Source organism: Tyto alba, unplaced genomic scaffold (genome assembly GCF_018691265.1).
Source record: "Tyto alba isolate M040663 unplaced genomic scaffold, T.alba_DEE_v4.0 Super-Scaffold_21, whole genome shotgun sequence".
Classification (NCBI taxonomy): domain Eukaryota; kingdom Metazoa; phylum Chordata; class Aves; order Strigiformes; family Tytonidae; genus Tyto; species Tyto alba.
The window spans coordinates 22695711-22836427 of record NW_024881295.1 but is presented as its reverse complement, the minus strand read 5'-3'; the positions used below and the strand labels follow the sequence as shown (position 1 = coordinate 22836427).

The window sequence follows — 140717 nt, the reverse complement described above, 5'->3', positions numbered from 1 at the left end:
AAAAGTTTTCTTTTATTTCATTCTTCTCCAGGTAACTCCTGTTAAGTGAGATTTTTTAAGTGTAGGCATCCCTTCAAAGTAAGAATAATGCATAGTATAAACAGAGGAATTAAAAATTCTGTCATGTAAGAGTATCATCTCAGTTATTAATTTGTCAATTAGATGAATTGGTAAAAACAGTTTATGCCTTTCTATAGTACCCTTAAATATTTCAGACGTGGAAAAGACTTAGCACTGTAAATTCCTATATCCCAAATTATTTATAATAATTTTTGATTTCTCTGTGTTCTTCAGTAACTTTTTATTGTGCCAGCTTGGCTCACAAAAGTCATAAAAAGCATCAATGTGATACTTCTGCTGCTAAACATCCTTTCCCACAAATATTTAACATACAAACACCCACTACAATATTTACATATTCACACTAGATTGAAATTCTTAAGAAACAGCGCAAATATAGCTGGGAGGTTTTTTTGTTTGGTTGGTTGTTTTTTTTTTTCCACATTTTAAAGGTGTGCACCATTTTTTAACTAAATCAAAGGCATTCCATCTTACTGTATTTTACATTCATTAGTATCATGTCATTCCTCTAAAGCAACAATGAAATACCTGCAGAACAAAAAGGACTCCATCTTGATAAACAGGATCATGGTTCACGTATTTGTGGTAAAGAAGAAGGTTTAACCAGATATCTATATTTACAACCGATTCTATGAAATTAATATTTTGTAGTGAAATATTTAACTTCATAAATATAAAAAATCAAATTAACTGAACCACTCTTCCTGGCTTACTGGCATTAACCTGGCTTATGGTATGAAAAAGCCCATGTTAACAAGGATCAAATACAAAGGATGCAAAACTAATAATCTAAAGTGCTACCAATGAAAGAGGTACAATATCCTTATTTTGTGCACAGGGATAAATTCCACTTTTTTTTTTTTGTTGTTCAGATTAGAATTTCAAATCAAATTTATATAAATAATGAATAAGAATTTTAATATTATTCATTATTTCCACTTAGAGCAACGTTTGAATATAATAAAGCACATGCAAGTTACACTGCATGATACAATATAAATCACACCTTTTCATACATTACCATTTCTAAGGAATTAGCTCAACTGAATTCTATAGAAATCCTGCGCTAGATGAAAAAACAATCGTTAAAAGTGTATAAAGATAATAGTTGCCTGATTAAACTAAGTCTTATCAAGCATGAGTCATAAAATGCTCCACTGAAAGCATACTGGTACTTCATAATGTTCTGAACAGCTTTGTCCGTAGTCTGAAACTTCATGTTGCTTTTATCAGAATGGGATGGTTCTGTTTTATAGTTTCTTAATCCTTGGAGTCTTTGGGTTGAATATTAAACATGTTTATCAAGCCTCAGGGTTTTAGGAAACAAAGTTAAAGTAGAAGAAGCAGCACCACCTGCTGCTGATAATCAAATCATATATGAGCTTTCTTCCCACATTATCTGCAAAGCCACACAAAAGTGCTAAATGACAAGATCAATAGCACTTGGTTTTCAATAGGACAGCCTTTCCAATAGTAATATTAACTGTCCTCCCTTTCTTCACTGTTGAACTTCAGTTGGTATCCTGACTAAATCTGGGGTTTCCATGATGCAAGAATGAATGTGGATACATGAATTTCTGATTTCACTACTGAATAATGCTACTATTAACATTTCAAGTCATTATAACCAAACAGTGACAAGTGTTAAATGTTCATTCACTAAAAACCATTTAGACTCTCTATTAAAGTTCTAACTGGATTTATTCTTTCTTTTTTTTCTTGTGCTTACTCATAATACAATGTCACTACTTGATGACAAATAATATTTCATACTGTGTATGTAACATCATTGTGTTGCAGAATCCCCCAAATACCTCAACAATGTCTTTGTTGCGCTATTCTCCCCACTTAGCACTTATAAGCTTTTCTAGTAACAACCAATAATTCAAAAAACAGAGCTCTTAATATGTAAAAATATTTAAAAAATAAATAAAGAATTTTTGCTAGTTTGCAGTTCATGTAATGTCATCTTGACCATTCTCTTCCTCTCTCTCTATGAGCTGTCTAGAACAGTAAACGTTGCTCCATAAATAATAGTGTATTAATGCTTTTAAAGGCTTTTATATGCATTTATGGTAGGTAAAGGTTGGAAGAGGTAGTTGACTGATTTTCACTTTTATCTACTTTGATTTCAGTAAAGGGCTTTGTCACTCTGTATACATAAAGGCTAACGCACCCTTTGGTTTGTAGAATGTACTGAAATGTTTGCAACCCTCTTGGTATCAGGTCCAAAATGTGAAGAATTACTGTTAAGAGGGTATCTTTCTAATGTATTTGTATGTATAGTTTACACCTCTGTGAGGTCTAATAAAGGATTATGGTTAATAAAAAATGCGTTGAAAATTCCTCATCCACATAAATTTTTCAGTAGTTTGCATTCTTCCTTTTTCTACCCTGGCACATACATTTCAATTCTTAGAATACCAAAATCAGGACATAGCTTAACAGGATGAGGAGGCTTCACTCCCAAGATAGGACTCACATGGAGAGTTAAATAGTGGCTCAAGAGCCCTGATAAAATGAAGTCTCAGCAGAAGGAATGATGGAACCTATAGATAAAAATAAGAGTAATGAATGACCAGGAACAAACTGTATTCACCCACAAATGAAGATACCTGAACTCTGGTATACAGCCACTCACTCGAAAGCTCCTTGCTACATGAGAACTAGGTGGTAGCTAATGTATACTGACTTTTACGAAATATCTAAAGGATATTTAAGGAATTACAAACTACTATTCCTTATATCTCTATCACTTAAATTGTTTTCAAGAACAGAATCTGGAGGCATGTGAATAAATATTATATGATAAATATGGTATCTTGCAGGAAAAGGAAGACAGTTGTTGTGAAGTTTCAGAAATCTGTTGGGAGTTCTTTGGAAGAAAGGACAAGCACGCAGCATAGGAAAATCAGGGTGATCTTGGAATTCCAAAATTCTTGTAAATTAGGCCCCTCATCCACAGTTCTTAAAACCACTAAACTGTCATGGAATAAGAGGGAAGTTCTTCATAGGTGCACACCGCTGATTAAAAAGCAAAGAAGATAAATGGGGAAAATGGCCAGTTGATAGTGGAGGGACACAATATGTGAAATCCTGCTGAAATCTGTTCTAGCACCCAACTTTTTCCTAAGTGAGCTGGAGAAGGAGGGAACGATAAGAATGCAAAGTTTATGGGTGATAACAAAGGCAATCAGGTTGACCAGTCATGAGATTATGCCTTGGTAAACCTATGCTGACTGTTTCCAGTTGCTGTCTTGTCCTTCATGTGTTTGGAAAAAGCTTCCAGGAAGACTTCTCCCTGTAACTTTCCAGGTACTGAAGCCAGCTTGTATCTCCACAGATCTCAGTCCTCTTGCATGGCTGTAACGCTTGCCTTTTTTCAGACACTAAATTCCCACAGTTACCATAATCTTTCCCATACAATAGAACGCGGCCTCACAACAGCACTGTGTAGCTCCCTCACCACCCTCATATGTACCCCGTGTGGCCCCACGAGCTTGTGCATTTCCATAGTTTCATCTTTTGTTGTGGGCAATACTTCACTCGGCCAGTGCAATCATGGTTCTGGGGGGCCTGAGGACAGCCTTAGCACTGCGAACAGACACTGAAAAGACCTCTGGCCCAGGAAGTGCCTAAATTGTAAATCAGTGGAGGGCAGGAAGGTTTCACTACAAGTTGCCTTGGTCTATCTTTTTCCCTTAGATACTCATTTTGGCTACAGTGCAGAACAGTTTCCTGGACTGGTTTCACCATCTTCACTCTGACTTCTTGTATTTTCATCCTGCTGGCATAGCAGCCATTCTAGACTTTAAGTGCACAATCCCTCAAGTAATATCCTTCACACAAAATTCTCTATATTTAAATATTCACAGCCAATAATTTTTAAAGCCACACTGTCCTATCATAATACTTGAGAAATGTATGGAAATTTCAGTTTAAAAATAGTCACCCAACAATAATAAACATATTTTCATTCTTACTTTCTGGTGATTAGATGAAGTTAACAGAGACCACAACAACTTGTCAATTTGGCCAAGGAACATTTTAAAAATCCATTCATTTATAATCTTAATCACAGTTTTAGAAGTTTTTACTTATATGTATTGTATACATTACCACAAGTTTTCAATCCTGCATGAAAAACATCTACTTGTTAATAAATACAACGGTACGGTAAGCTATGTTAACACAATCAAAACAAGAACACTCCACAGCAATCAAGGAAATGTCTAAGAAATTACTAATAATTCAGAAAAAAAATGAAAACTTTAGTGGCCAGATCCTTTCTTAAATTGTGCACTTCCTCAGATGCAGATAATTTAATTTATAGAACCTTTTGACCAAAGGGTTGTTGTAGGTTAACCAAGCCTGGATATTGACTTACTGGGAAATTACCTTATTTACTACCCTAACTTGGAACTGGTTTTGGATCACAACTTAAGAGAAAAATCATTCTAGCAATCCAGTACTACTTGAAGGCCAGCAGGACTTCCAAAAGCTTAGTAAAAATAGGATTATCGACAGCAGCTGTTAAAAATGTAATGGAATAAATTTTTCTTTTATTACATTTTATGTGGAGAACTAAACTGATTCGATTTTGGTGGTTTTGTTTCTGCTTTTTTGTTTTGTTTTGTTTTGTTTTTTGTTTGTTGGTGTTTTTTTGTGTTTGTTTTCTTCATTTTTTTGTTGTTTTTTTGACTCTGTCAACTTCATTCTGATATGTGTAGTTTTGTCCTGTATTTTCATACTGTTTTACACTTTGTTAAAGAACACCTTTATTCATACATTATTGCCTTAATTTTGGCTTACAACTTTATATTTTTACTTACTTTATCTCTTGCATATACTTTTTAGATATAGTTGATTAGTGGTGATTCTAAGATTATCTTTCATCTCTGCCAAAAGGTGTTACCTCTGAGAAGTATGTTTTACCAACTGAGAGGGTGAGAGATCTATTAACATTCATAACAGTTTGCACATGCTGCGCTATGCATCAGTGGCACAGAGATTTTCTGCTGGTTTTCTGAAAAGAAGTCATTTGTCATCTCTGTATTTTGACAACCAAAACACTGAAAAGAAATTGAACAGAACAGGAAGAAAAGTGTTAGTCAAACTGAGATAAAACAAAGATTAAAGCAGGATTTTCAGATTATCATTGGGTTGGTTTTGTTTGTTTGAGGAGTGCTTAGACTTAACCTTTAATACAACCATTTCCATTAAAATGCACTGTCTTTGCACTATACTACAAGCCCTCCAGGACTCTCCTTCTCAGCATGTGCTCTCTCCACTAAGTAATGTTTTCACTCTTTTTGTTTGCTTTTTCCTTCTGTTCCATATATCACCTATTCTTGCTACATAGTGACCCAGTGCAATACAAGAAGGAGCAAATGCATTCCCACGCCTTTCAAAAAAAAAAAAAAAAAGCTGGTAAGTCTACTGATTTGGACATGCTGTTAAGAAGTGAGAAATAAAGGTCTGAATGCCATCAGGTTGAAAATGAAATCAGATCAGATCTCCCATTGATTCTATTCATACTGCAATTAGCTTGTAATCTGAGGAAAAGAGGAAAAAAAAAAAAAAAAAAGGCAACAAACAACTCCAGCATTTGTGTGCCAGCACGAGATCAAGACCTTTGAAGATTTAAATGCTCTACAGGATGAATTCCAGATCCCAGTATGTCCTAAGGAAGACAGAGGTATTTTAATTCTTGAGGTGGAATAGCTCCAGGCACACAACACACTATACAAGTCTAATCATTTTAAGATCTTTTAGGTTTAAAAGCAGACAGAACAGGGAATATAAGTTACTTCCACCATGAACAGGTCTCAAAGAAGCTGCTAATTCTTGTTCAGTTTTGGTCTAAGCATTGGTATTTCAGCTATATTTTTCTTTATTTTTTTCAAATAGTGTTTCTGTCATGTCCATCATATATATTCTAGTTCATATTACAGAAGTATTAGTCTCTAACCTTGTGTTTAGATTCATATAGATTTTGTTGAAACTATTTGACTGCAGAATACCTACCAAAATTTGTATTCATACTGTGCAAAGGAGAGAGTTTTCTTCATTTCACATTCTTCAAATCCTTGCTTTTCCAAAAATATTTTATATCATTGCCTTTCCTGCAGATCTTCATCTGTATACTGTTATCATTGCTGGTATTTCCCAGCTTCAAATATTTTCTGTACACATAACTCATTCCTAGCTCTTAGAGCCAAATCAGTCAGCAAATTTCTTGATAATTTAACATGCTGAACATAGTCCTGTACTGATTTAAGCACATGTTGTTGTTGTTTTAGTAATCAATAAATAAGTGATTGACTTCAGACAAAACACTTGAATTCTCATTTCTGCAAATATAACTTCCTATCAAACACATTTCCTGCTGTTCTTGGTCCTTCTGAACAACATTTACCTTTTTTTTGCCCAGCTTATTAACTTCATTCGAATACTGTATGTTCCCTACTATGCCATTCAGAACAATAGCACCAGTAAATATTAAATTATTTTCTCCTGTCTTGCTCTTTCTATTCCAGAGTCCATACTATCTGTAATCACATCGAGATAACTTAACAGTTGAACCTGCAGCATGCTGACTCTGTCACTACCCAAGGACTCCAATGAGTCAAGAAATTTCATCAACATCTCATCTTATTAGATCATTAGCTCTCATATTCAAATGAGAACATTTCTACTGCCATTCTAGGTAACTACTGACATCTAGGGTTTTCCTTTATATCAGTTTGCAGCTCATATTTCTGTATCCTGTAGAATGCCAGTGGCCAGAAGATCTGGCTCTGAAATACTGCTGAAATCTTGAGGATAAGGTCAATCTACTTTCTAACCGCTCTATTCTGAGATGGACTGGAACTTTCCTGGGCACTAACTAAAGAAAATCCCTAGTTGGCATGATTTGCCTTTCAGTCTTTTTGCATTTCTATTTCCTTTTAATAAGGAAATTGTTTCTTTTTCAACTGTTGTTTTCAGTGCTAAACATCCTTTCCCCACCTCTCATGTTCTAGTAATTACATATCCAGAGAATCGCTCAGGAAGCATTTTCCATGCTATCTGGCTTCTGTGTGAGAGTAAGCCTAGGCCGTAAGGAAAAAACTGTCCTCTCCTCTGCAGTGCTCACTATTCCTTCCTTCAAGTTTCCCAGCAGCAGAAAACCACAGTAATCTATTTGCTTAAAGCTGCAAATTTCCAAAGACTATTACAAAACCTCTCTCATTATGGTTCTCACATCCTCAAATGCAGGAAATGAATGGCAATGTTTTATTTTCATTATGGGCTGGACTGAGTAACTTCCCCAATATCACTCAGCACACTAGTGTCAGATACAGGTAAATATTCCTTAGCACCTTGATTAAAAAAAAATCAGAGTTTAACTGTTGACACCACAGTGCTTCTCCAGCATTTTGTGATTACTTCCTGTTACATTAGTTTCTTAAATTCTCTCTAGCACCAGAAAGGGTGAGAATCTTTAGAATTACATAGACATATGCAACACGAGCCTCTATAGATGAGGGATTTTCCAGCTGCACAAAAAGCTGACTTAATGTGCAATATAAAATTTTGAAATGTTCATAAATCTATCAAGGCAAACAATAGAACAAAGGCAACATTTATTTGGAATGTCTCTCACATTCTAGAAAATTATTTTCAATATTTGACTAAAACCAATACTCAATAATTTATAATAATACAGTGGATTCTTTCCTATTCAGCTTACCCCCTTAAGCAGAAATGTTTATTACTTGCTGAGTTTCAAAGTGTACATACATTTACAGATACTGCTCAGGAAGAGAATAAATCCGCAAAATTTGAACCTCAAAAGTTTCAGGAAAGCAAAAGACTAAATGTAAAAATGTAAAAGCTGAAACATAACAGTAATTTATATAATACTCTATGATGAAGGCCCCTCTAAAGCTCTCAGTTTAGAAATGTGTCATGTGGTGCCTCAGATTACTGAAGCCTGAACACATTATAAAGATGGTATGCCATATAATTTGAACATAACATAAAAAATTGACAGTAACTAGTACAGATAATTACGTTATGAGATCATGAATGAATAATTCTTTCTACTTATAGAACATCTCACTGTTTTTCAGAAGAAAATGAAGCAGAATTACCTTCATTTTGCATCAGACTGAAATGAAAGATCAAATTCTAGCTAACTTGCTAAAAAATATACAGCTAGTCCATAACAGAACCAAGAGCAACACTGGAGAATTCCAACTCTGTTTTTATATCTGCTGTTAAAAACAAAAACCTTCCTACAGACATTATTCTAGATTTGCACAATAAAATATTGTGTAGGATAGATCTGATGAGAAAGCTACTGAAATCAACGGGAAATACTGTCAAGGCCTTTGAAATGTTTATGACATCCTTTTCCAGTACAAAGAGATTATCTATCTTTATATGTTACTATGTTACAATGCAACTTCCTACATTTAAGTTTGCTACCTGTTTTTTAAGTTTGCCCTTTAATCATTCCTAGTCACTGTTTCAAACTGTCTTTGTTGATGAAATTAACCTGTGTACTAAAATACATACATACAAAGTCAACCCAGACTTTTCAGAATAAATTCAAAGAAAAATTAAGCTATTACATTAATTTGAACATAATGTTAGAAAAACATATCAGGTGTGTATATATATATATATATATAATAAATAAAAATATATTTATCCCCCTTTTAACATATCCTCAAGGTTAAGTATAGATGTCTCCAAATCAGAATCTACCAGATTACAAAATCAGAAGGTGAAAGACAATGAACTGGTGTCTTGACAGCAGCCTAGAGTCTTACTGAAAACATCATACAGTGCAGTCATCAGATATCAGACTTCTAAAAACTCCAACAAACCAAAGTAGATACAGGTTTTTATAAACATTATAAACTCTTGCATGTAGCAGGTTTGGTTGCAATCTAAATTATATACGTACTCTTAACAGGTTTAATTTTATTCTGCCAAAACATGGTCTCATTGGTCTCCTGGAAAAACATACATAGAAATTCAGCTACCGAAAGAGATGGTAAAGGATTTTTGTATCTCTCTCTAATAATCTTTTGAGAAATCAATGCTTAAGTGGGATCACATCAAGAATTTACATCATGTAAGCAGCCAAATGATATTGGATTAGGAGAAATCAGCAACTGCTACATATTTCTCAACACTTGCTCTGTCAGTAGGACTGAACAACAGACATTCTGTTGAGAGGTCAAAAGCTTCAAAACTTATCAAAAAAGAAAAACAAGCTAGTTCAAGATAACAAACCAATACTTTCTGAATCACTGTTGAGACCCTTCTAACCACCACGTAGCTGGTAAGATTTGAGTCTTGTAATATATTTATGAGGGAAACAAGAGTATCAAACAAACAAGCTGTAACAAGTGCACATTAATGTAGCAGCTGATGAGTTTCCTACTTTAATTGAAAAAGGAAATGCTTAAGAAACATCTCACTTTGAGAACAATCCATTCAGTCTCTGGAGAATAAAACTGTATTCATATAAGAGGAAAGACTAACACACATTTAACAATGACTTATCAAAAACAAAAGGAGACAATGAAAAACTGAGAATTCATCAATACTCATACTGGCATTCAGAGGTTTTTTTATGCTTAATTAAATGAGATTTGGACAGCTTTTGATTATGGAAAAGATAATAAACTAAATTCATGTGCCAATTATTTGTTATGGTCTTTGCTTAGGAGAGGACTAAGATTTTGCTTATTTTAAAAGCTTGGTAATGACATCTCTCTTTACATATTGCGTCAAGAAGAGAGCAGTAAAAGGCTGTAAGTATTGCATTATTGACTGAAGAAGTATATTCACCTCACTTTAAATTCAAGATCTGAAGAAAATCATATTCATAATTAGAAAATTATAGTGCATGTTTTCCAACTTTAAAAAAGGTCAGATGGCTGCCTCAAAACTATATTTGGAAAATATACTATGGAACATTTCAAGAATTTAAACTTATCATTGAAAATACATTTCAATATAGAAGATTATGTGTGTAGTTTATGTATTGACAAAGCAGCATTTTCAGGTGAAAACATTTGTTTCAAAATTCTCATTTTGATGTTCTAGGACATGCAGAGGCGCTAATCCTTGGTAGAAACTTCAAGAGGAACGCCAGCTGACCCAGGGACACCTTTAAATGCCAAGTTACAGCTTTGGGGTTAAATACTAATCTTGGTCATCCATGTTAACAAATGTACACCTACCTCACTGTAGAATTTTAGAGATCATGAGGCACTAAGCGAGGTATTTCTGATTCCTATATTATAATTAATTTCTGCTAGTTTTAACTTCTAACTTTACCTTAGCATCTGCTTGAGTCACTAGAGAGAAAATAGAGGAATTTCCAAGAAGTTTCCATCTTTCTCCACGTGGATTTGTGCTCATTCATCACACCTACATGTAGCCACTGAAAATTTTATTTCTCAGACCTTCCCTTTAAACAGTCGAGAAAAATGTCCTCTGAAAGCGTCATTTTGTCCTACAATACGTAGGATGAACTTAGTAGATACTTAATATTTAAATATTAATGCTTCACCTTTCTGTTAACACAAAATCTAGGACTGAGAAACTGTGACAAGTCTTCTCATATAGCAACTGAGAATGCCTTATCACCCATGCTATCAGTGCTATATCCATGATGCTATGGATCCAAAATTACAAGTCCTATGCCAAGGAATTTCTCACATCCTAATACAAAAAGAAAAGAAAATAGAGCAATTCAGAAGTGTTAAGACTTCCACTAAAATACTGTACTCAGTTTCTGCATCAAATTCCATAGTGTTGAATGGAAAGTACCCAAAGGGATGCAAAAACAACCACAGGTTTAGGAAACATGACAGGCTTGTGTGTTTTTAGACTTGGAATGAGATGACAGTAAATCAAACACATTAAATTAAAAGATTGTTGTATTCCATTAACTGCAGTGTGACAGGCAAGTGCTATTAATGAATCTATACAGTGCAAAACAAATATTAAACATTTAGTAGAATGTTACAGATATGCATACTTGAGTTCAACATTTATATTCTTCACATTTGTTTTTAATTCTGCATAGGAGATGTTGAAATCTGTTTTTACTGTAAATTTTGGAATTCATTACGCACACAGCATTCTCACAAAACTACCTAATCTATTGAAAATTATAAATAACCTACCTTAAAAGCTTTAAAAAATGTTCCTGTAAACCGGACATATATGTAAGATAGAAAGCCACATCTTACATCTGACAAACAAGAAACTATTTCCTTTGTGCAAAAGTAGCAGCTGAAATTTCAAACAGGGACAGATTTCAGATTCATTCAGTATCCTTTCTGTGGCTATATTATTTTAGGTTCTGTCTCTGGTGCAAATTCTCAGCAGACACTCAAGGCTTGCTCAACATGCAAAATGTTCTGCTTTCTAAAATGAGACTTTTTAAAAAAATGCAGCTTTGATTACTTGCTATCTTTCAATAACACAGAAATCAAGGCAAGCTCTTTACCTCCATAGCAATGGAAATCCTAAAAGTTTAAAAACACTTATTACACTACCAATGTGAAGGTATTCACCACAAGTAGGGTGCTTCACTGCTATATTTGTTGCTGATTAGGAAAAAAAAAAAAACAACAAAAAAAACCAAACAAACAAAACAAAACAAACAAACAAAAAAAACCAACCAACCAAACAAAAAAACTACAAAACAAAACAAACCAAAACAAACCACAAACTGGTTTCTCTCCTCGGAATCCCACAGATGTGAAGCAGCCAAAAGCCAAAATTTTTGCACATTGCAAGATTAAGGACAACCAGGCAGGAAAGTAAAGTCAAATATGCCAGTGGAGTGGGAACCTACATACTAGAAAGTATGAGGCTGCTATGAGCAAGAAAGAGGAGCAGTGCTGTCAAGGAGAAAACAGCCTGAAAAACTGATGCATAGGAAAAGTATACCGGGGATGACTGATCAGAGTACCTCTGAAAGAGCTTAAGCAGTGCACATTTGGTTCCTCTCCACATTGATTTTAACAAATCTTTTTACACTTACTCGCTTTCATCCCTGTCTTCTCATTTTGTGCCTTCTTCTCCACCCCGCCCTCATTTGCTCTGTAGCTTTACATCTTTAACTTGTTGCAGCAATTGTAGCTTCAATATATTCAGTTTGCTGAGCATCAGTGAATTTGGCACTCACCTGACTGTCTAATATGACAGACACAGAACCTTTAGAGGGTTTTGAGAGAAGCTGCAGCTCCCTGACTTCAGTATATCTGTATGTGACAGCTCAAATGTGATGCAACTCTGACTAACAGAATAATACCACTTATATGTGCTATGTGCAGTAAGGTGACAGCAGCTCTGAATATTTCAATTATACATTCCTTATATTAGAAAACTTAAAATAGTTCAGCTATAAGCCTGCCTAAGAGCCCTATCCAGAATCTAGTATGATCAACAGAAACCTCTCCTTTCATATTAATGGAACTAATGAATTATTTTAGGTTGACTGGAACTTGGTTTTGTTTGTTTTACAAGAAAGACATAAAGTATGACTATTCTGCAAAGCAAATATTTCTACAGTCATTCAACCTTGTAACAGATACGTAAAAACACAAGTTGGGGAAAAATTATCTACAAGCATTCTGAATGTATTCATGTCATTTAATTCAGGCAGGAAATCAGGCCTTTCAGTTTTGCTGTCTTGTTTTGAGACTGGTTACTTGAACAAGTTATTGCTCTTTTCATGTTACCAGATAGAGGTTCAGCTCCTACATATAAAAACTGCTCAAGGCACTGTTAAAAGAAAAATCCTGAGTCTGTGCACAAGAATAAACTGGAAACTCATCCCTCCCAACATTATGAAAAACACACTCATGATATGGCACTGAGCTTTAGAGTGCTAACATTCCAAGGCTCATGCACCAGGCAACATTCCTGTCGGCCAATTTTACATGCCAGATGTCTTAGAGGAAATGAGATCCTGGAAAGGAAAACCAATAGAAAAGAATACTAGGTTTATTTCATGAAAACATGATCAAGTTCTTTTAGAACTGGAGAAAGTACAGGCCAAATGCTGCAGGTCTTAAATTGAGAAAAAAGCCCACTATAGTCAAGAACTGTACTGATGAGAAGTCATAGATTTTAGCTTAATGTGACTGATGTAAGGCAGAACTGAACTATCATGCCGTTACTGAAAAATGTTTTATGGATAATATTATCATAACATTCCCCACAATAACAATGCTCATAAACACAGAGGCAGGGGGAAAAGGGAAGGAGGGAGGGAAAGGAGTTTAACCATTAACTTAAGTAGGATTCCAAATAAAACTATATTTGATAAATGAAAATGCTATCTAAAAGTTATTATGAAAAAGAACATGACATGGCAGGAACCAATAATTTAGGAAAAAAAACCCTTTATTTCCATAGCTAAATTTGCTTAATTAAAAAACTGTTTAATTTTCTTATAAAACTACGGATTTAAAAAGTAAGGATAGGAAAGTCCATGATGGGGGTGGAGACTCACTATGGACTTAAAAAGACTTTGCAAAAAAATAATTATTTTGGTGTGCTTGAGGCATGTACTTACAACACTTCAGCAAAAGGAGAAGTGTAATTGCTGCAAAAAATTAGAGGAAGAGAGATGATTAATTCTAATAATCTGGTAAATATCTTACGCTTGAATCAAATATTATAAAGTTCCTACTACATTATTTTGTCCTTGCCATGTTCCTTGACAAAATATGGCGGGATATGGTTAACTGACCTCATTTCAGTTCCTATCAGAATGTGCAGGAATATACCAACAGTAAAAAGAGATGGAGTTCATATATCTTCATTTTCAAATCAATGAGGAAAAAAAAAAAGTGAGGATGAGGTATCCCTAACCCTGAGTACTTACAAAACTCCAACATTTCATAGTCATGTGTTTTATTAATTATTTTCATATCCTGCAAATTGCATAAAAGAATGATTCTTTTAAGGCATACTCCAATGGAAAAGAAAAAGAAAAAGAAAAAAAAAAAAAGTGTTTTACTATTGATTTTTTATGTTTTCATTTGTGGGTATAAAGATTTGCAAGAAAGAGACCGAAAAGCTATTAACATTTTTGCAGAATGAGATCCTAAATTGCTTGATCAGAATGAGATATCTCCAAGTAAACACCCAAATTAGAGTAAAAATCTTAAAATTTAGCACGTCCTACTGTATGCAAGCTCCATGAAATGCCTTTTGTGTGGTCTTTTTTACGTAAGCTCACATTTCTCGTCCCTCATCAACCTTAATCTGTTGAAAGACATTACATAGAAGAGAGTAGATAAGAGTGTCAACTTGCAGCATCTAATACAATTGGGGAATGTTTATCCTGAGAAATTACAAATAACTCAGGGGAAAAATTCTGAAGAACAGCTAGTTAGAAATATGATAGTGTCACTGAAAGAAGAAATTACAGATAAACATAAATAAGTTCTGTCAGTGGATTTGCCAGAATTTTGAAGCACTTAATTAAAACAGCAATGTCATAAATATTAACCAACAGTGACAAATTTAAAGAGTCAAGAACTAGAATAGATGTCCTCACAAAGTCTTTTAGTACGAAATGAGAGCTTAAATCCCTCAGGCCATTTAAAGCTCTTCGCATTTAGTGGGCAATTTCAATTCCCTGAATTCATATGGCCCTAAAGCATTTGGCTTTAAGGAGATTCAGGGCTACAGCAACCAGGCTGCCAGTTTGGAAAGGCTAGCCTGGAGATTTTTTTACTTTTTAAAGTCAGGCAGAAATGCTGGAAAAGGCAAAGGGAGGAAAGCTTCTAGTCCATTTTGAGGGAGGAAAGAACAGATTATCAATCAAGAGGAAATGATTGTGAACAGGGTGACCCACAAACACTAAAGAAGCATTATAAAAGAAAATCAAACACAATACATTCTTAATCTACCAAAAAAAAAAAAATATATGGTGGAGGGATAGAAAAGGCACAGAGCAAGACAAGGTTTTCCTCGTGCTCATTATGTGAGAGGACTACTTTCACCTCCTAGTGGCAAAAATCGAAAGCAGGGTAGACCTTTTTATATAAATGTACTTTAATATTCCACAATATTAATTCCAATCGCTACACCCTAAATGTAGTACAACTGCAGACACTGTAATTTTTTAATTTTTCAAACTATCATGAGAAATATTTGATGAATAGACATGTCCCTTTAATTTACACACTAATGAGACATGCAGGGGACAGAGGAGGTATTTTAATAGGTTGGGAGGAGGGAAGACTGTGATGTTGTTAGGATCAGTAGTGGCATAAGTATAAAATAATTCTTAGGAATAACAAAAATACATCATTTTAGGAGTTGGGATAAACATTAGAGTTGTATTACAAAGGTATAAAATATGGATTCCTCACCTATACAAAATAATTTCCAACCTCTAACATAAGATGAGAGGATGAGACAGCTGGGACTGTTCAGCCATGACAAGAAAGGTTCAGGGGAGGCCTTATTAATGTGTATAAATATCAGATGCAAGGCAGTAGAGAAAACAGAGACAAACTATTTTCAGTGGTAACTAGTGAAAAGAAGCAATGGAACGTAAAATAATGGAAATTGCACTCATGTGACAAAAATACTTTTTTACTGCAAGGGTAGTCAAACACCAGAACAGGTTACCCAGAGAGGTTGTGAAGTTTCCACCCCTGAAGATATTCAAACTGAACTAGACACAGTTCTGAACAATGTGCTATAGCTGACCCTGCTTCGGGCAGGGAGGTTGGTCCCTTCCCACCTCAATGATTCTATGATTTTGTAACAAAAGAATAAAAAAAATTTGGTTATCTGAGGAAAATGATAGTACCTAATTAAAGTATTTCCTTGAATTTTGGTAAATACAAAGAAGTGCAGTGAAATTATAGCTACTCTAACAATATGTTGGTAGGTGGGGAAATCTGAACAGCAAAATTTGCTATGTCTCTTTCCAAAATCACCAGTCTCCTCAACCATTCCAAAAGAACTCCAAAAGCAAGAATTAGTCTGCATTACTAGGTGTAACAAATAGCACACAGATGTCATCTTAAAGTATCATCAAAGTAATTTAGCTGTCTATTTGATTGTATCTGACTTTAGTTGCTGTTAACAACATCTATAGTGGGTTGGCCTTAAGTAAATGAAGAACATGACAGAGCACTGAGATGATCTCATATTCTTATATCCCATAGTGATACCACCATTTCCTACCTATTTATAACATTTAAGTGTTGACCATTTTGGATCTTGTGTTCCCCAAGTTTATGCTGAATTATTATTGAAAAGCAATTGCTGATTAGCTAAAACAGCAATTGCCTCTTCTGATACATTTCTTGATAGCTTTACCATAAAAATGGAATCTCACACATAAAAACAACTAAGCAAAGGACATGCCAACATCATGATGCTTTCTAAATCAAAATGTTAAAATCTTTTTGCTTTTATTGCCAAACATCACATAAGTGACACGTAGGCTGGTGGCTATCAATTAAGTACAATTTGTAGATGTCTAATGTTGCAGAAGGATTAGAGGTGGCAAGAATGTGCCCAGATTTCTGTTTGAAGAAGATTTGTGTTAGAGCTGTGTAAATCCCAGGTATGAAGTGAATTAAATGAAGACATTTCACATTGACATGAAGATTTAAAGGGACCAATTGTATTTGTCTTATCCCCAGCAAAATAAAAGGAAATTATAAAGAAGAAAATTAAGATTATCAAAATAATGGAAAATCATCAAAATTGTAAGATAAAATTTCCTTTGCTTCCAAGAAGATTCTTCATATTTGATCAACACACACATTCCAATGGTGGATGAGCCTTCCCCAATATTTTAACTTCTTGACCTACATTTGAAACCAACATTGAAATACTCATATTCCTGTGTTTGCAAATTAATAAAATTCTCCTAGAAGTTTCTAGTCCAATGTCCTTGAAAGCACTTTGATGATGAAGAAAGCAGCAACCAGCTGCTGCTTCACAGATGCTGAAAAAGCATGGAACAAATGATACTGATTGTAATGATATGTTGCAAAAGCAATAGCAGTGGAGCACTTCTGTTGAAGACAGCCTTCCTGTTAAACAGAAGACCAAGCACAGACTCTCCCTCTTGTTATGTATAATATGACTGCTACAGATTGCAAATCTCTTAAAATGCCAACAGGATTTCTGACTAAAATTGAAAAGAAATTAGAAGAAATCCAGCTAAGGGCCAAACAATATGAGCTGAGACTCCCGTCTTAGTGGAAATTATATAAAGCTTTCAGTTAGCTAGTAGGAAATGGGAATTACAATCAGACAACATCCAAGTAGAGATTTCTTAAATTTAAGTTAATTTACTGAAGTTATTTTATTTTCCTTAGCTTCTGCTGCTTGAGGCTAACTTCCACTGACAGCTAGAGATCTTACTTTTCAATAAAGCTAACTTCCTCAGCTCTAAAAGAACTACCAATTTTTCTTAAAAAACAGAAGTATATTTGATTGAAAACCAGAGATTTCCTGCTGCACAGAAAATGTCAACACAAAAAAAAAAAAAAAGGAAAAAATAAATTCAAGTAAAAACAAAACAAACTTCAGTCAAGAATTAATCAACGTTTCATTTTTCCACTAGAGAAAAAGTATTGTTACATACGTAGTGTATGTTGGCCTAGATTAGAAACGTAATTTGACATAGTGTAGAATGAACTCATTCTAATCTTGGAGGAAATATAGGATGTTGAGCCATCTTAGAAGAAATAAGTAATAGAATCTCATTGCCAAATTTTATGCATACGGAGATACCAACATTGATAGTAACACTTAACTTTAAAAAAAAAAAAATATTAGCTATGCTGAGCTAAACTCATTTGTGGAGTCTCAAAATTTATCACATTCAAACAATGAAGATAAATGTGCAGACAGTTATTACCACTGCTGCTTTATGTGACAGTTCTCTGAAGAAATCTATAACTTATAAACAGGGAATGATTAAATGTTTCCAAACACAGGTCTTATATTTTGTAGAAAGAAAAATGAAGTCTTGGAAATGAATCATTGGGTAGGTAAATAGTTTTACAGAAAAGAAGCTCACAGTCCTTTGTGAGAGCGCATTACATAGTTTGCATCACCTCCATTTGAATAGTCAAGGCCTACAGGCAGAACTAGAAACATTTAATAACAAAAAGGGAAGATAAAAAGTTGGAACAAATGAACACTTACTCAAGACAAACTGGAATCACCATGAACAAAAGCATTGCACCAAAAGGCACATAAAGAATTTATCTGACTATCACCTAGGCTCTTAAAACTCTGATATAAATTACAATTAGAATCTTTCATTTCTGCACATATATTTAACCCAGTTGGTACTACTCAAAACTGATGGGATGAGCTGCATAACAGCAATATCATCACCGAGTCTAACCTTTTTAAGGATAACCAAGCAGATAAAAAGGGAAGAGCAACAATTTCTGTCAAAAAAAAAGCAGTTTTGAGATTACTGACAAACCTGAAAACAGATAGTCTTTAAAGCTCATTAAAGTTCAAGATGCAATTCTTGTTAGTAGCTGAGTGCCAAATCAAGAAAAGAAGCCTTCACCTTTGTTCTCACTGAACTATCTCACTGCTGGGGCAGTTTCAATCCCTTAACACTTAATTCACTGATGCTGACAATACGTCAAGATGTCAGAGACCCTCTGGGCTGAAATGAGAGGTAACAACTGTACTGACTCTGAGACAAAGATCACCTCTCTGTGCTGTCTATGTCTGGTTTTGGACAGGTGATATTATATGAGCCTCCCAAAACAAGATCAGTTGTAGTGGGTCTGCATGTATCTTTCCACTATCACCAAGGCCAAAGGTGCTACCAGACTTCACACAAATCTTGACAGATGCAAGCAGAAGTTGAACCATGCTTTAAGGTCTTACAACTTCCACCTCTTAGTTGAAAGGACAGTACTCGGCCATCATATTGCACTAGATAGCCTTTGATAGGGCTCACTTGACCTTATGTTCCTCTATTCCTGGCAATCTTTTTTCCATCTGCTAATAGTATAAGGTGCAGTAAAACTTCAGTGACCTTAAGCAATTTTGATTCACTCAAGAAAAATTCCATCTTGGTATCTACACATACCACCAGCTGAAGGATTTCAAAGCACAAGCTCCATCTTCCCTCTTCACAGGTGGGCTACTTCCTAAATTCTAGCAGTAAAATAACTGATTTAAAAATGAACCTTGATTTTTAAATTCTTGACCTGTTTTTTGTTAATTATCTTCTCCATGGGATTCTTTCTCAAATGTAATATGACTGCAGAGCCTGCCCTCCACCTGGGGACCCAAGTCCCATGCTACCAGCCAAAACCAGATTATGCACCAGAAGGTGACTCTGAGCAACAATGAAGAAAAGAACTACCCAGGATCATAACAGTTCTACATAGTGACTCTAGAAGAAAAACTGTCAAAGATAGCTTTTCCCTCATGATGGTCTATTTTAAAATACTTTAAATTATTTCCTCCAACAACAAGTTTCTTACTACATTTTCATAAAAGTCAAGATTTTAATCAAACAATGTTTTCTCTTTTTATATATACATATAATTAATTCTTACCATGTCTGGAATTGTTTATTGCTTTAGTTGATTCTTACAATTTTAGTGATTAGGAAAGTTGTTCATTAAAGTTTATTATGGGCAGGCAAGAGAGATAGACCTCTAAAGCATATATCCTAAGATTAAAGAAAAAAGGACGTAATAAGTAAGGATGATGAAATAATTAAAAATCTAAATCTACTAGTTGGATCCACATTCTAGCAAGAGTTATTTTAATTATTTTGTGCACAAAATATGACTAAATATATTAGTTATTAATGAATTGTCAGAACCATGCATTCATCCAAACAAGAGACAGCTATGTCTCTGACACAAAACAATTAAAAATCTAAGACCATCCTGGGATTAGTCATTTATTTCATTAAGGCAAGACAAGAAAAAATAAAAGGCACTGATGTGTATAGTCATCAAGACAGACTTAGAGATTTCTAGTGATGATGATTCTATGACCTTTCCCTACAACCTTTTTCAGTGTTTTTATATCACATGGGAATCCACAATATTCCAAGAAAACAAATAGGTTATTCTACTAATTACAAAATAGCCAGACACAGTGCAAATGCTCTTCTGACTAGCTCTTTGGTGTTAAATAGAAACAAATTAAGATTTCACAAAAAACTTGGGGGAAAAAAATAAATCTCTCTTAATTACCAAATTAAAAAACCAAAATACTCATTTTTGTTGCTATCAAAATGTCAACATCATAAAAAACAAACTTAAATGATAAAAAACAAAAAAACATTCCACGAAGAAAACTAATTTCATCACCTAGACCAAGTAGACGCACAGTCACAGGTCTTACATAGAAATGTAAAAATAGAGCTAGTGGGCATTTTCCATTTAGGCAGCTGATATTACCCAGAAAAATTCAGCTGTAGTTTAAGTATTCTTTTTTTTCTGCTTCAACTTCTACTAGCTTTCTGGATTTGTGACAGTCATCCAGATGCACCAGTAAATAACAGCAAGCAGCTACAGAGAAGTATATCTTTTCTTGTAAAAGCAATGTATTTAAAAATCAAAGTAACTTCAGTAGGAGTAGGTATTTATGCTTCCAAGTGCTATGAGTTTAAGCAAGTTCCAAAGACATATTTTTGGACTATAATTAATCACTTTTAAAAAGAGATTTGGAGCCCAGGTTAGGACCAGCTTAAATTTATATTTAAACAGCTCTGGCCTACCTAATCACACTGATCCAGGCTGATTTAGTAAAGGTTGGGGTTTTTTTTTGGGGGGGGTTATGGTTTTGTTTGGTTTTAATCAATTAAAAACTATTTTTAAAATAAACCAGCACATGAACATGTTGTAAGAGGTGTTAGAATATGGCAAATTCTTTTAAGTGTTTTAAGAGTTTACTTAACGTATAGTTTTGCCAGGTGTTAGGACCTTGCACAAGTATACAAAGCTATCTTCTTGTCTCCTTTAGGCAGCTAGATTATCTGGTCCTATGAGTTATCTCTCAGAGTCAAGAATCCTGCAAGAAAAACTGTGGAAATACCTATGGTGAAGAACAAGCTTGTGCCAAGCTTTATGCGCTACTACAGTTTGCCTTGACAGAAAAAGAAGTTACTTGTGTAGAAGAAAAAAATCTCACTTTGCAAAAAAGCATCTTAACGTCTTGTATTGCATTCTAAAAATTCTTTAATAGAATCTAATTAAGAACTTTTCTAATGTTCTTCAGTAGGATACACAAAAGAATCAATAATATAATAAACATACAAGTTTGTGATAATTTTTATAAAACACAAGGAAACAAATCATATAAAAGACTCAGTTTTCTTCATTAAAATATTTTTATAATGGTTTCATAGATAAATAATGCTTGTGTGACCATAATACCTGTAGCAGTGCATCTATTCTTTTCTAACAACTTTGAACTTGTTGCATGTTACAAGCAATTTGATAAGGTGTAAAGATTTCAAAGACAGTAAGTTTCTATAACTTTCAGGTAATAATGGGTAGAACGTTAGGAGTTTCTATGTGTCCCCCAGCCATGTGCATTTTCTGGCAAAAAAAATAAAGAAATAAAACTATCCAATTAACATTTTCCCTCCATTAAGTACTTATGAAAGTGCTTGTGCTTATGAAAAATTAGTCATGAAACATCAGTCAAGAACTGTTATTAAATAGGAATAAGCATCATTATAAACAGTATCACTGTATACCATGATTATAGAATAAAGAAGCATCAACAAATATGTAGATTCAATGATGTTAACATCACTAAATCTGCAATGTTAATGATGGACTTCAATGGTGCTAGCTATGTAGATGAGGCCTCCAAGCAGCCTATTACTCTGCCAAAAGATTTTGTTTTATCCATATTTGACCAAAATATTGTAATTTAGTCAATTAACAGAAACTATATTTCCATGGAATAGACCCTAAGTTAATGATGTGCTTCCCATAAATAAAATCACAGTCTCTTCCAGTTCTTAGTGGAATTAGTGCTTACTTTCCTCCTTCCAAGTATTCTTCCACGGAAAACTATATACATAATGAATTCTGAAGAAAGATCTGTGTATATCAGAAAACGTTAGAGGTTACACTTCTTATATTCCCAGTTAAAGTTGCCTAAGAAGCAAACAGTAAATGAGAAATAGAAATATGCTCGGTCTCCTGAAAGTATTGTCCTGCCTCTTAATAGAACTAAGGGTTAAATGAGGACTAAATTTTTTTTGATTACGCGCTAATACTGCCATCATCATACCAGTCCATCTCACATAGCTAGTAGCCCATTAGAGCAACAGACAATAGAAAAGCAAACTCTGGCACAGTGGCAATAAACTCACTAAACACCAATTTTTTGTTTCATTGACAATGGGAACACGTGACTATTTTGACACGCAACCCATAAGCTTGCCATCACTGCTCTAAAGTCATTCAAGGCATACAGCTGAATCCTGTGGGGAAGATCACAATTCTGTTGCTTGTGCTACATCTGTTCACAGACACAAATTGCTACTGTCTATGATGTGCTTGTTCAAGGACACAGAGGAACTATTTCGAAACTCCTAGTCAATACCTTTTACCAGCGCTAAATTCATCCTTTGAAAAACAAGATATAAAGAGGCAATTCAAATCTCTGATCATAATACACCAAATCAGATGCAGTACTCTGGGCAAACTATATTTTTTTTTTCCTTCAGGCTGTAATTCTTTATGTCACTAAGTTTTTGGTGACTCACACCACCATATTGCACCAACAATGCTCTCAAAATGCAAATTGCTAATGACTTCTTTCAGCCAATATAAATCTAGGAAATAAGTACAATTCAATGCAGTATTTCCAGAAGTACCATAAACAACTTCCCACATAAGTTTAAAATAATGGCAATCAAAGTTTTATTTCATGCCTAAAGCTATTGTCATACTGAATAGATATGATGTAATATTTGGAAAACCGTGACATTCTTGCATATGGTGCACCACTTCACAGAGTTAACACATTTTTTATGTATTTAAATGGATATTAATGGAGCATAAAAAATGCTTTCCCTTTTTTAATACATTTTATATTATTTTTTATTGCTATATAATTTTATAATACTTGCCTTATTGTGAGCAACAGCAAAAAAAAAAAAATTTAATTTTCAGATTCAAAGTTGCAGGTATATTAAGCCTATGCATGCTATTAAACCAAAATAAAAGAATAACAATTGTACAGTGTGGAAGAATTCTTGAAGTTCATAATCTCAATGTATATTTTGGTGCAAGGTTTTGAAGTTTTAACTTCACTGCTTAGAGTAAAGGAAGTTCAATTGCTGTTTTGCAGGCTATATTCTGAAAATAAACTATGTAATTTATGAAGTTAAATCAAGATTTTACATTAAATACTTAACTGTAGATACCCAACCCATATAGTCTAACAAAGGTTGATAGGTGATTTAGTTTTTTCCAGCATAGGAAGACAAAGGTTTCAATACAGTGTTTTTTTCCCTTACTATCTAGCCAAAGAGACTGAAAGTAATGATCAGAAACTTGGTAAATTCATATGAGAAGGAGCACACTGACAAGTAGGGATTCTTTAATTTAAATCTTCAAACAAGGATATAGGTGATATTTCAGATCCTTACTCAGGGTTATTTACAGTTGTGTCTGGCATATAAATCAGTAAGTTCTATCACCTAGGATATGTATGAAGTACCATGGCTTTAAGTGTTTACAAACAATTTAGAAATTGTCACTGAAAGCATAATCATTTTATCTGTTAAACTTTGCTCTCAAGTCCTTCAGATATAGACATTAATTTAATAAATATGAATGACTCTTAAATGGCAAACAATGACTAATAAATGTGTCTTGCTATCTATCAGCGTATATCATTAAATGGCAAAGTAAAAATAAGGGGCTTTTTAAAATAAGTGATCCTATAACTTTTCTTCAGCAAAACTTTCAAAAACTACTCAGCAATACAAAAAATTAAGACCCATATTCAGAAGACATTAGATAGACCCTGGCAGGGGAGGGAGAGTTGCCAACAGCCATATGAGGGACTGATGGACTCCCCTGATGAACAGAGGGCCTGGAGTGGTATGAATGAAAGTGAACACAGAATAGCTTAAGCAGGATCACCTCAGTTATTTGTACATAAGCAACAAAGTGCCTACAAGGCAATACTATGGAAAAAAAAAAAAACCACCGTCAAATGCTCTCTGGGAAATCAGCTTGTACACTAATGCCTGCTGAAAGGGGAATAAACATGAGGTATTAAGAGATCTGGGTGCAGTTACAGGGCTATGATCCTGTTATGATCATGGAGACAGGGTATGACGGATCATACATCTGGAGTGCTGTAATGGAGGAAAACAGGCTCTTTAGGAAGGACAAGCCAGGAAGATGAGTCAGTGGAGTTGCCCTTTTTGTGACAGAACAGCTGGAATGCACGGAGCCAACTGAGAGTTTATGAATAAGCATTACAGAGCAGACCAGTATGGGTGACATTATATTGGGTCTCTGCTATAAGATACCTGATGACTAAGAACAAGTGGATGAGGCCTTCTGCAGACAGGTGGAAGTAGCCTCATGGTCACAGGCCCTGGTTCTTATGAGGGACTTGAACCACCCCCATATCTGCTGGAGAAACAGCACAGCAGGACATATGTCACCCAGGAGTTTCCTGAAGAGCAGTGATGATAACCTCCTGATCCAAGGGACAGGGAAGCCAAAGAGGAGAAGTGCTTTGCTGGAGCTCATACTCACAAACACGGAAGGGGTTGTTGCGGCTGCAAAAGTCAAAGACAGCCTTGGCTTCAGTAACTGTGAGATAGGGTTGGTCAGGGTCCCATGAGGAGGGCAAAAAGCAAGATCACAGCCCTAGACTTCAGGAAAGCAGACTTTGGCCTCTTCAGGGATTTGCTTGGAAGAGTTACACGGGATAAGGTCATGGAGAAAAGAGGGCACCCAAGAGAGCTAGATAATATTCAAGCCTCACCTCCTCCAAGCTCAGGAGCAGTCCATCCCAATAAGCCAGAAGTCAGGCAAAAATGCCAGTATGCCTGCACAGATGAACAAGGAGCTCCTGACAAAAGTCAAACATAAAAAGGAAATACAGAATGTAGAAGCAGGGACAGGAAATCTGGAAGGAATAGAGACACTGTCTGAGCATGAGATGAATTTAGGAAAGCCAAAGCCCACCTGGAAGTGAATCTGGCAGGTGATGCCAAAGGCAATAATAAGGGCTTATGTAAGTACAGAAGTGGTAAAAGAAAGATTTGAGAAAACATGAGCTCAGTGCTGAATGGGGTAAGGGCCCTGGTGCCACAGGACATTGAAAAAGCAGAGATACTGAATGTCTTCTTTCTCCAAAGTCTTCGCTAGCAAGACTAGCCTTCCAGAATCCCAGGCTCTGGAGACCAGGGGCAGAGTCCGAAGCAAGGAAAATTTATCCTTGGTAGAAGATCAGGTTAGGGAATACTTATGCAAGTCCATGGGCCCTCATCACATGTACACTAGTGACAAGGAAGCTGACTGATGATGTTTTGAGGCCACTCAATAATTTTTGAATGGTCATGGCAATTGGGAGAAGTGGCTGAAGACTGTAGGAAATCAAATATCATTCCTGTCTTCAAAAAGGACATGAAGTAGGACCCAGGGAGCTACAGGTGGGTCGACCTTGCCTCTAATCCTGGAAACCATTTCCAGGCACATGAAGGACAAGTAATAAGGAATATTCAACATGGATTCATGAGAAGGCAAGCTTGACCAACCTGATAACATCCTATGATGAAACTGAAATGACCGGCTTGGTAGGTGAGGAGACAGCAGCAGATATTATCTCTCTAGACTTCAGTAAGGCTTTCATCACTCTCTCCCATAAGATTGTCATAGAAAAGCTGATGAAATAGGAGCTGGATGAGCAGACAGTAAGGTGGATTGAAAACTGGATGAATAGCGGTCAACGGTACAAAATCTAGTTCAAAGTCTAGTAACTAGCCATACAGCCCAGGGTGTAAACCAGGTTCAACACTAGGTGAAATCCTGTTCAACATCTTCATTAATGATCTGAATGATGGGGTAGAGTATATCCTCAGTGAATTTGCTCATGATACAAAATTGGGAGAAGTGACTGATAGATCAGAGGGATGCGCTGCCATTCAAAGGGACATCAGTAGGCTGGAGAAACGGGCCAACTGGAAGCTAATGGAGTTCAACACAGTAAAGTCCAAAGTCCTGCACCTAGAAGGGAATACACCCCATTCTGGGGGTCATCTGTCTGGCAAGCAGCTTGGTACCAAAAAACCTGGGGGTCCTGGTAGATACCAAGTTGAACATGAGCCAGCAATGTCCTCTTGCTGCAAAAGAAAGCTAACAGTCTCCTGGGCTGCAGGATACTTAACTTAAATGGAAATTAAAAATAAAAAAGGGGGTCAGGAAAAGTAACTGCCCAGTGTCATAGAATAAATCATTGGGACAGCTAGGACGAAATTTCAACCTCATGCTCGTTTTTGTAAATGGTGCTGCATCAACCAGTACTCAGTTTCAACCTAAACAAACACTTCCATGAATATTGGAACCAATGAAGCTTAGTTTGCCTCAAACTTACATCATTATTATGAGTTCCAGTTAAAATTTTTCCTGTAGTTGGAACTCTCAGCCACATTCATTCCCTAGAGTTTAAGAAAGCATGAACTCAGACAGAAGCCTGTCTTTTAGTTGGGAAACTGAATGTGTCTCTCTACTTCTAGTAACTTTAACGAAATTGTTAGGAAGTTGTTTATCTCCAAGATCCCTACTTCTTCACCACCCTCCAAACAAATTTGGTTGAAATTGGCAGAGAGGTAGAAGCCAACAACACACTCTCACAAAACCTACACACTCAGTGTGACCCTCATTTCCTTAAGGAGTCAGGCTAAAAATCATCAGGTATGTGCCAGAAATCTTAACATTACTTCTTGTGTTAGAGAACATTGAGTTTCTTGTGGAACACCCTTCTTGTGCTCAACCAAGCCCAAGTTTGCTGAGGTTTCTTTATTCATCTCACTATTATATACAATGATACTAAAGGAAGAATAGGAAAGGATGTTCACAGCATGATCACCTATTTTCACTCAGTGAAAGCTAAAAGATGTTCTGTCAAAAAAAAATAGTATACAAATTGCCTGACTTTTGGATAGAGTGAGAATGGCATCGTGACCATATTTTGTGAATTTTGTCCCCTATTTGCAGATCAGACAAGGTTAGGTAATAACATCAGCTTCTATTCAGATACAATGTTAAGTCACAAGTACATTTCTCAGTGAATAAATTACCTCTAGTGAGGCACATATAAAATATGCAGTGAAAATTCTCCTGTTTTCCATTAGTTCCTGGAGCCATCCAGATATAAAACTAAGAACTGAATGGGATTGTTTATGTCAAAGAGAAATATTTGTTTCCCAGCATTCTGCTAAAGAATTTTTTTTTTTTCAAGTCAGTGTAGGTTTGTATGACAGTTGAATTACACTAATGTAGTTTTTTCATTTGATGATAAAATTAAACGTCAGTGACAGGAACTAATATTCATCATCATCATCATACCAATTTTCCCTGATTACACATGAAATCACCAAACTGGAACTGGGAAAAAGCCGTTATAAGGTTATTAGAAATCCTATTGTAGTATACTACTTGCCACAGTTATGCAACATCAGTTGAACAGATATACAATGATGTTAAAAAACATTTTAGGAATATTTGATGGCAATAGAACAGTGTAATCTTTGCAACACAGGGCAGTAACTCAGGACCACTGCTGCAAATGCAGGAGTTGCCAGAGTTAATCACTGGCTATACGTTTCACATGCATTAGTTAGAAATGGGGTTAAGTGCTTTGTTGATAAAAATCCAGTTTTCTTTTTATTCTCAAAACAGGGTGGAGCAAATGTAATTATCATCTCATTTGCAGCAGCTCTTTGTCACCCCTTCCATGAATAGCATTCCTGCTACCAGTAGTCTCTCACTTTCAGAAGCACTTAGTACAAATATACTTCTACAGAATAAATTCTTAGCAAAAGTATTTTTATGGCTGTGTGTATGTGTATATATATATATATATATATATATATGTATTTTACACGAAAGGTCACACTATAACAAATGTTCTAGTTAAAATGTGATAATTTTATATCTGTGAATGCTTTAGACAGGCCTTATTTTGACTCTAAGTGGTTAACTAACACATTTCACTTCTGGAAGTGACAAATTAACCCCATGAATAAATTAAACAAAATCTACTTATGTTATTTACCTCACCTAGACCCCAAATCACCATACACATCAGGAAAGTGATGATTAAATGGATGAAGTTATAGGACTTAGCTCAAAGCATGTCTTATTAGCTAGCTCCAGCTCTTCTTTTAAACTTTTCCATTTATAGCTTAAACTCTTACAGTTGGATTACTAGTCGTTGCCTTATTATTTTAGAAGAACAAATTCACCATAGTGTTGCAAACTTGGAATATTTTCAAGGACTGAAAGTATGTTATGTGGTAAATTAATTAATGTTTGCAACCTCTGTTTCTTATAACTTAAAAAAAAAGATGCAGTGTACATAGGCAACTAAAAAAAAAAACAAACATGTTTTGTCAGTAACGTATAGCTAAAACAATCTAACTCATATTTTGAGATTTTTTGAAAGTTACTTTGAAATATGCTACCGAAATGGCAGGTTACTAAGGCAGATATAGAACTTATTTCAATAATTCTACAAGCTTTATTACACACAAAATAACCCACCACAAATGATCAGGAAACCTTAAAACTACAATGATTCTTATGAAAAAAGCAAGAACATTGTACTGGAGAGAGCACCCCAATTCTGGGTATAAATTATATAGAAACAGTGGAACAAGTTACACTAATGGAGGGATGATAATAGATATAAAAAAAGATTAAGCCATAGGAGTTAATGAATGGTTCATAACATTTGAAAGCATAGTTTTGCATGTTTTATGGCAGAAACATATATGCAAAATCAAATATAATACTACTTGCATATGTGCCTATAGCAGATGGACAGCATTAAAAGTAGGGTTCCAGTTGTTACTGTTACAATTTTAAAATACAGCTTCTATTCTCTCCACCCCAGAGATTTTTCTATATATAAGAGATCAAATACCAGGGTCCAGTAACACTCTCAGATATGTGTGCATGAACTTAATCACCTATGCAGGTATTTCTTTTATTAACAGGATGCATTTTGCAATGCCTGAATATATGCCCGGTCATGCTTAAATATGACTGTTGGGCAACTACTGTGTAGTGGCAGTTTCTCGCTCTTAGTATATACAGCCTTTTGGGTAGTTCACATGGGACTGCAAAGGCTGAAGAGGGAAGGTCTGTCATTAGTTCTGTGACTATCAAGTACTACGTCAAAACTGTATATAGCATACTTCATGCTGACACAAGCTTTATATGCCATAACAGAGAAAAAATATATTTCTGCATGTAGTCTTTTTATTTTAGGAATTACAGTTGATTCATAACTTACCAATTAAATCTCCTTCCTAATTTGAAAACGTAAAGGAACAGAAAGTTTATCATTTACCACAGGTGTCCATATGAGCCTCTGATTAAACTGAGACTTACCAATCAAAGAAAGAACTGATCTCACCTGTTCGAGCCTCTGATTAAACTGAGACTTACCAATCAAAGAAAGAACTGATCTCACCTGTTCCCAAAAACAGAGCCATCTTCCATGAACTTCCAGAGTTACCTTGCATTTTCAACTCAGTGGCAACAAATGCATTCCTTTCATAGGTTCTGCAAACATAATATCATTAAACAAGATACAGTTCCATTAATGCTGAGGCTAACAGACATGCTTGATTTTAATTTATAGACTAACCATGCATCTTAGGAAAGAACACACAATTTGAAAACAAGCTACGTTTATAAGAAAAGATTACAGGAAAATGAATGAGGATGATAATTATTGTGGTTTGAGCCTGGTCAGCAGCTAAACTCCACACAGCCGCTCACCCACCCTCCCCACCACGTGGGAATGGGGAGGGAATCAGAGGGGCACAGGGAGACTCGCAGGTTGAGATAAAAACAGTTTAATAACAGTAATAGAATAATACAGTGACAGTATCAACGGGTGATGTACAAGACAGTTGCTCACCAACCGACCCCCACCTGCTGATCCTGAAACACAAAGACGCTACAGCAACACTCCTGGAAGTGAGAGAGCCTGCTGCCCAGCCCACTCCTGCCTTTATATGGTGAGCACAATGTCACATGACATGGCATATCGGCCAATCGGGGCCCAGCCCTCCAGCTGTGCTCCCCCCGCCCCCGCACACAGGTGAGGGCTCTCAGACCTAGAGAGCCCCTGGGGTCTCAGTGTGCTGCCGCACTCCTCCAGCTATCAAACGAACAGGAACTCTAGTTCAGCCCCAAGCAGGACAGTATCCACCCCTTACTTCTTATCATTTACGTTATGCTCACATTCCATATTTCTAATACTTTCTAATTAATTACTATCCTCTTCCTTGGTCATAGACATATGCACACAGATGTCATTCCCTCAGTCCATGGGCCATCATTGCAGGATGTATCATGACTTCATTTGGTCCGTAGCTTCAGGTTCCATCTGTCATAACAGCCCCTTCAGGCAGGAGGAGCAATGCTCAGTCAGTAGGGCAGAGGTGTCCTTGGACCTGGCAGGAGGATGGCATGCAGTCTCTGTTGCAGTCGGAGCTGGTGGCTGATGCATCTGATGCTGTCTGTATTCACAGTCTGCAGCAGTCGCTGGGCATCAGTTGCTGGAACCAGTCCTAACTTTATCCAAGTTCATGCTTTCCTTCATTAATATGATGCCGTTAGCCTAATATGTATCAACCATAACAAAGCACTGATAAGGTGGTGTGGTGATTAATCTGATACAGTTTACTGGTTAGTTTTGCCCAACATTAAGTCCCCCTGAGGCACACATTGGACGTCCCCGTCCTTCTGCATTACCCACCAAGTGCACCCGGGTCCTTGGGCAAAGGTAATTCTACGTGTGGGCTTACCTTTACCTGAAGTAGGAATAACCCAGACAGTCTCCCCCAGCATGTTTTTAGGGTGCACTACTGGGACTCTGTCTCCATCTACAATATGCAGAATGTTTGACTGCGCAGGGCCAGCCTGGTTGGCAGATCCTCTAGTATTGACTAACCAGGTGGCCTTTGCTAAATGTGTGTCCCAATGCTTAAAAGTTCTGCCTCCCATTGCTCTCAGCATGTTCTTTAGTAACCCGTTGTACTGCTCAATTTTCCCAGAGGCCGGGGCATGATAGGGGATATGATATATCCACTCAATGCCATGTTCTTTTGCCCAGTTGTTTATAAGATTATTTCGAAAATGAGTACCGTTATCTGACTCAGTTCTATCTGGGGTGCCATGCCGCCACAGGACTTGTTTTTCAAGGCCCAGAATAGTGTTCCGAGCAGTGGCATGGGGCACAACATATGTTTCCAGCCATCCGGTAGTTGCTTCTACCATTGTGAGCACATAACGCTTACCACGCTGAGTTTGTGGAAGCGTGATGTAATCAATCTGCCAGGCTTCCCCATATCTATACTTTAACCATCTCCCCCCATACCAAAGAGGTTTTAACTGCTTGGCCTGCCTGATTGGAGCACATGTCTCACATTCATGGATAACCTATGATATAATGTCCATAGTTAGGTCCACCCTTCGGTTACGAGCCCATCTATATGTTGTGTCTCTTCCTTGATGGCCCGAGGAATCATGGGCCCAACGAGCCATAAATTTTTTGCCCTTATGCTGCCAGTCCAGATCTACTTGGGCCACCTTAATCTTTGCAGCCTGGTCCACCTGGTGGTTGTTTTGATGTTCTTCTGTTGCTCGATTTTTGGGTACATGAGCATCTACGTGGCGTACTTTCACAACCAAGTTCTCTATTCGAACAGCAATATCTTGCCACAAATCAGCAGCCCAGATGGGTTTGCCTCTACGCTGCCAGCCACTCTGTTTCCACTGCCGCAACCACCCCCACAGGGCATTTGGCACCATCCATGAATCAGTGTAAAGGACTGCCCATTTTTCTCACTCGGTTATACTTAAGGCCAGCTGGATGGCTTTCACCTCTGCAAATTGACTGGATTCACTCTCTCCTTCAACAGCTTCTGTGACCCGACGTGTGGGGCTCCACACAGCAGCCTTCCACTTCCGATGTTTCCCTACAACGCGACAGGACCCATCGGTAAATAAGGCATAGCGCTTCTCATTATCTGGTAGTTCATTATATGGCGGTGCCTCCTCAGCACGGGTCACCTCTTCCTCTGGTGACATTCCAAAGTCTTTGTTCTCTGGCCAATTTGTAATTACCTCTAGTATTCCTGGGCGGTTGGCGCTTCCTATTCGAGCCCGCTGTGTGATGAGTGCAACCCACATACTCCACGTAGCGTCAGTTGCATGATGTGTTGAGGGGACCCTCCCTTTGAACATCCAGCCCAGTACCGGCAGTCAGGGTGCCAAGAGGAGCTGTGCTTCTGTACCAATCACTTCTGAAGCAGCTCGGACCCCTTCATATGCTGCCAGTATCTCTTTTTCAGTTGGAGTATAACGGGCTTCGGATCCTCTATATCCTCGACTCCAGAATCCCAGGGGTCGACCCCGGGTCTCCCCTGGTGCCCTCTGCCAAAGACTCCAGGTAGGGCCATTCTCCCCGGCTGCAGTGTAGAGCACATTTTTAACATCATGTCCTGTCCGAACTGGCCCAAGGGCTACAGCATGAACGATTTCTTGTTTAATTTGTTCAAAAGTTTGCTTTTGCTCAGAGCCCCATAAAAAGTCATTTTTGTTTCGGGTCACTTGATAAAGAGGGCTTACGATCTGACTGTAATTTGGAATATGCATTCTCCAGAAGCCTATCACACCTAAGAAAGCTTGTGCTTCCTTTCCGCTGGTTGGTGGAGACATAGCCGTTATTTTATTAATCACATCCATTGGAATCTGACGACGTCCATCTTGCCATTTGATTCCTAAAAACTGAATCTCCTGTGCAGGGCCCTTGACTTTACTCCGTTTTATAACGAAGCCAGATCTCAAAAGAATTTTAACTATTTTTTCCTCTTCTCAAAAACTTCTGCTGTATTCCCCAATATAATGATGTCATCAACTTATTGTAGGTGTTCTGGAGCTTCACCCTGTTCCAGTGCAGTGTGGATCAGTCCATGGCAAATAGTGGGACTGTGTTTCCACCCCTGGGGCAGTCTGTTCCAGGTGTATTGGACACCCCTCCAAGTGAAAGCAAACTGTGGCCTGCATTCTGCTGCCAGAGGGATGGAGAAAAAGGCATTGGTGATATCAATTGTGGCGTACCACTTGGCTGCCTTTGACTCCAATTCATACTGAAGCTGCAGCATGTCCGGCACAGCAGCACTTAGCGGTGGTGTGACTGCATTCAGGCCCCGATAGTCCACTGTCAGTCTCCACTCTCCATTAGACTTCTGCACTGGCCATATGGGGCTGTTGAAGGGTGAGCGAGTCTTGCTGATCACCCCTTGGCTCTCAAGTTGACGAATCAGTTGGTGGATGGGAACTACAGAGTCTCTGTTGGTGCGATATTGCCGTCGGTGCACAGTCGTGGTAGCGATCGGCACCTGTTGCTCTTCAACCTTCAGCAGTCCCACAGCAGAAGGATCCTCTGAGAGCTCTGGCAGAGTGGACAGCTGTTGGATTTCTTCTGTCTCCAAGGCAGCTATACCAAAAGCCCACCGGTACCCTTTTGGGTCCTTAAAATACCCTCTCCGGAGATAATCTATTCCAAGAATACAGGGAGCTTCCTGGCCAGTTACAACAGGGTGCTTTTGCCACTCATTTCCAGTTAGGCTCACCTCAGCCTCCAACACAGTCAGCTGTTGAGAACCTCCTGAGATACAGATAGCCTCTGTTCCTTGGAAATTCGACGGCATCAGGGTGCACTGGGCACCAGTGTCCACCAAAGCCTTATGCTCCTGGGGGTCCGATGTGCCAGGCCATCGAATCCACACAGTCCAGTAAACACGATTGTCCCTCTCCTCCACCTGGCTGGAGGCAGGGCCCCTCTAATGCTGCTCATAGTACCCATTGTTGATGAAGGGGTTAGTGCGGTCTGTGCGAACCTCGGTCTCATCCTGGTTACTCACTTCTTGTAAGTACGACTCGGAAGTTCTCCTCATAGGATCAGGAGCAAAGTCAATTCTTCTATGCTGTTTGGGTAACTGATTAGCTGAGACTGGAGCAGCACTTATCCTGGAAGAACTTTGATTTGTAGCCATTCTTCCTTCCAACTCTCGAACCCACTGTCTTAGAACATAGGTGGGTTTCCCGTCCCATTTCCTCATATCTTCTCCATGGTCGCGCAGGTAATACCATAGGTTCCCCCGTGGTGCATACCGTCTCGCTTGAGTAGGGAACCGTTTGCTCCTGATAGCCGAGACCTTAGCCTGTGGAGGTGGAGAGTAGGACATGTCCTCTTTGAGTTGTTGGACTTCTTGTGACAGTTTCTCCACAGCCGCGATGATGGAAGAAGAGAGACTTTCTTCGTAGTTCTGGAGTCAGAAAGTCAAGTCATCCATAGTTGGTCCCTCTTCCTCTCTCAAGTCCAATATTGCTAATATATTAGAATGTGATGATGGAGCACTCCGTACAAACTTCTGCCACATGGGCCGGGTGCATTGGACTTCATCTGGGTCTATGGGTAGCTGTGCATTGTCCGGGTCATAATAAACCATCTCCCACACAGTCAGTTCACTCGGGTATTGGATGCCTCTCTCCATGGTGATCCACTTACTTGGATGACATCTAAGATCTTCCTTGAAGGGATAGCTGTCCCTCACACCTGACAGAAGTCATCTCCAAAGGCTGAAGCATTCATGTCCTTACAATGGTCTTGTCAATGCCTGCGTCCCTGAACAGGGATCCCAGTTGCCTGGCCTCTCTACCTTCTAATTCCACACTGTTGGCCCCGCTACCCCAGCATCGGAGCAGCCAGGTAAGGAGGTGTTCACCTGGATGGCGGCTGAAATCCTTTCTCATGTCTCGTAGTTCACTCAGGGATAGGGATCGGGTGATTACCACTGGCTCTGCTTCCTCCTCCTGTCCTTGTGAGGGACCTGGTTCACCATCATCTTTTACAACATGAGGGAATTTTTTAGTGTATTTCTTCTTCTGTATGGGAGCAACTGACACCATCGTGGATTGATTCTTCAGTTCACCCACAGTACTTATCACAGGGGTCGGAGTGGCTGTAGCATCTGTTGCCTGAGTTGGAGTGGCTGCAGCATCTGTTGTTTTGCCCGCAGATGCAGAGACGTCTTCCTTTTGAGGATACTGCATAGTGGCAAGCAGGGTTCGGTAGGCATGGGCCAGGCCCCAGCACATTGCAATGATCTGTGTCTCTCGAAGTGCCAGGATAACAACACACCTTTTCTAAATATTTGACTAGTTTCTCAGGATCCCGCACTTGTTCAGGGGTGAAGTTCCAAAACACTGGATGTCCCCACTGTCCTAGGTACTTGCCCATGCTACCCCACACTCCCAGCCACTCATAATTCTCCAATCTCGGGGTAGACCTCTGGGAGGTATTCAGAAACAGTTGCGTAACCTGAAACAAAACCTGAACCACATTCAGGAACACTACAGCTTCCAGAAACAAGACAACAACGTTAATATGAGCATTCCGTGGATATTTAGAGTTCTCAGCATTCTCAAGCATACTTGCAAGTAGCTTGGAGAAGGGGAAAATGGAAGAATATATCTCCCCCTTGGGTGGGCTCTCCGAGGAGGAAAGGCGGAGGGTGTAGTTACTAACCCATTCCAGTAGGTGCCCCCCAGTGCGCAAAGACGACGACCATGCTGCGTACAAAGCCCCAGGACCGACGATTTTATCATGCCATAGATTAGTGTTACATAATACAGCAAGGCAAAAATCTTAATCCCATTCCCACGGGTAATAAGCAGCAGCATGCGGACTATATATGGTAAGTAATGTGATGTATAACAACTGCAGCAACTAAAACCATGATTCCAGGAGCCATGCGAACGACATTATAACAGGATGGGCAGTCGGCATTATAACAAACTTGATAGCACACACTGATCGAGTCTGTTATCTCAACCCTTCGTGCCCCACGCTGGGCGCCAAAAAGGACTGTCGTCATTTGAGCCTATTCAGCAGCTAAATGCCACACAGTCGCTCACCCACCCTCCCCCCAACTTGGGAATGGGGAGGGAATCGGAGGGGCACAGGGAGACTCGCGGGTCGAGATAATAACAGTTTATGAACAGTAATAGAATATTACAGTGACAGTATAAAAGGGTAACGTACAACGCAGTTACTCACCGCCCGCCGACCGACACCCGCCTGCTCCGGGCCAGCGACCCCGAAACACAAAGACGCCGCTGCGACACTCCAGGAAACGAGAGCCCCTCTGGCCCCGCTCCGGCCTTTACATCGTGAGCATAACGTCACATGACAGGGAATATCGGCCAATCCGGGCCCAGCGCTCCAGCTGTGCTCCCCCCGCCCCCCCGCGCCCGCCCCCAGGCAGGGGCAGGCGGGCAGGGCGTGTCCAGCTACCAAAACGAACGAGAACTCTTCCAGTCCCGGCCAGGACAATCATTTTCATGAAGTTGAAGAGAAGAGGAGCCATGGTCTTCTTTTCAGCTGCAAACATGTTGTTAGACATGCAGGTAAAAGGTACTGCCAGTAAGTAGGGAAAGCTTCTGCTTGTTCAGCATGCAGGGGCCACATCAAGAAAGGACTTACAGCCACAAATTAACATCAACATTTAGCAATATTGAAAGGAACCGCTCTTACTCAAACAAGCAAAACATATAAGCACTCTTCTCCAAATAGTATGTAGCATATGATCAGCCTGAAAGGCAAAAGGCTACATTTAGTTCACAGCATAACCCTTCCTCACCAGCAAGACCTGCAAGCATCTCAATCACAAACCAGTCTTACAGTCTATAGACTGGATGTTTTCCACCTTCACCAGCTGGCAGTAGTAGTGATCTTGCAGGCATTCCATCTGGAAGCCTCCAAGGTCATATGTCCTGCTGCCCAGAGTAGCAAACGTATCGCTTTTCTTTTCTGCAAACTAGAATGCTCAGAGTTAGAATTAATAGTCACATACATATCTGATCATTTACTCTTCTTTTATAAAAGTAGCCAGCTGTCTCCAAGATCCAGTATTGCTAGATGCTTAAAGGTGATGTAATATCACAAAATTTATTACTGACCTTTGACTGCATTAGCAGTCTTTTGTCACCCTTTTCCAAGACCAACATGCTTAGTGTTTGGGGATTCCAGTATGCTAATAACTAATACTAGTAACTGCTGTTATTAGTATTATAAATAACTTGTCAGAGAAACATTTACAGTTCTCCATGTGAATTTTCCCCCCAAATACCACACAATCCAACTCGAGGCTGAGTTCTGTTCAGTCATATGTCAACAAGATTTTTTTTTAAGCTTGTGACATTTTAACATGTAAGATCAGATATTTCATTGTCTGGCTAATCTAGAAATGTCAAGTCAATGCAAAGATCTCAATAAGGTCCATTTCCCAGTCCCAGAATACACAAAGATAACTAACTTTACTTTGGTTTTGTCTATATATACATTTAAAAACCCAGAGAGTTTTACTTTAATGAAAAGCTGTTGCTGGTTAATGTCAGAAGTGTTTTGCATTTATATTCATTCTGTTCTACCTCTGAGCTCTTTTGGACTAATAGTAAATAAATATTCTGGCTGATTTTGACCAAGAAATGCAAGATAGTTGCATTCAGACTTTTTAATTCTTAAAACAATTGTTCTATAGCAGATGGTATATACAGAATGTATTCAGTGACACTACTTACATATATGTTATGGATTTGACATTTGTGAGAGCATAAGATCTCAGCCTCCCACACACGAAATTTCTATGTGACAGAGACCCGCTATGTTTTCAAAATACACACAGGTAACAAAACTGCATTTTCATTTGCAGGTTTAGTTCAACATACGTCATACTTTTCAAACAAACAATGGAATACATCATCAACATAAATTTCTTATCTTTATACTTAAAGCTATCATTAATAGCTACTTTTGATACAAAAACAACCTGCTTTCTATTTCACAACATTTTCACTATTCTAGTTCATTATCCAATGGCCGAATTCTGCTGTTTCCTAAAACAGGTATATGTCTAAGTCTAATTATAACTTTAACTTCAGTGATCTCTTTTGGTTGATGAAATGCTTACTGATTTGGCAAGCTTCATCTCTAAAAGACTACAGGCAGTAACAAGTTAGTGTTTAAAATGGGAAGGAAATGTTATATAAGCTTTTCTTGATAATTAAAACCACTTTTTCATTGAGGTCTATAGCTCTCACAAAAATATGTAAAGTTAATGACAATACCTAGCAAAATGTACAGTTTGCCTATTTCTAATGAAAAATATATTTAAAGGACTGCAATTAAGCATGTCATCGGAAGCATGATTTTGCACAATTATCATGTTACAAATACTGCAGGGACGATCTTATTCAATATAATCAATGTCATATGTAACTGTTTAGCTCTTGTACCCATTTTAGTATGCTGATGATAAACAATTTCCTCACCATTCTAGAAATGTTTGCCTGTTTATGAAAGAAAATTCAACAACAGGAAAAAATCCAGATGATTGCAATTGATACATTTTTCTGACATCAAAACACTGTTGGTTTTTAAGATTATCTATAACTTCATCTACAAAAATATTCAAGAGATTATGTAATCAAAAATGATGGTGTAAGGAGAGTTCCAAAGAAGGACTAATATGTAAGTGCTCTTAAGCACCAGTTTACTATAAAAATATCATAATAATGGTGCGAAACATTTTTTTTTCCTCTTTCAACATACATATGTGAGGAGGAGGCAAATGAACTAGCTTGGCATCTAACCTGGACATCTTCATATATTACCACACAGTTCTTCATATATTACTCCATTATTTCAATAACATATATTCAGTTTAGAGTCAATATTACATATGCATAAATCAGAAATTAAGACAGATTCCGAAGTCAAGTAGGTCATATTCTTTGTACAAAACTGTCAAAAAGTGTGAAACCACACCACATGAGTTGACTTCATATTTTATTACAACTTCTGCTTCTATTTGTGCTTAACAATCCTATGGAATGTAATAAATATGCACTTGTTGCCCATTCCTTAAATATGAAGAAAAAAGTGGCTCTCCACCAATTTCCACCAATAAGTATATGGCTGTATATATGACTCTCCACCATTGCCACCAATAAATATAACATTTCCATATTCAAATGTCATGTATTACATTTTAATGTGTATGAATTAGAAGTGTATGAAGTGTGTATGTGTATGAAGTAGAAGTCACAAATACAAATACCAAGAAAAGTTGTCAATGATTAAAATTGTTCTTGCACAAAGCTGTGATACTGAAAGATAGATATTTTTAACTTGCAAGACAGAAATAACAAGTTCATCACTTCAGGTTAAAAATACTTATGCTAAATGTTAAACTCAGACATTTATTCATTAAGTAAATGAACAAGAATTATTTTCATTACAAAAGATCATAAAGAAAAGCAGTTCATTCCAATCACTTACAGATCATGTTGTTATTAAAATTCTTTCCACTAAATTTTACATCCGGAAAAAAGCATTTTTGTTGAATACTCCAGATTCGTTGATAGATGAACTAATAAACCAGGTACACAATGCAGGCTAAATATACTCCTGATGAAGCAGGAGATGTAAATTAAAAGAAAGTTAAGCTAATGGTATACTAATGTTTAGAAGAATATAAATTTAGTAAACATGAGATTTTACTGAGATGTAAAAGTGAATTCAGAATTATAATTCACAGAATGATTGAGGTTGGAATGAAGCTCATGTTGATCTTCTAGTCCAACCTGCTGCTCAAAGCAGGGACACCCCCCTTACATATGTCCAGTTTGTTCAAATCATAAAATGGTTTGGGTTGGAAGAGACCTTAAAGATCATCTAGTTACAACCCCCTGCCACGGGCAGGGACACCTTCCACTAGATCAGGTTGCACAAAGCCCCGTCCAACCTGGCCTTGGATGCCTCCTAATCTGATCCTCTTCTACTGAAGGAAAGTCCTAATTATTCCAGGTGCTCCTTCTGGACTCAGGGATGTGGGATTCTTGAAGGCAAATCCTATCAGCAGAGACTGAGGCAAAACCAGCGTTGAGTACCCTAGCCTTTTGATGTCCTTTGGTGCCCAGCCCCCTGCCCCATTCAACAGCAAAATCATATTCTCAAAATTCTTCCTTTTTCTGCTGATAAATTGGTAGAACTCATTTTTGCCCTTTGCACCCCTCACCAGATTCAACTCCATATGGTCTTTGATTTTTCTAAGCCAGTCCCCACACACTCAGGCAGTCTGCCAAGTCCCTACTTCAACATCCTTTATGTTTGAGTTTTGTCAGGAGATTCTTGTTGATAATCGCAGGCCTCCTGCCACCTTTCCTTGCCTTTCAGATGTGCAAATCTTGAGTTTAGAGGTGACCCAGTAATGCTGGACCCCTCTTCTCTCTAGGACTTCACCCCATGGGTTTGTCCCAAGCAGAACCCTAAACCGAGCAAAGTTTTTTCTTCTGAAATTCAAAGTTTTGATCCTATTTGCCCTGTTCTGTTCTCTCAGGATCCTGAACTTCTCCATTTCATGGTCACTGCAGCCAAGGCCACGCCAATGTTCACATCCAGTTATTGGTACCAGGTCCACCAGAGAGCACTTGCCTTCATTAGCTCTTTAGTCAACCTGTGTCAAGAAGTCATCATCAGTGCACTCGATACGTCTCCTGGACTGCTTTTGACCTGCTGCATTGCCCTTCTAGCAGGCAGGAATTTATAGATTTCATGACGAAATTTGATCTTAAAACCTGATTGATCCTTGCCAGGAATTGCCTAGTGTGTTTGTTTAAAACTAATCATTGTAATTATAGATGGCATTTCTGAACCAATGGGTATTTGGCAACCAGTTCTTGATCATGAATGCTTATTAGTAATATCTTAGAAACTGTAAATGAGTTCAACTGAATCCAATCTTAGCAGTTCAGAAAAATAGTTAATGGCTAAAAGTTCATTAAACAGTAATTTTAAGCATGAAATCTGTGAAATGATTAGTAGTTTAAGTTTCCAAAAATTTTTAATTAGGCTTGGATAAGCAATGGGGAAAATGCAATCTCTGTCTTTTGTTTTGGTCAAGAAAAACATTTGTCAAAAACATAGATGAGATTTCAATATTGTACCATCCGTACATAATACTAATTAAGACTGTGTGGGTGATTTTTCTTTTTCAGTAGGCCAGTTATTTTGAAGGGCAAGTTGGTTTGAAGCGTGATACAACAAACAAGGGTTCAGTAGATGGTGAGGAACAAAATCTATCACTGAGTTCAGATCCTAAGTAGAACAACACTGTCAAATCACGATGTATCAAAGAAGAATCACTATCCATAAAAAATAGCAAGGAGTCATAGAGCTGAAGCTGTAATTTATATTGGTTCTATTTGTCGTGTATATGTATCACCCCCATTTAAAAAAATGAAGATCTCATATATAAATATCATGTGCACTCAACTGCCTCATACCCGCATGTATAGCACAAAGTGCAGGGAGCCCTTGCTCACTGAAATCACTTACAACCCAATGTTCATAGCAGGCAGGGCCAGCAAAAATGAAAACAGAGTATGTTATGGGATGCATGCTGTTAACGTCTCAGAGAATCAGACATACTGTCAGCAAGTAATTATTCTTTGAATGTGAATCAATGTGGATACAACTATGAATGGCAAACAACGTCTCCCAAAATAGTGAGACAGAGTAATTTCAGCTGCAAACAGTCCCTTTACCCAAAATTTGTAATCTAAATGCATGACCAAGCTGAAGTCACAATGTTTGGCAAAAGTCATTGCAGCAGTACATTTCCCAAAGAAGATAACTGATGTTGCTTGCCTTTGGGCAAAATGACCCTTAATATTCAAAATATGAGGTATTCCAAACAAGTGCTAAACACAGGGATATACTAGGCTGACTATTTTAATATTTTGCTGGGAAATTATCTGAGTCTTATAAAATACAACTCTAGCTAAGGCAAACCTTTCACAATTCTATATCAATGCAAATATTATTGATATTTCACTGACAATGAAGCTATCTTCCATGAAAGACACCCTTGATTAAAAACAGCACTAGTTCATAACTAGAATGAGGTAATTTAATAGCAGGTTGGTTTTGCTTCTAATTAACTACAGTTTTGTGTAATTCTTTATCTCATGGTTTTGATCTTTGTAGACCTTGATGCTCTTCTGTCCGGTGGACTGCTGTCACAGTTAACAATCCTGGCTCCAGTGTTTACAGACTTGTTCAAAGCTTGCCGAAAGCACTGGATAACAACAACCCACCCATCTGGATTGTCAACACGAAAGAAGCAGACATCTGCCAGAGTAATTTGGCTGACTCCAACAGGCCCTCATTTATGGGAATTACAAGGCATGCTGGCATAGGGGTATGTAGTATGTCCAGAAACTTATGTGATTTCCCCTGGACAGCTTCCATTGGAATTTCTAGTGTGACTGCCATTCTGGGCAGTAACTCTTGAAAACGTTTATAAGTATCTGGCTGTACTTTTGAGCATCAATGGTAGCACAGCCTCATCTGCAGACAAAGGTAATACAGTGTAGAACCTGTATGATAAACAGTCTGCAGTTCCTCTTCTTGAGTCTGAGACAGATGTTTCAAACATGTACAGAGTTCACAGGCTTGGGATGAAAAAGACCTGACTGTAATTGATATAACAGAAGCAGATACAATTTGGCTAGACAGCTGGCATAGATAATAGTAAAGAAAAAGTGTTGCAAGGATACAAGAGTCATTAAATCACAATGCCACTTCTAGATCTTGGATAACAATCACAAGCATCGTAATAATGACTAACTGCTGTAATTAAGAGATCACAAATATTGTAAGGTTCTGTACACCTCAGTGCTAATACTCTATGAATAGCAGGGGTAAACAGTGGAATAGTCAGCATTGAGGACTGCTATGGCAAACAAAAGAGAGAACACACAGTGGGTTCTTTGTAGGTTTTGAATTTTGCTTCACAATAACAAGATATGATCCCTTCTGCTGGGACTCGGAAGGCGAAACCCAGATCCATAACTTAGGCATGTCGTTCAGCTTACCTCATGAAAAGTATAATTTTTCTACATTCTCTTTAGGCATCACAGCTGCTTATAAACACCTCTGACCTTTGTGTTCAATTACTTACAAAATAGCATATCTCAAGATTGTACCTCACATCCAAAGCAGTGTAAAAATACTTTGTGGACTCATAATGCAATGTTATTACTTCACAAGAAACAAGATTCTTAAAACCTGAGGCTTATACCTCATCATAAGAACAAAACATTACTAGAAACAACTCCAATGAAAATGCATTTCTTTTAAAAAGAGAATGAAATGTGAAAAAATAACTAAATCACAATTAACATGATTAATAAAAACATCAGGTAACTTACAATCAATTGTTTGAATTTTTACAAAGTGTCAACTTACTGTACAGCTGGTTTGTGAAAGGGAATTGTGGTAGAGTTGATTCATTCTTATAGCCCCATATGAGCAGTATGTTAGCTCTCGTCATGCAGTCTCAGAGGATTAAGCTCACTGTAAGAATCTGTGCTGACATGCGTGGAACACAAATACACCTTCAGTAGAATTTATAGATAAGACCTGTGGCAATATTGGTAGTAAGATTCTTTCACCTTACCAGGATTTCTTTCATAAAAAGTTGCATATAGAAGAACTGCTGCTTCTTTCAAATGCAAGCAGTGGTCAGTCTTATGATCAGTGTGTAGCAGCAATAGTATTCACTGCCCTTTAGAGGGCTTGATCCACTAATGGTTCCAGTAGCATTGGTCCAGCACTTTCAAGAGACAAAACTTCTAAAACAATTCTCCTGCCTCAATGTTAGTTATGCAAAACAAATGACTCACCTCAGAACTATCAAAGCTGTATGAACCACAATGGTGAAGAGTAGAAATGACAGGAATTCCAGCAGACTTGCACTAGATAGCCATGTTCATGTCCTCTCCCAAATACCATGCACTCAAACGAAGGTCAAAATTGTAGTTGCTCCTTCTGCTTTTTCCTGTATTTTTTATTGGCTGAAATCCTCTCCTCTGCCTGCAAATAAAAGGGGCCCGGTCTTTCTTAGCCTCTTTATTATTCTTATAAGGAAGTTCCTGCTGCTGGTTGGTTTCAGAAAAAATTGACTGTGGTTCAACCACCATAATTTTGTGCGCTAGGGGCTTCTCTCAGGAATGCAGATGCTTACATCAAAACACACCAGTTCAAACTCTCTTTACAGAAGACAACTGTAAGCGCAAAGATGGACATATAAAATGGTATTGGGTTTGCATGGCAAGGTTTTGGTAGCTGGGGGGCTACAGGAGTGACTTCTGTGAGAAGCTGCTAGAAGCTTCTCCTGTGTCCGACAGAGCCAGTGCCAGCCGGCTCCACGATGGACTGGCTGCTGGCCAAGGCTGAGCCCATCAGTGATGGTGGTACCACCTCTGGGATAACACATTTAAGAAGGGGAAGAACCACGGCAGCCAAAAAGAGGATTGAGAATATACGAGAGGAACAGCTCTGCAGACACGCAGGTGAGGGAAGAAGGAGGGGAGGAGGTGCTCCAGGCGCTGGAGCAGAGATGCCGTGGTGAAGACCGTGGTGAGGCAGGCTGTCCCCCCACAGCCCACGGAGCTCCACAGGGGAGCAGATCTGCACCTGCAGCCCGTGGGGGACCCCACACCAGAGCGGGTGGGTGCCCAAAGGAGTCTGTGACCCCAGGCTGGAGCGGGCTCCTGGCAGGACCTGTGGCCCCATGGAGAGAGGAGCCCAGGCTGGAGCAGGTTTGCTGGCAGGACTTGTGACCCCGGGGGGGACCCCACGGTGGGGCAGCCTGTGCCTGAAGGGCTGCACCCCACGGAAGGGACCCACGCTGGAGCAGTTCATGAAGAACTGCAGCAGGACTCGCATTGGAAAAGTTCGTGGAGAAGTGTCTCCTGTGGGAGGGACCCCACACTGGAGCAGGGGAAGTGTGGGGAGTCCTCCCCCTGAGGAGGAAGGAGTCGGAACGACATGCGATGAACTGGTTGCAACCCCCATTCCACGCCCCCATTCCACGCCCCCCTGCGCTGCTGTTGGGGGGGAGGTAGAGAAAATCAGGAGTGAAGTTGAGCCCGGGAAGAAGGGAAGAGTGGGGGCAAGGTGTTTTAAGATTTAGCTTTTATTTCTCATTATCCTACCCTGATGCGATTGGTAATAAATTAAACCAATTTTTCCTCAAGTCAAGTCTGTTTTGCCCGTGACAGTAACTGGTGAATTACCTCTCCCTGTCCTTCTCTCCACCCACAAGCCTTGCGTTATATTTTCTCTCCCCTGTCCAGCTGAGGAGGGGAGTGACAGAGCGGCTTTGGTGGGCACCCGGTGTCCAGCCAGGGTCAGCCCACCACAAGAATTCAGTTTGTCTGATGAAGTACAGTTGACTGATGAGAAACCAGATCACAGAGGCCAGGCATTCTGGCAGACATAGCAAAGCCTTCTAAAAGCAGACTAAGGTTGTTAAAGCTTAAAAAAATTACAAAAGGATTTCATCTATATGCTGAAGTCCAAAGTTATTCCGTGGCATATGATACTAATAAGATTATCTGCCTACAGATTTATCCTGAATCTAACAGCAGATAATAATTTATTTGCATCTGCTGTAACCAGTAGGTCAATATTTATAATTCTGTTGTTCAGTTTTTGCCTTGTAGTCTAGCTTTTATAGAGCAAGTTCACCATCACCACTTTTTTTTTCTTCATTAAGAAACTAATATTGAACAGTCTTCCTTCCTCTTTCCATTTTACTGATTAATTTGGAATCCCTTAATAGTTACGTATGGACTGTTTTGCAAAAGGTCTTTCAGAATAATAAATGTATTTGTTGGGAGGGGGGATTGGTTTCAGAGGCTTTTTCTTTTTTTTCTTTTTTTTCTTTTTTTTTTTTTTTTTTAAACAGTGAAAAGAACAGTTCAGTTAAAATTAAGCATAGTGTATTGGCAAATTACTCCCACGAGAACAGGTCAGTTTCTTCAGTAGGAAGATTCCTAAGAAAGGATGGACACAATGACCAATTTGCTTATCATTATCTTTTGCTAGAAGGAACTTTACATGCATTACTCAGTTCTGCTGCTGGACAATTCCTTAAAAAATAGGTGAAATTTATTTGTAAAAAACAAATGCAACATTTCATCCTATAAATACATAGTCTTTAATCTGACGGAGGACTGAAATGCCTATTCTGGATCTTGGGCAGAAATTCAGAAAAAGTCACCTAGTTTTCAGGGATTCATCCCCACTGATACGGGAAAGTGAACTCTTAGTAAAATATTGTCACCCTGAAAAATGAGTCAGCACGATAATGAGAAACTTCATTATAAGGGACCTTGACAGATGATAGGAAACTTTTGTCATAAGAGGCCTTGAAAGATAACAGGATATCCATCCGTTAATTATGGCATCTGCAAGGAGCCATCTGGTTGGAGCCAGTTTTGCAGTTACTGGCTGAAGTTACTCAGCATTCTGGGAGAAAGGTGAAGAAGACCACGAGCCTTCCTCCAAAAGACCCTGGCCCACGACCACCGGATGGCAATGCGCATGCGGCAACAGGAGGAGACTTAGGATAATGAGTTCCGGGAAATAATTATAATAATCATGCCTATTCTTAGAACTAATTGTAATAACCCAGACTATACTAATGAATGTGCATGTTTTTGTATCATAAATGATGCCTGCTTCATGATACGGTGTGCAAGCTCGGAGGAGCGATCCCCCTTGCACCCAGAGCTGAAATAAATATACCTGCTTTATAACTCTCTTTTTGTGAGTTGTAAAGTTTGTTTCCACATGTCACCACCCTTTCCCTGTACATTCTCCTGCCACATAAACAGAAGATGACTTCAAGTTCTCCAAATATTTAGAGCTGTGCTCCTGCACAAATCCAGGGCTGTCCTGTTATAGGCAACATAGTGACTACTTCATGCTAAATCATCTTGTTGGTTCTAGGTGACTACCAATTCAACAGGGATGAACAACGAATTGTTGCTAGGCAAAAGTCCTAATTTTATACAGACAATAATGAAGTATTCTAATTACCTCTGTTATGTCTTGTGAACTGCTGATGGGAAGTTCTTTCCATTAGTAGCACAGGGAATTTCCACTTTAACACTTGCTTGTTGGATTAGGGGTGGAACTAACACACCCATGTTAGGTATTTAAGGTAGTCTAGAAAGAGGTGCTAAGGTCACCCACAGGAAAGAGCATCCACCTTCAAGAGAAAGTTCCTGGCTCTTGGTCCAAAATGAGCAAATGTATGGATGTATATATAAGTGATGGAGCTAAGATCCACGAAGGCGTTGGATTTCAGGTACAACTCATAACCTCGTTACTTCCCACTGACCAGCTGCAGCCAGCTTGACAAATGTGCTTGCTAGGTTTCATTTACATTCTAGTTTAAACAAACAACTGGCTACCTCAAAACCACTATAGAAAATCTAGGATTCCTCTTCAAGGCTGGAGAAGGAACTGCAATTCTTAAGAAAATAAATCTTTTCTGGAATTCTTTTACCTCCATTTCTATCAACAATAAACAAAACGTACAAACCAATACCACCAGACTATTCTTTTTACTCTGTCCAATATCATAAGAAAAAAGAACAGGCAAAAAAAATATGCCTGAGAAATTAAAACAGATTCACCTAAGCATCTGACACAACGCACAATATATATTGTTAACTCTAATGCCAAAATGGATCTCTTAATAAAATGATTGCTCCAGATTTCTTTTTTTTCTAATACAAAAAATTCAATACATTCAGTTACTTATCAAGGTAAGAAAATGCTATGTTGTTAATCAAAACTATACAAATGTTTTAAGTGTCCTGCAAATATATGTGCTTTTACACTCTGTAGGGATGAGAAAAGTGGTCTGCATTTCCTTCTCTGCTACTAGAGAGTCATGCAAATGAAAAAGTACATTATGAAGAGTTTGGGTTTGGTTTTAAATTAGTCTTCCAAAGTCTCAGTATGTGTGGCTCTTAGTTCAAATGACAAATATCTTCTAACTGCACTCAAAAAGGGCTGAAATACAGATGTTTATATAAAACTTACAAGATACAAATTAAAAACAAAACAAACAAAAACTACCACCTTTGAAATTCAGAAGTAGTATGCTACTGGACAAATTAATATTGACCAGGTACTTATGCACTATTTTAATATTCAGTAAAATGATTTGTTAAGCTTGCTTAAATACTTTCTATTGCATTAAAAAAAAAAAAAAATCACTAAGAAATCACTTTTGCTAATAAAACTTTACATTTTGTTCCTAGTGTATGACAGTATGGAAAAGCAGGGAGGTTCTTGGTCAGTCTCCTAGTGGTTTGCCTTGACTAGCAGGATGTTTGGTTCCCTGCATTAACCTAAACGTTAAAACAAAGATGAATTTAAGAGATGAGTACGAGCTAAGCAGAACACAGGCACTGAATAGATGGTTTGTATCACTGACATTAAGAGATTAGCTAAATTTGATCTGGCCCCATTTGCTTTCAAGATAAAGTAAAAATAATAAAAAAAAGTGTTATTCAGCAACTCCTACATTTCCTTCCACAGGTTAATAGGTAGACTTCAAAGACTTAAAATGAAAAACTGAAGTTTACTTTTCTTTCTACATTCTTAGCAAGCATATATGACTATATTATACTTGTAGCTGGGAAAGGTCTATCTTCAGAAAGAAAATGCAGACAGATACAATTACTTAGGTATTAGTAAAGATTTCTAGACATAAGCTCTGAATAATGTAACCTGATATCAAAGTACAAATGAATGATTTCAGCTTTAACACAGTAGCAGTCTCAACTATTGTTAAATTTCAAGCTTTCTGACTTCTCAGTGAATCAGTTTTGATCAAAAACTATGATAGATCACACCTTTACAACAGTCCTGCTTACTTATGTAGATTTGTTCTTTTTCTTAAATTGTCTTAACTGGAGGTAAGGCTTTATAAACAACACAAATGGACATCACCTTTTCTGTGATCTTTGTTATACTGATCCATCAAAAGGAACTAATCTGTGCTGTTCTAAAAACATATAAAGAAACTAATTCTCCATGCTAAAGAAAGGTTTAAGTAGTTCTAAACAACAGATGGGATTAGAAGGATTATAGAAAAGGTTACTCTTTAATATGAGTCATTTTTAAAGCGTGAACTCATCAGCCATTGAAGTAGTTTCCATTCAATCTGTAAAATATATAAAGTGTGCATAGATGGATGACATTAATCTACAACTGGAAAAGCTTTCTTAGAATTTGAAAACTGCTTAACTTCTATTCAAGCGTTAAGTAACTAAGAATGTATATCTCATCATACATGTTAATTCTCTCTGTTTTTTCTCAAGGCTTTCTACTCTCAGTTTCAAAAACTCTGCAAAAGGTAGAAGATGAAGATATGTTGCTAACCACATTAAAACTAGGAAAAACTCTTCAAAATGGAGATAGAACTGTGCATAGAGGAGGTATACCTTTTCTGAAGCATTATAAAGCTGAAGACAGCGGTATTTTGGATGAAGAGGATGACAAAAATATGAAGTTTTTGGTGAGTTTTCAGTTTGACGGTTTGGTTTAATTGTAAAATGGAAATTTTCTCTATAGACTTAGAAAACAAATACAATAAAGCAATAATCTGGTGAATATACAAAAACATCAGTTTAGCATACTATAGTCAAGAATAAATTTTCAACTATAAATATGTAATTCCAAGATTTTAAATGTGTAACTTGGAGAGTTGAATAAAAGAAATCTGATTTTTACAGAACCATATGCAGCCAAAACTTGTAGGGAAAAAAAAGTTTGATTCAGCATGTCCCCATTTTCAGCAACAGGCTTTTAACTTCACCAAATATAAGACTCATTATTTTATCATGTTCTCTACCATAAAACCATTTCAGCCAAAGATGTAATGCAGGTCATTACTTTTAAAATATCATCTTGGAAGATAAAACACTTGCACTTCTAAGTATAAAAAGTGAACACAATGGACTTCAAATAAAGATAAACTGCTAATCTTGTTTTCCCTTAAAACAGGACACAGGTTCCAGACATGATTTCTTAAATCATGTTATGCCAATCAACTTAGGCAGAAAGCAACTACCTTATCTTGCACTGAAGGGAGCCATGGGTTTTCCAGCTGACACTGAAATTCAAAATATTGAATCAATACAGGAAAGAGAGACTGCAGATGAAGAAAACTCAGCTAAATTCCCCATAGGAAGAAGGGATTTTGACAGTAAGTATATTTTCATTTTTACATAAAAATGATTTAATTCTGGTAAAGTATAATGCATTATCTATACATCAATTTGATAAAATTTCATTTAGAAACTCCGTGTCTATTGTGATTTGGTGCACAGAAGAAGAAACATTGTTAATTTTGTTAAATTAGTATTTCCAGAGGCCATAAAGAATTCTAGTTCTTTGATGATTTAAACTCTCAGATTTTTTTCCCTATAGTGCTCAGGTGTATGCTTGGAAGAGTCTATCGACCTTGTTGGCAAGTCTGAAAAATACTGATCTACACCACCTTCTTTGAAGATTAAGCATTTTATTACGAATTTAATCTAATTTGAAGTTACTGTGTTTTAGTGTGGCTATACATATGCATCCAAAAGTACTTTCCCATCACATTGTAGAGGGAAGCATAATTCATTACTAAAAAAACCATAGTTGTAATTACTAATGATGTATTGTTATAAAAAAATAAAAGACTTCTGCATAATCCAGACTTTTAAGTAATTGTCTCATATTACACACAAGCTACTTCCACTTATTTCAGTATGAAAGGAAGCAATTAATGAATTTTACCCTTCTGTCGCAAAATTTTACAACTTCTGAACCAGTCAACATACCATGTATGTCAAAATGAAAATCTACAGTCGAAAAAATTGAGTTAATTTTGCCTGACCAGCAATCAATTTATTCTTGCTTGCAGTTTTGCTGTGTTTCTTTTTTCCACTGATTTTGCTGTCCAATTCCTTCCAAGGGTTGTCTGAAGTCTTAGGTCTTTTAGCATTTCTTTGCAAAGATGGTTCACTTTCCTTATCACGGATTACTTTGTCATTATTCAAATCCATCTGTTCATTCTTGGAATTCTCATTTCTTGGCTGACAACTCAGCTTTCCCATTTCTGTGTAACTTCTACTCTGGTGAACATTTTCAGAAATAGTTCCAAGTACTGGTACATCAAGACATGAATTCATACCTTCTGTCATGTAAGAATATCAAAAACATATGTGAAGAAATAAAGTCACCTGGGATTATTCATTCTTTTACTATCAGAGGACTGTCATATGATTTTTTTAATCAAAACTACTGATTTATCAATAAAGCAAAATGATGCTGGTCATTGCAGTTACATTTGCTATGTGTTCATAAGTGTACTGCCAATTTAAAATGACATTGCTCAAAACCACGTAATAGCGACTAACTTAGGGAAGTGGATTTATAACTTTAAGGTATTAGAAAAGATGCTAGAAGGACCTAGAAGCTATACATATAACATGGTTTATAGTCGAGTAAAACAAATTTTTCCCTATTTTTAATCGCAAAAATGCAAATTTCACTTGGCTTACTTTTGTAAAATAAGAAGAAACGTTACATAATTATGTAAATTTTATTATTTTAATCATAAAATTATTTAATAATAAAATTTATTATTTTAATAATAAAAGATAGACTCGACATATTTTCCAAACAGATTTATATTCAAGGCATTAGCTTTACAATTTTAATGCAAAGACATTTAACTGACATAGCATACACAGAGCGATAAGACATGGCTATTTTTTTCTTCAAAACATATTTATACTTTAGTTTTACTAAAGCCTTGTTTGATAACATTTGAAATATCAGCTATCACATTTACTTATTCAATCCTACTACATCTTACCTGTGAGATACCCAGCTTTTAAATGTTGCTTTGGTGCAGGATCTATGCAGGTTGGTATTTGGCTACTGCTGAGGAAATGCTGACCCTTTATTTCACTCAAGTCATTTTTATATGTACATGCAAACTGAGATTTGATTGAAGATTGTTTCCCCTGCAAATAGAAATCTGGTATTAGCTTTAATTATTTAAAAAAGTAAAAGATAAAACCTGCAAGATAACAAGTTTCCCCATTTTTCTGTCTTGAAAGCTTTTAGATCACATAAAATACCAGAAAAATGAGTATGCTTACATAAAAAAAAAATATTAATATCTAATTTACAAAGTGTAAAGGCCAAGAATTCTATTAAATTATTCTATTAAAGTCCTAAAGTAATTTTAAAATCTTTTTTCATCTTTCAGAAAGTTACACATTAACTTTTAAAGCTCTAACCTAGGATTTTCTGTCAAAGTTAGCCCCCTCTTTTGATAGACTGAAGACTTTACCATTTTGAGTATCCATCCTAGCTACTACAGTCAATTATCATACTTCTGCAGGTTATCACCTTTGAGATGTCAGTTTATAAATACCAGGTATAGGATAAGTCTCACCACTTAACCAATTTATACATATAGGAAAGCATAATAGAAACTCTGAAAAGGAATGATAGACAGTAAGCTTCAACATACTTATACCTAAAACTGGCATATAAAGTATTATTTCAGATCTTTCTCTGGCAAATTTCAGATTTCCCATTTACCCACAAAATAAAGCCATTTGCTCATTGAATGCCAATGTCTTAACTCAACATTTGTCAAAACATACCCATACAGAGTAAGTTGCCAGAAATCTACAGTATTGAAAAAAAAATATTGTATCTGGCTCTGCATGCTCAAATCTTCCTAGTCTTGGAAGTAGTGAACCTTGTCTCATATCACAGGTAAATCAAAATATGTGGCTCAACTTCAAAAGATTAAATACAAATTTTCAATTTATTAAATATACCCATATTTAACAGAATCAGCGGTTACAGGTCAAACTTCCTCAGTTTACACTTAAGTTACAGTTTCATATCAGCTTAGAATTTCAGGGTCAAACTTTGTACTTTCTGACCAATTTATCACAAATGCTATAAACTATGCAAGACAAATTCTGCCCTCACTTCCATTTTAAAGTCTGCTGAATTATACAAAATGTGCTGAAAGGTATAGCACAGAGCAGATAATTACAATATATTAGGATTTTTAGCTAATAATTCTATTACAACAGCACAGGTGAATTCAAATAAATTTGACCTGCACAGGTGCCACAATACAAATATCAAGAAATAGGAAAACCTAGAAACACTGTCATAAAGTAAAAGTATAAAAGAATTGTTACTGTATAGATAACAGGAATGATTTGACGAATAACACACTTACAGCTACGTCTCTGGTTAAAACGTTTTCATTATTTAAGTCTACTTTTCTTCTTATCACAAGCACATTTAAATCTTACAGTTCAGGTTTGACTCTTAGATATCTTTTTCTTCCTACTCAAAATCTCAGATTTATACAGAAAGAAAAGAGGATATTCCCAGAAACCTTATTTCACAGGGGCCTTCATCCACAAAATTCAGTCAAAATTTATGTCACTTCCATCAGACACTGTTTTAATGCATATAAACTAACAGACTCTAGCTTTTTATCATTGAGACGCAGCCTAATCATCTCTTCATGATTCTGCAGTTGGCTAGCTGAACACAACTAGTCTTTTGGAAAAAAAAAAATCCCATTTATTTACAGAAACTTATTTCTTCTGAATTAATATGTCTGTATGTATACATTTTAACTTTAAACTCAGTATTCCCTTCAAGAGTTAAAAAGACCTAGTTTTCCCAGTTGTCCATCACTCCCAAACTGCAATTTCTCTGTGCCAGATAATAGCTTAAGAAAGGCAGATTTAACAGAGAAAACCAACCAGCCTGACTCCCAACAATTCTAATCTTTTTAAAGTGTTAATGTATTCTGTACTTAAAACATTTACTGTAAGTTAACAAACTAGACTTAATTAAAGTAGGTAATACAAAGTAGAACTTTATTGGAATGTTTTTAAAGAAAAAAGAGCAACTTAAAACTTGATTGAAGCACCCATAATGAAGCCTGTCAACAGCTTGAAATAGTTCTTAGAAATTAGATTCCTTTTACATTAAATTCCCTGAAATCCACTTTGAGGGCACCACCCCAATTACTCTGGGATGAGCAAAAAGATGTTGGGAGCTCAATTTACTAAACAAGTAGTTGGACACGGTTGGCATGCAATGAACTCAGACTTATTATCCCCTCTCCTCTTCACAAGCAAGTGGGATGTTGCCATTAACCCTATACAAAGAAAGAAATTCTGCTGCATTTCAGAAAAAGTGGTTCCCTGTTATTGCTGTTCAGCTGGAAGAAAGTATGACAAAATTTAAGACAGTGTTTCAGCACATGTAGGTCAATTAGTAGTCCTAATGAGTGGATAAATCAGGACATTCTCGCACTGTGACTTCTATATCTAGACAAGTTTTTCAGTTGCTTGAGATGACAATATAAAACACTTACATTTATATGAAATATTAATGGTGCACGCTCTAAAAGTTAGTTGACAATCTATTCCAGATCTCCCTCCAGCATCTGCACACAGGTAGCACTGCCAATATTTAGTCACTAAGAATGCTGAGATTGGTTTTTTGTACACTGGAATGGCATAATAGAAATTGAAAACCTACATCAGTAACAACAAACACATGTTTTTATTTTCTAGCCAAACAATTAAAGTACTATTTGAAAGTGGAAGAGATAAAAAGAGAAAATGTCCTTGCTCCACCCTTACCCTTGTCCTTTTAGAAAAGAAAAAAATATTAAAGGTAAGTTGAAAGAGAAAGCTGAAAAAAGGAAAGGATTGCAAAGGGAAGACTAGCAAAACAATAAATGTCAAGTATCATTGCCTAAATCAAGGCATCATGTTATTGAAACTTGAAAAATGTTCTGAATAGCTCAGGTAATAGTAAATTTTTATTGCATTGAAACTATCAAATTTTTTTAGCATGACATTGTATTAGCCTTTGCTATCCCAAATTAACCTACCACTGTTTTTAGAACATTTAGCTTCAAATCATCTCATTATTAGATTTTGGAAGAACTCAAAACTCACACCTAAGGATCCTAGGAAAGTAGGTTAGGGGTCTCGTAGAAACAAAAATGGTATTTTCTACACAAGTGTAGTTTATCAGCTGACACTAAGAAAGTTTTTCTTCAGATTTTGTGCTGAACATAACCTTTTTCTCCCCTCCCTTTCTTTCCTCCACATGCTCATTTTTAGCATACTCCATCCACACTGAAACTACTAGTCAGCTTATTGTTCTCCATAATCATATTCTACTTATAAATAAATATTTCTTGCTATAATAGATGAGACTACTAACTGAGGAAGATTATTTTCTCTATTACTATGAAGTTTCTGCTCACAATTATAGTGGGCATACAGAAAACTCCTGATAACTTCCTGTTGATAGTTTTCCAAGTCACAGTTTATTTGTACTGGAATCACAAATAGGCAAAACAATTCTCTCAAGTATCAGCATTTAGAGAACTAAGGAATGAAAAATAACAGCAGTGCATGAAGCTAGATGTTAAGGCATTTTATATAGGCATGAACAAGTCACATGAGAAAGACAGGCTGCTTTATTTTTGCTTTATGGAGCTTTTTCCTTGGAAGGATTTCTATACACAATAAAATTTCAATGAACTCAAGCATGCCAAGATTTGTTAGAGTTCTTAAGCCACAAATTCTTTTTAAAACTAAAACTACAGTTATGTTCCCAACTGGAGGGAAATAGTGCCTCATATAGGAAAGGTTGTCTCCAGTTACATTAAGAAAAAAACATGTCAAACTACTGAAAGTCCTTGCAGCTGTTTCAGGGTGAATGTGTTAACAAAGCAGCAGGATTTCTAAAACAATGTATCAAAAGGCCAGCACAATCCTAAATTTACAAAAAAAGTTCTGTTACTCTCTCATGGATTGCATGCTCACAGCTTTTGTTCCTTCCTTCTTAACTGCTACACGTTCTCAGTTTCACCCAGTTCCATTACTTCAGAAACAGTATTTTACCTACAACTTGAAAGTCAAATTAATCTTTTCTGATGCAAAAGAAATATTAAAATCCTATTACGCAACATTTTTACGGTCTCAAGTTGCTCTTTAACCTAAACAAAGCAGGTGATTGTAACAGTCCTTCCATTCCTCTCTCACACCAACATGCAGTACTTGCAAAACCCCCATAGAAAACAACAATAAAGTAGTCAAACAATACAGTATGTACCCGTATCATGATAAATGGAAGCAAGAATCAAAGAAGCAGACATAAGGTCACATGAATCCTTTTTAGATAAAATACCTCCCTCCTGTCCAATTAAAATTTCTACATATTTCATAAAGCAGAAAGAAGTGATAAGGACAACTGACAGCAAGAGACATAACCCAATAGATGTTTCCCAGACCTTCCTGAATTAAAGACTCCTTCCACAAAATGCCATTAACCAGAAGACACTTCATGTAAACAACAGATAACAAACTTGAAACTCTAAATTGTCTCTCAAAGGAAGATTGAGCTTCTTATTATTACTTTTACCTGCTTCTTCTGGAGGGAATGAAACAATGCAACATGCTAGATCCCTGGTCCTCTTTCTCCTTGAGGGATAAAAGCGACAGCTTTGCCTCATACCAAATGCCGTTACAGCTAGGTGATCTTTCTGCAACTCTTCCACTATTTAATGAGGATTGAAAGACAAAAATATTTCTTTGTCTTTCACTGTTGCCAGGAGTTTGTGTTGGCACAATGGAAATACCCACAGATTTATTTTATTTTTAAACATGAATTCCAGTTCATAGTTACGTGTTTGCTTTATCCAGTCTCCATATTTTTAGTTACTAAACACATATTCATGATGTTGTGTCCTGGGTCTAAATATTATCAATCTGCACTTCTCCACATAATTCTGCAGAAGTTGAGAGATCAGTGCCTCTTAAAGAAAGGAGGGGGCATAATGTGATTCTTTTCCCCTCTCTCTTTTTTTTTTTTTTTTTTTTAATTAAGAGAAGTGTTTCTCCTTTCACTTTCTAAATTTTCCTAAATTTCTTTATTCAACACACACATCTTGATGAAACTCATCATACAGGCAAACTAATAATCACTACTGTGTTTTTCTTCCCCTCTCAAATATAATGGAAAAGGAGACTTTTACGGGACAAGTTCTAATGAGAGATCATGAATTTATTCTATAGACTATCTATAAAAGGCAGCACGGTAAAAAGGTCCTTTGGAAAATTTTATGGAATTAATGCTACCATCACACACATTGCATAAGAAACTTCTCAAAAGAATCATTGACATTGAGAAGAATCATCATGTTGCTATTGTCTTATTCAAAAAATAAACGTATGTTATCTCTTCTGAGTTCATAGTTAAAATGAGTGCATTATGCATAACAAAACTTACAATTGTGAATTTTACAAGCAAACTGTACACGTGTCAAGATGGTTGTATGAAATAATATTGAAGACTGATACTCAGTGCAAGAAGGTGGTAAATATTACTACAACACTTGAGATCTATGGTCGCGGACAAGGAATTCATTGTGCTATGCGCTGCACAGTAAAGACAGAACACAATTTATTTCTACCAAGAGATATTACAATCCAAGACAAGAAATATACGGATGCACAGAGAAAGGAACTAACATTAGTCATTGTAATAAGCGTCCATCTCAACACAAAGCACTGCTAAGTTTTGGGGAGAGGTTGATTTAAAGGTACTGGAAAAGGTTTTAAAGGAGGGTAATGAGTTCTGCAGGTACCTATAGGAAATCTTTTTAGCCTTAAGAAACAGTATAAAACAGACAGCTGAAAGAGCTAGTCTGAAAATTAACAAATGAATAATGAAGGCTGGTATTGCAGGCTGAATGTAAGCAAGGACAGATATTTCAATGCAGCAAATCCGAAATAATCAATGGGTGGGGATAGGTAAAGCAACTACCTTGTATGTGCTACAACTTAAAGGAACAGATTGAGATGAAAACAGAAGAATGGCATCTAGCATCTAATCACTTTGATAACAAATTTTGGTACAGCAATCCCAGTGAAGACATATAGTCCAACGCTGTAACTATCAAGTCCAAGAAAAATACATGGCAGCACATCAAAAAGCAAACAATTTAATAAACTATAGTTGAGTGGACATACTGATAGAGAAGAACACTTTCCCGGGGCATCACGGAGTGGAAAAGTGAGGACCATAGCCTACCTGTTAATGTTAAATATATCAGGAAAGATAGACATACGACCTCAAGTTCAACAGCTGGGTATTTACAGGGTGGTATAGAAGTAACAAAAGATGTCAGTTTTGACAGAAGGTCAAAATGTAGATCTGTGAACTGTTTGTATAAAGATGATAGCTGAACTTCTATTGGTAGATGCCTTCATCCACAAAGGCGGCACAGAAAGAGAACAGAAGAAAGAGAGGGCCCCAAAGTCTTCATAGGAAAAGGAAGAAAAGGAAGTAGAAACATGCAAAAGAAACTCTGTAGCAATTGTTAGAAAGGTAGAAAGAAAATGAGAAAAAGGCAAAATGAAAGATGAACATTTCAAGAAAGAAATCAGGATTTTCTGTGAGGACGGAGAACTATCTGAATTTTAGTTAGAAAAGTAATTAGTTGTTTGGCAACAGCTATTTCAGTTAACTGGAAGGAGAAGCAAGACTAAAATGAACATAGGAACACCAGAATAACAATTCCAGACTTCACAGGAATATAATGTAGTTTAGATGGCAATGTTTGGCTGATACACAGAAAAGAGAATTGCAAGCATAATGTGAAACACTCAGCTGTTTTATCTTGAGTAAGACAACTCTATGCTGATACATAATTGAGGAACATTTACACTCTGAATTTCATTATTTTTATTTTCACTTTTTTAAATGGAAAAACATCTTGAGATATTTGGCCTCAGTTCCATGCTGTACTTTATTTCTCTGGTACAATAAGATACACTGGAAGAAAACCATAAAGACAACTGACTGTGATGAGTAGAGGCAGATTAGCAGCCTTAATGTTGCTCTAAGATATGAGTTGTATAGCCCCAAGCAGACATTCAGTTTAACATCTCAATCACATTACCATAAACATTCTTCCCTTACTTTACCAGGGCCCATCCATCACAGATTTAATCCACAATAGATAACACTAAAAAGCAAAATTTACAGTCTTCTAAGATGCCAAAGAAAGTTTACAACCGTGAATCACAGACTTTATACCTGTTGCTTGTTCTCTTCGAATTTTAGTTTTCATAAGACAAAAGGTCATTTATATTTCACTATATTCATCCCCAATTATATTAGGCACCTGATGAATATCAAAATCAGTTCTAGAAGTTGATTGAAAGATATCAAAATTTATTGGCTAAAACCATTAGATGTTTAATTCTCTTTTGCTACAGGTACATTCTATTTCATCAATCAAGGTGAAGACTAGGACAAGTGTCTTATAGAAAAAGTCAGATTCTTGTATTAACAAGGATCATAGGAGTCGCAGAACCCTTATTAGAGTCAGGAACTACAAAAGCAGAGCAGGAGAGTGTCATGATGAACCTTTGCCTGCAATTCCTGCTTCTGAAGGAGAACTCATTCAAATTATTCACAGACATCAGAAGGAACTACTATTTACACAGAAATTATGTTAGCTAATCTGGTATTGTTAATTAGCAAAAAAGTATTTCCAAAAAAGTTAAAATCATTTCATAATATGAAACAGTCTAAAGACTTATATTTTGACAGATTCTGTCAAAAACCTTGCAAGTTTCCAGTAAAGGTTTCAAATGTGACAGGTAATTACTTTTCAATAATAATTTCTGTACTTTGATACTGAACACAGCTGTTCATGAATTCAATTACAAAATTCAATTTAGATAAGAAAACTCTCTATTTCAATGTATTATGCAACCATCACATCACATTTTTGCTATTTGATGAGTAAAGCTGCAATTTACATATGCTGTTTATTGTAAAAGTAACATAATGAAGATCCTTTATCAGCTTCAATCTTTCATAATTTGCCTATGAGTTTTAAGCTAGATTTCACCATAATTAGTGCAGGTACCCAAAACTCCCATCATCCACCCCACCCTCATTCCAAAAAAATCACTCAGCATTAAGTTGGAGTATATTTAAAACACATGCTGGAAATACTGACAGTGCTTTTCATTTTACTTCCTTTTAATAACTTTCACCTTCTCAGACATGTAATACATTAAAATTCCCTTCATGTCCAGTGGCAGAAAGATATTGTGCTGTTCTAGACCTAATTTTGATGGCCTAAAGCACCTCTGTTTTCTTCCTTATATACTTACTATACTTGTGGTTTTACCTGTTGTCAGGACCAAGTTTGTAAAAAATATTAAGCCACTACTTTGATTTAGCTCTCTGTTGAAATGCTGTGGAAGATACAAGCTCTGCCTCTTTCCATACTCCCAACATGCAGGTTAGACAATTTTGAGGAAAAAAGACTATGTAAAATACAGCACACTGGAAGACTGCAATTTTCAGAAACATTGAAGTTCTTTTGATTAGTGACATTTACAATATCAACATACTCTTGCAATGTTCCATTTCATCTACAAAATAGCAAACATTAGCATCTTTATTTTACTGTTCACAATGCAATGTAATGGAAATGTCCTCAGAATGTCACAAATAAAAAGAATCCCCCCCCCAAACGCAATGAAAATGTTGTTATTACACTTTCAGACTGTCTATATTATCAGAACTGAAATTAGATGCCTGTGTTCAGTTTCATCTCTGTTTTCACATGGCTTCAGTTTTATTTCTATAGTCCTGAAATACACAGATGGTTAAATGAAGAGATACAGATTAACTCAGTGTATCTCCAATTAAGACATCTTCATTCAAAAGTACTTTTAAGTTTAAAGCCTCTCTTCTGGCATTTTAGATATTTCCATTCTTATTACAACACTGTTTGACTTGGGCCAACTACCACAAGTTAATCACAGTTACATTTCTTTAGCTATGAGATACATTTCAGCAAAGTATTTGAGAATTTAAACACTATTCTTTTCAGTTTAGCATTATTATTTCAGTGCATCTGTAGTCTCATAGCAATTGCCACACAATACCTTAATATTTTTTTCATCCTTAGATTTCTGAATACGTTGTCTAAGAGGTTTTGGAGAAGATCCATTGGATTGCATTGGAGATCTATATTAAAAAGAGATAAGAAGTATTTACAACATGTAAAAGCAATTAATTAAGAAGAATAGTTACCATACCAAGTTCCTTAAACAGGGAGGAAATTACCTTCGCTCTCCAAGCCTTACTTTGTTTTCTCCCTTCCTAAGTAACCACATGTACCGTGACAACTGAAGACAGCATAACGGAACCAAACCTACAGTTCCAATTTCTGGTATCGTTTTTCAGCATGTTTACCATACTGTTGTTCTGCAGCCACAGCATTATTATTTGCAATGCTGGTGATGAATTACCAAGTCGCCATTCTACTTACACCCCCTTGAATAGCATCTGGTTGACATTCAGAATAATTTTCCTCATATTTACAGACTTTTCAGTAGAAGTACTCACACAAACAAAATGCTTCCACCCTCCCAGATTACAGTATGTGAATAGTTATGTAAACTAATGAAAAATTTTGATGCATATAAGAGGGGATTTTTTGGTCTTGAAATAGGAAGAACTAATCTCTGCATCTGTAATTATTTACTTCTCTGTTTATGATCACGGCAGGCCAGTGTGCATATGAGGACAGTTTTTTCAAATGTAACTCATTCTGTTTTATTTATTTAGTTCATTCTATTCAATTATTCCATAAATAACGTTTATTTTATTTATTTCCATTTGTCTGTGGTACAAAATTTCTGCAGGACTTTGCAATGGTTTTGCTATATAAAATGCCAAAATATGTAGCTTCAGCATGCTCTCATCCATGCTGTTGTTCTGGTTCATGAATCCCCTTTGTAAACCATAATGACAAAATTCTCAGCAGCACACTTTTCCAGCAACTAACAATTCCTCAGTATAAGCAACTGATTAAATCATCACTACTTCTCCAGCACATGGACAGGTTAGTTTCCTTTTCAGGGCTCACAGAAATGGGTTTTCAAGAGATTCTTTATTTTGTACTCCAAACATGGGTGTTCCTTAAATAGAATAAAATTTCTAAAAACAAGAAAAGCATAAGAAGTAATGACTGGCTTTAACATTAATAGGATAGGAAGATGATGGGAAAAATATAAAAAATCAGCAGCAAACAAAAAAGTTGCCCCAAACCGTGAATACCTGCTTAGCTTGCAAAACCAGAAAAGGAGAACTTTTACTGCAGAGTCATGAAAATACTTAATCCATGGTCATGGAAAATTTAACTCTAAAACATAAATAATATCATTAATTATATCAGAATCACCTACGCTTTGATTTCAATATCATCACTACATTTTTAATTTGCTTAAAAAAATTAAAAATAAATTGAGAAATATAGCATACTTCTGCCTTGCATGCAGCTTTAAAATATAAAAAAACTAGCAAGAGAATTTTATTTGAACTTCTATAATGCATATCTAAAAAGAATATTTTCCATGAGATTGAAATGAAGTGATTACAGAAGGAAAATATTTGACAGATATGCTAAAGGACAGATCAAGTAAAAAACAAAACAAAACAAAACAAAAAAAAACCCTTCAACTTGGCTAGGATGTTCTAAAACACTGAGGATATATTGTCAGTGCAGTTTTAGTTTCCAAATATGCATGCATTTCACAAATTACAATTAAAATACTTCTAATTAAAGAAAGCCAGCAAAATTTAAACAACATAATAGCAGCTTCTCAGCAGTAGCTTTTTTGCAGGATTTCAGTGCAAAGAAATAAATCTACCCAATTGATCTAGAAATGTATTAGAAGAATATTAAAACAAAGCAGGAGAAATTCCTGGATTGCTGAAGTTTTGAAAAAGAGGTGCTGGTGCTCTCATTTAATCTCAGTCTTCACCTGGAAAAAAACAGTGATCTATCAAAGTGACCAGAACCCAGACAAAACTAGTCACTACTCACAAACTTTAGAAAAAAATTGGTATTCTTCAGTAATGAAATCTTTAGAAATAACAAAAAGTATTGTGAAAAACCTCAAAACAGTAACTATCGTGTGATCAAAACCCATAAAACAATAACTACCATATGAGGTGAGTAACTAATACACAGAATCAGATTAGCAAAAAACATCTGAATACTGCAATAATGTTTACTACCAGAAGTACTGCCATTTATTCTGTACACTGTTCCAGATTTTCTATCAACAAGAGATTGACAAAAGGACTGCAAAACACATCAAATATTTGGGATGTAAGCATTAATAAAAAAGTGCTGTACCATTGAGGTGCCTGTGTGCTGACGCAAACCCGATTGACACCTTAGCTACTATCCTGTGTAGCATTAAGGTGTTCAGCATTCATAAAGCAATTGGAACCTTACAGTAAAGCTGGTAGGGATATGCAGAATATAAAGATTTGACAAAAATTGGGAACAGGTGTTGTTAGCAGGTTTCATTTCAGTTTTTGCCAAGTTTTTTATTCCTAAAAAAATTACTTAGGATCATAAATTCAATACTTTGAATAAATTACTTCTAAGTAAAATTTTTAAATGGAAGCACAGACATAATATTAAAAGTAAAATATACTGGAAAATAAAAGCTAAAACAAATTGACCACTAAGAATTACTAAGGAAAACCCAAGAATTATCTAGATTACAATATACATTTGCAGATAGCGGTACATGCTAACACCTACATCTAGATTTTAAGTCAAACAAATGCCTTTTGCTTTTGGGGAAAAGTTAAGAAAATTAATTCAGCTGAAAATTAAATCAAATGAGGTAAGTGAAACCAAAGTACTCAGTGGGCACTCTTATTTGGAAATAAGTGATTTAAAACTCATTTTAATTTAAAAAGTTACTTTACAAAAATAATAATAAATTAAAAAAAAAAATCAACATTTCTAGCTGTGAATAATTGTAGTCTTTAATTCAGAAGAATTAGGGTGGGCTTTGATTCCATTCACGTAGAACATTAACCTAAATCTGATTAAGCTCCCATTCATTTTGATAAAAATAAAACCACAGTGAGGTTTATTAAACTAATGAAACAATTTTAAAAGTAATGTGGATCAATATTCTTGAATCTGAAGTAATAGAAAAATAAGAGACTGAAAGTCAGGGTTATTTTAAGCTTGTTACACAATGAAATAGAAATGTATAGCTACAACTATCCACAGATACTTGTGAGGTGAAAGAAATATTCCACAATATGTTGTGATAAGCTGCCTTTTAGATTAAAAATTATTACAGATTTATTTAGAATTCTTACTAGTGAAACTAATTTTTTAAAAGTTTTATTAGAATGTGCTTGTTCCTTTGGTTTCATAAACGAGGTTGAATGATAAATCTAATGGAACCCTTAAATTCTTCGACTTTTAGAATCCTCCATCTTCCAATTTAGGACCTGTCACTGTTTTTCTCTTCCCTTGCTGTTATCCTCACAGACTTGCACCTGCGCACTCCGATAGTGGTGTTATGGTGGCTTCTCATGGAAAAGGACTGCCACCAGCATAAAAACACACCCTTCTTCCCCACTTCTCCTACCCCTTTCACTGTAGCTCTTCTTTTATGTCAGGGAACTCAAAAATGTGTGTGCACGGAGCTTACGAAGCAACTGGCCACACAGCCCCTGCCCTGACGAACAAAAGCTCCAATCACCTCTAGAGGCACCAAAAGCAAGGAGAGCCAATAAGGGGTTTGAGCAGGTCTTATGGGGACAATATAGTTACGTGGGGAAAGCTCTACTGGCGAACCAACCGCTACTTCAGAGGATGCTCGTCTGGGAAGCCTAGCTGCTTTCTTCCCCAGCTGGCACCAGGAATAACTTTCTCTTTCCTCTCCTCTCCCTCCTCTTTTGATTTGATTCTCCCCCCAAAACAACTTTCACCATCAGAGTCAATGTATGCCATAAGCTACACACCCTACTAATAAATCTTCATGCACATGAAATTGTTACAACATCCTTTGTGCAATACTATCCTGATTGGTGGATCATGACATGAAAAACTATTCAGCTATTTAAAACTGTCTCCACAAAATAATTACTATGTAGGAAGAAAACAGGATAATCTAAGAATTAGTTGTGTCATAGCTAGACAAAGGAGGAATCTTCAAATTGAACAGTAATCTAATTAGCTACTGATCAGACAGTATTTGAACTCAGGAGTTCAAACTCAACTTGAGGTGAGTATTTGAAAGGTTTGTTGCAAAGGATATTCCTTCGTGGGTTTTGTGCAGCCCAGAAATGTACTGGCTCAAGAAGTCCATATGGCAAAAGTATCCTGAATATACAGAAAATGTAAATGAGGAAGTAGAATACTTCTGAGACCTCAACACTGTTCTAAGAATGCTTTCCCCTTACACCCAACCTCACAACAGGCTGCAGTGTGGTCATTTGCTTTGTGTAAGTAACATCAATTCTTTGTTAGTTACTCAGTATAAGATCTTTAAAAACAAATCAACCAACCCAACACAAACACAAAAATCTTCTAATACTCACCTGAAGAGTGTCAAAACAGAGGTGATTCCAAACAAATTTAAGCTTTCATCATCATATAATAATTCCACTTTGTTCTGGGTGGGAGGATTGACAGCTTCTTCATCCAGAAGAACTAGTAAGACCTTTACAGTATCTTTGCCACAATACACAGTGCCATGATTTATGGAATGCAATTTTGGCTGAAAGCAAGTAAAATTAAAAGGATCATACAACAGGAAAGGTTAAACAAGCCAGACCAATAGCTCACCTGCAAAAGTAACCCATATCAGCACAAGGTGTGAGAATCCCTTCCTTCCCTTTTGCAGCAAGCATTTATGGGGAACCCGCACATGGGAAAGTTTCTTCCTCATCCCAAGCAATTAGTAGAGGTTAGATCACTGCCAGTTGGAAGGATACACTGATGAGCAAGTCACACATATAAATATGCAAATCTGTGATGAAACCAGGCAGCAGAAATTAACATATTATTTTCTTACAACCAATTTGACAGCTGTGGGGTACACAAACACATTCTGGTGAAGTCCAACTCTTCTGACTAACTGAATCTGCTAAAGCAGTTGGTTAAAAGTGAGATTTCCATCAAGATTTGACAACAGAGGTACTTGGCACAATCTCCCATTGTTTCGAACAGGATGAATTCCTCACAATTTTCCACAAGAATAAAGAATTGCTTAAAGAAAATAATAATCCACATCTGGAAGTGCTCAATGCTACAGTCAGCAGTACAGATGTAGAACTCCATAGCCACTACGGGACTGCAAGAATTGCAAGTTTTCTGTATTTTTCTTGAAAAGTACTAGGAGTTCCATAGAGAAATTTAGTGCTTATACACAGTAGTAGATTTTAAAAACTATAGGCTTTCTTATTTACCAATACACAGAAACATTAAATAGCTTGACTTTGTTCAGTAGGATAGGACAAGCAATAAACTGCATTTATCTAATCAGTTAACTGCTTTTAAACACAGTCTTGAAAAGATCAAATCCTATTTCTCTCTCTATTTGATTACATCAATTAGTGTATGTAGCTTTCAAGAAACCATAGCAACACATGTCAGTCAGTTACTATAAGTTATAATCAATAGCTAGAAATAGCAATTACAGAAATGGTTGTTACCTGGCTTCACAGAATTGGCCTATTTCAGTACCATTTAATTTCCTCGAAATTTATTCTGAACTTCTTCAGTCATTACACCACCATCATAGATTTTTATAAAATGTCATGTGTGTCACAGTAAATTTGTCTTAAAGAGAGGTACAAATTTGGCATCATCTTGACTGATTATACACAAAGAAAAAAAAAAAAAATCTTTAGAATATAACACAACCTCCTAACTGCCAAAAGATGATCTTCAGAAATCTCATGCACTACAACAGTGACTTGGTGTACTAACCATGGACTAAAATCCTATTGTCCAAGGCACAGTAGGAACTTTAGGAAAGACAACAATCCCTGTCATAAAAATCTTTTATTAGTAAGTTTAAAATCACTATTCAAATTATTTTTTCAAGAAAATAGTTGATCAGTCTTTCAAGGGTAGTGACCATTAGCTACTCCAGACTACTCCGGTTAGTTCCAGAAACACCAGCCAGATTCCATTTACAGTAGTAATTTTCTCAAGAAGAAATTAATCATAATTCCTATTAGCCACTTGTGAAGGCTTCAACACAAAGTAGTACTTCCTGCTGCATAAAGTAATAACTTTTCCTGGAGCTCTAAATTCTTATAAAACAGGTATTTGCAGGAAAACTAAGAAACGATGGAAGAAAACTGCCACTGCCAGGAGAAAAGCAAATATTTTTCTAACCAAATAATTGTTTTCAGGTAGAATTTATGAGGAAGCAGCCTTCCCAGGAGCTAGCGGAGGCAGCATTTTCAGCTCTATAGTTAAGATCACATTTTAAATTTGCACTCAGAGAAATTATTCAGTCTCTTGTATATGAAAAAGCATAACATCCTATCAAAACAAGAATTTATTCTGAATACAGAACAATTTTTCAGAAAAATTACAGCATCAGGGCTTGGGAGTTTCTTTATAAAGTACAAGACAAACCACAATAAAAACTCCCTAAGCTATATGTTAAACAGCACAGAGCATTAATCTTTGCTTTCCTTAGATCTTAATGGAACAATACAGAGGCTCTAATTTTTTTTATACAGCTTAAATTCGTTTGGAAAACTTATGGGGTTTTTTTGGTTTTGTTTATTTTGTTTCTTAATCAGTAATCCTAAGGTACACCTCTAAATGCTTAGTAAAGTGTTCTTCCACACCAAGAGCCAAGAAAATAGGCAATTCAATATCAATCTCTTAACATTTGTCTAAACTCCCTTTTCTACCTCTCAACTCTGAGTCACGTATTTAAGAACTATTATTCAGATACACATTCATCACATGATCATCACAAACTTCATTTACATCAACAAAAAATTCCCCACATCAAAATCAAAATAGCATCAGCACAACACCAACAGAGAATTTACACACACTTCATGCCTTGTCCCTTTGCCCCAATTACAAAAACAAAAATTCCCCACACTTATTCCACTATCTAAGAATGTTCAATCGACATTTTGCCCATTACCTCTCCCAATTACTGTCCTTATCTCTAATCCCTCAGACCCCACACTGGTCCCCACAAAGCACTGTGAGTTGACCTTGGCTAGCTACCAGGTGCCCATCAAGCTGCTCTATCACTCCTTCTCCTTCAACTGGACAGGGCAAGAAAAGATGATGAAAAGCTTGTGGGGTCGAGATGAGGATGGCAAGTTCACTTACCAATTCTCATCATGGGCAAAGCAGACTTGACTTAAGGAAATTAATGTAATTCATTGCCAGTTAAGCAGAATAGAACCCCTCCCTTTTTCCCAGACTCAGCCTCACTCCCTGCTCCTCTGTCTCCTTCCCCTGAGTGGCACAGGGGGATGAGGAATGAGAGTTGTGGTCAGTTCCGAACGTTTCATCTCTGCTCCTCCTTCTTCCTCACTCTCTTCCTCCACTCCTGTGTGGGGTGCCTCCCATGGGATACAGTCCTTCACAGACTTTTCCAGTGCGGGTCCTTCCCCCAGGCTGCAGTTCTTCGTGAACTGCTCTAGTGTGGGTCCTTTCCACGGGGTGCAGCCCTTCGGGAACAGATCGCTCCAGTGTGAGTCCTCCATTAGGTCACAGGTCCTGCCAGAAAATCTGCTTCTGCGTGGGCTCCTCTCCATGGGCTACAGTTTCTGCCAGAAACCTTCTCCAGCATGGGCTCTCCGCAGGGTCACAGCTTCCTTCAGGGCTCATCCACCTGCTCCAGCGTGGGGCTCCTTCACAGGCTGCAGGTGGAGATCTGCTCCACTCTGGATCCCCGCAGGCTGCAGATGGACAACCTGCCTCATCACGGTCTTCACCACAGGCTGCATGGGGATCTCTTCTCCGGTGCTGGGAGCACCTCCTCCCCTTCTTCACTGAGCTCGGTGTCTGCTGAGTCGTTTCTCTCATGTATTCTCACTCCTCTCTCCCAACTGCTGTTACACCACTTTTTTTACCCTTTCGTAAAACAGAGGCGCTATGGCCATTGCTGATGGGCTCAGCTCTGGCCAGCAGCGGGTCTGTCTTGGAGCTGGCGGGAACTGGCTCTGTCTGACATGGGGGCAGCTGCTGGTATCTTTTCACAGAAGCCACCCCTGCCGCCTTACCCGCTACCAAAACCTCGCCACAGAAACCCAATACAGCACTAGATCTGTCAAGCTAAGTGGCGGTTCAGTCACATCCAGACCGGTGTCATCTCTGATGGCTCTCGGTCACGCGCATACTGTGGTGAGTACCAAAAAAGGATGAGCTCAAAGCCCATCATCCTGTTATGTACTCGAGCTTCCTGACTGAGACCTATGGTAGCATCTGCCCATCCACACGTAGATGGGATGTTCCAGCAATCAATTAACTTAAACTCAAGAATTGGCAAAACCTTCAACATAGAACCACGGACTCATAGTAATATAATTAAGCTCATAAGCTGCCCCCAGGTGCCCATTCTGAGAAAAACATTGACTTCACACTGCTCTCAATGGGATTAAGTATTTAACCACATTTCATAACAACATCAGGATACAACCATCTTTGCTATCTTCTGCCTCAGCAAGGACACTGGTAAACATTTCTACAGAGACATTAAACTATGAACTTGACCTATGGAGAACAATAGGAAACGTGAACCATTTTGGAAAAGCAATTTTTTGGTGAATGTCTCTGAAGAATTAAGTTTTATTAAAATAGTTTTACCTGGCTTATAATGATCTAAATAATTTTTTTAAAATTTTGTCAGTAATACAATTTTTCGGACAGGGAAGAGAAAGAAATAGAAGGATATGGAACTGAAACAGGGAAACACAGTGATGAAAGATTCAGGGCAAACAGGAAAATGAGGATGTAATATATACTCCAACTGCGCAGAAGAAACACACATTTAAACCAGTTTATCCAGCCACTAGAGTCTGGCTGGTTTTGCTTTCATAGAAAAGAAAAGAAAAAAAAGCATACTGGAAGTCTGATTGAGTTTTTTTTTTTTTTAATCCTGTGTTACCATGGGGTAATTCCAGTGGTTTCACAAAACAAAACATTCTAACAGTGTACACATATTCAAAAATACATGACTTTAGATATTCTATATATCAACAACATAAAATAAAGCTGGTTGATGTTTTCATCAAAAAAAAGATCATAATATAAACCTGGGTAGATTCAAAATACAGAAACCACAAATAAATGGAAAGCCTGCATTCTGCTCTCCACACGTGACTTAAAGAACTTTAAATATCTCGATTCCTTCTGTGACATTAAAATCATTAATAGTTTCATTAGTGTCTTGAAACACTAAAAGATAAAAATATCACGTATTTATTGTTTGGGGTTTTATTTTTATTTCCATCCCACTTCACATTTTACCATATTTTGGACTTTCTTCAATTTAACGTTATTTTGAATGCCTTACCCTTAGATATACTTGATCCTGAGCTAATTAAAACCTGTGTATTTTAATCAAAATTACTAGATACATGTTCTTAAATCTTAATTCCACTTTCATGATGTTTCTTGTTTGGAAATTCGTTATAGTTCTACTGCCTGGGAATTAGTGGCAAACCTGACAGTTATAAGTATCTACATCTGTAACAATTGCACAAACAAATTAAGTTTTGTAGGGTATTTACAATTTCGAGGTAATAAGTTTAGTTTAAGTAAATCAAGCTTTTTGAAATCCACACTGTAATCCTCAAATATAAGTCTTTCAAAAAGTTTAAAGTCACTGTAGAGAAAATGGCACTGCTCTGTACTGTTAGGAAAAGATAATACTCTATAGAAAGTCCTTTAAAAAATAAAAAAGAGAGAAACAAAACAGGTGAAAAAAAATTGCTTTCTTGTAAAGCTAAATAGTAAAAAGAACAAAAGAAGTCCTATTACCCGTGCTGGACTGACTCCAGTAGTGCTGGCAGTCAAGACTTCATGTTGTGAATCGATAATATTTTTAATCTTCAAATCCAAATCTTGTACAACTTCCTCTACTGCCTGACAGAAAGGATCCCCATTGCTTCGGCCTTTTATCAAATGCATCTTCACTGTTGTCAGAATTCGACCCCCTGCAATTCTGAAAATAGGCACAGGGTCATCTCCACATTAATCTTGGCAGCACTTTAGTATACCTATTAGTGTTGAACATAGCCAGTCTTCACAGTTAATCAAAACTCTTCAGAGAACAGCTTTGATCTTTTAAATCAAACAGCAGTGTAGAAGTATTATCCAACATAATAGTTTGCTACAAAAAAAAAAAAGATTATAAGGAAAGGTAATGAATTCAGCATTTAGTAATACTCTGAGCTACAACACAAAACTAACTTCATAAAAGTTCAAAGAAAAGTACTTTCCTTAAACCTACCATTTTGCTCATAAGCTGTTAAGTGTAAACAAAATGTTTCACTGGAACATGCATTTCAATTTAACAGCCTATTATATTTTTGAGTCTTTTGTGCTTCATGAAAGTGCTTCAGAATATCAATCTGCTTTCAATTTTATTTAAATAGATAGCAATTAGACTAGATGAATATCGGAGTTTGCCATAAAGGCACACATTACTGAACTCTTTTTTCATCAACTAGAAAAAATGCCTACAGAAAATAATTTAGTAGTTTAATTATGAAATGCCCATGCAGTTTGACATCAAAAATATAAATTATTTAACCTGATTGTTATAGGGGCTTTATTTCAATTCTTCTTATAGAATGATAAGAAGGCACTTGTGAGTGCACCTAACTGTTGTGGTCCTGTACCTTGAACCATCCACATTGCTTGTATGATAGACTACTTTTGAGATGATGGGTGTCTTCCCAAAAGGTTTCTGAAGTTGCATGCTGTTTGGTAACTTTATCATCAATTCTCCAGTCTTCTCAGAACATGAACCCATTATCTAGACTGACAAAGTTGATTCCCCCCAACCCACCATTTATCTTCTGTTTAACATTATGTATATATAAGGACTGCATTATTTCTCCATGACATTTTTGTCTTCAATTTCATTCTCTTTCTGCTTATTTTCCTTAGCCTTTTTGGTGTGTGATAGTCTATATTTTATTTTTTAAGCTCTAATTTATAGGGATTTTTTAATCGATTCCCTCCTCTTTTACTTTTTCACATACAGAGTTATTTCCACCTTTGAATACCAGATGATAACAGCTGTAAGAATAAAGGAACAAATAAAATCATAACAAGAGGGAAAGGACCCATTTTAAAAAAAAAAAAAAAATTATTCCCAGGAAAAACAGGTAGAATTCTGTGTGTAGAAAATACAGAAATTAGAGACTGAGACAGCACTCAGGAGAAGTATAAACATTTTCTCTGTTCATACAAGGCATGTATTTGTTGCCAGTGTTGGAAGCAAGATCCTGTGCTTGTGGACCCTTCTTTAGAAGTTGCACAATCACATTTCATTTCCCTTAAGTAATGTAGAATCTCTGTGGTGACAACAGTGACTCAAAAAATTAAATGAAGATAAGCAAAAAAACCTCAGGCTTCCAGTCACCATGATTTTAACAAAAAATTTCCAATTAAGCTAGATATGCTTCTGATGCTAAGTTCAGTTACGAGACTGATTTCCTGTTAGATTTTTTTTTAAGTTTTATAAAGCATAATGTCAGGCAAAAACAACAAAAGCAATTCTGTTCATTCTGAACTCCTGCTCTAAGAATTTTTCCTTTGCAGTCAATCTGCTTTGTGATCTATCACAATAATCCATCTTCCCTTTCCAATTAACCTACAGCTTCTTTTTCTAGACTTTATAAAACACTAGTCACTTTCCTGCAACATCTAATAATTGGATGGGATGGCTAACCCTAAAAAAGGGTAGCCTGTTAAATCTTGCCTTTAACAGCAATACTGTTAACGTTTTTTTTTTTTTTTTTTTTTTTGTAAGTGTTAGGTTAATAGTTCAAATAAAAGAAGAAATGCAGCATGCTGAATGTAACCTCACATCAGTTTGTCTAGCTCAGATACCAATAGTTATGATTTAACTATACCACGGACTGTACAAAGAGACTCCATATTTATTCCCACACCCAGAACTCTTGAGGTGCTATTGGCACCTACAGTAGAATTTTTTGTATACATCTATGATACTGCAAATCACAGATCTGCAAAAACCCCAAAGCAATGGCAATGGCTTTATTACTCCAGGTGACACAGCCAAGAGTGAGATGATGACTAACTTTTCAACTTCTTCCCTGCTCCTGCCTACCTACCCTGAAAGGATACCTTGCAAATTGTAAGAAAAGTATACTTTATTACTATTTTGAAGATGACGTCTAGAAGTCCAGTTGGGAGAACCTCCACCAACTGAAACTCTGTGTGTCTACATTCATATAAAATTTAAAGTAAGTGGGCAGAGCTAGGTAAAAATAGGAGTTGAATCAGAGGAAAACTAGTTTGTTTACACTGTTTCCTGTTAAAATACATGGAGGGAATTGGGCCAGAGACCTTGCTGTTTTGGCCTACTCTGCCTAAACAAGACTCCTGTAAATAACTTAGAAAACCTGAGGCTGACTTGAAACTTTTTTTGACTTTTCTTCCAGGTCAAACCCCCAAATTTCCACACAATTCTCAGATTTAACTTTTTTAGATTAAATTATTTTATTCACATTAGATTTACAGGCTTGGTTAAACAGAAAAATCTTGTGCTTTGCACAAATTTAAGCAGAATGTATGCACTTAGATAAAAGAAAAGTCACCATGTGAAGTCTCTGCACACGGGTCAAGAACCACACAGACCTTAGACAGGACAGATTTAAAAAAAAAAAAAAAAAAAAAGTATGCTGGTGTACCTCTGCTCCAAACCCCACAATTCAGTCTAACCACAGACCACAGGAGAATGAAAAGTTCCTGGGGTGGGGGGTGGGGGGGCAGGGAGAGGAAATCAGCCGGTGCAAGTTGTCAAGAGGTAAGAAGAGAGCACTGCTGAGGAAAAGTTCTGTCTCAGAGATGCATACAGGAACTGTAGCCAAGTCTCCTGATGCTTTTTGCCAAAATGCTTTTATTTCCCTCAGCCCTAAACTGACACTTTCCAAAATAATACCCTGAAACAAGGAAATAATTGTATTATATGAGTAGTATCTGTTCCATAAATACTGTGCTGAACCTAGAACTCCAAGACAAAAAAGCAGGTGAAAGGATTGACCAAAGTTTTTCTTTGAAACCCAGGTTCAGTCATTTCTTTCTACAGATATCTTGAGCTTATCTACATCATTATAATCTCCACACATTTTACATACATATACACGTATGCATGATGGAAGAAAAAGTATTATTACGCATATAGCACTGGGCATCAGTTAATTAAGACAATCACACACTTAATTTAAATGCTATGCTCTGTATGTGACATGATTACCTTGTAGCTTTTCACTGAGGGAAAAAACCAAACAAACAAACCAATCAAACAAAAACACCAGAACAACAAACTGTGATAAAAACACTTTCTATGCTTATTTTTTGCTTCTACTACCCAATGCCAACTAAGGTATTTGCTATTAGAAGTAAAGTTCGTTTAATCTCTTTTTCACCCCATATTCCTTCTTCTTTTCAAGGAAAGAGTTCCAGTCCCCATCAGATATACACAGTACTAACTGGAGCAAAGAAAAGGAGAAGTTTATTCCTACTTCAACTAGAAGTTATATAAACAGGCCAAGACATAAAATGCTGATCTAATGTGTATGGATTAGTACCAAAACACGCTGCCCTAGTTTACGAGATTTTACACCAGGATATGATATAACAAACTAAGTTATGTTGTGAGGTTTTTTTTTATTAGTCTTGAATATATCTATAAATTGTTGAATCCACCTCATTTGTGCTATTTCATTAATATTTCAAAGCTTACTGCAAAAAACTCTTACTAACCATGTCTAGCAGTTTCAAAAAGTACAGTCAAATGAGTCTCAGTAGAAAAGGTATTCTTTTAATCTCTTTATATATGCCACCTAGAGCACAAATGAAGATTACTTAGGAAATAACTGTCTTGAAAATGAAGCTATAAATTAATTCAAGAATAAATATAATAGTTCTATTTAAAGCAATCAAATAAGATCCACCAGTAGGACTTCATTGTTAGTGAGGTTTAAAAAGATTAACAAAAAGCATGAAGATAAAAGGAAAATATGGTAAAAAATGCAACTTGAGTTTTTGGGGGTTTATTTGTGGGGTTTTTTGTTTGTTTTGGCGTTGTTTTTTTTCTTGTTTTGATTTTTTTATTTTTTAACAAAAAGGACACCCTATGCCAGATTGCTCTGATATTATTTTTTTATAGGTTTATATTATGTAGAAAATCATTTGAACTTAAATGAGCTTTAAAATATCTGGCATTGTACTAGAAAATAAATATTTATATGAACAGAATAAGGTTGAAAACTGTTATCCAGTTTGCAGCTTCGAAGAGCTAGAAGGGCAGCAAATATTTGTTTTGAACGTGGAATTACATGGGCGAAGTTATCTATCTTCAGATAATTTTTACAGTAGCAACAGTTACGAATTTTGGTTCTTAATTTGGAATGAGGAGCATGAAACATAACTGAATTCAAGAATGAACTTGATACATTAAACAAAGCAATGCCATTTGTCTGAGACAGTAGAGAGACCATGCCCCTTTGTAGTCAGGGTGCCTGCTAACAAGCTTTCTCTGATGCTTCATTCAGATCATAAGCTTCTGGCATGAGATCTAGGATAAAGTGTTTCAGTCTTGCATCCATTGCCTTTTAAATCATATTGAAGGAGGATTCTTATCAAATCCAGTTAGCAGTAAACACTTGTCAAGTTACCACTATGACACATGTAAAATAGCAATTTTTAAAAAACCCTAATAATACGATCTTCTGTTCAGTCACATGCAACAATATTTCTTTGTTCAAAAGGTATGAACTGAAAGAAACGTCAACTAGAAAACCCACTGCCATCTATATCTATGATAGGAATATCCAAAGAAAATCTATCAGAGCAATTATAAATGATATAAACCCAACCCTTTAGATACAGTCATCTTCCACTCTCTGGCAGAGAATGTTCAGAGAAGCCTGGATCAAACAACACAGTGGTGATCTTCCATTGAGTGGACTCAGCAAAGTCCAAATGTGACCATCAGCACATTTGTCCAGTATTCCATAGTAAGTCCGTAGTAGAAGAGATCTTGAACCAAGCACCATTTCCCTTGTTTGGTGGCCTTTGATGGATATTCTTCATTTGCTTCAGCAGCTGGAGAGGATCTAACAAACACCACCAACTTCCATTGCACAGTCTCAATTTACACTCTTATTTACTACTCACAAAAGCCAGGATTGACAGGCGGGTGGGTGACGGGAAAGCACATGATTGCACAATTAAAGACTATGTTAATGCACGCGTCTCCGGTGACTGAACTGACTTCACTCGGCAGCCTCTAAGTGGTTAGCTTTACAGACAATGTTCAGTTAACATTTTTTTGGTTTTTAAATTAACAACTTCACAAACATTTTAGATCAACTGACAGAAGAAATGGCTTACCATCTTCAGCATGAACCAACGCTAAGAGTACACCACACGGGTAGGATTTATCTCACCTGTCTTGTAGCCAGAGAAAAACAGATGTCTACATGAAGATAAAACTAATTACATGCTAAAAATGCCTTATTTGCATCAGTGCTTCTACAGGGAGCTTTTATGTAAAACTCTACCTGTTTACTTGGCGCTGTATAAATCATACCTTCTGTCACTGATGGCTTCTACTACTTCTCTGACCTCATGCCTGCTTGAACCCTTTTGATTTACATCATCTGTGCCCCAGTCCTATCTATTTTTACCTCATTTTCTTTATCAAACCATTTTTTCTTATGTTGAGGTAACTAATTTATAACCAACTAACTGCATGCCCTGTCTGTTTTGTTCCTACTGAGATTGTCACAAAAATAAACTCCTCTGCTTACCAAAAATCTAAATTACATTGGCAAGAGCTCTTCTTAAGGAACGTGGGCCTTAGTGTGCAAAGTTAATATGATGCAGAAGCACTTTTATTTATTTTCTGGAAATACATCTTTTGTGGAAAAGACTAAAACAGCATAAAGATGAAAGAAAAAACCAAAACAAACAAAAAAACCCAAACCAAACCAAACAAACAAAACACCAACCAACCAACCAAACAAAAAAAAGAAGAGTTGAGGGATACAGCTAATATTTGAAACCTGATAAAAAGCAGAACAGACTCCTGAAGCCTATTCCAAGGACAGAATATACCAAAATTCTATTATACTAAGGTCAACATTTTTATTCATTCATTTCAACTTCTCTAACAGAGGTGAAAAATAGATGTCAAATATGTAGCTATCTAACTTATGTAGTGGGAATAAATGTCTTAAAACAGATTACAAACACCTAGTGACCATGGGATGGGAAGAGATCACAGCCTTTTTCTTCGTAATGTATTCAGAAAACTGTTTTAGAACTTGATAAGAACAATTATGCAATTTTTGAATTTAGGACTATATGAAGAGAGCAGCAATCTAATTCTATATTCAAACACGATGAAGCAGGATGTCAACTAGATCTTCATCTACCTGGATAGAAGAGTGGGACAAAATTTATCTAAGAAACAATATAAAATACAAATGCTCTTAACAGAGCAGTAACTGTTCCCTTAAACAAAACCCAATGTTTTTTCTAATTATTTTACATGTATAGATTTTTAAAAATTAGTGGTTCATAATTTTCAACAGTAAAATTGTATCAGCGAACTTATCTAGATTTGACATGTATCTAAAAAAGGAAGAAGTATCTGCATCAAAACACTCATAGCACTCAAAAATTCCACCTCAAACAGTGCACACATTCATTATTACTTTAATTTTTTAAACCACACAGAACTAAATATTACATGAAGACCCTACCTTAGACTCTTCAGAGTTTTGCAGTTTCACAGATCCACAAAAAAAGCACAGCATAAAAGAATCCTGTTGCTAAGTATTTTTGCACGTTGCTGCTGCTTTGGTGGTATTGCCAAAAATTTCTATCTTAGCTTGGTGGAAGAAACCAAAGTGATTCTTCCGCAGGAAGTGCCACCATCTGAAAGATCTGGTACCTGCCCAAGAACTTACTGCAAATAACAAAGTTGGTGTTCTGTCAGTGTCTGCTCTCACCAAGATTAATTTTGGATATTTTCCATATCAAGCAATGCTCCTCAAGTCCAGTGATGAAACTACTATAAAACTAAAAAAGTATTCTTCTCAGAATAAGATTCTTGATGAGCAGCCATGTGCTTTCCATGCAACGGTTCCATTGTTCCACCATAACATATCCAACTTAATAGTTCCCTCCAGACATTATCACTTTTCTGCAATTTACTGAAAGTTATCAGTATTGGAATTATGGGCAGGGAACTGCCAGACTGCTGCTCAAATCTGGATTAAAGGGTGGCCATGGAAACAGATGAACTAGTAGTCTGATACCTGTATGATGGTATAAGGGTAAGATTTTTTCAATCCAGCACTGATGTAAAAGTGCCGCAGAACCACAGCTTCCATATCTTCTTTTTAATTAAGGGACTAGACTTGAATTTCAGTATCTAGGACATAACGGTCAGTGTATTTTCCAGTATCAGCCTAAATTAGGAAGTTAAGGAAAGGGACAGCAAATTACAAAAATCACAGTTTAATTAAATGCAGTATTGTACAACTGGAGCAGTTAAGATACCACATTTCAGCTGTGATGTCTTAAGTCAGACTTACCCTCAAAAGATCAGTTTTTTCAACCAAAGTTTTCCATTTTCTTGCAAATCCAATTTAAACCATGATTAAATTTATTTTTTAAGTTATATATTTTGAAACATTCTCAACATTAAGTTTAAATTAAGACAACCAGACTAAATTATATCAGTATTTCCATTATGAAGTTAAATGTGTAGGTAAAGAAAATACTTTATTTCAAAATTATGAAAAGCACATTAGTATTTGAAGTGGCAAGCATTTTTCAGGGAAAATTTTTTAGGAGTCTGGTTTAAACAGAATTTTTTATCTATTAAAAATAATTTCTTACATAAGTCTTTCTGGTATTTTTCTTTCTTCAAAATGCAAGAACATTTATAATTAAGTCACAAGCACAATGTTTGTTAAGATGGTAGAATGACAATATAATCTTAATTTGGGTCATTTTAGATGATCAGTAAATTTCACTGTAATTATTTAAACATCAAAATATTCTTCGTTTCAATGGTTCTATGAGTTGAGAAACTTAAGGCTAGAGGGTCTAAGTTCTCAGTATTCTGATGAGAAACAGCACACTGGAAATACTCTAAAAGAGTGTAAAGAGATTTATCCAGTAAAACACAACAAAACAAGTTAGAAGGAACTTAAGCTCCTCATGGTTACAGAAGTACAACTTCATCAGAATAACCAAGACGTGGTGGGACAGCCTGACAGCTGGAGTGCTGCAAAGGGTGAACACAACAAGGTCTTCAGGAAAGACGAGGTGGGGGAGTGCCCTCCATGTGCAGGAGCAGCTCAGAGGTACAGAGCAGCACTTACATTGGACAGACAAGAAACTCACCGAGAGCTTGTGAATCGGGGTCAGAGTTTGTTATAGACAGCCCAGCACACATGACGAAACAGGCAAAGTATTTTCTTAAAGCAAGACTCAGCAGGCTCTGTATCACAGATGCTAGTTCTTACAGGGCTCTTCACCACCACCACTCCAACATCTGCTGGAAGAACATCACAATGGGATGCAAGCAGTCAAGATTTCTAGAGGGTGTCAGGGATACTGGATGGACAACACACAGGGTTACACACAGCTGGGTCTGCTACTCACTACGAAGGAAGAGCTGGACAGGAATGTGGAGAAAAATAAATAAATAAAAAATAATCAATATCAGTCTTGGATGTAGATACCATGAAGTAATGCAGTTCAGGATCCTAGGGGAGCAGGGAAAGTAAGTATCAGAGTATAGACTATGACTTTAGGAGAGCAGATTTCAGCTTCTTCAGTGAACATGGAATCACATGTAAAAAAGTTCTAAAAGGTAAAGGAGCTCAGGAAAGCTGACACGTTATTAATGACAGCGTATTACAAACACAAGAACAGTCCATCACAATACTCAGGAAAATGTGTAGAAATATCAGTAGACAAGCCTGGCTAAACAGTCAACTGATGGCGGAACTTCAATGCAAAAAGGCTTTACACAGGATGGTGAAGGGACAGGTTACAAAGAAATAATCCAGAAACACTGCCCAGCCATTTAGGGATGTTGTCAGGAAACCCAAAGCTCAGCTGGAGTTCAGACTTGCCAGGAATGTTAAAGTAGCTTCACCTGCTGATTTTGTATTAAAAGGCTAAACAAAGAAAATTAGGGACTGTTGCTGAAAGGCAGGAGATTTTGCAACAGTGGACACAGATAAAACTGAGGTACTCAATGCCGTCTTTGCCTCAGTCTTCACCAGCATGGTCTCCCAGGCCTCTGATTGGTGAAAGTTTTCAGAGGAGAATGTCCAGCAGTGGCTGAGGTTCAAGTCAGGGTTTACTTGACAGAACTCAGCCTATGTAAGTCTACAGAACCAAATGAGCCACAGCCAAGAGCACTAATAGAACTGGCTTATGTCCTCATAAGGCCAGTCTATACCTCCCTTGAAAAGTCCTGGTGATTAGGGCAGGTCCCTGACAACTGGAGAAAAATAGATGTTTGCAAAAAAGACCAAAAGGAGTGTCTGGGAAACCACAGGTTCAGCCTCACTGTGTTCCCTGATAAAATAATGTAAAAAAACCTCTGAGAAGACATTTCTGGGCATGAGAGGGATTAAGTTGTGGCTGGTAACTGTAAGCATGGATTTATCAAGTCTAAATTACTCCTGACTGATCTGTCTCCCTCCTGTAATAAAATGACTGGCTTTGCGGACCAGGGGAGAATGGTGGATGCCATTTACCTTGACAGTAGCAAGGCTTACAACACTGTCAGTAATACTCTCAACATACAAGTTTGGATATTACAGTCTGGATGGATGGACAACTAGATGAGTTGTAAACTGTTTGGATGATGAGGCTCAGAAGGTAGTAAACATGTACTGTATCTGGAGGCCAGTAACAAATAGAGTACCACAGGAGCCTATCCTAGAACCTGTCTGTTTCTTTTCAATATTTTTGGCAGTAACTTCATCATAAAAATACATGCCCATGAAGTTTGCAGATGACACCAAATTGGATGGAACAGTCTACATGCCTGAAGGCAGAAGTGCCATGCAGAGATACCTAAATAGACAGGTGAAAGGGCTGACAAGAACCATATGAAATTCAACAGGACATGCAAAGGCTTGGAAAAGGATAAGCCCTTGCAATGATACAGGCTGGTGAGTAGCACTGTGTAAAAGAACCTGGGAGTCCTGGTGCATGTTCAGCAAGCTAACCATGAGCCAGGAGTGTGCCTTGGCAGCAAAGGCAGCCAACAGTATCCTTGGCTGTATCAACAGTAGCGTAGTCAGTAGTCTGAGGAATGTGATTATCCCTCTCTAATCAGCACTTGTTGGACCAAATTTAGAATACCGTGTCCAGTTTTGGGCCCCCCAGTCTGAGAAAGACACTGATAAGCTGGAGCAAGTTCAGCAGAGGGCTGCCAAGATGATCAGGGAGACATGCCCTGTGAAAGGCAGCTAAGGGAACAGCTTGTTCAGTCTGGAGGATAAGCCTTCAGGGGGATCTACTAACAGCTTTCCAATACCTACAAGAAGGTAACCAAGAAGATGGGAGTCAGGCTACTCATGTTGTCAGTTAGTGGAAGGAAAAAATAGACAACAGGCATAAGCTGAAACAAGAGAGGTCCCAACTTGATATCAGGAAAAAAAACCCCTTTAGACCATGAAGACACTCAAGCAGTGGAACAAGTTGCCAAAAGGGAGACTGAAAACCTCCAAGGATGGAGACTACAGAAAGCTTGACTGGATAAAGCCCTGATTAACCTAGGCTGACCCCATAATTGACCCTGCTTTGAGCTGGATGTTGGATCAAAAACTTCCTGACGTTCCTTCCAACCTGAATTATTCTATGATCCTAAGTTTAAGGAGTCCTACAGATGATGTTTTGCACACACTTTCCGAACTTTCCAGCAACTTTAGAATGCAAAATTCCAGGGTTGTGTGAATGCTATCCAATTAACTAAAACATTCAGCACAAGACCAGATAAAAAATCTTATATGTCTTCTCTCCAAAATACTACTGCATCTCCAGATGGAATTACAACCTTACAAAGGCAACACACAAGAAATAGTATTTTCCCTCTCAAGGGAAAATTCAATGCACTAATCCATGTGCATGATTAAGTCAAGCTGTATAACTTCTGTAACCGACCGTAGGAGACTGCTCACAGACCCGAAATGAAGACCGATTCCGAAGCATCACAGTCGCTCAAACGTGTTGAATGAAACTGCAGATTTAAACAGCTACCAATGTGAGCTGTGCAACAGTGTCACCTAGTGGTCAGCGCTTACAGAGAACTCGGGGCTCAATTCAAGAACGGGATTTACTGGCCATCTACCAACTTTGCTACTCTACAAAATCAGTGGGGACTTTTAAAGTATATGTATGTATACACACACACACACACATCTGTAAGAACCAACAAGTGCAGTGACCAATAAGACAAACACCTTTCCATCATTCAGCTTTAAGTCACACACATGTTTTATGAACTTGGAAAAAATTATTCCAGAAATCCAGTAAGTTCTTTCCAGATGCAAGAAGCATTATTGTCTGGTCTAAGAGAGAAGGATTTCCAGAACGATGGATTAGTACTTAACGTTTTCATTTATACCAACAGTAAAGAGTGTCCAGATTCCTAGGTGTATAATAATCATCCACTTCACTGACAAATACAACATTGATGTTTCTTGTCAAGAATCGGGCATGAACAGTAGAACATCTATGCTCTCTATTTTACTGTATAAACATTGTCCAAGCCTTATATGTACAGAATCTGTAAATAGTTTTAGGGTCACAAGTTTTACAGCATCCCTAAACTTTAAGGAATATTCATGTTACTGATTATTTTAAGATTAGTGATTTCTTCTAATCTTAGACATCTGGCAAATGAGGAGAGGCAAACTTGAACAATTTCAGAATTCTAGAGATTTTGGAAGAATGTTTGTTCTGCTCCATGAACACACCTTGAAACTAAAAGTTCATTGTGTCCTTCCATTTCTCCTGCTATCAGTTCTGCTTCCACTTTGTGCCATATTTGAATCAAATCATCATAGTTTCATTAAATTTCCACTCTGACAGCTTTCCCTTCCCTATCTCATAGACCTTTCACTTCCTTAGCCAAATGACTTGGGGATGAGAAACACAATTTTGTTATTCTCCATAGGGTAGGAGATACATGGTTGCACCACATTTCCTACTATGTTCATAATATTCTTAAGTACATCCCATCACTGTCCAACATCTTCAATTCAGTTTCTAGGTTTCCAAAGTAAAGAAGCTTGACTCAGGCAGATGAAGAAAGCCTCTTTTCAACATGTGTTCCACAATGAACTGGCATTTATTTGACTACTTTGTATTTTATGCAAGTTCAAGTTTAAGATCTCCACTGTAACAAGATGAAACTGAAATAACAGACTTCTAATTATTAAGTAAACAACCAAAAAGTACTGCATTTTTTTCTTGGGGCATAGTAAATATTGAGACCTGTTTTTTGCATCTTAGCTAATCTCTACATCAGAGAAACAGCAATACCACAGATAGGTTCTCCAGTTTGATCTTTAATTTCTCAGCAGGCTTCTAAAGAAAAAGCAACTGAAACATTTGCTGAATTGTTACTTTTTTTCCTCTGCTCTTTAGATTGCAGTAGTAACAGAACTAGAGAAATTACTTGTGTAAAACTGCATCTTCTGGAATTCATAACTGTCACAGGCAGGGCATACAGACATCCTCGCTCATGTGGCTTATCAAACACTTAAGAAAAATATCGTTTTGTTCACCAAGAGTGGACCCTTACAGTTTCTAAGCTGTATACTAGTCTTATAATGTTTGAGAACTTCAGCATACTAATGAAGATTCTTTCAAAGACAGCCAACCGATTGGTATGTTTCTATCAGCGCTGAGCTACTATATCGATACATATATAAAAACAATAGCAGTATTTTACATCGTGAGGTTATAATGCCCATACAGAGTACAAGAGATACTAGAAACACCACAGTACAGCTAGCTTCCATTCTTGGTCAGTGATACAGCCAACACCCACATGTATACATGTAACCTAACGAACACACCAGAATCTGACGTTAAGAAGATTTATAGCCCAGAATAAGTGGCACAGCAGGTACAGCAGAGAAAGCGGCAGAATAAATAGCTGAATGCTGAAAAGAATTTCCAAGCTCTAGGGAACTCTCTCAATCAGAAACTGACGATTCCCAGCAACTATCCCACTCTGATTTTTCTCACATGCCTTAAACAGAATGCTAATTAAGATGTAGCATCTTATGTTACACTTTGCTGAAGTGCATATATCTGAAAAAGTAGTCTTTCCACCCTAAAAAGTACGTTCATGCACAATAATGTTTTCCCACTTCTTTTTATCAATGTACAGTGCCAGATATGGCATAAATAAAGAAAAAAGCATATATTAGATGTTGAGTCAAAACTTTTCTTTAATCACCATCACAGACAACAAGTCTCTGGCATCCAAGATGTTGAAATGAAAGAACAAAAAATCAGAATTAAAAAGTAAAACAAAAACTGCAAAACAACTTCAGAAATACTTCCCACTTCCAGTTTCAGTGCAATCTGAACAGTAATTTAAATAATGCTTATGGTTTGCTTACAACATTTTGCTTTCAGTTGTGTGGATTAGACTCAATTCAAACTAAAAAAAGATCCTTTAGTATCAAGGATAGAACTATTACAGCTGATTTCCTAAAGTTTTGTATAGAAAAATGACTGATTACAAATGAAAAAAAAATTACTAACTTATATAATGCTTAAGAAAATTGCTCTTACTTCTCTCTAATTAATCTCACATTTATAATCCTGCCCAAAACACTAACTTCAGGTCTTAAAAACCATTAAAAATCAATGACTTCACTGCGCCTTCCTAAGAAACAGTTCTTATGCTTTGCTTATATAGTTAAAAAGAAGAGAGAGAGGCTAAATTACCAATGTCACTTGTCAGCAGCAGTAAAGACTCCTTTATATAAAGGCATATACAATAAATTGACAAAAAGGAAGTAATGAACAAGAAAGAAGTAAAGCACATATCAGTTTATGTACTTATCAGACCCACAAGATTGAAATCTTTAGAAGTTCATTTACAACTAGGGAACTAACCAAATAGCCATGCATACATTGATTTGATAAAACTTTAATACAAACAATAACCTCAAAAATCTTTAAGATTACCCCAATTGTTTTTCAAATATTTGTATTTTCTAATAAGGTTTAAGTTGTAAACATTTACTCTGAATTATTAAGTAAATTAATAGATTTTCTTTTGTTCCTCTTCAAAACACACGGACAAGAAAAAAAGATGCTTAACAAGACAAAAATATAATAGAAATTTTGTTACCTTGGATTTAAGATTTCACCAACAATTTCTTGCAGCTTGTCAATAAAATTAACAAAGTTTGAAAGCCCCTTTACATGGACTCTTAAAGGATCAAATAGTGAAGATGCACAGCCTCTTCCTCCAAGTTCTATGGTTCGGATAAAAGATGTTGCCATCTATTAAGAGAAATGTTCAGAAATATGAAACTCTAGACATACGCAAAATGTATGCATGTTGCAGAGAGCCTCTCCTAAAGATTTGCAAACAGGGTATAACAGCTCGTTAATAGCTGAAACAATTTAACTGAAATCAATAGAATACCTCTTAATGTCAAACTTTGTACATCTCACCATGTCTGCAATATCAATACTTAAATAGTGGAGCAGTATAAAAAAAACCCAAACAAACAAACAAACAAAAAAAAAAAAAAAAAACCACAAGCCAAAAGAAAAATGACCCAGCTAATTTGATATTTACATTGGCCTTTTAACAGCTTAGGAAAAACTTTATTTACACTGGTTACAGAACTTTTTTTGTTGTTGCTGCTGTTTAAATGCTTGTCATGACGACACAAAAACTACTCCTATATTCAGAGGGCTGTCTATGACCCCAAAACAATTTTAGCATAAGCATGTAAAAGTTGACTTCAGCAGTACTTTTATTCTCAGAGATGAAATAGAAATAACGTATACTCAAAGCTTCTGAAAAATTATGACAGTTAAGGCTTCTATCTTCACAGGTAGCCAATTCTAAAAGTTTCTGTATTTTTATATGCTGTAAAGACACTGAAAACAATAGATGTCCCAAAAGTAGTAGGCCTTAGAGGATAACCTCTCAAATTTTAAGGCAACAGTCAGAATAAAAAGCTTAGCAGTTCCCCAGAAAGGTGAAAGTAAAGATAACCATCCAATACGCTTGACACAGATGCAGTAATAATAATTCTACATATAAATTTAAATTTCAGACTATACAGTTAAATCATAAAGCTCTTAGGACTGGAAAGAGTACAACTGGAATTACTCTAGCAAAGAATGTAAGCCTGCCAGTATTCCTGCCTCTGTGCTAAAGATTTCCTGTGGATCAAGTACAGTTCATAGGACCTTGCCTTCCCAATGGAAAATATTCTGGCTTTGCAAGACTTCTTCAAGACACAGATGCCAGAAAAGACTTCTTTACATGGTAGAGAAGTTTCCCCTCTAGCAACTATGATGAAGAGGTAATAAATCCAGTTCAAACACATTTTTTTTTTTTTAATACAACATTAACAGAGCATTGGGAGCTAAAATAATTAATATTGGAAGTGAGATTTCACAAATTTTCCGTATTTATGCAACCATAAGAATTTGAGAATGCAGCTGCTTCGCTGTTACATACCCATACTGTTTTCTCTTGATCTGCTGTTGTCTGCACCGAGACCACTGTGCATGCAAAATTTGATTATTTTGAATATGAGGGACTACAGTGGTTCTTTGGAGAAAGAATTCTTACTCATCTTATTCCATCTATTTTGGAGATGGCCCCGTGCTGATTATAACTACTATAAGTATAAATGCACCTCACATACCAAACTAGATTCTTTAGCAACGAGCCTATGTGAGCACTGCACATTGATGCTGCAGCTTTTTATACTTCTATGCAAGGTCATTGGGGAAAGAATATACCACTGTCTCAAGGGGTTTTTTCTACCTTTGTGCCTTTAAGAATAAAAGGAACAGGAATGTCCCATACAAATCACATCTTGAAGAGTATTTCAAGACTGATCAAGCTGTAAATGACTGGAAAGCACGACCCTCCCCAAGTTGAATCAAAGATGAAAAAACGGCCCTTTCACATTTTGGCCTCTATTCTAGAGTACGTGTTAAAGGCAGGGTTTTGTCACGAGGTTGCTCTAAGAAAAGCAATTTGTACACAGAAATACTTTAGGTTCCAGATGTCTCAAGTTTAATAAATGCAGAGAAAAATGCTGGTTTACTATTTAACCAAAATTCTTACAGCCCTTTGAAACTGAAATGCACTGTAATGAATTGTTAGTGGCTTGGTTTTGTTAATGTTAATACAGCTATGTGATATTTATTTAACCCAACCTCATTGTCATAGTGCAACCAGAAAAGAGAAGAGTGAGAATGAATGAAAAAATTCTGCAGACACGCAGGTGAGGGAAGAAGGAGGGGAGGAGGTGCTCCAGGCGCTGGAGCAGAGATGCCGTGGTGAAGACCATGGTGAGGCAGGCTGTCCCCCCACAGCCCACGGAGCTCCACAGGGGAGCAGATCTGCACCTGCAGCCCGTGGGGGACCCCACACCAGAGCGGGTGGGTGCCCAAAGGAGGCTGTGACCCCAGGCTGGAGCGGGCTCCTGGCAGGACCTGTGGCCCCACGGAGAGAGGAGCCCAGGCTGGAGCAGGTTTGCTGGCAGGACTTGTGACCCCGGGGGGGACCCACTGTGGGGCAGTTCATGAAGAACTGCAGCCTGTGGGAAGGGCTCATACTAGAGAAGTTTGTGGAGGACTGTCTCCTGTGGGAGGGACCCCACACTGGAGCAGGGGAAGTGTGGGGAGTCCTCCCCCTGAGGAGGAAGGAGTCGGAACGACATGCGATGAACTGGTTGCAACCCCCATTCCACGCCCCCCTGCGCTGCTGTTGGGGGGGAGGTAGAGAAAATCAGGAGTGAAGTTGAGCCCGGGAAGAAGGGAAGAGTGGGGGCAAGGTGTTTTAAGATTTAGCTTTTATTTCTCATTATCCTACCCTGATGCGATTGGTAATAAATTAAACCAATTTTTCCTCAAGTCAAGTCTGTTTTGCCCGTGACAGTAACTGGTGAATTACCTCTCCCTGTCCTTCTCTCCACCCACAAGCCTTGCGTTATATTTTCTCTCCCCTGTCCAGCTGAGGAGGGGAGTGACAGAGCGGCTTTGGTGGGCACCCGGTGTCCAGCCAGGGTCAGCCCACCACAATTGCTTTTAGAGGTATTTAGTAAGCAGCAACATCCAGTCTAATGCCATCTTTTCTTCCTCTATCTTTTCTTTGATATGCATACTCATTACATTACTTCACACTATTTACTAAGATTTCAAAAATTTAAAAACAATAATAAAAATCATATCTTATATTCACATTTAAGATAGTAAACTTTTTCAGGATTTCAGTCACTGTTTGGGATGAACAGTCGCAATGCATTTTTACGATATCACATTTCAGAGCTCCAGAGGTACACATGAACACAATTATTTTTCTGTGCATCTTTATCTCATGACCAAGCAAGTACCCATTTCTTCACATATAATCTGTTATAAAGCAATATTTTTCTGCTTATAGATCTGTCTCATTGCCTCTGACCTACAACTAGTTTCATTTGACACACATACCAGGAAAATGGACATTTCTCTCTTCCGTGAGGCATGTTTTAGCTTAGTGAAGGCTTCTCTACCAAGTCCTCTGTCAGGAACATTTAGAATATGAGCCAATGCCAGATCATCCTTAGAATTTACCAACAGGCTTAAATATGAACACACGCACTTCTTTGCCAGGATTGTCACCTGCATAAGAAAACATCACACAAATTGTTCATCCCACTGCTAAATTCTGTTCCTTTTTTTTTAAAAAAAAAAAAAAAGCTAATTAGATATGTACTGATATGATTTTTGGTAAAGTAGAAATTTCACCTTGCATCATTTCAAAATGCTACTTTATGTATGGGGATTCTGGGAGTATTGAGAAAAGCAAGCATGATTAATATGTTAAAGTCACACCTGCTGTACTTGAATATTCACAAAATATTTGAGGGTTGGATCTGTAGCTATTAAAATTGGCTTTGAAACCTCTTCACAGATATTCCTTTTCTATCCCAAAGCAAAATACTAGCGCTACTAAACCACATAAGGATTTGTCATTAACTTCAGGCAGGCTAAGATTTTAAACAACTCATCAGCTCTGTGACAGAATCAGTAATTTTTCCCCTGGCTCCAAGGATTTCAATCACAGAAACTCCACTGATTGAGTTTGGACATAAATTGTGACACAGCTCCACCCACACAACCAAAAAGTAACATTGTAATTGATTAAATTGCAGCACTGTTCTGAACCCTGTAAGAACAACAATCCCAGAACTGAAAAGTTTACAGTTTTGTCCCAAGCAAAGAAAAGGCAAAAAAAAAAGGCCATTAATAAAAAGAAAGATAATGAGAAAACCTACATTTGCTATGGAATTTCTTCTTACTCAATGGGATGTATACAACAAAAATGGAAGCAGTAAAACAAATGAAACGTGTACATGTGACAGTCTGAAAAGACAGATTGAAGAGGAGGAAAAAAGACCAAGTCAGAGCAGCAGGAAGGCCACTGTGGTAGTGGTAGAAGTGCTATCTGTGGAAGAACCTTAGTTCAGAAAATATTTTATTGCTCAGAAATATTCTGAGTTGTACCCAAATACTGAATTGAAATTACCACTTACAAGAAAAGCAAGTTTGGAAATTACAAAAGCTCTGGCATTTCAAGCACTGTTATAAAGTATACTGAGACTCTTGTTCTGGGGGTTGAAAGGGTAAAAGGAAAGAATGGAGTATTCCCAGAAAGTCCCCAGGTCCCTTACTGGGACCAACAAACCTTGTTTGCTTTGCTACAGCTACCACTACAGTGGCTATTCAGATTTCTTCTATAGGGAAGGGAGTACGAGCTAATAAAATGAAACAGAAGAAGTTTACTTCACCTACCACTTCACTTTGCAGCACTGGGCAAATCATTTAACTCTTAGTCAAGATAATGTTTGAGTGATGGTGTACTTGTAGAAAAATGTATTTCCTGGTGTTTCAAGGCAGATTAAGTCATGTGCCTGCCGTAAAAGGACGGTCTTCCAGAATATACATTTCTGCACTTAGCCCCATATGCACCCCTACAATATACTCCAGTGATACAGAGTTTGAATACACGTTTTATGATTTTTTAAACCAGCAAAATTTTAATACCAATTCTTGGAAAAGGAAACTATGTTATGTTTCATCTTTTCAATATATACGTAGAACATTAGGGAAGAGACTAATTTTTACCTTCACATTCTCCTGGCCCAGTCTGTTGACTGGTGTAGAAGGAGTAGAAAGAACAGAGCCATTATTTTCTTGTACATTTATTATGCCAGAAATAAATTCCAACAGTTGAACCTTTAATAAAAATATTAGGATAATCTTAAATATGAAGATGAATAGAAAGAAAAAGTAGTATTAAAACCATGTGAAACTATGTTTCCACCAGTTTGATAGTGTTTTGAGGTAAACTCAGCCCTTACAACCTACTTTTGTTTTACACTTTAATAGTACATCTGTTTTAGTAGAGAAATGAGGTGTAAAATTCAAATTAACTTAGAAAAGATATCTCAAAAAGTTATGTAATATACTTGCAATAAAAGCAGCTGCTTATGTTTTGGAGAACATTTAATAGGATCTACCATGTTTAGGAAGAGTTCATTAACCAACCCAAGTTCTCCATCTTCCCCATGAAAACAGGAAGAAAAAAAAATATTCTCAAAAATCACAGTTTTTATGCCCTTCCTGAACTTCAGTTCTCCTTATAATCTCTTTTCTGCTTAATAATCACATGAGTGTTTGAATGTAGGGTCTCAGAACCTTTAAGGAAATAGTCAAGCTGGTTAGAAGCATAGTTGTCATACAATAAATTAGGTTAAAAGGGACCTATAGAGATCATCTAATACAAACCCATGCTTGAAGCAGGACCAGTTTGACCAGGTTGCTCAGTGACATGCTGAACCAAGTTTTTAATGTCTCCAAAGATGAGATTCCACATCATCTCTGGGCAACCGGTTCCAGTATTTGACCACTTTTTCATGGGGAAAGATCTTTGTTCTTACTAGGGTTGGAAGGTAACCAGTTTTAATCATGCAGTAATTAGTAACTCATGGTATGTTCATAATATACCTCAGTTCAATTAATGTTCAGTTACTGATATAGTTTCCCTTATATTAAAATGATCAGATAATTCAGAAGGTGAAATAAAAAGAAGTTTGTTTAAAAGTCTGCAATGCTGACAGCGGGCAGTAGAAGCAGACAATTAACTCCTCTCTAATTTTTATTACAAGCTTGAAGTATGCACATGTAAACTCAACTTTCATTAATTTTTTCAGTATCAATATCCTCTGTCTTTTGACATTTGCACACTCCAGAGAGCACAGAATCAAATAAAATCATGTGGAATTTAATTTTCAAGCTTATCTTAATTGCTACTTACATATATTTTTATCCTGTTATTGGATAAATAAAGATTAATAGAAATTAATCAAAACCATTTTTCATACTTTTACAGTCTAAGAGTGCAATACACACTAGAACTTCTCTAGCCTACAGCATGGCCTCATGCAGCATCATAAGAACATCTGAGCTGCAATAAACTGCAACAGAGCTGCTGAGTGGCTGAAGCGGAACCTCTTCTGGTTTCTGGAAAAATCTAACATGGAACTACATGTAGTATAGGGAAGTTTTCAGCATTTAAAAAATGACAACCATTAAAAGTATTTTGACTACATATCAACATATAACCAAAACTCCATGACACATGTTAATCACTAAGCTTTGTTCCAGTTTTATCAAATCTCTACAGTTCATATTTCAGTTCCATTTCGGGCAAAGAGTGATATACTTACAGAAGAGCTGTGGGACCCCACCATTCCAACAGGACAACAGAAAAGTAACTTTTGAGTGAATTTATGATCTCTTTAGAAGATTTTGTAATTTAAACTCATCTGCTTCCCCAATAGAAGAACAAAGTAACTTGTGAATAATTAGCGCTCGTGTGTATATTTAGAAGTGTCATAAATCCATAACTGGAATCAAAAGTATGTCAAAACAATATCAGAGATCAAACAAACAATACTTACAAGCGTTACGTTTTCATCTTCAGATGCAAGTCCAAGACCATAACACTTCTGGCATATGTCTATTAGATCTAACATATTGCTTCTTGCTAAGAAGGCATGATAGGCTTTTTTTAGATCAGCATAATTTTCAGGTTCTTTCATGTTTTCATATGATAAACCCAGTTTATCATGTAACAAATATTTCCAAGTTTCTAACACATCACTAAGAGATGCTGTGAAATCTCCACGGTGCTAACAGAACAGAGAAAAGCAAAAATACTATGTTTTTTATTCAGCATAGCTTTAAAAATAACTTTCAAACAAGCTGCATATATATTTAGATTATAATAGCTTTTATATATATTTAGTCTATAATAAACAAAGTCTTACTTATAGTTGAAGTTCTTGCAGTACTTTGCCTTTACAGTTGAGTTTTGTTATATACAGTATTTGTTCCTGATCTTTAAAATACCAGGTATATATTGAACTTTACTCATAAGACACACTGACTTTGATAGGGCTACTGCTTACACAAATGTATTTATTTGCAGTAGTAGTTTTCAGGATGGCAGGCATTTACATCCCAAAGGCAATAAATATAGCCCTATTACCTTGCTTCAAGCAATAATCTGGGAAAACATATGACACGTCCAAAAAAAAAAAAAAAAAAACCCAAGTGCCTTTTTTTCCCTGTGTTAGTACAGTTATACTTTAGCATAACATCGGTAGTGTTGCTACACAGATCTAACAAATACATGAAAGCAATGCATACCTATCCAGTACTAGTGCCATAACTGATGGTCACTATACAGTATAGGCTACAATCTTATATCCAGCTTCGGGCTCATTCTCCCTGACAAAATTCTTAGATTACATTCCATGTTCCCCTCTGCCTTCTCTCCAACATCCAAAAGGGAAGAAATAATTAGAGTTTATCAGAAAATTAGCAGAATTAATAGAGATTAACAGACAGTTAATTTAAAAGACCAGATCAAGTGGGTAAATGACAACAAATATATGGATAGCAAAATAACTAGCAGCATTATTAGCAACTGAAGAATCTCCTTCTACGCTGGGCACAAAAAGAAAATTCAAATTTATCACAAAGTAACTTCTATCAGTTAGAATCCCTTTCTTCTTTTCAACTCTTGAGACGAGTGCTCTGTTGACCTTTGGTGGACAGAAGCAGAAAAACGTATCAACAGCAATTACTAAAATCATGTTTAATTTACATATTAGTTTAGCACATTTCTTTCAAAGGGTTTACAAAGTGGGACGTCTGCTATTACTACATTTATATGTAGGAGTGTATCAAGTAATTGTGTCTAAGCACTTTTCAGAGGAGCGAACACTTAATTGTAAAGTAATAAGCTTACAGTTTTGTTGTGCGGTTCTAAACTAAAATGAAAAAAGGGAATAAACTTTTCTTTACAAGTTATCTCTACATGGGAGAATAAAAAAGACTAAATACGAGATACTGTATGTGGTCCATAACGCTACATGTAATCTCATTTATGAAGCAGAAGTAACTAAAGAACCAAAGCTGTTAGCAAACCTGGCATATTGGAAGGTTACAAGTATTGGCATCAGGACACAAATGACAAAAAGGTGAAAGCATCACAGCAGATAGGGACAGACAGTGGAGCTGGAATTCAAAGCAATTTTAAAACAAGCTAAGTAAGTGACAAAGCCCTGTTATTTGAGTCACAAACCAAGTGATGTGCTACTGAAGGATGTAGGATGCAAGCCAGCTCCCATCCGGTTGTATCAGTAAGACGCCAGAGGAGAGAGAAGCTATTGATGCACTCTAAGAAATAAATAATTAGGTACAATACATAATCCTATTTGTTTAATTCCTGACCTTGTCTTTTTTACTTTCCTTGAGGTACTGTTTTTTAACCAAGTGACTCACAGTTGAGAAGGAGGTGGGGAGTGGAAATCAGCTCACTGAGCAGACATTTTAATTAAGTTTTCCAGTTCAGTACGGAGGTACAAGAAACTGCAAGAAATCTGAGCCTGTCTCTTGTAGCTTCTAATTAAGAAGATGATTGTATTGTCAATGGTTAAAGACTGCAACACTGAGGAAGCCAGAAAATCAGTAGTTTCCATCTCTGTAAGCCAAGCTACAGACATGAAGAAAGAATTGCATTAAGATGAGACTTATATAAGTGAAAATACATAGTGGCAGAGAATTCTGCTACTAATTAGATTGAGCTAAAGGTAACAGAGACAAAATACAGGGCTTGGGATGCAGGATTACATACATATTTCTGGCCTCTAATTCAGAATTTGGTCTTTTATCCATTAATTACTTGTTAACATGTGTTTCATCTCTTGACCGCTGACCCTGAACTTTAAATCCAGTACTGTTATCTGCCTTTCCAAAATTCTAGCTAGGAGTTGCTAATCTCCCTACAAACCCATACCTCATTAAATTCTCTGCCTGGTTTCATTTTGCTCCCATATCTTGGTGTTTCATCCAATGTCCATCACAAACTCTGTTATCTCATAGACATGTTCATTGCAGAACTTTCCACACTACCATGCTCCACAGCCTCTCAATGCCAACTTCATCACCACCAACCACTTCCCCTTTCCCCTGAATTCTGTGACTTCCTTACTACTTGCTCTTAGGCCCTCTTTCACAACTAGGCTCCTCATTTTTGTCCACACCCTGCTCTTTGATCTACATACCAGTCCCCACTTGGTGATGTTAAACTTCAACTGTGGTCCTTCTATTTGGGTTAGACCTCAGAATACATGCAACAAGTAATTTTGCAACTGTAGCAAATTTTCCAGTTTTCACCAAGGAAAGGGTTCATACTGCTGGTATCTAAAGCAAAGCATTCCCCAGTATATGGCAGCCAAAAAAAAAAGGCAGTATTATACAGTCATGTAATTCATTATGTAACATGATATAAATGCCCTGTGACTGAGTGACAAGCCTTGACACAGCAAAGCAATAACAGCAGGTAACTGCCTAGTGGAAAGGTTTGATTTTATTTCATCACATTTTCACATTAAGCCGCTTTAACCTGGATAAAATAATTACCTACAAACACCAGTAGCAACTGAATACAAAACCAGGTCAGGAGCAATTCTAATAATTTAAGTTGTTCCAGGCCAAAAGATCCCGCCTCAGGTTCTAGCACACTTAGCACAACTTTCCCAGTAGGTCTGGTCAAATACATGTTTCTAAAGTCCTCAAAGTCAACTATTTTGATACTGTCTAGACAAAGAACTAGGAGTGAAAATGAAAGAGTACTCATGCATATTACGTTCAGAGTGTTTTTTTTGCCTTCTAATTTGTTCATGGGTTACAATAATTCAGCACTATGAACTTGCATGCTATTCTACAAATCACCAGAATATTAAGGTGGCATAAATGTTTTCTGAAAAGCACTTGTCTTCATTTCAGCACCTCAAAAAATTAAACATGTAATCATATTATAATCCAATTCAAACAGATCAAAACAGCAGTAGGTTGAAGACTGAAAATGTTGGCTTCTCACTTTTTTTTTTTTTTTTTGAAACAAAATCCTCCAGGAATACCAAGTTATAGTATGACTTCAATATGGTATATAATAAATCAAAACTTTTTTGCACCAGACCAAAGACCTGAAGAGATTAGCAAAGTTTATATTAGTGCTGCAAAAATATTTTAAATCCAAATAAAATTGAACTCCAGATATTAGCCCTCATGATCAGGTGCTCAATGTGACAGAATATTCTATTACCTATACAGTCAATTTGTCAAGAGTCTCTGGCTTTAAAATTAATTTAAAAAATAACGTGATGTTTTGCAGTGGCATATGCCAACTGGCTAACAGCTTAAGGAAGTTCAAAAAGTTCCATACTTTCATTCCATGACAGACATTGCAAGTATTGTGTTTCATAGGCATAGAAACAATTAAGTATTATGAAGTTTGTTCACTTCTTGGTATTGCAGTATGTTACGCTTCCTTGGACTCTTATTTCAGAATGTCTTAAATCCAGTAGCAACATTTCTTGCCTAAAGACACCATTTTTTAGTATTTTGTAGGTATTTCAAGCTTTCTAGGCCTAACTACATAGGAAAGCAGCTTCTATTTTGACAAAAAAAAAAAATTGTTTTAAACACCAGACTGATGTCTATTTCAGCAATATCATGTTCCCTCCTGCCTTCTCCAAATAAATGGTCACTAACCATTTTTGGAATACGTGTGTTCAAGGCTGTTGTGCTTCACCACCACTCAGATGTTGTCTCTAGTTCTATTATTTTCAGGCATACTCCTAAACTTCAGTATTGTTGTCTGGCATTGCCCTCAAATTCTGTAGTCTTGTCACCTCTGGTCCTACTTAGCCTTCATTGCTTGCATATGCTCTCATACATGACAGAAGTTCCAAAACTGTGGTACATGAAGCACATTAAAGTAGTATAAAGCAGCATTTTGAACGTTTCTCATTCTACTGAACGTTTATAGTCCCATGCACATATTTAAAAACTGGTTCATATAAACACAAGAGTATAGACATAAGCATCTGATAGTTGTTATATTGCAGTCTCCCAGAAGCAAAGACAATGAAGTTATAGCCCAATATTCCAAGCTTAGAGAAACGCCAGTATATCTTGCATGGGTAATTATACAGGACTGAGGAAGATGCCTCAAGATCTAAGTAGCAAGAGTTTTAAGAGTTTTAACACAGTTAAAACAACTCCAGCTGTTAAGCAACATACAAATACAAGAAACAAGAACTGAACTACTTATGATTTGGTTACACAGGGTATGGGAAAGACATTAGAACAGTCTCGGTATATTACTTGTTTTTAAAAAAATCCAGTGAAATATTTATTACCTCAACCTTTTCTCTAAAAAAAACCATGTCCCTTGTCAAGAAGACTACTCAGCATCAGTGAGACCACATCTGAGCACTATGTCCAGATGTGGGCTCCTCAGTATGAGGGAGACACACTGACATACTGGAGAGAGTCCAACAATGTCCAGTGAATCATCCGCAAAGATGATTAAGGGACAGGAGCATCTCACATACTAGGAGGAAAGGCTGAGAGAGCTGGGGCTGTTTAGGCTGGGTAAGAGAATGCTCAGGGAGGATCTCGTCGATACATATAAATATCTGAAGGGAGGGTGCAAAGACGATGGAACCAGTCTCTTTTCCAAGGTTCCCAGTGGCAGGGCCAGAGGCAGTGGGCACAAACTGAAACAAACACAGGAGGCTCTGAACATAAGAAAACACTTTTTTACTCTGAGGATGATTGAGCACTGGCACAGGTTGCTGAGGCAGTTTATGGAGTCTCCATCCTTGGAGACATTCAAAAGCCATCTGGACATAATGGCCCTGCTCGAGGAAAGGAGTTGGACAAGATGATCTCCAGAGGTCCCTTCCAACCTCAACCATTCTGTGAAAAATTGATCATACTGAAAAACAGCCAAGACAATGATTCTCTGTAGCATCATCACATCATGTCACAAACAACATACCAAACCGATACAACGTTGGTAGGAGTCTCTCATGACAGAAAGGGAGACGGGTACAATAGCTTAAGGGAGTAATGCTGTAAAACAACTTTGCATTTTTCTTCATTTGTCAACATGGAAACAAGATGATTTGGGAAAACATTTCAAGAAATACAAGATACTGAACAAAACATAATATTCTTCAGACAGTGTACAAAATGCACTCATGGAAGCACAGGGTAGAACTAAACCACACGCCAACACTGATTTCATCCAGATTCAGAAAGAGACAAACACAAATTTCTAAAAGGAAAATATATTTCTAAAATCAACTTTGAAGCACTTTTTCCTTCAGTCTCAGTCCCAGCACTAGAAGGGATATTTAGAAAACATGTATGACAAATCTGAGAATTTAAATTCACAGACTCTGGAAAAACAGTTGTTTTATATGATGTCTCAGTTATCCCCACTACTAGCTAAAACAGTCACGGTCTGAAAATGACAAGTGATTATTTGTTCTAATAACCTATCTTCTACTCCTCCTGATCCACAGAGGCAAACATAGTCAACTTAAAGCAATTACCCTCAGCTGAACTTCAACCTGAAAATTTTTATTTCTATTTAAAACCTTAAAAAAGGTTCTTTAAAAGTTTTCCTAGATCTATACTAATCACTCAAGGTAAAACATGTTAACTTTCACCTCAGATCATACGCCACTTGTCTTTATGCCATATGGCTACAACCGTGCTACAACACAAAGTATTTTCAGAGGAATTCAAAGCATAGATCTTTTTTCTCCCATTTCACGCCTTCCATTCGATCAATGTTTATCACACTGTTTGCTACCCTTATTCTTGGTGAAATTTAAGACCAAGAAATTTTGAGACTTTTAAACTTTTTTGGAGTTCTCCAAAAAACTTTGCAATTTTTCATTTCTACTGTAGATACAGGTAACAGTTAAAACACCAAAACCATTAAAATTGTCCAGGCTCCTAAATAAAGAGAACAGGTTTTTGGTTTTAATCCAGCCAGTCAATAGTCTGTTAGTACAGTTATTTTTCTTGCAGTAATTGACTTTATCATAATAGACTTCTATTGTACAGATGTTAACAATACAAAATTAATGTACTTAAATCAGAGAATTAACAAAGGACATGTGCATGACTAATACTCTGCATCTTAGTTTGAAGTTTAGTGCTGAACAAAATAAAATAGCCATATTTTACTCTAACACTATAAATATCAAAATGGACATCCAACTGAAGAAATTGAACCTCAAAGGCAGCACATGCAAACACTAAAATAGTTTTAATCCACATATGGAAGACAAGGTTTATACATACTACTAATTTGTCTTATTAGACCTAATCAGAAACTTGGTCTTTCCTCACATTTGAAGGAAAGCCAGTATATTTCAAAATTAAATGAGTTGAAAATTATTGCTTTCAGTTTTGTTAGATCATTTCTGAAAGAAAAGATACTTTTAGAGGGAAGAAACCTTTGCTGGAGGAGAAAAAAATGAGAAAGTGGAATACACTAGCTACCTCTAGGGGAAGGAATCTTACTGTAAGCTGTTAGAAAAGTAGTAACAATGAACCACAAAAATATCATCTTTATCATGTTTGTAATTTTTGGCATCCAACAGAATAACATATTTTAGTTCCCAGAGCTGGCTTTGGAGAAATATTTGTAGTTCTCCCTTGAGAATCACAAAAAAAACCATGACAGCGATTGCCTCCACAGGTAGTTTTGTATTATTATCCTTTATCAGTTGTCTGAGAGTTCGTTCTGATGTACAATAATTTTCAAGTTTTAGCTACACAGGTATTGTGAGGACACCAGGATCCTGGCTGGAAAATATTACATTCTATGGAGTACAAATGTAGAGTCTTGTGATTCCAATATTTCTGCTGTAATGTTTGTTACAGTGGGAATGAATTAACCAGTTTAATGTTTAGACACAAGATACCTCCATTCTGTACATTTTACACTACAAAGCTTTTTCTGGTGATGAATTCAGTTAGGTTAAAGAATAGTTCTGGAAATATTTCTTTCAAGATATCAGCTTCTTCCAGTACAAGTGGTAATTTTGAAAATAATACAACAGGGACTGCACAAACTGAGGCAGGTTTTCTGTTTGAGGGTTTTTCGTTGGTTTGGCGGTTTGGTTTTGTTGTTTCTGATATTGTTCGGGGTTTTTTGTTTTTTGGGGGTTTTCTGTTTGTCTGTTTTTTTAAAACTAAAGATTTGTATTACATGTTTAATACGCTATGTGATATTTGGGTAAGTCTTCCAACAATAGTAATTCATTTTCTACGTTTATTGACATAAAAAGATATCTTTAGGTTATGAAAGTGACTATTGCAATTGTTCTCACTAGATGAGACCCATGTAAAGGCCTGACTGCATATTGCAACAGTTTTTGGTGTGTTTCAGAAGACTGCTAATACCCAACCTTCCAGCTGTGACAAGCTGCAGTGCTTCTTATGGAGGCACTTAAGGGTTACATCTCCTATTCATAATTTGACACATTTCTTGTACGCATGCAAAGAAGGCCATATATTTGGTACTGGCTACACACTCAACTTATATGTATAGGTCTTCATTCAATGAACCTCAGGAAAAACAGCTGCCAAGAATCAACTGCTGCAAGCACAACTCATGCAGCCTATACCAAATCAATTTTATACTCATCTTCTCATGTCATTCCAAAGTATTTTCAGAGCATTCAGAAAATAGATGCCATAGTTCTCCCACCTTAACCTACAGCACAGAAGAAATATTTGGTAAAAATAAACAAAAGTTACATGATGAGGAAGAATACACTGGCATTTAATAGTAAAGTTTTGAACTCTGATATACACTTAAACCACTTCCATCCTCCCCCCACCTGTCTTACAGTTCTTTTTCTAAGCCCTGATTCAACAATGCGCCTAATCATATTAAGTGCCTAGATGCATCTGACCCTCGGTTAAAACAACGAGGTAATCAAAATGGCCATTTCAAGCAGGTGTCTATGCAGAAAGTCCAGTAAATGAATCAAGTTTGAGATGTATTAAGTACCAAGAATATACCAAAAGAATGCTGACCTGTTTATTGACTTCAGCCATTGACAGCTGTAATGCCATCAACATGCAGTCTGCTCCACATACAGTAGTCCTTTCAGAGTTTGAAAATAAAGGCCATTGTCTTCTGAAACACTTGATCAAGTTTAAAATTTTTTGCTGGGAAGCAATCATTGTCTAAAGAAGAAGGTAGAAATAATTAAGATAAATAAAAATTAATATGACTATGCAAGAGGCCTAGGCCTGTCTTCCCCTTCCAATAAACTATGCAAATTCTAATTGTATCTTCTTGCAGATGAAGGTTTTCAAATAAATCCTTCCTACTAAACCAGAAGTCTAGTGAGACTTGCCTCACTGTGACAGAGCAAATATGAAGATCAGGAGTTAAAAATGCTTATGTCTGACATGCCCCCGTGAAGACCCCTTACTTGGTTTTGTACATTATGCCAACATAAAAGAATGTTACCACAAATATAACAGTCTTTTTTCTCTGAAAGCAGCCAGTCTAAACGCTGCAGCATCTTCTATACTGTCCGCACTCACTATATATTCAGACCAGTGTCTATCAGAATGTTTTAAACCTGGAAACAAGAGATTTACTATTTGTAAGACCTACTAACAAAGACATCTCCAAATACTTCTGTTACCCACACAGTCTTTTTTTCCTTTTTTTTTTTCCTCTCCATTCCATAAATCATTATCTCCCCTATTTCCTCTGGCAAGGAGTTTCAGTATCAGTTCTGAATTTGGTTACTTCATGCTTGTTCATCTTGTATTTATCAAGACACAGGCACACGAGACTTATCAAAAAAATTGCCTTCTTTGAACCTGTTCTGTCCTGAAACACATTTCTCTAACACTGTGATGAAAGTACGGGAGCAACACCCATAACATTTATTTTCAGAACAAAAAACCCCCACCACCTCTCCCCTTATTTCACCTGGATAGGGCACAGTCCGCAACAGGTTTTTTGATGATAGGTACAATCAGGAAAAATGATGAAGTGTGGGAGAGGGGCAGGGAAAACAGGAGATGTCAGGTAACAAGCAAGACCGTAACAGCAACTGCAATTACTTACTCTCTGAAATGTTTGAGGGGGATAACTTACTTTATTATTTCACACTGACGTGAAGGAAACACGCGGGCCAGAGAGGACGAAACAGGCGGGCAGGTGCAAGTCAGCGCGGGGCAGAGGAAAATTTCTCCGGCGGCGTTTCTCTGTCCTCCGCCTCATAGGAGCTTCCAACGGACAAGGCCTGTCACTGGCAGCGAGCACCTAACCGAAGAGCCCCGACAAGCCGAAGAGTCTGCAAACCAAGCCCCAAACCCTAACCCCTAAGGGCCGACGCTACCTGCATGGCTACCGCCGGAGCCCGTCCCGCTCCCCCAGCTGAGATCTTCCGCCTGGGGCCACCTCAGGGCCTCCCCCCGCCCCAGACCGGCTGAAGCACCCCGCTTCCCTCGTGGGGCGACACGCGCGGCCGGGAGGGTAAAACGCGCAACTGCCCTCCCCGGCGGTTTAAATTCAAACCCTCCGCAGCGGCCCAATTGGAGCGTGGGAGCCGGCGACCCGGAAGCACAGGGGTACTGCGCCCGGGGTGGGAGGTGCTGCTGGCCGGTGGCGGGAGGAGCGGCGCCGGGGTGGGGGCGGTTTGGGGGCCGCAGAGGTGCGTGTGAGGTGGGGGTACGGGGGCGTCCCCGTCCCGGGGTGAGGGGGAACTCGGGGCTTCGCCCGCTCCGGCGCAGGAGCCGCGCTGGCCTGGGCGCTGTGCGGGGGGAGCCCGGGCCCTCGCCCTGCGCGGGGGCTGGTAGCGCTGCGGGCCCGGCAGTGTCGCTCGGGGGTAGCAGCGGGGCCCTGAGGGGAAGGGAGGGGGTAGGGGGTAAGGGAGGGGGAAGTTAACGGGCACCCCCACGGCTCGGTTGCCCGACGCGTGTTTCCTAAAGGAATGAAGCTAATAGTACTCTTGATATTTTCACTTGGAGCTAGTCTGGTGGCCTGAGTTCGTGGGAAGCCTTAAAGGAAGAAAACTACAGATCGGATTAAAATCTTCGTTCAGCCTTAGGAGCGTAGCTAGACAAGTTATGTGGCAGAAGTATTTAATGTTAATGGGGTGGTTCGTCGTGTTGATTAATAAATAAACATTGCAATTACGGAGAGCCTCTTTGCGTCTCAGTGATGCCAGTGTGAAACCTGGGTGGCTCCCAAACAAAATACTCAGTCTTGGATGCTGAGACCTTCAGTTCATTAACTGAGCAAAATCAGTCAAAGGTCTGAGACTTAGAGCTGGTTTTCCATGTGATGTGTAATTAAAGGTCTGGTTTCCCAGAAGGGCTTAAACTGGCTTCACATCTGTATAGGGACTAAAAGGACTTGTGTATCTCAGCCTTTTGCGTTCCAGCACAGGAACCCAATTTTCTTGAAAATTGTTTGAATACAGTAAAATTACAAGTTCTTTGGTACAGAGTTACAAGTGCTCAGTCCACAGTTGGGGTGGCTTAAGTGATGAAACTGTGAATATTATGCGTGATGGTATTTTCATTTCCAGTTTTGCAGCCTTGATTAACTTCTCTTTTAGTTAGACACATACAGCCTTTAAAGAGGGACACAAGTAAACAGAGTTTGAAGGTAGTAATGTATCACTTCCTGTGATTTGGTTGAAAATTTTAAAATTCTGCATGTGATTTTTCTGGTGTGTACAGTTACTGAATTTCTTGTCTTGGCATTAGGTTGCCAACAGTAGCACCAAATTTTCAGTTATTGCTGAAGTCTGTAGAGACAGTTTTGAATGTATCTCAAGTTAGTTAATCTTTTGATTGATGAAACTGCATGCTGCATCAAAAAATAATGAGCTTAAGTGCAGCTTTTGTTACAGTGTTTCAGGAAATTTTGATTTGTTGTGCCACAAATACCTTTATTACTTTTTCTTAATGCAAATGAGTAATACATGCTTTTTAAAACTTTCTATGTAGGAATGTAGATTTTCATCCTGGTGAAGATATCACTTCCATGATGCTGTGACTTAGTCCACTGAAAATGAAGCAAGATTCTACTAGAAACATTGCTTACACTGTGGATTGTGAAGATTATGTGCATGTGGTAAAATTCAATCCATTTGATAGTGGAGATGCATGTTCCCTCATTGCGTATGGTGGCAATAATTACGTAGTTGTTGGGACATGCAGATTTCAGGTTAGTTTGTGTTATTGTTAATTTTTCTTAGTTGCTTCCTGAAACTTACTTTGCTAGCACCTCTACTGCACAAAGACCCTGGTCTCTTTCTTGTTTCCTCCACTCCCCATGTAATCAAGGAAGGGTTTTACTTGCTTATTACATTAACAAGTCTGGTATATTTGTTCTTCAAGAAAAAAAAAATATATATGTGTGTGTGTGGGTGTGTATAAAATACACATTGGTATAACTTACCATCCTGCTGGTATGGAGTTCATTTTGAATAGAGTCATAGAACAGTTTGTGTTGGAAGGGATCTTAATGATCATCTAATTCCAACTCCCCTGCCCCGGGCAGGGCCCCCTTCCCTCAGCCCAGGGGGCTCCCAGCCCCGTCCAACCTGGCCTTGAACCCTTCCAGGGAGGGGGCAGCCACAGCTGCTCTGGGCAACCTCTGCCAGTGTCTCACCACCTCAAAGTAAAGAATTCCTTCCTTATATCTAATCTAAATCTACCCTCTTTCAGTTTAATACCATTACCTTTTGTCCTATCACTGCGCTCCCTGAATAGACTGCAAGGAAAACAGGAGTAATCTACAAGAAGAGTAATCCCATTTTAGTGTCTCTTCCTAGTGTTGGTGTCTGCTACCTGAGAACTTAAGCACACAACTTTGGAAATATGTGACTTAATAGTTGCTGTACATTGTTCTTTATCATCACAGGGTAATAAGCTCCTTTTCTGCACAGTTCTATTTTGTTCAATGTACATTTGCTATTTAGATACTAAATTGCCTTCTAAACCTTTCAGCTAGACTGTGAAAGAGCAAATACTACAACTACTTTCAATTTTACAACTAAAGTGTCTGTTAATTTTATAGATGCTTCTTTTAAGGAAGGACTGTAGGAATAATTATTTTTTTTTCCTTTCCCAGTTGTGATTGGATCTCTCTCACAGACTCTTAGAAGCAGTAAAATATGTTTTCTTCCTTTAAATTATTTAGTCATCATATTATGAAAGTTTTTAAAATGTAAAATACTGTGTACTGTATACTTCTATAATGTGTCATTTTTTTTAAGTAGTTTTTTGGGGGTTTTTTGCCTACATGCCTAAAAATCAATAGGAGACAACTGCTGTCTTTGGAATCTATTTTTAAGCTTTTTCTCTTCAACTAACTCACTTCTCTGTTACACAGTATTATTTTTGTACTTTATCTAGTATAATTGACAGCATAACTAGTCTTTTATCATTCCCCAAAGTCTTGCTGTTGGAAGTTTTCTGAATAGCACCTGAATAACCACAAAAACCTGTTGTCATTTGTATTGCCCTCTATCTTGTTTCTAAGTGGTAGTGCAGGCCTTAAAAAAAATGCTAATTAAAATTTTGACAACCACTGGTACAAGGTAGTTTTTCTATCATTTTCATATATTCCCTTCCCTTCCACATGTGGAGCCATTTAATATTTCATAGTAGGGGAAGAAAATGCTATTCTTGCTCCTTGCTTCAAGAAGCATTGAAAAACTCTGGATAGTTTAATGCTTCCTCAGCTAGGTTCTTTCTAGCCTCTACATTATCCAGAGGGCATACAGAGAGGTTCTTTACCTTAAAGCAGAATTGTGGCATAAAGAAGGTTTTGTAGAAAAACCCTTTAAGGAGCTCCATTAGATGTTTTGAAAACTTAAAAGTTTTTTAGAGGTCAACTGATTGACCGAGTCTGCAACCTCAACCGTTGCTTCACCTTTCCCACCATTCAGTGTTTTCACCAGTGGGAAGAATAGACAAGTTAGTAATTTGGGTCATGTTAGATGCCAGAGGGTACCTTTCTAGCTCTTGCTGTTAGAAGAATTTTGTTCTGGAAATGCTAGCATTTTTCCATGGTATAAAACAATTTGGAGAAAAGGTAAGTTAAAAGATGTGCTTGCTTTTGTTCCCGTTGTTTCTTCTTGCAGTGTGTACTTACTTAACATACTGTTATAAGTGGTTTTAGTTCTATCTGTGAAGATAGCACTTGTACCAAGAATGGGCTCTCTGTCTTTGTAAGTCAGTTTTGATTTTTGTGCTCTACATTGGCCTCTGGCTTAAGACTGTAATCATTTAATGTATTTTTAAGTACTTAGGTATTTAAAGTTAATACTTTCTTTACGTACCGGGTTTTCACTTTGAGGGTGTTACAATCTAAAAAGATCTCAGAAACATGTAATTTTGAAAGCCTTTCAATTTAATATCAATCTGATTTGTTAGAATTCATCAAGATGTTCTGGATTAGCTAATGACAGTATTTCTGCAGGAGGAGGATGCGGAAGTAGAAGGCATGCAATATAAGGCACTAAGAACGTTCCATCATGGAATCCGAGTTGATGCCATAGCATGGAGTCCAGAAACTAGACTTGATGCTTTACCTCCCCAGATAAGGTATTTATAATAAATTAGTACAATGAATCCTTGCCTCTCATCTCTTTTCCCTAATTCCATAATATTAGACTAAGTTTAAATCTTATGGGTGAAATCTAACTCTTTAGAAATCACTGACAAAGTCTTTGAACACTTCAGTAGAACAACAATGTAGTTCATTCTTTCTTTGCACATCTGTGAAGAAGGAAATCTTTTAAGAACTTTACTAAGGATGAGACTATTATAATGGCCTGCTTTATAAAGCTCTTTGTAATGGTCTGCATAGCATGGGCTGTGTCTAGGAATAGGTCAGATGCTATTTGTGAGACCCATTGAGGTGTAAATCTAGAAAGATAGTTAACTGTTATATATGCACGTAAGAATTAAAATGTTCTCAGTATCTTGTAAGCCTCTTCAAAATTCTGGTGATTGCTTACTGCTACATTTTTGTACAGTCTTTTGTTTAAAATATGTTAGCATTTGATTTGTGAGTTTATGTTCCCTTTTTTGTGCTCTGCCACTTCTTCCAAGGAAAGTTTCAATGGCAGCTGCGAGGGATATTTCAAGTAATTGACAGTTGATTCAGATTTAGCTTTGTAAAATATTTTGCATTTACTTCCATGAAAAAATATTCTTGGCACTTGATACACACTATTTTATTGATAAGTTCTGATTATTCTGTTTGTTGCCAAAGCCGAAAAGTTAAGATAAAAGCTTTTGCTTTTTTTCAACATCTGAGTTTTCCTTTGCATGTCACTTTGCAGGTTTAAACTGAAGGGAAACTGATAAAAAGTCAGCTATTGCAGTGTTAATTGACTGAAGGGCTTTTCTTTGTCTGTGAGTATAGGTTTTGTACTGCTGCTTCTGATAGGAAGTTACGGCTATTTACTTCAGACCTGCAGGACAAGAATGAATTTAAGGTAAAGGCAGCTAAGTTGATTTTTAAAAAATGTAGTCTTTCGTGAAGTCTAATTTTTAACTGTCCTTCTGCCTTATTTTGATTAATGTACTGTGTGAGATAGAGCACTGAACTGTGACAGATTCTATATCCATCATCTCTAGGGAGAATCACTGTATTGTATATACCTTTCTGTCTTTAAAGTGGCAATAACTTTAACTATTAGCTACATGATATTTTGATTTAAAAGTGTTTATGTAACAATTTAACCAAATTGAAGAAAAGCAAGTAGAGGCTTATGGATCATCTAAAATATAAAGTGTGTTCTACAGGTGAATTTCAAGTACCATGCTGGATAAGGTTCCTTCATATAGACACCTGTAAAATTTTATGTGGCATTGGTTATTGGACTCCTCTATAAGAAAAGCAAATTTAGTAATTTATCTTTCATGGGGAACTGGAAGTTGCAATTCAACTGTTTCAAACAGTAGAAAATTTGAAGAAAGAATACTGAATTTAGTACATAACTGCAGTCAGCTACACTAAACATGCCCATAGGCTGTCATTTGTTTATTTCTAAGATAGAAACAAAGGAAATGTCTACTTCAAATACAATTTCACTTCCCCTTATTTTAGTGCAGGTGATAGTGTTCTTAAACCAGTGATATAAAAGAAGCCAGGTCAAAATACTGTCTTCACTTTATAAGCTGAAGATTAGTTTTCTGGAGATTCCTTTTGTTTGCAAGACAAGTAAACTATGCCACTTGGATGTGTACATATTCTTCAAAATTCTGAATTTGAAACAATGTCCCAGTCCAAGTACTAATATTAATTAGGTGTTTGTTCTAACCAGTTTGAATTTGTTTTGTTGAGGTCTCAGCCAAGAATAAGCAAGACTAAGTAATACTAAAAAATCAGGGGAGAGAGTTCCTTCTTTTTTAGTGCTTTGGAGTATGATTATGCAACTTTTGGTGAGAGTTGTGTATTAAGTATAAAGGAGAAAATAATAGACTTTTGTTTGTGGTTTGGTAATTTGCATTATTAAGACAATGATATTTATCATACAGAAACTAAGTGAATTGCAGATATCACTTATGTGGCCATACTGATAATGGAATGAATAAAAGCATGGCATAAGAAGTAAAGATGGATGTGACTAAAACAGAACGTCTTTTCTTTAAAGAAGATACTTTTTATGTTACTTTATACATGCACTTAGCCTTAATTTCCTTCTTTCATGTTTGGTCATCTTATATGGCTTTGTCACCCAGGCAGTGGCATAACTGACATAGTTACAATCAACTTGTGTAGCACTTATGACAAAATATTTCTAAAAGTTCTTAATGTTTTTTTGCTTGTGAGCTGTTGTGTGTCATTCCTTATTGGAGTTGTCTATTTATATAATATCTGCCAGTTTAATGATGCTGCAGACAACAGGTTTTAATGTTATGAATTAATTCTTTTAACTTTTTAGCAGAATGTAAAGTTACTTATTAATTATGTATGTTTATTGCAATTTGAGAAATTTCTAGAACTGTTTGTAAGCATGCAGAATAAAGAGAATGGATGAAATCATTAATAAGTATACATGATGGATGGTTAATAAGTGGAAGTAATCAAACATATGGATAAACCTGGTACTACAGGCTCTATTCAGCATCTGAATTCAAATTTTTTAATTTATTTTGGATTAACAAGGCACCTGATGGCCTGTATGCTAAAATCAAGGAGAAGTCTCTTGACTTAAGTGGACATTGGTTCAAGCCATAGATGAGTGGTTTTTTTCCACGTTTAATAAATATGAAATATGTTAATTATTTTTATTTGGGTTTAAATAATGATCACCAACTTCATGTGTTTTTGCCAAACACCCAATGTTTCAGCTGTGATAGTTCATAACTTTCATACCTCTTCCTGTCCCTGCATCACCTGGCCCTTAGCAAAAGGTAACGTTCTATACCTTCCAGAACAGACTTCACATCTACGCCAGCTTTCAGACTCTTCACACTGATGTAGGATACAGCCCAGAGTTAACATTAGGAATTACCAATGGGATCTACCATTTTGCTTATTAGGAACTAGTTGCTTCCAGAGAAATTACCAGTATTACAACTTCACACAAACACACCTTTGATAGTTGAATTTAAACTTTTAACATACAAGTTCAAATAGGCAAGTTTATTCTAATGAAGAATTCTAGTTAGCTGATTATTACTGAATTAGAATGACAAACAAGACTTTTAAAATAACAATAATTTTGAATATGCCCAATGAGATGATTCACTTCTATCTTATTATCAATGCATGATCTGTATTACAACCAGACAAGCAAAGGGGGCAACTCAGTAGCACAGTCTGCTGAATGCTGTTTTTTCAGAATAGAATTTCTGTGATGAGTTATTGTTTTCCTGGTTCTGACAAGACTTTTTTCTGGTATCTGACCAACACAAATGACACTTTAAAACATGCACTTCTAATTTAGGGCAATTTATTACACAGTAGCGTTTACTGAATGCCTAAAAATAAATTCGAAATGCCACATTTACATTTCCATTAAGATAGCAATTATTTGTCACACAAAACATTATTTTGGAGAACTGAATCATCTACCTTTAGGACTTCTTTCTGCAGAAAACACTCTGACTTGCAGTTACGAACTTCTACTGCAAAAGTGTGTTCATTGCATAACACATCAGAATAATTTTTTATGATAGGTAGTGAGTACAGAGGCCACAGAGCATTAGTACAACAGGTGTTGGACGTTAGAATGTGGTATTTAGGCTTAACAGCCACAGCTGTAAGTACTAGAAGTATAGAAATCATTTTGTCCCAGAAGGAAACAAGTAACTACAGTGTCTTAATTATTCAACTCCAGTTGATATGAATAAGCTCCTCCAGTATCCAATGTAGACAGAAGGATTAGAGAATTTGATTTTTGTCAGCTGAAGAGATCATAGATGCCTCTTCATTTTTGACACTACAGAAGATCGTGTGGTGCTTATGCAATACAAATGAAAAGTGTTGGATTGAATTTAACAGTAAAGCTGTTAGCTTTGTTTATTCCAGCTCCATCATTGGACTTAGCAGTCTAAGAATTTCATTAAGAGTGTACTGAGACTGAGGGAAAAGTAAAAATCCATATTGTTACTGGGTCAGACTTGGTATAATGTTAATAATTGGAAAACAACTAAAAATACATATTTTTACCTGATAGTGAGGAACTCATTAGCGAAAAGGAAGAATGTGGACTAGTGTGTTTATATTGGTAAAACTGTTGTCTTTGAGACTATCTTCTGGGTTTTTTTGACAGAAAGTTTGGAAATTACTTTCTCCAGGTAATCATCTTTTTTTTATACCTGGACGATCATTGCACTATATACTTCTTGTCAAGAAAAAAGGAACACCTAACTGATTTAAAGTATTTGCAAAATCTCAGATGTTCATAAATACTCAGTGAGCTATGCTGAGCTGGCTTTCAGTACCTTGATACAGTGGGTTTTTAGTAACAGTCAATTGATACCTCAGAAAAGCTATTTCATAAACCTGAGGATGATCTCAAAATGAACACACGGGAGACTCTGATCCATCATATGGTACATACTTTACACATGGGGTTTTCAGGAGAGGTACAAAATGTGCAAAGCTGAAGGAAATATGTGATTTACAGTCATAATGTAATCTCTGAACATTTTGTCTTTTATAGTAAACAATTAGTATGTGTTGCTTCTGGAGGGATAGACAGAGTAATCTTACTCTGTTTTCCCAGTGGAAAAATTGTCTTGATGTAATTATCAACAAGGAACTTGAGGCATACTGAGTTTTGCATTACTTTGTCAACACAACTAATCCAAAATTTATGGGTTGGATCAAGCCCAGAACAACAAACAAAAGGTAAAATAGCACTGATGGATCTTTGTGAAATCTTTTTCTTCTTTTGAGGTTTTCATTTGGAAATGAATTGTGGCTTCCCTCTCCTGCTTCAAATTTTATTTAATAAAAAGCATATTTCATCAGAACTGTGGAATTAAAATGAAGCAGGATATTTGAATTCAGAATGCTGAAAATTTTCAAAAGACTTGGCATTTCTGTCTAAATAGTTTAGCATCATCTTAGGATGTATTAGTTCTGATATATTCCACTAGGTTTTAATTTCTTCCAATAGCTCATAATTTTATTAAATTGGCTGCTGAAAATGTTTCTGTATCAAATTGATGAGGCATTCATAAAATTTGTAGGGAGGAGGATTTAGTTATTGTGCATGCTTGAGATTTTTTTTTTATCAGTTCTGCATTTATTCCTCAGAATAGCTACACTTAGAGAACAGATAGTGTATTTTCCTTTCAGATAACTGTGGAAGTGGTTGTTTTCATTTGACCTTGTTTTCTTCTGCAATCTCTGTATGTCATGCTATTATCCAGAGGATATTTTTGTCTCATTTTTATGATACCTTGTTGGGCAAAACAAGAGCAGCTATGCCTTGAGACTTAATCAGTGGGACTGAATAGGATGAAACAGTAGGGGATACAACATCTACACATGGACATTTTCCTGACTTAAAATTTAAGTGAGATTTCTGTCAAAAAGACCATAGATGTGGTCAATGAGAGAAAATACACATAAATCCTCAGATGGAGCAAGCTAGTATCTTAACTAGCTACACATTTTCTAATGAGACCAGAGATGATTTGCTCATACCTAGCCTTCATGTGAATGAATTTGAATGTACTTTAAACTTTGAACTGGACCCTAAATGAGATGAATTTTTCATGCTTGCTTAATGTTAAATGTGTGTAAGTTCTTTAACTTAGGTTTTTGAGTATACTTTAAACCTCAAAAGAGTACTAAAGTCTGTAGGTAAGTACAAAACACTTCATGGAATTGCGGAAAAAAATAAAAAGGTGTCTTGATATTATGGCGAAGATAGCTGAAAAGCCTTCAAAATATGTAAAAATTATCTAACTTTTATTTTTACTAAAATTGGGATTTTGCTTTTATTTGGAAAAGCTATGCTGCTAAATTGATTTTTGTTATAGATAAATTATTCTCAGTACTGTGAAATAAAAACATCATGGTTAAGGAGCTTCTGGCGAGAACAACTGCACATTAACAAGGTTCGCTTTGAAAGCACTTCGTGTTTTCTCATACAACTGTAAATGTTTGCTTTTGAGTGACAGTTCACATGTACATTCACACCATGAGTGCTCATATCCTATTATTTGAGAATGGATGATCTATTAATTCACAGTAGCAGAAGAATGTACACGATACCCCATTTTCTTTCCTCTTAAGCACAACAGCATATAAAGCAGAGAGCACAAAGCACTGTATCTAATCTTCTCAATGCTTAATAGAAATTGTGCTTAATTGCTGCAGTGTGGTATAGCTTGCTTGGTTTTGCTTGGTCTATTGTTCCCCGGTTTTGGTTTTCTGAGTCTTCAGCATACATTGTCTGTTTTCTCACTGCTTTTTCTGAAGGTTTCCTTCTGGTCTGCCAGCTTTAGTGGATGTATCTTCTTAGGCAGTTTGTGCTTGGAAAAAGGCATATACTGGACAAGTGTCTGGTTTATTGCTCCTTCTGGCAAAAGATCTCTTGCTGCTTGCAGGCACCCCTAGTAAAAACTAGTACTCAGAGATAAGAATTACTTACCAGTAATCAGAGTACTTTAAGATACGTAGATCATGCACACATTCACTTCCTGATCATTCTCCTCTTTCTGAGATTTATTATCTTCTACCTTCAAAATGCAGTGGTTGAAAGGAGGATAAAAAGTTCATGTGCAATTCACTGATCTTTGTCAAGCAAGAGTATCAAGCTGACCTCTGTGGTAACTACAAGGTATAGTGGGGGGGGAGGTCCTTTCACCTACAGTATAAATCTACACATGAATTAAATATTTTGAAGGACTCCAGATATTGATAAATATGTTTTTTTAACTTCCATGTAAAATGATAGCTTTATCTTAACACTCATACATCTTTTCTTTAGTGGGTCTATTAAATATATTGTGGACTGATGGAACAGTCAGCTTGAAGGTAAAAGTAGCTTTTTTTTTTTTTTTCTGGTTGACAGACATTTGATGGCCACTCAGATTACATTAATGATCTGGTGTTTGCTCCCAAAGAAGGTCAAGAAGTTGCAAGTGTAAGTGATGATCACACCTGCAGGTATGCATTTTATTGAAAGCATTATTGACATAGTAGTGTTTGGCTTTTTCTGTGCATGTATGCTTTATATGCTTGCTTAAATAAATACACATTTATTTCTTTTTAGTGGTCCTTCCCAGCCCACTAACAAGACTAGTCCACTAACAAGGCAACAAGTGGACTAGTCTTGTTAAATAGGTTGTGGGCTGGCTTTTTGTTGTGACTTGTGGTTTTTTTTTTTCCAAAGCAACCTTTTGGACTAACTAGGTTCAACGTGAAGAAAGCTGTTCTGTCTTGGAATTACATACACTACAATCTCCCCCGCTGGGACAGGAATAAAAACCATGAGAATAGGAGAGAGAAGACATGCATAGCTCAGCACTGAACTGTACAGACCCTCTAGCCATTCTGTCATCAGATGAGTCAAGTTTGAAAGCAGTGTATGTATGTGAACTTGTCCACTTACCCACGTTTATTAGCCTTATTAGGAGGTGGGATTACATAGCCTAAGGACAGTACCATACTAATGCAGTGGTACTGGCAGCTCATAATGCCATGGTTATAGCTGCTTCAAACTCATATACGTAGTTATTTGGAACTGGAAGTAAAAGGGAAACATGGCTAAATACTTAGGAAAATGCTGGTTAAGGTTTTGTAGTACGGGAGTTTTTCCTTCCTCTTCGAGTAGGGCACATTCATCTATAAAGCCGCTATTCTTATCCCAGTGCAGCTCACAGTTGGAGAGATGAGGAGGAACTTATGCAGGCTTTGCAAGTCGTTGCGGTATCAGCAGGAGACTTGAGAAAGCATCATCTGTGATGTTGCTTTGTAATAGCTGTGGTAATTCAAAACTTGTCTCAATTAAGGAACTGTTTTACTTTTTCTTCTATTGGAGGATTAATATATTTGATCTTTGAAGTTACCATCATATCGATTCCTATATAAATGACCATGTAGTACTCAGGGGAAAAAAAAATACATTTTTCACTTAAGCCATCTTCTGCTTGCTAAGCGAGAAGGAAATAGCTCTTAGAATGATTACTCTGTCTATGTAATTTTGTACAGGGTATATCATCAACTGGTGTAAATCACAGTTTAGTAGTTTTAGATGAGCTACTCTGTCCTCCATAAATAGAAAATCTAAAAGGCCTGTGATTTTAACACCCCTAGGGAACTCAGAAATACTGCTTTGACAAGTAGGTAGATTTTCCATAAACACCCTGTCCATATTCCCAACAATATCATTAGGAATGAATAGTGGAAATGTATGACTTATTCATAGCTTATTCTGATTTATTTCCTATTCTTGATTTCTTCATTAAACTGATATTGGGCTTATTCAGCAAAAATCTGTTTGCATGTGTGGCCTTTTTTTGTATTTTTTTTTATGAAATGCTTAGTGTTACTGGGATGAAAGAGAACTGTTTTAAAACCAGTAGTCTGATAGTAAATTGAAATAAAAGTGATATAATTAATGTATAATGTGCTATCAAGATTTCAGCTTAGTAACTCTGAAAGACATTTTATGCAGTAAACCATGAAGTCTTTGGTTAAAAGCCATGTGAAGTAAGTAGGATTTTTTTTGGCTACTTGAATTCTTATTTTTTCCATTCATGCATGTGGAGCATGAAGACTTTTTTTATGGAATTTAAAGGTTACACTTTCAAAACTAATGGAAAATGCATTCCTTGGGACTTACCAAAATCATTCCTTACTTACTGTGTAATTTGCTTCAGCAGTAATGTAAGAGCAGGAATAATTCTTCTGTCTGTATTGAGTTTCTATCCTGAAGTTATTCTCAGGATACATCATCTGTTAATAGCTTTGGAATAAAGTTCTAGAACAATTAGTACAAGAACGTGAAGTTTTGAGTGTTTGGGTATTGTCTTGTTAGAGTTCCGCTTTTAAGTCTTAATAAAGTCTTAACACAATGCCTCAGTATGTACAGAATATATACAAACATGTTTAGATCTTCCCTGCTTTTCATTCAGTAGTATGTTTAGCAGAGATCTCTTAAAGAACTCAGATTTTCAGTTTTCATGCACTGAACAATCTTGCCGTGAGCTGCTGCAACAGTGACATCTCAGAGCTGGGTTCAGTCATTTTGGTTGGAAGACAGATAGTGTAAGTCAGGTACTGGTTATATTCGATGTTCTTACCTTTAAATTGCTGCTGTGTCATTCAGGAATTCTTGTTTCTTGCACATAGGCTTTGTTGCCCTTGTTGGTCTCACAACACAAGACTTCTTCCCAGCTGTGAAGTAGAACTGAATTAAAAATACTCTTGCATAAAAATAATTGCAGTAGCCATCTATGCTATGTAGTTGTGAATAAAAATGTTACGTGCATTCATAGACAAGAGGTGTTGGTATGTAAATACGATTTGTGCTTTAATAATCTCATGTTTCCCTGCATGGAGAACCTTAAAACTAACACAATCTTAAAAATAATTGCTTTTCTGAAAGAAAGAAAACATTGGAAGACTCTTAAAACCCACCATGTTGCAGTTACTCACAACTGTATTTATATTAAAGATCAAAATTCCTGTAGCTAAAAATTACATCTGCAATGTTGAATGAAAAGTTCAAATCCTGGGCTCTAAGTACTTCCTTCATTTTGTCCCAAAGATGGCTATGTTCCAAATGGATGCGGCTGTTCATAAGCTTCATATTGTTAGTTTTCATATAGTTAATGTTCATATAGTTAATTTATATCTTTGGCGGGATATTGTCATTTTCAAATTTTGCTGTATTTCACATTTTTACGCATTTCATAACTGCTTTACTCTTTCTTAAAAAATAGAAAAAAAAATAACATTTTTAAAGTTTGATTGTGAAATTCTAAAGAAAATGATAAGACTGGCAGCAGACATAGCTAAAACATCTACTGTTATATTAAACAAAAATTTGACTCATTTTTACTTAAGCGTTAACAGATTGAATACAATTGAAGTAAAAATAAATAAAAGTAATTATCTTGTGTATACATTAAAAAAATCAAATTTAGGATATTTATACATTTCTGCTGAAAGTCAGACTTGGTCACGGTAGAAAAGTAAATTACCCCTTGGATTTAATCTAATTGTTTTCCTTCAAATCTAGTTGTTTTTTCTTCATGATTTACCTTTCTCAGTTTCTGAGATCTACTTACCTCAGTTTCAAAATTCTGTATAATATTTATGTGTACTTAATTTGCTTTTCCATTTCTTGTTCTCATAAGGGCATGCTTAATGAATAAGAAGAAATCCTTTATGAAAGCTTTAAGGAATATTTCATTTCATTCCTTAAAATAAAGCATTATACACTGCTTTGAACATTTGCATTAAGTGTAGGAACGTGCACGTCCCACTTTGCTAATGAGAACTATGAGTGAAACTCCCTGTGTAACACTCTTAAGAAAAAAAAAAAAAAGAATTGCTGTCTTTTTCCTTATGATTTGGAAACAGTATAGGAGGCTGCAGGGATGCAGATGTACAAAGCATTTTGTTCTGATACTTAATAAGGCCTCTGCAAAAAGAACATAGGAAATGTTTGGAAGAGAGCAGGAGCTTGATTGACACCCCTCCACTGTTGGTAGCTTTTGACACTATCTGATGTTTCTTTTAATTATTTCACGCAAAACACCATCCTAAAAATTAACCTCTGGCTGCTAAAAGGTTACTTCAGTCTAATTGATAACCACATCATGCTCCATCCTCGTACTGAACTGAATGATTACTGACAGTGTCAGGCCTTTAATAACAGCAGCATGTGAATTTCTTATGGTCATGAAGTGCTGGATTGGCTCGTATTTTAAAAAGCTGATAAGGACTCCTCTATCCCTCTCTCCCTCCCTCCCTCTTTTTTCTTTTTTGTTATTATTATTATTCCTTAAACTACATCATCTTCCTCTCTTTGTGCGTGTGTAATAGAAAACCAATGTATAGTTGACTTATCTTCCACTTTATCTGTGAATGTACTTGTTCTTTGATTCCTGAGTTCTGTTCGGTTACTTATGCCATGGCTCATGTTGCTTCAGAGAGAAGGACTTTGTGAATTTATCTGTCAGTCACTGTCAAGTTCAGCCTTCTCTGTAGCACACACCACAAACGCCATTCTGCCAGGTTGGTTTTGCTCCCTGGACAGAGATCCAGGGGAAAAGTTTGAGATCATTGGAAACTAAAACTAGAGTCTCAAAATTTATTGTACTGTTTTGTCTGGTTTTAGTTGTTTGTTTGTTTGTTTTTTTAATCTGTAGTGTGTTTGTTTACATGGTACTCTTAGTTATTTTGTGTAGGTTTTTCTTTAGTCAGTATGAAGAAAAGCCAATGGTAACTCATTTGTTTTTTTTTTTCCTCTTGTGTTCATTAATGTGTTGCCAGCACTTGTTGCACTTGAGTGTTACTTTATTAATTTTTCAGTCTTTGACTATATTGAAAAGTTGCCATTCTCACTTATTCCTGACTCCAAAATTATATTTTATTTGCATGTTCCCATTCTTATTGCACTTAATTACGGATTTTTTTCCAAAATTTTTTTTAAAAGTTATCTTATTTCATGTTCTATCTTTATCTGTGTGATAGAATTCCTCAGTGTCTCTTCATATATGAAATGTCATACCAGAATAGTTACCCTTTCTGAGGTATGCTGATTGCAATTATCAAGCTATTGTGCAGTATAATTGATGAAAATAAAGGAGAGTCTTGGATTATTTTTAAGAGGCTAGTCTTCGACTTTGCACACTTTTTGAATGGATCCTTGTATGTTCCCCAATTATAGTCTTACACAATTTCTGTTACACTTTACAGCCACAATGCAAGTATTAACCAACAGCGTCTTTTGTACTTAACATCACTTTGCAAGTATTAATTGGTCTCCTGTTACAGAATCCAGTCAGCTTAAAAAAAAAAAAAAAAAAAATCATCACTTTCCAAATCAAATGTTTGGAATGTTATTTCAGTCTGGCCTTAAGTGTGGATGAATAAGCCTTTAGTTAGGAAGTCTTCAAAATATGTGGATGAAATGGTAGGTATTTCCTATGTTACGTATTACAACTTATTAAGGGTCACACAGTCCTAGAATGTAGTCTAGCCTATAAATCGTTTTAAATAGAAATCATTGCATTAGATTTGTTCATCAGTTACCTTGTATTTTAAAAAGCCATTGGCAGAATTGTAGTTGAGTTTCTCAGTAGCAGTCATACCACAAAAGCATTTAGTTTTACATCTATGTTGGGAACAATAAGCTGATAACTCTAACAGCTAATTTTTCTTTGGTTGAAAGGATACAACTGAAGCTTCACATTTTTGCAAAAATACGGCTTAGTCTCTGGTTTTGCTTTAGATATCGTTAAGGGTACTTCAGTAGCAGTAATAGTAGTAGTGTGCATTTCTTGGACTTATTTCTGAGAGTGCATGTTCTGAAATGCATATTAGCAAAGAGCAGTCATTTGAGATGCTTGAGATAGTACACGTGCGGTTCCCTTGCCTCCTCCCCTTCTACCAACATTACAGAGAATAATCAGAATTATATCCCACAGTTACCAGTGAAAAACAGATCAATGCTTGCATATCCAAGTAGATATTACAAGAAGCTAGAGGTAACGTGGATTTTAATGCCAAAATCTGAAAGTTTGTGATTACTAATTCTTGAATAACATTGACATTTCCTTTGATCACCAGAAGAAACTGGTGAACGTGGGTCAACATTCCAATAGAGTATTTACACATTTACTCTATGAAAAGGCTTTTATTTCGTGGATCAAAAATAAGTGAAGGAAATGCTCTGCAGGCACCACTTTAGGAACCTGTGTGCTGAGTCGGGAGATAGTTTAAGATGGCTGTGCCTGGTGGAGTAGTGCTAGGCAGCACAGATGAATTTCCCCTTTCTCCCCACGCAACCACGTTTGCGGCTTGTTTTGCACAGTGTACTAAATAGGGAGCTCTGCTACCTAATTCTGGTACAGATTCTGCAGCGGTGAACTGTTAGTTGGGCAGTGCATTACCTGATTTATAAAACCCTAAATTTTTTATTTTGTCAGTAAAATAAACTAAATTACTATAAATTATCTGAAACATTACATCTTTCTCTTCTTCTGAACAGCTAGAGGGGATCCAGTTCCACTTCAGCCTTCTGTTCTTTCATGTCCTGCCTAGTATCTTCTTCAGATCTTCTTCAGATAACCACCTCCTTATGGAGTTGGCAGAAGACCTGAGAAAAGGCCAGTGCTGGTTGTATGCTCCACAGTGTTAACTAATCTCTGCACTTCCATTTTCCTTTTCTGAGTTCTTCCTCTCCTTGTGCTCAGGAACGACTGTACTCTTTACCTTTTTTGTGTGATCTCTAACAGGAATTTGTCCCTTCTCCATAGTTCTCTAGGCTTTTCAGGCATGACAGCATTTTCCTCACACATGGAAATATGCCTGATGGAGATATAAAGAAACATTGGCAAGGGGTATTTAAGTTAGATATTATTAAAAAAACAAACCAAAACAAGCAAAAAAACACATGTTGGGCATTTTTAAGAGTAGATCAGACAGTAATCAGTGAGCAACGGTTCAAGTTATGCTTTGTGGTTGGGAATGGTATCAGATGTCAAGGTTTGTTCTAGCCCCCATCCCACTCACTAAAATTGGTGGAAATCTTTTGTTGAACAAATTCCCTTTTTTACTTCTACTTTCTGGGGATTTGAGAAATGCCTGAAATTGTAGTATGTTTTTTACTGTTGCAAATGATGATTTTTATTCAGTTAGGATTTGGTTTTGCTGTCTAGTTAGAATTATACAGAAAGTTAGAAAATAAAATAAGAATAACCTCCATTGCCACAGGATATGTTTTCAGATGTTCTAATGAATACTTTGCCAATTTTAAGTCCATTGTGTGATAAAATTACTGCACATACACAGCAAGTCATTATCCATATTCATGCATACAGTGTACAATATAGTTGTTCTAACATAGTTTTAGTATCTTTGTGCTTTGCCGTAACTGCAGTTGGCATTTGTTTGATCATAGGATGTGACTGACAAGAGAAATGTACTAATAGCTCGAGAATTTTCTTTAACGTCATTTACAACTACCTGTGTTTTGTGTTAGTTTCAATTTTGTGAGCAGTGCAGGATATAATTTCTCAGTCCTTAGTTACTTAAAAAATAGTTAATTTATGGACCAGATTACATATTATTTTTGAAGCCTTTCATTATTCAAACCTTGGCCCTTATTTCAAGTGTGGTTATTCAAACTTTTCTCCTTTAAACTTATTGTGGAAACTTTTTTTAAATATCAAAAAAAATACCACAAGCCCAACAAGAAGTCTATACAACAGTGGTTGGTAGGAGGAGGAGGAGAAGAGGGTGACACATTGCAGGGTTACAAAAAATAAGGATTTTTGGAGAAAAGTAGACACTAGTTTGCTTTTGTATAAAATCATGGAAATATTAGTAAAGTTTCAAAGGCTTTGAATGGCAGACAAAATGCTCAGTCTTTTTGGATTGATTTACATGATAGGAATGTGGACAAAACTGGAGGGTTTTTTGAGCATCTGTAGCTGATTTGGTTATGATTACTGAGTAATTGAGTAACTGAAATTCAGTTTGGCTAAATTTTTGGTCTTTTTTGCACATTTTTTACTTGGGTTAGTCACAACGAAATATTGAAAAGAGTTAATTGAACACATATGTAATTGTAAACTTCCATACCAGCTTGGACTTGATGCATTCAACGATCTATTTTGATACGTATTTCCAAGTTTGTTGAGTTTTGGTTTTGTTTTCTGAAACTTAATGATACCATTTTTGTTATCAATAAAGAAAGAAGAAAATACTAGAGGGGCATTTATCCTTTTTCCCCCCTCTCCTATACAGTTTGTTACTAACAATCATACTGTTCTTACCAAGTAAGAGATACAAGTTTGTCATTTTATAAATAACAAAGTTAGGGAGGTAGAAAGCATAAATTTCTGTCGCAACACCTAATAACCTCACTCACTTCAGGGAAGGAAATATGATGGCATGCTCCTTTGGCCAAAATGATTCACCATCTTCTGTTATATCATAATTTTCTCCCTGCACAGTAAATACACATGGAAAGTGTTGATTTGACTTGGACAAATCTACAAGGCAAAATTTTTGGCAGTGGAAGAAAGTATTGTATGTTTCTAAATTACCTAATCAAGTAGATATTTCATTTTTTAAACAGTTGTCAGGTTTTTGTTTTGACTTTTTTTAATAAGGACACTGATTCTTCAAGATTAGAGACCCTGTGTTTTCTACAGGGAGAACAAATATTTGATCTTTTGTGGTTTGGCATAAGAAAACAACATTGTTCATTAAATATATTTACTTTATTCCCATATATTTTGTCTAGACTTATGATGTATTATTTAAGAGTTTTTTGAAATCTCTTAAATACAAGGCTCTAAGCCCCCTGGTGAGATATAAACTGAAAAAGTCTGGAGGAAGTCAGCAAAAATCCTCTAGAATAAACAATAATAGTACATAGCTACTCATCTAACTCAAAAGACTGGACAGAACACTACTTTAAAAAAATTGGCTGTTTCTAAGGTTTTGCATGTCAAGGAAGGATATATGTGTATGTTTCAGTGTGCAAATGCGTATAAATAGTATGCAGCTTTGTGATTCAGACTGACGTTCACAGCTCTGACATCTTTGTCCTACAACAGAGCTACTGATTTTGTAGGAAAAGAGGCAGTTGAGCAGTGGCTGTGAGGTAAAATAGTCTCAGGTTTGGTTTTGTTGCATTTTATAAATGAAGCAGCTTCACTGTTCATTAACACTCATCAAATGCATCCAAAGTATACTCACTCATCACATAACCTAGTTTTGGTGTTTCGGCATACACGTCCCTATCAATCCATATTGATCAAATATTGTTGATTTTTAAATTTTTTTTTTAACTGCTTGATATGTATGGTAGGTGCTTCTAAAGGAAAAGATTAAACTGGCACATGTGACTTACATGTTAAAAGCCTGCCAAGACCCTTTGTGGGCTGGCGTTACCTCTGCCATGGATCCTTTTGTTTGCCTTAGTTTCATTTTTAGATTCCCATATTTCCATTACTCAATCTTGTCATACCAGGAAAAAAATGGAAATTCATATATTGGACAAGCAAAATACTTTAGCACATGGTCTTATCATTTACATGGTAATGTGGATGATTTAAGTTGCTTGGTACTTCACTCGAGGTTGCTTGTATTAGCTAGACCAACACTGCCCTTCCCACTTTGTATTGTCTCACTGTTATTTATGGTATAGTACAAGGGCTGTAGTGCTGACTTAAGAATAAAGTGGGAACCTATCATCTAGATTTCACATCTAGACAATTAAACTTGTCAAATTATTTGGTTATTGCCCTTTTAAACAGAGGCTCTGCCTAGTTCATCAGTGTTAAGATACATTATCTTCAACACTGTTTTTACTGACTTCTTGCAGTGATAAAGCACGAACACTTTCATTTGGTCACTTCCTTTGTGAATGTATTGAGGCACTGAAAGTTAATGCATATGTAGTCACATGTCAAAAAAAAGTCTAATACTTTGCTTTTTGGGTTTTTTTTTTGCTTTTTGCTTTAGGGTCTGGGATTTGGAAGGAAACGAGAAGGCCCATTTTGTTTTACGTTCTCCTGGAATGAGTGTTTGCTGGCATCCCGAGGAGGCTTTTAAGGTTGTCTTCCAACTCTTCACCCTTACCACCTCTTAAAAAACACGAGGGTGGACTTATCTAAACTATGAATTTTTGATGCTCTAGTAGGATTGAAGTTTGGGGAGCTGGTGTACATGGTAACTGGATATTAGTTGGATCTGCTGATGTGAAGTCACTGTAAATGAATTCTCATTCCCTTTCTCATCATTTTACCCTCAGTCCCTTACTCCTCCCATCAGAAATATTCCTTCTCGATTGCATACCTCAATTGTTGATAACTATTCTACTGGTTGCATATTAACTTACAGTTACCAGAGAAAAGTTCAAGTTTTTTTCAGTCATGGTAACACGGTTCACCAATAACACAGACTCTTACAAAGCATGCCAAGTTTTGAAAAGTGTCTGTTTGAAGTTAGCAAGAGATTTTTTGTCGTTGTTGTTCTTGCTTGGAATATACAAAATATCTGCTGAAAAATCAAAACAAGTCAATAAACTGTGATTTTTATATTTATCTGTTTATGGTACTGGGAAGGATTAATCAGCTGATATATACCAAAATATTCAGCTTCTTTAATGGTCTAGTCCTTGCAATCTTGGATTTATTATTCCTGTTGTGTCAGTCAGCTGCCTTAAGCAGCTACAAATAGTTGTTCAGACTACCACAAGAACACACACTTAGAGAAAAGCAGTCAAATAAGGTATCAAAATATTTACATAGCAATAGGGAAGAAAAATCTCTATTCTCATCATGCTTTCCACCGATATCAGTATCTGGTCCTTACTAAGGATACAGGAAAACCACTGATTCAGGTGGTATCACAATTCAGTGTGTTTGCTACTGTTTATTACTGGGCAACTTTGTTAGCACAACAAAATTACTAGATTTTCTCCAAAATACTGCAGTGTTACACCAATCGTACATATTACCTTTTCTTTGACCCTTATCAAAGAGCAGGCAGAGGATTTTAATTATTTTTAAGAAAAACCCCTTTAAAAATTTAGTAAAACTTTACAGACTTGATGGCTACTCAAAAGCTTATTGCAGGTCAAATCGCTTACTGCACCATGTCCTTTAGTTTGCAGAAGAGCATGTTTTGGTGACAGCTCTCTTCTGCCAAGCAAACTTGGATGTTACTGGAGCATTGTATTTAACACTTCTTTGCCTTCCGCAATTATTGTTCATGATTACCTCAGTGCCATCGTCTCCTCATGGAGAAAACCTCTTTCATCATTTAATCAGGAAGCTCCTTCTACAATGCTTAATAAACAACTGCTTGAATATATCACTGTAATGGAAAAAGTTTAGATAAAATCTGTTACAAACTGTTATAGGATGAAGAAAGATGTTACATGAAATCAGTAAGTAAGAATCCAGATTCTATAGTTACACTGACTAATACTGTTGTTTCCTTGTACAGCACTATGTCAGTCAGTTCTTTGTACTCCGAACTGGAACTTCTTTATTTTAAAAGAGTAACTTTTTGCTTTACAACTCTAAAAGCATAGTGTTTTGGTGGTTAAGAACTGGTGCTTCTAAGCACCAAAGTTCTATACATATATCTCTAAAGATATATATAGATAAAATAATGTAGTTCTTATGTATAACAATGTGACGGTAGGATAGATTAAAGTGCTTTTTATCTGTTGGTGGAATAGTGTTCAGGAGAATGTTTTCTGGTACAAAGTGAAAAATTGTACCCATTTTAATATTATTAATATTTGCTTGAAAGGATGCTAGGTTTGCTATAGAGTAGAAAAGATATTAAGATCCATCACATGCTACGCTTACAACGTTCTCTTAATTTCTCTTAACAGCTGATGGTAGCGGAAAAGAATGGAACAATACGATTCTATGATCTAATTACACAACAGGCCATTCTCTCCCTAGAGTGTGAACAAACACCGCTGATGTCAGCAGACTGGTGTTTAAAAAATACTCTTAAAATTGGAGCAGTTGCTGGAAGTGATTGGCTAATCTGGGATATCACTTGCTCCAGGTATTTTTATACACCGTGAGGTGGGTTTCTTTATTCTCTTCTTAAGCAGTACATGAAGAGATGTGGCTACTTTGCTAATACAGCACTTAAATGCACTATGTATTATATCACCTATTCAGTAAATAAATGAACATTCCTCAGAAATAATGAAATCATTACAGATTATTCCCTGGTATTCTTTGTTTCATCTTTAGCAATATTTATCTTTTAAAAATAGTATTGTCTGTGTTTTTGTCCATTTGAGACATCATCTCACTACTGTTTACCTCTCACTGTAAGTTTTATGTGTTTGTTAAAATTTCCTGCTAAGTCGTAAGTAGATAATTATTGAACCATAATAAACTGTATAACTACTTCAGTTTTCCTACTGAAAATTGACATATAAACTGTAGAAATGCTCTGGTTTTCCCTCAGCTTCTTGGCAGAGAGTAGACAATATTTAAATGATACATGCTTTTGGTACTTAAAGTATGAGCTGTAGTTGTTTGCAGAACAGTTTTTAACCTGAATGTCTGTTTTAGTTATCCACAGGATAAGAGACCTGTCCATGTTGATCGAGCCAGATTATTCAGGTATAAGTGTTGTCTCTGTTCTGTGGTTTCTGTCTATATACATCTATGTATATGAAGGCGGTTGTGAGTTTAGGGTCCTGGTTGTGTCTCACTTAAATAATTTCTAGGGGGACCTGGTCTATAAACTTTGTGAAATTTATGAATGACCTACATTTAGAATATATGTGTAACATTCCCATGGGTTTTTTCTGTTTTACAATGACATACATACAGGACTGTGGGTCGTGAATCGTTTAGAAGCCTTTTCTCTGGTGTTAGTGGAATATCTAACAGCTTCACACAGTTAACCACAAGGCAGAGAACTCCACTTTGTGTGCGCTTCTGGTAGTCTCATATGGATATTTAAAAAACACGTTAATTTTACTCATAGGTGGTCCCAAGTGAATGAAAATCTGTTTGCAACTACTGGATATCCAGGAAAGACAACTACTCAACTGCTTGTTCATCATTTAGGACATCCCCAGGTAAATTTCTGAGTTCAGCTTTTAACTGGGGTTGCATCTGTTCTCTTCAAATCAGGCTCATAAATAGTGAAAGGCGACAATTAAAAACTAGTCCAAACCACCCAGAAATGCTGCTTGGTCTACCTCTTTTATTTTGTTTTGTGTCATCCACGCTGAGTTAAAAAAAAAAAAAATCACACTTAACCTGATATTTTAAAACCTGCTTGACCTATATGATTTATTTTGCTTTGCTTTATCAGTGCCAAGGGGAATAAAACCACATTTAACCTGTTATTTAATAAATTTTTCAGTATTTCCAATTCTAAAGAGGCTAAAACCAGCTAGCTGTGTATTTTACAGGTTTGAACTAATTATATTTTAAACCATTAATGTAAATAAATCCAGAGACAATGAATACAAAGCACAAGAAATATTTTGGTTTTGCTGGAGTTAGTATACATTTGTAGTGCTTACAGTAAAAATTTTACTTTCAAACGTACTAGTTGTGAGTACGCTTAAATAACAGGAAGTAATTTAATTTTTAAAAAGTTTGAAAGTATGCCTTTAAAATAATCGTTATGTTAATAATAATGAAAGTAGTTGCAGCAATTTGTTATCATGGAATAGTTTGCTGTGTCTCACTTAAACATAGTAAGTAGCTACTGGAACTAAGTAGCAGATAATCAGATTTTTCAGTTGGATTTCTGTTGTATTTTAACCACTGGTTAAGGAGTACTAAATCTATGGTATTTATTTGTCTATGCAACTTGGTGTATGTGAAATATATTTATATGTGATACATACAGAAATCATTTATATGGTAAGGTGTATTGATATCTCTCTCTTTTGTGTTTCTTTTTAAAGCCCATTCTTACTGGCACTGCGGCTGTAGGATCTGGTTTGACATGGCATAGAACTCTTCCATTATGTGCAGTCGGAGGAGATCATAAAATTTTCTTCTGGGTAACTGAAATGTAAAATAAGCATTTGCTTTTACAGCATGATGTCTTTTCTAGTAAAACAAAGGAGTTTACTTTTCGTATTGCAATTTATTCATTTGGAGAACATAAGAAAGGAACAAGTAAAATATGAAGCAATTGTGTTTGATACTTAGCTTGCAAATACAAAAGCTTTTGTAAAATCAGTTATCATCCGATACTTAGTTACTTCCCTTAAAATAAAATGTACACTTTTTTTAACATAGTATTTGATGCAATTAATTTTTTAAAGTATTTTTTTGAAGATATTTAAATTGGCAATTTCACTCAGTTAACATAGCTCAAACACTTTGAAATTGTCCAGAGTGCCCACAGAAAGAACACCTGTCTCTATATTAACTTTTCCAACCATCACTCTCTTATAAAAAAGAAATGCAATAATGTACCGTCATAAAATGTTGTATGTGAATGTATTTGCTGAATAAACTAGTTACCACTAACAGTAGAGAAGCTAATAGTATAATCAGAATTATAATTTTAAGTATTTGTCTTAAGGTGACAGAGGGATTTACTTCAAGTATGCTAAACAGCATGTGGGGTTTTTCTGTTTACAGTCTTTTACCTCTAGCCTTTTACAGGAAGATCAAAGACATCCTGCTTTCTAGAAGCATATTTTTCTTGTCTCTCCCATACAAGACCCAATAATGAAGTAAAAGAGGAAAAAGTAAAAGAGAGACAACTCCTGTCTTCATTACCCTTTTTGCATGCTTTTGCAAATGAAGTGATATCAAGATATTCAGCTAGTGTAACAGCTCCTTACAGTGTTATAGCTGTCCTTACTAGCAGTAGCTACATTTTAAAAATATTATTTTGTTTGTCCCTATTTATGCTGGACACATACAACCAACTCAGAATTAGGACAGCAAAGTGTGAAATTAGTCACCTTTTAAAAAGTAAGACCGTATTACTTATCATTGAGAAGTTTTGCTTTTCAATTGTTACCAGTATTTGCCTAAGAGATTAATACAAAGTTCCTCATAGGTTCCAGTCTTGACTTGTGTGTGCTTAAACTGTAAAATAAGCAGACTGGAGGATGTTTCAAGATACAGCACTTTATTAATCTCGTATCCATAATTTGACCAGAGAGTACAGGCTTAACAGGAGGTTTAATTAATTGGCTCGCAGACACAGCTAAAAATCTTCGTGGGTCCGAGAGGAAGGATTGAACTGGGGCACTGCTACCCTTCTGGATGTGTAATGAAACTGAAACAATTTTTTTTTTTCTTTTTTGTCCACTCTGAGAGCAAAACTTTACATAGCACCTAGCTATGTAGAATATCATACACTACACACAGTACCCATATTGACGAAGGCAATTTGTGTGCAGGTGCATTTTGACTGAGACTTTTTAAATTTAGAATTGCTTAAAACCCAAGGGGGCAAAGGGCAGAAATTCTTTTGTTCTGTAGTTAATTCAGAAGCCAGGATGTTTGGTATTAATACTCTGTTTTTAAGGACTACTTAAAACTATTTACCAAGGATTGGAATTATCTTGCCAAGTTCAAAGCTCTTTGTATTACTTCTTTCCAGTGTAAAATGGGTATTTATAAAAAACAAAAATTAAAAATGAGCAGCTCATGTTTTTAGCATGTTCCCCGTGTTCTGTACAGAACAAAATAATTAGTTAATGCTCTGGTGTTGCCTTAGCACAGTACTTGGAAAACTGAAACTCAAAGAGCCATTTTCACAGAACTACAAACCATTTATCATTTTATTTCCTTTTTTTTTTTTTTTTTCTTTTTTAAATGAATCTACATAAAAACTGACATTTGTATTTCTCAGTCTGTTTAACTGTCAGGGGTTGATAATTCTCTGAACCTTCTGTTTTTAAATTTGTCCATGTTCTGACATACCTAGATTACTGAGATAGACTTTTTTTTTTTTTAGTTCAGTTGAGGGAAAAGTATCAGTTTCATATAGAAAGCTTTGCCAGAATACCCTTTGCAGTCATGGATTTAGAAGACTCCATGGGAAATCAAAAAAATGTTAATCCACACTCTGACCTTTTCAGCTGTTCATTGGACCACCTTAGTAAAAACAACTGTTGCCCCTATGGAGGATCAGGTGACACCATGTCTGGAATTTTTTTTGGATCAGCTTTCTGTTTCTGTTTAACTTGCCTCTCAGTTGTGTAGCTATTTGAGTTCTGTGCTGATTCTAACAGAATGTTGTGTCTTGGGACCTGTAACAGTATATAAGCATACAAAATGCATACGAATGTTGTAAGTTACAGTAGCACTTGCCAGGTTTTTTTCAACTTGTGCAGTTTTGTTTTGCAGCTGAGTAGAGGCTCTTATTTTGTGCAGTATAAAAATATAGGTAGCGGATCAGTTTCAGTGCTTTGAAACCCATGTTGTTGCCTTTACTTTTTAGTGTACGCTAATCACAGGCCAAACTATTTTTGAGTGATGATGAAGACAAAGCTTTGATCGGTTTTCTGTACACAAAGCTTTTCACTCCAAGTTAGACTCAGCATCTCTAAGGTTAACATCTTTAAAATACTAATGTTCAACTAAACTGCACTGCAGTAACTGTCTTTAAGCTTTCCTTTGCTGAATGGAGGAGCTACATGACTGTGTCTTTAAATGCCTGCGTATATATGTATACGTGCATAGGGTATAAACTACCAGCAGATATGTCCTGTACAGTATTAATTCCTTAATTTTACATTTATCAACCAGTATGGGTGCTGGTACAAGATACACTTTCAAATCATACACACTGTCAATCTGAATATTAGCACTCAATTATTTTTTTATAAATCCTCCCATTGGGGGTTCAGTCATGGATAGTTCCAGTTTTACAAACCAGTTAAACCATTTTTAAGAGGTTTGGGAAAAATTTGGATCCTTTTTCTCTACTCTCTGTTTTTTACTTTTCATACTCTGCACTTCCTAATTCCAGCTGGGAGAAAAAGTGCTGTGTTGCACTTTTCTATGCAGTATTTTTGGCCAAATTAAAAGCAGGAAGTACCAGAAAGTTCACAGAAGAGCATGTTCTTGTGAGATTTCTTGTCCAAGCTTTACAGACCAAGAGATTCAGATAAGGTTTGACTAAGCATTTACATGACAAAACCCAAACAGCAACAACAACAACAACAAAAAAAAAAAAAAACCCACAAAAAAAAAAAACCACCAAACCAAAAGAAAACAAAACCGGGTTGGTTATTTTACAGTGAATTCTTCAGAGGAGTATCTGGAAACATGGACTAGTCCCCATTTCCTCGAAGCCTGGTAGCTCTGAGGTTCCTTGGCTGAAACAGAATGGACCCACTTGCACACTGAGCTTGAGGATCAGGCAAAAGCAGTGATACTCAGCAGGTATTGCTGAACAAAACCAAAACCGTTGGGCCTTGGCTATGTTTACCATACCTTTTTCCCCTTTTGTGGAAGCATTAAGGTACAGGAACCTTTTGTAATGCAATTACAGCCATGATCCCGGGGGTCATTCAGTGCTTATCATTGTTATTCCCCATATTCAAAGTGTAACCCTTCACCAGTCAAATTGTGCACCTGAGCACAGAAGCAGTTTCTTCACTCGCTTTTCACATTATTTCTTTGATGTCTGACGGGGGGGGGGGCTGTGATGTCCACACCGGCGTGAGCCAAAACGGGATGGATCCTCGGGACCGCGCTCGGGCCCCCCCCTCCCCCCGGCCTGGCCGGGGCCCCTCTGCGGCAAGGACTATTTGCAGAACAAACCACTCAAGTTTTGGGCAAAGCAGTGCATTTCTACTTTCAGAACCATCAGGCCGCGGTGGCCCGGCCAGCCCGTGCGCTGCCGCAGAGGCGGGTTACAGAGCGACGGGCTGCGGCCTGCCACGGCTCCCTCCCTCGCTCGGACTACATTTCCCATGGGGAGTTGCGGGGGGAGACGAGGCCGCGCATGCGCAGGCGCCCGGCCGCGCCCCTCGGTGTGGGGGGTTTTGTTTCCGGGCCGAGGCGCGGAGGCTGCGCCTGAAGCGCCGGGGGCTCCCGCGGGGATGGACGAGGACGGCCTGCCCATTGTGGGCTCCGGCATTGACCTCACCAAGGTACGGGCTGCGGTGGCCCAGGGCGGGGCCCGGAGCTGTCCTGCTTCCTCCCCTGGCGGCGGCTGCGCTGGCCCTGGTGCAGGGCGAGCCCCCTCTGTCCGTCCGTCCGTCCGTCCCCGACTCCTCGGCCCGGCCGCGGCCCCGCCGGGCCCTCCCGGGCACGCTCGGCCAGCCGGCGGCCGCTGGTGCCGGCGGGCGGGTCCCCGCGGCCGGGCCGCGCCTCCAGACCCCTCTCCAGCAGCGCGGTGTTAATGTTTCTCCCGAGGCGTTGTGCTACAAGTCCTGTGTTAGCGTTGCATTTACAGGCTCTAAGCCAGTTCTCTCTTAGAGCTGTGAGGCAAACCCCCTGCAAAGCTGCTTATTCCTGTTTTTTCATGATGCGAAAACTTTTTTTAGCTTTGTTTCTCAAATAGCATAAAGATAGGGCAGCTCTGGTTGCCCCAGTGATCCTTCCATCCTCGGTGCTACCCTGTAAGTTTCTGGTAGGGTTGTAAGCGCTGTGTGGAAATTTTGGAACTACGGAATTGAACTTTAGCAAACCCTGCCATATAGGTGCACAGACTGAAAACTTGAGATGGTAGGAACAGAAATCTCACAAGCAGTAAGGGTGTTTTAAGATTGACAAAGTGTGGTGAATGCCTGCACTGACCAAAGAAGAGGTGAGGACTGGAGAGTCTCTATATTCACAAACTTGCTCAGTGCAGCTGAATCTTGGCTGCAAGCATTTTACTTTGTAAATTCTTCACTTTAATCAATACGATTCCATAGAGTGATTTTCTGGGTAAAGTTTAAGACTTCAACAGTTGTCCAAGGTAATTAGCTCTGAAGAACTATAATTTTATACAGAAACATTTGTGTGAATGTTCCTGATTCCAGTCTTGTATAATGGTTTAAATAAAAATGCCAACTGTCTATTACGTTATAAGCACCAGACTTTTTTTGACAAACATAACATTCTACCTTTTAGTCTGAAAAGTATGTGTGCATTGGATCTGATTTGGGGAAATGACAGTGAAATGTAATTTTAGAGTAGTCAGGGCTTGCAAGTAAGAAAGAGTATAGGTAGCCACTAAAGACAGACTGCAATTTCACCACTTTCTTTTTTTTTTTTTTTTTTTGGTTATGGTGTTGGTTGTAACTAAGCATTTGTATTGATGACCACGTTTGTTTGTTTTTCTTTCCTTCTTCAGGTTCAGAAGGAAAGATTTTGATTCCCTCTTTGTTTTTTAAAAATTTGAACCCTGATTTCAGCAATGATCACAATTTTATTTAAAAGTCGGTTATGAAATCAGATAACAGTCCTTCATTTATGTTGCCCTTTCTGTGTATCCTGCAACTGTCATGTTAGTAGATTTTTGGTGAAAAATGGATTTCTACACATGTATATGTATATATATTTGAAAATTGTCTGTATATATATACTTTCATTGCAAGCATACTTAAGGCAGACTTCTAAAATAATTTATTGTAAAACATTGGCATTTTTTAATGGGCTTTTGAATCCAAATGTGAGAATTAACATCTATGTATAATCGAATTTTCTTATTTAATGCAGGTTCCTGCTATTCAGCAGAAAAGAACTGTAGCATTTCTAAATCAGTTTGTTGTTCATACAGTGCAGTTTCTCAACCGCTTTTCTACTGTTTGTGAAGAGGTATGTTTATTATTTTCATAACTGTCAATGAAAAAAATCCTAGAAGTGCGAACTTCAGTATTTTTGGTGCACTACTACTGGTAGCTTAAACAAAATAATTTAGTCTGCTCTCTGTTCAGGGTTTCTCTTGAGTAAGCACTTAAGACAGATTTTTTTTCCCAAAGATATCCACATGAACTGTTGATTGTACCACACTTTATCCTGTTTCCTTAAACTTTTGCATTTGCCACAGTCTTTGAACTTTTTGATACATGGGATTTGTTCTGAGCATCTCCATCTGTGGATATCGTCTTGTTTTGGAAGAAGGATGCCATATTCCTATGGTGCTGAATCCATTTTGACAGTCAGTATCCCTCTCATCTGGGTCCTAGGATATTGCATCAAAATTTGCTTTCAGATTTTGCCACCTTTAATTTAAAAGGCTGATACACTAAACTCTGAATGTAAATAATCTTGATGCAGAAAAAAATACATTTTTGGCAAGTGATTAGTATGGAACGTGAAGCAGTTAGTTTTAGTGTCTTGTAAAAAAGAAAAATAAAAATATTTAGTGTTAGCAAGGATTTGTGGTGACTTTGGTGTCAGTGGAAATATACCAGACTGACAGGGCTAGAATTGTCCACTGAACAGGACAAGAGGACTTTCTCACTTGTAGAAAATGTGTTTTCTAATGTGGCTTTGAGCTTAACCTTTCTGTCATTAGTGGGGTTTTTTGTAACTGTTCACTAGTTTATTCAACAAAGACTACTATATAGCCCTAGCCAGCAGGGTTTGGGCAGCAGTCAAATCCAATTAGACTAAGCCATGTAATCTGAGAAATTTTGTTATTTGTTAGTAAAGTTTAGAGCCAGACCCATGACAAGTATAAAATTTGGCTACCACATCAACATATGGATCTTCAGAGGGAAAAAAAAAAAAAAAAAAAAGGTTTTTTTTTTCTAGATTTTTAAACTTACTGTAACTTGATACATGAGACAGTGTAACTGCCTGGTGATGCTGTTGTCAGTTCTCCAAAACTCAGTTATCACATGATCTCAGTATTACCTCTTACATAGGCACTGTGGAAATCAGAATACATAGATTTAAAGCCATCTTGAGACGCAGCAATTCTGTGAAATCTAGTTAATAAAATGGTTATTAGTTAACCTAAATGCGTTGTTACACAAGAGGCTAGTAGCTTTATAAACTCCTTGAAAAGTTTTTTGTATTTATGAAGTACAGAAATATTTTTAATGTGGAAGGTCCCAGTCTAAATCAACAGAAGCCAAGATATTAAAAATTAGGGCTGACACCATCCTTAACTCTAAATTTCTTGGCTCTTGTCTAGTTGAACTTACCCATAAAGTTATATAACTGTCTTTTGTACATCTTTCATCCCTTTTCCCCAACTACATGTAGGGCACATAGTTCTTTTCAATAGGAACTAACTCCTCTTCATGAACAAAGAGCCATCTGTAAACAAGACAGTGCAGTATCCAAAAAGGCTAACTCCTGTCAGTCTCTTTACTTTTTCTAGCATATTGGCAGAACTGCCATTTTCTTAGGGTGTTAAAGTTCTGCTTCAGAGCCAGGCAGAACCTTGCCAGCGTGCCAGAAAGCTGTCAGTGGTACATATCTGCCAGCCAGAGTGCTAGCCAACTTCACTTGGACAGGTCTGGTGGAGTATGGTAGTGATTAGTTAAAAGAGTGACAGTTCTTACAGAGTAATTTAGAAAAACTTAAGTTGTATTAAAAAAAAAAAGAAAAAAAGGTGTCAGAATTTGAGTGAGGTGCACCTGGAGCGTATAAAGCTTCTGGTTAGTTCTGATTCACTGTGCATTTTGACTATATAGGACTTTCAATCACCTGCTGTATTCTTTATCAGATTTTTTGCTTTGTATTTGCTCAGTTACATACACACACATCACAACTTGTTATCTTCCACATTTGGAAAAACCTCTGAAGAAGGATGTTGTGGTAATTGCAAGAGTACAATATGTCTACCATTATTCTTCAGTTGCCCAGAATAGCGCCCTATTTACTTCGGCTTTCTTTTGTAGATTGTCTTCATTTCTGTCAGTTGTTATTTGGGAGAACTAACTGCCTAGTAAAATTACTTAAAATCTGAACCAATGCAGCCATTGTACTAAAAAGGTGTGTCATTGCTTCATTTATTTCATAATGTTATCATCTCCGTTACACTCTGCCTTGAGCAGATCGAAGACAAAAGTTTTTGTTTAGCTAGATGTGAACTGGTTTGTATGTCCAAGTGGCTTAGGGGCGTGTTTTCACATCCTAATTATTTTCTGTTCTAGAAATTGTCAGCGCTCTCTCTCCGTATCCAGCAAATTGAAACAACACTCAATATTTTGGATGCAAAGGTTTGTATGTGTACAGACTTTGTCTTCTAACAGTGACAGCCTTCTAGATTACATGAACTAGTTTCCTTTTCATTGTCTGAACTGAGCAAATAAGTTTTCATAATGATTTGAAGGAGCTAATACAAAATGTTCACATGGAAAATTCTCTCTTTGCATGCTGTGCCACTTACATTATGTAGCATTTGAACATATAGTTGACATGGAAGAAAGGAACCAACAACACATAGTAAAAATGTTGGTTTTGTCTCTGTTAAGCATATTGAGCAGGAAAGGAGCACTTGGATCTTGATAGGGCAACTGAACTAGATGACAGCTTACTTGTGTGTTGATTTTACTGCAGTGTTTGGTTTTAAGAAAATGGAGAGAAGTTTTCTGATATTAAAATATGCATCTTCTGTTGCAGGGTTGCAGTACAAAATTGCATTTGCCATGCAAACTCTAATATGAAATCTTTTCCCCCTTCATAAAGCAAAAGTACCTTTGTGTTACCGGACTGCAGAGATTTCAACTGGCTTAAGTAGATACCTTGTAAACCTTTTGGTATTGAAAGGTGGTCTGAATTAGATCTAACCCAACACAAATGTCTGATGTATCTTCTTAAGCTAAAATGACAAGAGGATGTAATCTGTAGTCATGTATTACCATTTAATTTGCTAAAAGAAAAGGAGAAAAAAAAAAAAAAAAAGGCAAACAAAGAAGCCCCAAAACCAAAAAATCACCCAACGTAAAGTTTTAACCAATCCTTCTTTCAATAATGATGGAAGCAATTTCAGTTGGCTTTTCTGGGAGCAGGGTATGAGATTTCGAAACTGTTCATTGAGATCTTTGTGAAAAAAAATAATTTAGTAGTACAAATGGTGATTACTAATTCTTATTTTGAAAAATGTAGGAATGATCAGCATTAATAGTTTTTTCAGAATTCATAATCATGTTAAATAGAATTTCCTTCAAATAGATATGTGGTGTATTTAATATCCACTCTCAGCATTTCCTTAAAAAAGTTTGAAATATGTAGAAAATTGCAAAATCTGTAACCAGTCACCCATCTGTTAGGTAATAGAGCTGTTCTTGTAATGATTGCTTTCACTCTAGTGGAAGTAGCAGAGAAGATGGCATGGCTCTTGTGTGGTTGATAAGTGCAGTGGCAAAATGCTGGGAAGTTGTTGAAGCCTTTCCTGTGCTGCAACCCTGTGTTAACAGAGAAAGCTTCAATGGAGTGTTCAGAGGTTGTTGTTGTTGTAGAAGCCACCTGAATAGAAAAAAATTTATTTTTTTTTATTGCCAATCTAAATACCAGAACTAGTGATAAAAAGTTACGATTTTATGAATGTAAAACCTGCCTGGGGATTATGTGGTAAGCAGCATACTGCAGATTTTTTTATATATGTAGGCTTACGATATGCTCATTGTTTATTTTATGATGTTTTGTACATTCAGTTATCATCTATTCCTGGCCTAGAAGATGTCAAATTTGAAGTGTCCAGTGCAAATATGAATAGTGTTACAAATGGTCCTGTGGCACAAGCTACTACGGATCAACAGACAGCTGTATTGCCTCAATCTGGAGTAAGTAATGAAGCATAACTAATACATTGAAGGATTATAACTCTTTATGTCAATTTTCTAGTCTCATTTGAAACAGATGGAAGGAGCAAGTCTATTGGAAGAGACCAATGAACTTTACAGATCTAAAACTACGTTTTTCACTAATGGAGCTGTTTTAAGAAGTGACTTAAAACAAAAAAGGGCATATATACCCTTTCTTGAACATGCGGCTTAAATAATTAGAACTAATTCAAATCCAATGGTAAATGCATCCGTCTTCAGTCACACTAAAATGTGAACATGAATTACATCAAGGGACTGGAAAGGTCATAAATGAAATAACAGTTCGTATCACATAATTCCAACTCTTTTCTCCTTCCTTTGGAATGTGAGCATTCAGCTCAAATGGGATTTTCTAGCATATTTTATTTTATGGAGGCTATTACAGTTAATGTTTTCTATATGTTATTGTCTATGTTCAGAAAATGCCAGCTTATAATAAGTGATCAACATTAAGATCCTACCCCTGCAATGAATTTTTATTATTATTATTATTGTGTGTGTGTTTGGTTGGGATTTTAACCCAGACTTAAATCCTGCAATCACCACTTCACTAAGTGAGGCTTTCTGGTTCCTTTGTAGATGGAGTTCTTTCCCCAGATTCCTATTATAGTTTCTTTTCTTGGAATCTTCAATTCAAATCTCTGTTCATTCTCTTACTTGGTGGGAGTTGCTGTGGAGCAGCATTAACTGGAATACTCTGCTGCTTTTCCCTGCCTGTTAAAGATTGTAACTCTAATTTGCAGCCAGCAACGTGGGAGACAGAATGGACAGTTAGCACTGCATGTTTCAGTCATGTTAGAGAATGACTACTGGTTACTTAATTTTCTTTAAAATGTGCCTTCTCTCAGCTATTAAAGCAGGGGCAGATATTCCTGAAAGGAGGTTTCCAATGCTACTTTCAGATGGTTAGCTTAATAGCAACTGTGCAGTTTTCTGTTGTCCTTTAAATAGTAATATAGCTTCTTGTAATTTTTCAATTTTTTAAAATTAACTACTCTCAAGGATTCTTTGATTACATTATGTTTTCTTTTAGGTTAATGGTTTATATTAAAAACTATAGTTTAGAAGGGATATGATCCGTATGAAACATTTATCAGGGAATCAAATGAGTGTTTTGAGGAAAAAATGCATTGGACCACTAGAGGATATATAATCCTTAAGAAAAATATTTTTTTATAAAGTGATCATTTAAAATTAGTTCTGTTTTATTCTATAAGTACAACAAACTTAACAGGGCTATTATAGGTGCTTTTTTTTTTTCCCATGTATTGTGCAATAACTTAAAACTGTGACTGAAAGTGGAAAGTCACACTTGTAACAGTGAAAAAAGAGCTGGGTGTTGTGGATTCATACATCTTAGAAATCTCTAATACTGTGAGTGTAGATCAGAATAACCTTGATGAAGAAGAGTTGCGCTTTACCCTTAAATTACAAATTTTATGGATTGAAATCTCTCTGTGCTTCTGGTCTGCATACGTAACCATTAAAGTGTTACCTTCTCTGTATACAGCAGAACAGTGTACGTGAAGAAGGGTTACAGAAAACGGAGGCAGTAGCAGAAAATGTTGGAACTGTGGCCAAGGATCCCAGATATGCCAGATATCTCAAAATGGTGCAAGTGGTAAGTCAGTTCTCTTATCGTTCTTTGGGAACACCATTATTTTTAGGTGGAACGTCACACACAGCTGTAGTGAAGATTAAATGTCTGAAGACATATACTGCAACAGTAACCTTTAAGCTAGGATAAGGTCACAGTATTTCTAGCACAGCTTTTCTAATAAATGTGTTGATGTAATATATTCCCTCAGATAACTTCAGGCAAGATCTTTCTACAAAATTTTGCCAATATACTTGTGAACCGAAGGTGTGAAGTTGTATAAATGCAGAGTGATATTAGCTGGAGTCACAGAAGATGCCACTTAAAGTATAGTTATTCTGGCAGAATCGATGTCATTCCCTGCACACAGACATGATTACGGTTTGGTTGGGCTGTAGGGTACAAAATACAGCTTTGCTAGTATAGTCCAGAGCAGGAGTATTTGATATTTCTGTAGGGTTCAAAACAAGAGATACAAGAATTGCTTCACTACTTGGTTCCACTTCAGTTTCCTGTTATTCATGATGCAGGTTTTGTTTACCTCTTTATCTGTGGGCTTTTCTGCAGATAAATAGGAAATAAATAAATGTAATCTCAGTATTTACATGTGTGAAAACTAATGAAAGAGTGAAAAGGTGAATAGGATACTCTTAGTGACATTTTTTAAGGGCTCCTTTTTTTTCATGTCTACAACATTAAAAATGTGATTGGAAACAAAGAAAAAAAATCTGTCTTTATTTTCAAGCTGTCGGTGGAAATTTTCCTCTAAAATATGTATTACGATTCTGGAAAATATGACTATGTCATAGTATTAGTAAAATGTTGCTTATGTTAAAACTAACTTCATGGTTTCACTGCCTCTTCAGAGCAATTACTGCAATTGGTGTGCTTGGTACTTTGGATGATGTTCCTGACCTTATTTTTCATTTGAATCACAAATTGGCACTTTATGGGTAGGTTATTACAAACCATTTGGAAAACCTAGCAGTGGGGTAGTAGCAGAGAGTAAAAATGCTATGTTAGTGTATTGATTTAATGCCAGACTTCAAAGTGGATGTGAAAGTGCTGGACAGTCTAACTACTTTGCTTTTTTTTTGGTGACTGCTAGAGGAGTGAGATCTCACTTTCCACATTTATCCTTTGTACTGGCAGTTCCTGGTGACTCCTCTGCCAGTTGTAAACAGTGCGGTAGGAAAGTCAAACTAACATACTACAGATTAATGTGTGTTTTTGTATTTGCCAAACTTGTCTTCTCATCCAGTCAAGTATTTCAGTTAGTGTCATTTATTTGTCCAAATTAAGTTTCTAGCTGAAGATTTGTTTGAACTGATCATTTATTTATTGCTCATAATATTTGTAGTATTTAAGAATTAGTACTGTGAAGAAAGATTTCTTTTGCACTGAAGATAGCTCTTCTGTGAAATAGTAGCAAATTTATTTTAATGGAGTGCAGTTGAGCATACTAAATTCATATTTTTTTAAAATATGCAACAATAATATTCAAGCAAACCTTACAAAAGCAGTATCATGTTCACTACAATAAATGTTAAAAACACTTCTATTGACAGTTTGAGAGGAGCAGTCTGTGATTTCAGATAAACTTCATGTTTAAAGCACAAATACTCCTACTTGATTCTAAACACCAAACATGACTTCATAGATGCCAAGATACTGACTGACCTGATATAGTTTGATCCTTGCTTTAAAGGACTAAAATAAAAACCAAACACAGAGAAAGCACTGATCTTTGGGAATTGCCAGCACTGACGGCATGTAACCTCTTTCTGCGCTATCAAGAACCGAAACCTGTTTTGCAAGAAGATTGCTGCTTGCCCTGTGGCTTCTTGGGGACCTCTTGGACTTTCCCGAGCTGCAGGACCAG

General features: G+C 36.8%; 4 protein-coding genes across 13 annotated transcripts in view; 3 read left to right on the top strand and 1 right to left on the bottom strand.

Moving 5' to 3' along the window:
* The first annotated feature begins 49654 nt into the window (after positions 1 to 49654).
* PMCH (pro-melanin concentrating hormone) lies at positions 49655 to 50872 on the top strand. The gene is made up of 3 exons (XM_009970001.3): positions 49655 to 49897; positions 50386 to 50587; positions 50812 to 50872. Exons 1-3 carry the CDS (start codon positions 49655 to 49657, stop codon positions 50859 to 50861), a joined length of 495 nt encoding a protein of 164 aa, XP_009968303.2. The 3' UTR covers positions 50862 to 50872.
* A 13-nt stretch (positions 50873 to 50885) lies between these two features.
* Positions 50886 to 102852, bottom strand: LOC104363539 (PARP1 binding protein). Of its 4 annotated transcripts, none has more exons than XM_032995993.2 (11): positions 102447 to 102852; positions 101363 to 101515; positions 92839 to 93069; positions 91001 to 91111; positions 89324 to 89494; positions 85983 to 86137; positions 71342 to 71525; positions 65908 to 66086; positions 61425 to 61506; positions 52247 to 52397; positions 50886 to 51559 (listed from the first exon to the last, which is right to left on the bottom strand). In XM_032995993.2, exons 2-11 carry the CDS (start codon positions 101510 to 101512, stop codon positions 51228 to 51230), a joined length of 1746 nt encoding a protein of 581 aa, XP_032851884.2. In that variant the 5' UTR covers positions 101513 to 101515; positions 102447 to 102852; the 3' UTR covers positions 50886 to 51227. The 4 variants fall into 4 exon arrangements, with proteins under 4 accessions (XP_032851884.2, XP_032851877.2, XP_032851893.2 ...); XM_032995986.2 differs by having other exon boundaries at positions 50886 to 51562; positions 102447 to 102848; XM_032996002.2 differs by lacking the exon at positions 91001 to 91111 and having other exon boundaries at positions 50886 to 51562; positions 102447 to 102847.
* Positions 102853 to 102901: 49 nt separating this feature from the next.
* Positions 102902 to 128253, top strand: NUP37 (nucleoporin 37). 5 transcript variants are annotated; one of them, XM_032996043.1, is made up of 10 exons: positions 102902 to 102922; positions 104309 to 104528; positions 106791 to 106915; positions 107742 to 107814; positions 113863 to 113957; positions 123504 to 123594; positions 125389 to 125570; positions 126092 to 126142; positions 126513 to 126606; positions 127450 to 128253. In XM_032996043.1, exons 2-10 carry the CDS (start codon positions 104373 to 104375, stop codon positions 127561 to 127563), a joined length of 981 nt encoding a protein of 326 aa, XP_032851934.1. In that variant the 5' UTR covers positions 102902 to 102922; positions 104309 to 104372; the 3' UTR covers positions 127564 to 128253. The 5 variants fall into 5 exon arrangements, with proteins under 5 accessions (XP_032851934.1, XP_042651210.1, XP_032851917.1 ...); XM_042795276.1 differs by lacking the exon at positions 102902 to 102922 and adding an exon at positions 102926 to 102943; XM_032996026.1 differs by lacking the exon at positions 102902 to 102922 and adding an exon at positions 102933 to 103005.
* Positions 128254 to 131491: 3238 nt separating this feature from the next.
* Positions 131492 to 140717, top strand: part of WASHC3 (WASH complex subunit 3) — a 17677-nt gene continuing 8451 nt past the window's right edge. The window contains exons 1-5 of one of the 3 annotated variants that reach the window (XM_032996252.2): positions 131492 to 131616; positions 133172 to 133270; positions 135565 to 135630; positions 137068 to 137196; positions 138752 to 138859. In XM_032996252.2, the coding sequence (XP_032852143.1) occupies positions 131566 to 131616; positions 133172 to 133270; positions 135565 to 135630; positions 137068 to 137196; positions 138752 to 138859 (453 nt within the window). In that variant the 5' untranslated portion in view covers positions 131492 to 131565. Of the gene's footprint in view, positions 131617 to 131911; positions 132276 to 133171; positions 133271 to 135564; positions 135631 to 137067; positions 137197 to 138748; positions 138860 to 140717 lie in introns of those variants that run through there. The other 2 variants (XM_032996245.2, XM_042795463.1) reach the window with 2 other exon arrangements.

Excerpts from the sequence above, each read along its gene's own strand:
- PMCH (XM_009970001.3), top strand. The coding sequence starts at position 49,655 with ATGTATATCTCATCATACATGTTAATTCTCTCTGTTTTTTCTCAAGGC. Across the intron at positions 49,898-50,385 it reads ACAAAAATATGAAGTTTTTG|GACACAGGTTCCAGACATGA; the intron begins GTGAGTTTTCAG and ends CCCTTAAAACAG. Across the intron at positions 50,588-50,811 it reads AGGAAGAAGGGATTTTGACA|TGCTCAGGTGTATGCTTGGA; the intron begins GTAAGTATATTT and ends TTTTCCCTATAG.
- LOC104363539 (XM_032995986.2), bottom strand. The coding sequence starts at position 101,512 with ATGATTGCTTCCCAGCAAAAAATTTTAAACTTGATCAAGTGTTTCAGA. Across the intron at positions 91,112-92,838 it reads AAGATGAAAACGTAACGCTT|GTTCAACTGTTGGAATTTAT; the intron begins GTAAGTATTGTT and ends TTTTTATTAAAG. Across the intron at positions 61,507-65,907 it reads TCTGTTTTGACACTCTTCAG|ATCTCCAATGCAATCCAATG; the intron begins GTGAGTATTAGA and ends TTTTTAATATAG.
- NUP37 (XM_032996043.1), top strand. The coding sequence starts at position 104,373 with ATGAAGCAAGATTCTACTAGAAACATTGCTTACACTGTGGATTGTGAA. Across the intron at positions 123,595-125,388 it reads ATCCCGAGGAGGCTTTTAAG|CTGATGGTAGCGGAAAAGAA; the intron begins GTTGTCTTCCAA and ends TTCTCTTAACAG. Across the intron at positions 126,143-126,512 it reads GATCGAGCCAGATTATTCAG|GTGGTCCCAAGTGAATGAAA; the intron begins GTATAAGTGTTG and ends TTTTACTCATAG.